At 33.1% G+C, this 144,062-nt stretch overlaps 12 protein-coding genes and 3 long non-coding RNA genes across 23 annotated transcripts; 6 read left to right on the top strand and 9 right to left on the bottom strand.

Moving 5' to 3' along the window:
- Positions 1-3,859: 3,859 nt before the first annotated feature.
- Positions 3,860-23,332, bottom strand: LOC25485813 (transcriptional activator DEMETER). 4 transcript variants are annotated; one of them, XM_039829852.1, is made up of 22 exons: positions 23,248-23,332; positions 23,061-23,125; positions 14,934-15,163; positions 13,195-13,871; positions 10,598-12,010; positions 10,165-10,521; positions 9,217-9,307; positions 7,712-9,083; positions 7,546-7,625; positions 7,309-7,393; positions 7,125-7,216; positions 6,984-7,052; positions 6,851-6,887; positions 6,649-6,731; positions 5,934-6,353; positions 5,210-5,246; positions 5,066-5,123; positions 4,769-4,902; positions 4,618-4,683; positions 4,387-4,501; positions 4,271-4,309; positions 3,860-4,162 (listed from the first exon to the last, which is right to left on the bottom strand). In XM_039829852.1, exons 3-22 carry the CDS (start codon positions 14,954-14,956, stop codon positions 4,059-4,061), a joined length of 5,352 nt encoding a protein of 1,783 aa, XP_039685786.1. In that variant the 5' UTR covers positions 14,957-15,163; positions 23,061-23,125; positions 23,248-23,332; the 3' UTR covers positions 3,860-4,058. The 4 variants fall into 4 exon arrangements, with proteins under 4 accessions (XP_039685786.1, XP_024640600.1, XP_024640604.1 ...); XM_024784832.2 differs by lacking the exons at positions 23,061-23,125; positions 23,248-23,332 and adding an exon at positions 15,254-15,631; XM_024784836.2 differs by lacking the exons at positions 23,061-23,125; positions 23,248-23,332 and adding an exon at positions 15,254-15,631 and having other exon boundaries at positions 10,598-11,965.
- A 9,858-nt stretch (positions 23,333-33,190) lies between these two features.
- Positions 33,191-36,273, bottom strand: LOC25485810 (deubiquitinase OTUD6B). Its single transcript, XM_013613924.3, has 5 exons — positions 35,547-36,273; positions 34,799-34,920; positions 34,259-34,299; positions 34,061-34,159; positions 33,191-33,726 (listed from the first exon to the last, which is right to left on the bottom strand). Exons 1-5 carry the CDS (start codon positions 36,049-36,051, stop codon positions 33,576-33,578), a joined length of 918 nt encoding a protein of 305 aa, XP_013469378.1. The 5' UTR covers positions 36,052-36,273; the 3' UTR covers positions 33,191-33,575.
- Positions 36,274-41,534: 5,261 nt separating this feature from the next.
- LOC25485808 (conserved oligomeric Golgi complex subunit 1) lies at positions 41,535-52,672 on the bottom strand. The gene is made up of 7 exons (XM_024784815.2): positions 51,840-52,672; positions 49,712-51,205; positions 47,867-48,061; positions 46,046-46,326; positions 45,594-45,773; positions 44,682-44,856; positions 41,535-42,300 (listed from the first exon to the last, which is right to left on the bottom strand). Exons 1-7 carry the CDS (start codon positions 52,521-52,523, stop codon positions 42,127-42,129), a joined length of 3,183 nt encoding a protein of 1,060 aa, XP_024640583.1. The 5' UTR covers positions 52,524-52,672; the 3' UTR covers positions 41,535-42,126.
- Positions 46,573-47,218, bottom strand: LOC112422079 (40S ribosomal protein S18-like). Its single transcript, XM_024784822.2, has one exon. It carries the CDS (start codon positions 47,181-47,183, stop codon positions 46,725-46,727), a length of 459 nt encoding a protein of 152 aa, XP_024640590.1. The 5' UTR covers positions 47,184-47,218; the 3' UTR covers positions 46,573-46,724.
- A 1,738-nt stretch (positions 52,673-54,410) lies between the features above and the next one.
- Positions 54,411-57,683, bottom strand: LOC25485807 (glucomannan 4-beta-mannosyltransferase 9). The gene is made up of 9 exons (XM_013613920.3): positions 57,351-57,683; positions 57,165-57,263; positions 56,799-57,051; positions 56,503-56,613; positions 56,251-56,387; positions 55,553-55,666; positions 55,249-55,448; positions 54,967-55,161; positions 54,411-54,832 (listed from the first exon to the last, which is right to left on the bottom strand). The coding sequence occupies exons 1-9, from the start codon at positions 57,669-57,671 to the stop codon at positions 54,670-54,672; spliced, it is 1,593 nt and encodes a 530-aa protein (XP_013469374.1). The 5' UTR covers positions 57,672-57,683; the 3' UTR covers positions 54,411-54,669.
- A 4,334-nt stretch (positions 57,684-62,017) lies between these two features.
- On the top strand, positions 62,018-62,823 carry LOC120577500 (uncharacterized). Its single transcript, XR_005643555.1, has 4 exons — positions 62,018-62,144; positions 62,270-62,352; positions 62,454-62,583; positions 62,674-62,823. It is a non-coding gene; the product is annotated as an uncharacterized lncRNA (long non-coding RNA).
- Positions 62,824-62,857: 34 nt separating this feature from the next.
- LOC25485806 (uncharacterized) lies at positions 62,858-64,178 on the top strand. Its single transcript, XM_024775087.2, has 4 exons — positions 62,858-63,043; positions 63,142-63,315; positions 63,411-63,479; positions 63,584-64,178. The coding sequence occupies exons 1-4, from the start codon at positions 62,858-62,860 to the stop codon at positions 63,926-63,928; spliced, it is 774 nt and encodes a 257-aa protein (XP_024630855.2). The 3' UTR covers positions 63,929-64,178.
- A 1,269-nt stretch (positions 64,179-65,447) lies between these two features.
- Positions 65,448-66,253, top strand: LOC120577484 (uncharacterized). The gene is made up of 3 exons (XR_005643554.1): positions 65,448-65,747; positions 66,002-66,091; positions 66,177-66,253. It is a non-coding gene; the product is annotated as an uncharacterized lncRNA (long non-coding RNA).
- A 5,107-nt stretch (positions 66,254-71,360) lies between these two features.
- Positions 71,361-77,375, top strand: LOC25485805 (glutathione S-transferase APIC). Its single transcript, XM_013613918.2, has 2 exons — positions 71,361-71,609; positions 77,154-77,375. The coding sequence occupies exons 1-2, from the start codon at positions 71,361-71,363 to the stop codon at positions 77,373-77,375; spliced, it is 471 nt and encodes a 156-aa protein (XP_013469372.2).
- Positions 77,376-77,467: 92 nt separating this feature from the next.
- On the bottom strand, positions 77,468-79,972 carry LOC25485804 (uncharacterized). 3 transcript variants are annotated; one of them, XR_003012494.2, is made up of 7 exons: positions 79,804-79,960; positions 79,453-79,630; positions 79,153-79,258; positions 78,984-79,046; positions 78,732-78,784; positions 78,560-78,642; positions 77,468-78,342 (listed from the first exon to the last, which is right to left on the bottom strand). It is a non-coding gene; the product is annotated as an uncharacterized lncRNA (long non-coding RNA). The 3 variants fall into 3 exon arrangements; XR_003012492.2 differs by having other exon boundaries at positions 78,560-78,784; positions 79,804-79,972; XR_003012495.2 differs by having other exon boundaries at positions 78,560-78,784; positions 79,453-79,518; positions 79,804-79,967.
- Positions 79,973-85,476: 5,504 nt separating this feature from the next.
- Positions 85,477-89,070, top strand: LOC25485803 (GABA transporter 1). The gene is made up of 7 exons (XM_013613916.3): positions 85,477-85,851; positions 85,946-86,176; positions 86,641-86,738; positions 86,849-87,035; positions 87,133-87,263; positions 87,963-88,196; positions 88,619-89,070. The coding sequence occupies exons 1-7, from the start codon at positions 85,668-85,670 to the stop codon at positions 88,997-88,999; spliced, it is 1,446 nt and encodes a 481-aa protein (XP_013469370.1). The 5' UTR covers positions 85,477-85,667; the 3' UTR covers positions 89,000-89,070.
- A 3,876-nt stretch (positions 89,071-92,946) lies between these two features.
- Positions 92,947-105,207, top strand: LOC25485802 (uncharacterized). Of its 2 annotated transcripts, XM_039829850.1 has the most exons (3): positions 92,977-93,145; positions 103,319-103,609; positions 104,891-105,207. In XM_039829850.1, the coding sequence occupies exons 1-3, from the start codon at positions 93,083-93,085 to the stop codon at positions 105,017-105,019; spliced, it is 483 nt and encodes a 160-aa protein (XP_039685784.1). In that variant the 5' UTR covers positions 92,977-93,082; the 3' UTR covers positions 105,020-105,207. The 2 variants fall into 2 exon arrangements, with proteins under 2 accessions (XP_013469364.1, XP_039685784.1); XM_013613910.3 differs by lacking the exons at positions 103,319-103,609; positions 104,891-105,207 and adding an exon at positions 94,725-95,191 and having other exon boundaries at positions 92,947-93,442.
- On the bottom strand, positions 96,323-100,925 carry LOC25485801 (succinate dehydrogenase [ubiquinone] iron-sulfur subunit 2, mitochondrial). Its single transcript, XM_013613909.3, has 2 exons — positions 100,060-100,925; positions 96,323-96,719 (listed from the first exon to the last, which is right to left on the bottom strand). The coding sequence occupies exons 1-2, from the start codon at positions 100,722-100,724 to the stop codon at positions 96,548-96,550; spliced, it is 837 nt and encodes a 278-aa protein (XP_013469363.1). The 5' UTR covers positions 100,725-100,925; the 3' UTR covers positions 96,323-96,547.
- A 1,252-nt stretch (positions 105,208-106,459) lies between the features above and the next one.
- On the bottom strand, positions 106,460-123,057 carry LOC11422360 (phosphatidylinositol-3-phosphatase myotubularin-1). 2 transcript variants are annotated; one of them, XM_003591700.4, is made up of 19 exons: positions 122,794-123,057; positions 122,631-122,699; positions 119,950-120,024; positions 119,155-119,226; positions 118,485-118,554; positions 118,040-118,089; positions 117,428-117,717; positions 117,245-117,318; positions 117,044-117,107; positions 116,567-116,626; positions 111,180-111,279; positions 110,969-111,082; positions 110,310-110,479; positions 110,123-110,207; positions 109,743-109,958; positions 108,799-108,858; positions 108,645-108,709; positions 107,496-107,775; positions 106,460-107,272 (listed from the first exon to the last, which is right to left on the bottom strand). In XM_003591700.4, the coding sequence occupies exons 1-19, from the start codon at positions 122,896-122,898 to the stop codon at positions 106,760-106,762; spliced, it is 2,532 nt and encodes an 843-aa protein (XP_003591748.3). In that variant the 5' UTR covers positions 122,899-123,057; the 3' UTR covers positions 106,460-106,759. The 2 variants fall into 2 exon arrangements, with proteins under 2 accessions (XP_003591748.3, XP_024640552.1); XM_024784784.1 differs by lacking the exons at positions 119,950-120,024; positions 122,631-122,699; positions 122,794-123,057 and having other exon boundaries at positions 118,492-118,554.
- Positions 123,058-131,631: 8,574 nt separating this feature from the next.
- LOC11427964 (uncharacterized) lies at positions 131,632-134,920 on the bottom strand. Of its 2 annotated transcripts, none has more exons than XM_003591697.4 (2): positions 134,761-134,920; positions 131,632-133,762 (listed from the first exon to the last, which is right to left on the bottom strand). In XM_003591697.4, exon 2 carries the CDS (start codon positions 133,753-133,755, stop codon positions 131,962-131,964), a length of 1,794 nt encoding a protein of 597 aa, XP_003591745.2. In that variant the 5' UTR covers positions 133,756-133,762; positions 134,761-134,920; the 3' UTR covers positions 131,632-131,961. The 2 variants fall into 2 exon arrangements, with proteins under 2 accessions (XP_003591745.2, XP_024640536.1); XM_024784768.2 differs by having other exon boundaries at positions 131,632-133,813; positions 134,761-134,915.
- Positions 134,921-144,062: the final 9,142 nt, after the last annotated feature.

The following is a 144,062-nucleotide window of genomic DNA, read 5'->3' as shown; positions in this document are numbered from 1 at the left end:
TGAGAATTCGAAAGAAGTCGTATCTCATCTTCGGTATGTGGATGACACATTTTTCAAAAAACAAATTGAACTTTCTTCTTTGAATTCTAGCAAGTGAACTTTTTTTTTGGCAAGAAGCTTTCTATTGAGTTCACTTTATGAAGCATGTTTGAAGATCATTAACTACAACTCCGTTTCCGGTAAGAGACCTGAATAGGTCACCTACCGTAGGAGATATGGCTTCTTTTTTTTTTTTTGGCAAAATAAATATGAACCATTGGATAAGGATAAATCAATTTTGGATTCAAATGCTTACTATATACCTCCAACACCTAATTACTTTCTTTTATTCTAAATTACTCTTCTCTTTACTCTCTCGCCCTATCTTCCATCTTTCTTCTCTTTCTTTTTTCAACTACACATACAACTTTAATGGAGTAAAATCAATCAAATAACCCTTCAATATGTGATTTTAAAGTAAATTTCAATGGTATTAGGTTTGAAAATTTCAATTTTATATTTGTAGGAAGAAAAGGATAGTCCAGTCTTTCAAGATTTAACACAAATCAACAAAACTTCATCCTGTCACCGCCGCGTCGGAGAACCCAATCAGCTCTCAGTCACACCTTCACGGTTGCAACCGGGTCACAGCCACAATCGGAAAATCTCAACCAAAGCAAACCTGAGTGAGTCTAATAATGGCCCATGTTGCTCCTCGATCCGGCGATGCAATATTTGCTAACATCGAACACGTTAATGCAGAGCTGTTTACTCTGACATATGGGGCAATTGTGCATCAATTGCTTACAGATCTGAAAGAGGTTGAGGAATCTAGCAACTGAGAGTTGCACCTCCAACATAACAGTGTTGGAAAAACAAAGGGAAAGAATGAATTGCATTAACAACAAGATCTTACCTGGGTGAGAGAGGAAAGAGAAAGTAATTTAGAATAAAAGAGAGTAATTGAGTGTTAGAGGTGTATAATAAGCATTTTGATCCAAAGTTAATTTACTTTTATCCAATGGTTCATATTTATTTTGTAAAAAAAAAAAAAAAAAAAAAACAGTCATGTCTCCTACGGTAGGTGACCTATTCAGGTCTCCTACCGGAGACTAAACCCATTAGGGCTAACTACTAGTTATCTGAGAAGCTTTTTTGACAAACTTGTTTTGTTCACTTTCTATGGAGTTCGAGCATATGTTTTTTAGACAAACTAATTTTATTTTCTCCCATAAAGAATATGTTTGTTCACTTTCTTGTACACTTCATCGGTTAAAGTGATAGACAAGCTAGATATTGCAGTGTTATGTATTGCAACATTCAGTAATATTTCCTATAAGGCTTACCGTAAAAGAAAAGAGAGTAAGTCTGATGCACAACAACTCTCTGCACTTACATAAACAAGACAAAACCATACGACAAACCACCATAATTTATTCGAACAACATCCATAAACCAAAAACAAACACAAACCATTGTCTTAGCTTTTACAAAATGAAAAACACAATACAAATTTCCATTATTCTTCTCATTTCCTTCACTTGCCTTCCTTTCACTGAGTCCTCTAGTCTCAATAGACTAGAGTGTCTCAACTATTAGGCCAGTAAAGCCCTTGCTATACATTTTATATATTTTTTTTAACTTTTGTGTGTGCGTGCGAGAAGAGGAGGAGGAGCAACAACACTAGTAAATGAGATAGCAACAACTTTTTTTAACTTTGCGATTTTTGCAAATGTATTAATTATTTTATTCATAATTAAAATTACTAAAATTTTATCAAAGATCAACAATGTCTCAACAAAGATTATATATATATATATGAGTTGACTTTGTTATCCATTGAAAAATAATTGTTAAATAAAATTGATTATGATAATTTAATAATTAGTTTTGCATTTGAAAAAGATCAAAAAATAAGATTTACATAATATATATTAATTCTAAAAAGACATGATTCTCAGAATTTGCTTTAGCCTCAAAATTGGTTGAGACGTGCCTGATAGTTAATAAAACTTTCTCCAAGTACTTGGTTAAGCCCGATTCATGCAAACGCAAATACGTTCATGGATCAATTTGAAGAAACAAGTGACAAAATTAAAGACAAAATTGCAACGAAAATTGCTAATGTTGATTCGTTAGTTTATAATCTCCTAACAAAATTTGAGTACACCATGTAAGACTATTCTTCTAGCCATGGCCAATTTTCATCTTGGGTTATCCCAAAAGACAAACATATGTTACGCTAGAGGCAAAATAGAATTTTGATGTTGTAGTTTATGCGGACCGTACCATAAATTTCACAAGGGTAATGGATGTTGTGAATGGAGCACCTGACTCTAGTGTGAAAATGATATATTTCATATTCATCAAAAAAGGTTTTTACAACGAAAACGTTGAAGTCAATAAGCAAAACCTTGATATGATCGGAGAGGGCATGGATGCCACGATTATCACAAGTAACCTTAGCAACAGTACAGATAATTTAAGTACATTCAACACAACAACGTTGGTAAGGACATACTTTGTCCCTCAAAATTTGCTTCTATTTCGCCTTCTCTTTTAAATATATTCATGTATATATATTTTCTTATGACATTTTTATTGAAATTTCGGGGCTGTCTCAACCATTAGGTCAGTAAAGTCATTGCTTTACGGCCAATTTTTTTTTTTAACTTGTTTTTGTGTGTGTGTGCGCATATGCACGGGCGAGCGTGTGCACATGCGAGAGGAGGGGGAGGAGCAGTACTAGTAATGAGATAACAAGGACTTTTTTTAACTTTGTGATCTTTACAAAAGTATTAGTTTTTTTAATCACAATTAAAATTAATAAGATTTTATCTAAGATCGACAATTTCTCAACAAATATTATATAAGTTGACTTTATTATTCATTGAAAAAGAGTTGTTAAATAAAATTGATTATGATAAAGTATTATTTTACTTATGCGACAGAGCTATTGTAGTTCACGATAGAAGTAGTTCTCTGGTGAAATTATAGTGACACCACAAAGATATTATAGAGATCTCGATATGGGAGCTCATATGTAACTATTTCCGTGAAACTCAACAATGAATGTGGGAATTCGTTAGAGATCACATCAACGATCTTGATCAACGAATACTTGCTTATCTGTGGCACAATAGGTCGTATGTAGTTCTCATGCAAGCGAGGATTATGCATTATTGGACTATTGCATGTTGGGTCAGTGACATGGACTGATGCTTAGTCTGTAACATAATCATTTATCTTTAATGATGGTTTAAATTCATATAGAGTCATTTGAAATCTTATAAATCCATAAAATCATTTCAAATCCTTCAAAATCTCATGATATAAATCTTTGGAAATCCTAACTGTAATCTTGATAGTTTTTTAAAATCTTGCAAAGTCTTTTATAATTCACAAGACTTTTTTTTTTTTTTTTTTTTAAAAAAAACTGTCTTTTAAAATCGTAATCCAATACACCCCTTAAGATTGAAATGAGAAACAATAAAAATATATATATATATATAAATTATGTTTTGTGTCATAAACATTTTTTTGGACCTTTCACTTCATTGTTTTTAGCTGTCACCCCCATAAGATTTGGAAACAATGTGAACGCTTTTCAACAAAAGTTGAATGAAAAAAGGATTAATTTACTACAAAAATTTTAAAAAAATTGACTTAGTTCACTTTTACCACACAAAGAACCAATTTAAAAATATAAATGAAAAAACAAAAATGTCTAATCTTACACGAAAGCTAAATCCCACGATGCATTTGTGAACCTGTAATCTGAAATCCTCAAAACCTGTTATCCCGCTCAAACAACAACAGTGGTTCCGGTAAACCAAGTGAACCCAAACCAAACCGTTCACTTTTAATTGGTTCATTCAGGTAACGAGTTTAATCTTTCTCTATTGATAATCATAATAATAATGCAATAGTCACAATTGCTTTGGTATAATCTCACAATTGCAATTTTGTGCTTGAATAGAAATGATGTACAGTAGTTGCAACAAGTTCACATCCTAAACAGAAAAACTTTGTACTTTTTGCATGTAAGATAAAAAAAAAGTATGCTTTATTCTTGTTTTTCACTTTTTTGACTTTGCCAATTTATTTTCTGTAAAATGCAATCTGGCAAAAAGTGGACGAGGTGCTCGTTTCTGTTGATCAAATCCCCTTACACAAACAAATCCTGAAATCAACCAAGTATTAAAATGTATGTTAGTTAGTTAATAAGCATCACAAAATTCGAAAAATGTTAAAGGCAACGAATTCAAATGGTTTAAAATACTCTTCATACCTCTCCAAAAGCATTGCTGAATTTCTTGAGTTGAAAGACCTAGTAGACATAAGAGTTTCTTTCTAGTCAGTAGAATATATATTAGTAGATGAGCATGTGGATTGTTTTTTTCGTACCTTTGAAAATTGACGATACAGAGGTTCCAAAGTATACCGTCCTCCTTGGCAAATTCCAGATCCATTCCCTAGGGATATCGATGGGTTTAACGCTGGATGCATGATCCGCAAACAACTTCATCGCAAAAAAAAAAAAAGGTTTTATAGACCATTGGTGGTGAGTATTGAAATTTAATATAAGGTAATTTTGTTAAGGTGACTGGAACAGTACCAAAACTAGATTACACTTACCTCATTAACTTGAAAGTAAGTTCCATTCAGCGGAAAACTTCCCCTTGCTGCTGTTCGACACGGTATCTGTATATGAGAGAACATTTGTGAAAGTTATTAAAAAATAGAGGGCTAATGCTGTTAATTTAACATTTGTCAAAGTAATCATTACCAGAAGTGTTCCTCTCACAATCTGTGAATTTGCTTCTCTAATGCTGTTGCATGAAAAGCATGTCTTGTCATTGCACAGGTTGGTTGAGTCTCCGCACTTCCTTTGTGGTGGTTCAATGGAATTTGCAGTCTCACCTAGTGTTCAAATGTCATAATTCATAAATACTGTTGTGAATATACGTAGTAATGATCTTGCCTGTGCCTAATATTATTTTTTGATAACAGCCTATGCTTTATAATCTGTCTGTTTGCATATGTTAATTATTATTTGAGATTATTACAAGAATCATCTGCTAACCTGGTGACCATATTGCAAGAAGATATGGGCTTGGGTCATCAGGCTCCCGCTTATCCATCTGTAAATTTTAGTAAACAAACAAATATAAAAAAGTCTCCCAAACTGATAACTGTGTGTTTCAATACAAAGAAAAGAATAGCCAACCTTTTCCAACAGAGGGTGTGAATCCGGAAGTTCATATCTGCATCAATCAGTGGATGTTAGAAAGCATCGTTTAGATTTTCATTCGAAAAACAGATCAGTCATATAGTCAGAGAGTCAAGGCATTTACAATGAGTTTTACTTATACAATAGTGATGTCATTTAGAATAAAATTTCTAGGTCTAGAAATTAGAGAGGTCCCGCAAAACCTTATTATTTGAACTTAAATTTTGAGTAAGAATATCCAAATGCTTTGCATCTCCAAAAATACTTAATCTAAAAAATTTAGAAAATCATCCTTATGAAGGTAAAGATATAATTATATTCAGGGCCTGCAAGCCCGTGGATCTATGAAGCACGGATACGGATACGGACACCAAACACGACACGGACACCGACACGCCAACACAGCTAAATTTTCTAGAAAATCACAAAATATATGTGTTGGTGTTGTGTCCGTGTCGGACACGACACGTGTCTGACACGGGGATACGCTTTATCCAAGGAGTGTCTGTGCTTCATAGCCGTCGATGATGATTCAGTTGCTGCATTTAGGTTGCTTAGCTTTAAATTCACTCAATAGTCCAAATGAAAATCAAAGTTAATATTTCTAGGTTGCTCAATTTGAACAAAAAAAAAAAAAGAGAAGAAAACTATTAGAATTTTTCGTTAGATCTGTGTTTTAATAGCAAGGTTGTTTGCTGCTGTTAGCAATGCTAGTACTTACACTAGGTGTTCTGTCCTTAGCCGGCTCACGTTCTTCAGTTTTGGTGTAGGGATAGAAGCAGACTGTGGATTCCAGGCAACAAGGGCCCTAGACTGGTCACCTTCATGTTCTTGCATATGGTTCTGTAAACTCTTTGCGAACACTTCGAGATTGACATTGATAGTAGGAATTTCATCAGGATCCTCCCAAAAGAAGTCCTCAATATCACTTTCCAATGCCTCTGTACCATGTTCTGGTGTTGCTGGTTCTTCAATGATTGGCTCACACTTCCTACTTTTAAGACTTGCTTCTATGCTCGTGTTGTTCCCAGGGAGAGGTAGGATCAGCGGGTTCAAATTTGGAAGGCTTCTCTCATCTGCAATTGGAACTGGCATGCTCACAATTTGCTTCTCTTCTGGTCCTGGCAAGGCAAGCCGTGCACTGTACTGAAAGGGTTAGTCTTATGAAAATATAGTATGCCCCTCATGCACTTCATACTGTAATAATGTAATTGAAAGAAACAACTCATTAAACTGACATGATTATTTTATTCTATTTTTACACGTTGACCTTTGTTCTTTTGAACTGGCTACGCCTTTAAAGTTTTAGATGTAATTTTAAAGACTTTGGTGACTTGATTATTTTGTTTGAAGAATATGAAATGGTTTAATGTTGAACTTCACATGCATTGAGTTCATGGCAGTATGTAATGCAACTGACATACTGAGTAGCTAACCTTGCAAAAGCACTGGCAAAATGTCTGCACTCTGCTCGCATCGGGCATGCGTTGCAATTTGGTTTTTTCTTTGTGCAGAAAACCTGCATGTTTGGAACATGAATTACTTTCAACTTCTTATCTCAAGATTGTGAAGCAAGGCTAGTTCCAAAACTATGTTTTCGTGAATACCATATTGAACGTAGAAGGAAACTATCCATACCTTTCCAAACGTAATCATCTGGTAGTGTAGCTCATACCTGCATTCCAGTTATATATATCTTAGTTACAGATTCAGCTAGCATAATAAAGCAGTAAAATATTTTTTGCAGATTTCAAGGAAGTTATAATATTACAAGGTTCTTTGATCAAGCTTGCACAATCTTGGCCAAAGATACTTTTGAATAGACTCCAGCACTGGATACCTGCACGGCACAGTAGTTAGATGTTTCTATCTGATATGTTTATCTTCTTACCGGGTGGCATAAGATACTTACAATTCAAGGAGGTGTATTTGTAGTTTTTCAGGAAGTGGTTGGAGAGGGACCCATCCAAGTCTAACGGCTATCCTTCCAACATTGGTGTCAACCTTCAAGGCATGAGCATAGCAACATGTTATTGCAAGAGTTTTTAGTGATTTGCATGCTAGTAAGAAGGAAGTAGATTTCAAATTAGCCTTACTGGGAAAGCAAGATGATGAAGTGTCAGAAGCCGTACACATTCCACACTTTTTAACCCTAACCCTCTCATGCTTAGAAGATAGTCCCTGCATTTGATGTTGTATATGAAAACAAGTAGAAAGGACATGGTTAATTTGCGTTATATTCTGTTATTGGCGGGAAGTGTCTGCTAAATAGAAACTTTCTTAGGATAGGGTTTAAGGACATTGGTTAATGGTGATAAAAGATTTTGACTTACTTCACTTTATCAGGGGGGGCATGTCTTAACCATTCAAGGTCAATGCTTCCATGTTCTCTAACCAGTCTGTTCAGGAATTCCTGAAATACAATAAAAGTCCTATATCTCAACTTATTTTATTTTAGTTAAAATTCAGTGTTCTACAAACTTGAGTGGGAGAACATACCTTGATTCGTTCTGCTAGCATGTTGTTCATCCCTCGTTCTTTGATAGCATCAGATATCTCTTTAACAGAAGCACATCTTACTGCTTCATAGTCCAGTGAATCCATTGTATCTACACTTCTTTCTATCTTTACCCCATTTTCATGTACGTCCTTCCTTAGATTGTCCCAGTCTTCTGCAGGCTTTTTGTTGGCCTCAGGTTTCGTTTTCCTTGCTTTTCGCACCTTGAGTTTTCCATCTTTGTCTTTTTTGCCTGGAGAATAAACTTGCTTCCCTGCCTTTGGTTTAGCTTGAATATTATCAGAACATACTTGCTCCGTGGATATAATTTTTTCACTGTCAAAAACTTCTTCTGCATACGTAAGTGTATTGCTGTGATCGTTCTCTGCATGATCTTTACCCAATATGTGAGAAGTATTTGATGATTCTGCATATGTTCCGCCCTCTGACTGGAAGGTTTTCTGACTCACAAAGTGATGGTTAGGTGAAGGTTGATTATAATTTGTATGAGATATGGATTGAGAAGTATCTCCTATAGGGACTGAAGACCCTAATGTTCCATTTCCACGCTGCATCTCAGTGGGTTTATCCACACTATCTCCTACTCCCTTGATGCCAAATCTCATATAATTGTTGTCTTGAAATTCACTGTGTATGGAAACAGTTTCAGGCCAAGAAAACTCCTCACCATTCATTTGAAAAGTGTTCAGACCCTGTATGTATGAGTAATATGACTCATAGTCTGTTGGAGGAGCTACAGGTAGTTGTTGCTTTTGTGGATAACCAAAGCTGCAGGGATGACCAGATGCTGAGTGGAAACTGTGAATATCATTACTGCCTACTCTTGAACTTTGTTTCACATGTTGTTGTTGCAGCTTTCCATTGGCGCTCTCGTCAAATAGTGATACTCCGTTTACACTATGGTAAAATTCCTGAAACATAGTGGCCTTTCCTACCTGTAAAGAATTTGAAGTTAAGAACTGATCCCTGCTGGGTTCACGGCCACTGTTACGTACTTCTGATTTTGAATTGGTTCTAATTCTGGTATCTTGAGTAACTGAGGAGTCAAGAGAATCTTGTGATGATAAGAGTTCTTCCTCTGAGCTATGATTATTTGGCTGTATTAGGCTCTCGTTTATCCTTGAAGTTTCCCTGTCTCTCCAATACTCTCCTGTATGATGTGGCTTCTCAAAGTCGATATAGTAGGTTGGTGGATTTAATGTTCCTCTTTCATATGATGCTATTGAGTCAACTGGGTTTACTATGCAGTGTTGTGGCTCTTCAACCGATGGGTCTGTGACAACAATATCGTATGTTCTCTGGCTGCTTTTTGATTTAAGAGGAAACCTTGCTGCTAAAGACATAAAGGCAGAGCTGCAAAGAGAAGAATGAAGCATAATGTTTTTATGGGGTTTGCAAAACATCTTGTACTAGCATTGGCAATTTTGGCAAAACATCCCAAGTGATGAAAAGTGGAAAAACCTGATATGATAATATTTGAATTTACCTTGAAAGATGGTCTGAGACATTCTGAGTGAGAAAAACACCGATCACCGAGTCAACCACAGATCCTTTCCACTTTGAAAAGCGTCTATCTCCTGCATAGTAGAGTAGAGGAATATTTGCTTTACAAATATATTCTGACAAATGAACAATTCAGCAATCAAGTGAATAATTTCAATAAATTGCTGGCTTCTGCTTTTGCTGTTTATCCTATTTGAATGTCAAAGCCCGCTGTTGAAGGGGTGCTAATTAAATATAAAGAGTTTTATTGTCAATTTTTAACCTTGTGCCTTTGCCTATTTTCACACTTTTAAGCAAACCATTCGTTAAGCTTTGTTTGATAGTTAGGAGGGAAAGAAATGGTAGGGCTTTGGGAGAGGGGAGTGAAGAGAAAGGGAGGATAATCCCTCACCTTGTTTGAGAAAGCGTTTTTAGAGGGGAGAGGAGAGAATAGCTTATGACTAATTTTTGTTCTGAGTATTATAAAACGTAGAAAAGGATTTGGGAAATTTTTCAAAGCTCTCCAAAAGCCTCCAAATTCTTCCCTCCATGCATATTTTGAGTTCTCTAATTTTAGTTTTACATGGAAAAGTAAACCCCCATGAAAGGTGAGGGACTATCCTCCCTTTTCTATCAATTCCTCCCCTCCCAACTTCGAAATAAACCATTAGAATTCATGTTGTTATAATATTAAGGTTATTAGTCTTATTGTATATGTGGACTTGTGATTCTGCTAGTAGTGCTAATACTTGACCTATTATTAGTTAAAGAATTAAGGTATTCTATCTTACATTCAGTACAGTATCCTACCAAAATCTATAATTCCAACACATTCGAATTTATATATATGAATGACATTGTAATGACGACTTTAGTGTCAAACATCATATATTGAAGAGAACCAGAGGCATAATATCAGCAAGTTTTGGGCCTTTAATTTGACATTTTTTACCTTGAACAAGATGCATCCGTGCAATGAAGGAATCAGCTCGTCCACGGAATACATTTCTTTCCTCTTCCCACCACTTCTCCTTTTTCTTGTCAGTTCCTTCAAGGTCTTCACTTCCTTCGATCCCCATCAACAGTTTCCAGGTTCTCTCTGTTTCTGGATCAAGGTCCACTTTAGGCCTTGGTTTATGTTTCTTTCCAAATTCAAATTCTTGGTAGGGTACAATAGAACCATCTCCCTTATATGGGACAAGTGCTTTTTGTTCTTCCCTCTCTGATCTGTTGCCCTCGTTGAGACTGAGACTATTGAGTTGGCAAATTATGTTGTCTACCAGGGTGGAATGTATCTGGTGCGGTTCCCCTGAAAATCAAGAAACAGATAATTACAATTATTTGTTGTTACTGAAAAGATTTTTCCTTCATCAAACATGCATTACCTGAGATAGCAAATGAATCACCAGTGCTGGCTCCACTGTTTTGCTTCTCTACAAGTACACTGCTTTCAATACAGCTGTTTGGCATTACTTCATTATGTGATTGAACCCCCTTTTTTTCATTTTTTCTTACTTTCTGTGAATCATCTTTAGGCTTTCTTTGGCTGGAAGATCCTCTGCGAACTTTTGATTGGAGTTTTTGAGTTCTTTTCCTTTTATTTTTTAACAAACCTGTGGCAAGAGTTGCACCTTTGAAGTTTCCATCCACTTGTGAAATCTCTTGGCACAAGGTAGTACCAAGTGGATTTTTGGCCGAGTTATGTTGGTTCTTGGTGCTTTTGGAATACTTTCTCTTGGAACCCTTTGCTTCAGTGGAATTGGATAGAATGTTAGGCAACTGGAACATATTTTCAAAAATCAATTCCCCTGTTTCCTGAGTGTTCTCAAAACATGTTTCTGATTGTAAGAGAGTGTTGTCAGTTTCATTTGCATTAATGTATTGCTGCATGCACCCACTATTCCTTTCTTCCCTTAAACCAGAATTTCCTTGTGCTGGACCTTTCTCAGTGACTGAAAATTTTGCTATCTGCTGTTCTGTAGTTTTGGACAAGGTTATGGTTGATTCCCTTTCCGACAAGAAACAATTTGTTACATTTCCTTCCAATAGAAATGTGATATCATTTGTGTTCCTGGCTTGCGAGTTTTCTACTCCAAGTTCATCCTGCTGGCTGATTGTCAAAGCTGAGTTTGTATTGTACTTCTTACTTGCTCCACTATGCATCTCTTCCTGAAAAACCTTGCTGCTCTGGCTTTCATTTGAACTATTTTCTAAGTCAAAATTTAGAGCTTTCCTGCAGGATTTTGTAGTTGCGGCAGTTGAATCACAAATGTCTTTTATGACATCTGCCTTCGGTGTTTCTGCAGTTTCTGAGACATTCTTTCTTTTTCTGCGCGGGGTTTCCTTAATCTCTGTCTTTTGACTTGCATGATTTGTATTTTTTTTGGGCTTGGCCTCTCTAATTACCTTTGGCCTATGCTTTCTGCGCCTAGGTAATTTCTGCTCAGGTGTCTTGTTCAGGTCAAAAATCTCATTACTTCCATTGTCACAGATGTTGCTGACAGAAGCTTTCTGATCCCCCTGTGTTGTAGAGGTTATTGCTGATGAAGAATCTACAATTTGCTGTAGAAGCCCATCACTATATTCTTGGATTTCATTCTCTGTGCATGGAACGAAATCTTTCTCATGACTTGTGCTTTCAGCTACCGTGTAATCTGGAACAGGACAAATCTGGTTTTCCACAAACTTGAGCTGATCCACTGTTTCTGGTATTGATTGGAGGTAATTGGTGAAACTAGTGGTAGCATGAGCTTCTGCATTTGGCACATAGTTCATATAAGGCTCAGGAAAAGTTTGACCTGTAGAAGCAGTTTTTGTCATTCACCAATTTGATGCATAATGTTTGTAACTGATGCAGGAAGGTATTGTTTAAACAACAAAGAAATGGGATCATTGTGTTGTAACATCACAATTTTTATCATAGTTTCTCATTTTTGCTTACCGTGTAACTCAAAGGTTATCATTTCCATGACTTTGTTAAGAAACGACTAAAATAAATGAATAAAATTATTGTCTGCATTCATGATCAATGTTTACAAGTCCATGGCTTTATTTCTTAATAATTGTAAAAATAATTACTCTCATCATAACGATGAATGTTGAAATTTCTTTTGGGTTACTGTGAATGCCAAACTGTATTGAAACTGTTTTTTATTTTTTTTGCTCCCTCTTTTATTGCATTGCTGCACAAGTTCGATTATTGGACTAACAGTAGAAATGTATTTTCCTTGAACTACTGATATAATAGTGTTGGAAATTCCGCCTCACCTTCATTGTGTTGGGTGTGAGGGGGTGAATTTAGTCCCACATTGCCTAGAGATATGACCTGTTTATAAAGCTTGGGCAACCCTCATCTTACAAGCCGGTTTCGTAAGGTTGAGTTAGGCCAACCCAAATTCTAAGATGGTATCAGAGCCTATCCTAGATATGTTATGGGCTTACTGTATCGTCCATACTTCAGGCTAATTGGGCCCGAGCAGGAAGGGGTGTGTTGAAAATTCCGCCTTCATTGCGGTCCGCACCTAGCCGCCTAATTGCGGAATTGGGTTGCCTTCATTGCAGCCTCCAACACCTTCATTGTGTCGGGTGTGAAGGGGTGGGTTTAGTTCCACATTTCCTAGAAATATGGTCTGTGTAGTGTTATAAAGCTTGGTCAACCCTCATCTTACAAGCTGGTTTTGTAAGGTTGAGTTTGGCCCAACCTAAATTCTAAGAAATAGGCATATAAAAAATTACTTCTTTACGCAAATTAACTGCTATAGGTCGTAAAAAATTCTTAAGAGATTTAACTTATTATCATTTTTTGCATTAATTTGGTGATAATATTACCTATAAGTTTGTTTGGCTAGATATGACATGCAATTGAACAGTTTAGCATGTTTCTGATTCGGTTTCAATGTGTTTCAATTAAAATAAAATTAGAAAGACATTGTTACCACTCTAATTTATATCTGAATTTGAATTACTGAAGAAAAGAAGTTACCATAGGATGCTTCAGAGAAAATGCCGTTCAGTTGGTTTGAGACTGAGCAGTGAATATTATTGTTGAGCAAATTGTCTGTGTTGCTGCCACTAAATTCAAAATTCCTATTTGGAGTGATAAGTCCAGTTGCTTCTGTATACACATTGTTTGAAGCTGCGTAGGAATAACTCGCACCACTGCTAGACTGAGGATAAAATTTTGGTAGCAGTGGATTTCTTGCTGCCATACTGATACTTGTATCCAAATTCATGTTAGCAGTAGCTATATCAGTTGCATTCTTCTTGAGCAGTTGTTCCAATGTATTATTGTTAAATCCGTTGCTCTCATAATGCTGTGCCTGATTGTAGGAGCCTGCAATGTGATTGCTAGCATTGTTTCTATTGACTGAGATGCCGCCAAAATTGTTGTACTCTCCAATTTGACCTGTCTGCCCTATGAGATGGGGATTCTGATAAGCTCCATGGTAATGCATCAGTGTCTCATTCATGTAGTCTCTTCCAGGTACAGGAAATTCTTGATAATTCGCTCTTCTCATTTGGTCTGCTTGCCAGTCTGATGCTGTGTTAGATCTTATTTGAATGGGCTTTTCAGGGGTGATAGGTACCCATGCACTGTTCGTTTGAAATTGGTTCCCATCTTGACCCAAAAGCTGTTGTCCGAAGTTCATTATTGAAATCCTGCAAGTTAGAAACAATATTACAATCTTTTTTTTTTACAGGCCCTATGTTACAATCTTGCTTTCACTTGTATCTGTGGATATTATAGGGGAAACTATTAATATATGATAGGTGTTTTACAAAACATTAGCCTAATACCTATATACTAAAATTGCAGCTCAAGTACTGGTCTTCAACTAGTAAAAACCTAATTCTATATGATGACTCATTATATGGAAACAACAGACAAGCACATTCGAATCGAATGTCCATGAAAATATAGTATGACAGGGAAATATCAATCAAGCAAATAAAAACCATAAAATTCATTTTGCCAGTTTTTTCCCCTAGCAAAATAATACATGTAGTCTGAAGGAATAACTATGAATCCCCACTGAAAAACATTATTACTAAACTTGGTTATGCTATGTATCAATGTGGTACTAAGCAAATTGAAGAGCTATGCCTAAAATAATCTGTTTGATTTTCAGTCTAATGAAAAAACTATTTAACTTGTTTACGCCTTTCATCCTCAATACCGTATTATTACGACCTTGTTCTACGTCTGAGGCAACAGTAAAAACAACACTGTATTTTTCTAGTGTTACTACTAACTATCAAGCTCACTGCAATTAGCTTCAAGCTATATAGATCTTAACATTCCAATGAAATGACAATTAAGAGCAAAATGCAACTTCATGTGACATTAACAATAATGCCTATAAATGATATTACTAGAAATAAAACATGGCATGTAAAAGAATCAATTAGAATTGAGAAATGCCAAGAATGATAGACATGAAAGATAAAATGGTAATTTGGGATGATAAGATGGAATTATGCATCTTCTGATGCGTGGCAATCCTCAAACACTAAACTAACCTCCTACCTACCTACTCAACACCATTTATCTATACATGCCAAACTATCAACATTTCATGCCTAAGCAAATATTAATCATCTATTAATATCATTTTACCAATTCATATACAATATCCAATTGTAAACAATGTTATTGATATTCCTAATCACAATGGATTTCATCAAAGAGAAAGGAGAAAGCCAATAGAGGATCATACATACCTGTTGTTTTGTTGTTCATTCATCTGAAGAAATTTCTTTGCTTGATTATGTGAATTGAGCTAAATTCTACAGTTTAGGAATATTGCAGACTCTATTTTACTTATGTTGGATTTTGCATGAAATCATCAAAATCCAAAAGCAATCATAGACATTTCTGTATTACCCCATTGTTTAACTCAAAACAATTCCAATATGCTATAATCCCTTCAACACATTCCTCACCTTAGCCACTGCAACATTATTATTATATAAAAGTTACAACTTATGATATAAAAGAATAAAAATAGTAACACGCTTCAAGCATGAAAGATTGGATGGACCTGCTTTAAATGATGAAATGAATGACTTGAACATGGAAACTGTTGAATAACTAATGGACAGTAATATTGAAAACACAAGTATCCAGCACACAATTCCTTAAGAAGATTTTTTTTGGTTGTTATGAATCTCACTATAGTTACAAAAATTAAAATTTCATATAATATATGAGATTTTGTCACTATAAAGTATTTATAAACAGAATCTTCAGAATCTCTAAAATGAAGACTACACGTAAAAACTTTGTATGAATTATGTTCTTACATTCATTTTATTATATGATAGTTATGTAAAACATGAACATGAAATGACAAAAATGGCATTAAAACACACACAGAATGCCTCACAAGACACAAAGTATAGTCAATGCTGGAATCAAACAGAGTAAGTTAGAGAGAGAGAGAGAGAGGGAAAGAGGAGTAAGAAAATAAAAAAAATGTTAAATATAAATAAATTAATAAATAATAAATAATGAATAATAATATTTTGATTTGGAACACCCCTTCTTTGTATAAAAGAATATAATTTAATTGAGTACTCTAACTTTTAATTAATGTTTTCATCTTTTCATCCTCTAATACCTTTTGCTTCTGTTATTTACTCATTATTATTAATAACTTTACGAAACAGAGAATCAACTTGTCTCTACCCTTTCAGACTTTATTTTATAACATTTACTGTACCGATTTCATCTTCTATGAATTATACTTATTGCTGTATTAATTTTTGGTCACTAGTTAAAAAAATCTAAGCTATGTGTGGATGTTACACACTGATATATTTGGTGAACATTCATGAATATAATTTGTAGTTTTAGTGCATGATTGTTTTACCTTTCTATATGATATTATATGATGGCAGCACATTATACACTAAATGTCTAAATCTTACATCTAATTTTCAAGTGTTGGTTTAAAGGAATAATATTTTTTTTTTGATAGGCTAAAGTATACGATATGTTTTGAGCAATTAATATTTTCATTTTTATTAAAAGTATGCTTGATATGCCTTTGTTTTTTGATATTATGTTCTCAATATAACCCTTGTATTATCCAAATAAAAATAAAATAATATTAATTATTTTTTGGGTACAGTATCAATTATTTTTTAAGATGAATGCATAAACTATTTTTTTTTATTAATAGTACAATAATATTCAACCTTTTAAATTGTTTTCTCCATTTACTTGATCCGAGTTTTTATTTCTGGTCACACACTTCAGATTTTGATTAGGATGTTTTATACCACAATCCTTCACTCTTTAGTTTTAAAATATTGACTTTAATGTTTCATAAACAAATATTTTTACAAAATAATTATGTATTCGATATAAACTATTTATCAGATAAATAATAAGTGTGTACATTTAGTTTTTATCAACAATTTCCGTGATAAATATAAATGATAGTTAGGTAAATTTAAATATTTTGCATTTGACCCCAAAGTTTTCTTGTACCAAACTTATCTTTTCATAATATAGGATAGTTTCGTGCAATGCACTAAAGGTAAAAGGACTTTGTACCCTATTTTGTCTGGCACAAATAAGGCAAATTTTGAAAATATTTTATCGACAGTTAATTAAGGCTATATCATTAGAAGGAAAAGAATCTCATGAATTTGATAGACACTTGTAATCAACACTACCATACATTTGACCAGAAAAAACAAAACAAAACTTTCAGTACGGTGTTAACTAAAACAAATCACTTGTGTAAAAAGAAAAGCATGCAAGAAATATTCAAAAACAAACTAAAATTCTTCTTGGGGTCTAGAATATAAACATATATGAAAAACAAATTATGTAGAAACTAACCCGTCTTTATATTTTGTATTGACATTGCCGTTCTGCCTAAACTAAATTTAATGAAAATTAGTTTGAGATGGTTAGTATAATTTTGTTTTTTTCACTTTCATCGATGTTAAAGAATTGATACATTTTTGTAATGTGGAATATTCTATGTTTTCTAAAATTTACATATATTTACCGACTGAAATTGAACCAATCGAAAGATAGTTGAGAGATATGTACATATTTAGTGTTTGAAAGTACTCGAACATGATTAAGAGGGAACCAATGAGAAAGAAAAAAAAAAGATTCACATATTTTTTTACATAAACTATTTGATGTTTACATTAAGCTACTTGCAATGTGCATTACGTTAATGTGGCCCTCCTGACTGAAGTTTTATCAATAGACTTTTATGTAGTCGAGCCGTGTAAAGGGGGATTGAATAAAAGAATGGGCAGCCACATTATGATTTGAACAAAAGCTTTTGAATACAATAAGAAATGCTTAATTGCACTTTTGGACCTCTATCTTTTTAAAAGTTGCGGTTATGGACCCCTAACTAATTTAAATACAAAACAGCACCCTATGTTTTAATTCTTTGGCAGTTTTGGACCCCCAAAGCAAAAAATAAATAAAAAATTGACACGTGGCACCTCACTTAGGGTGCCACGTCAGCGTTGACCGAGTCAACAATGGACTGGGGGTCCAAAACTGCCAAAGAATCAAAACATAGGGGGCTGTTTTGTATTTAAATTAGTTAGGGATCCATAACCGCAACTTTTGAAAAGATAGAGATCCAAAAATGCAATTAAGCCAATAAAAAACTAATGACCATTTGAGTTAGACCATACTACCCCAAATATGAGTCTACATAATAAATCTTTTTGAAGTCTACGCTTACAATAGAATGTTAACAAGGAATAATTTTTCTCATAAAGTTGTGAATTTTTTTTAATATAATTCCCCTTATTAAAGTTTATGAGAAAGAGGGGTATTAAGCAGTGAAAGTTGCCTCGAAGTTTGACATTAATCAAATCTATGATAAAGTTGATTGCCGCTATCTCTCATGAGAATTTTAGAAAACTTGGTACACTAAATTATTCTAATAAGCCATAATGCTCTGACTGTTACTTTTCTCATCCTATGTCTTTCCTCACGCGTTCTACTTTTTTCCAAAATTACTTTCAGAGCATTTCGGATTTCATAATCAGGAATGGTGTTTTCTTTTGTTATAGGGTGAAAAATGAAGTTACGGGTTTTTCTGGATTTTGTAATCCGGAAATTTCAAAAACTAGGGCATGTTACATGATGTTTTCGGATTACATAATCCGGAAACCCCCTAAACATCCTTTTTCAAGGTAAATCAGTTCGGATTATATAATCCAATCCGAACTGTATCAGCACAAATTCTAAACATGTTTGTAACATGGATAGTCATTTTATGGACAATATTAATCTTCCTAACTCTCATCCTTCTGTTTTGGGTCATTGTTACATGTTCTTAGTCAAAAATCGGGTTTTCGGGCTACTTGATCGGATTGCTCCGAAACTTGCCCAGAAAATCAGAAAAAATTCAAGGACCATGACTCCCATAGAAGGGACTTCTTACGGGACTCCGCCCCTCACAATCTAAAATTCCATTGTTTAGACCCATTTTTATAATCCGGACAATTCCATAGAAGGGACTTCTTACGGGACTCCGCCCCTCAAAATCTAAAATTCCATTGTTTAGACCCATTTTTCATTTTTTTCAGAAAAATCCGAAAAAAATTTGCATTAGTTTTATTTGATTTTTAGAATTTTTTGGTGCTATTTTTATGATTTTATTTGACAGGTTTTAAGCATTTTTTACTTAGTTTTTTGTTGTTTTTAAAAGCAAAACTCAAAACTGTTAAAATGTGAGAGAGTCTGATGACTGATTATACATAAGAATTGTCCGGATTATAAAATCCGAAATAGTAATCATGAATCCAGATTTTAAAACCTGGAATGCACAAGGGCATTTTTGGAAAAATTACAGGGCGCGGGAGAATGCTATAGGGTGGAAAAGGTAATAGTCTAATGCTCATGTTTAACACATTATCGGAGCTAAATACTTTTCAAGGGGTCATTCTTGGAGTGTCGTGTGGGCCGAAATCTAAGCTATTGTTAGAGGAGCTTTTAGAGTTCACAAACATTGCTGAGAGAAGGCTATAGGTAGAATATATGATATGATTACTAACAGTCATACTCGAGGTGATCCATTGTTAAGATATACTAATAAGTGTACTCCTCCTATCCAAAACATCCTAGCACACATAAATTACTTAGCATGGGCTCCTACAAATTTGAAGGTTTGCGATACTGACTTGGTGTGATCCCAATTCACTCATAATGATCTAGATATGGTTTCAACAACTCGTCTCTTCCAATTGATCTATGAGGACAAAATGATTTATAAGTTGAATAAAAAAATATGCATACAATTTGAATATGGAGAAGCTCAAGTTTCGTCTAGACCAAAGAGTTTTATTTGAAGACTTAGTAGAAATTGTATTCTTGCTAGGGAAAATTTACAAGGTGAAAGTATGAAATGTCCTACAATGTGTGTGTTTGCGATAAAGAGATTAAGACTATCCAACATACCTTTTTCAAGTCCCCAAATAGTGAAAATGTTTGAAGGAAACGTGTTTGGAATTTTGTTGATCATCAATTGGTCCATTTTGACTCTCTTTTGGAATTTCTCACCGCAGTTATGGAATCCCTAACTGCTCCCAATGTTTTTTAGCTTTTGGTCAATGCAAAACAAACTTTTTGGGAAGGGTAAAGTTGATTCCTCGATCGACATGTTATGGATAGATAAAATGGTTCTTGACGAGTGGCTTCTAGATCACAATTCTCGTCTCCAGTCATTCCATCTGCACCCACTAATATCGGTCTCGTCGTGGTAGCCATCTCCGAACTGGAACTTAAATTCGAATGTAGATGACTAATTTTTCTCGTAAGCATGAGCTACGATTTTGGCACATGTGTATAAATTTTTTAAAGGGAAACCCTATCTAGGTGAGATCTAAGTGAATACAACCTCACCTGTCAGTAATAGAAGAGAACCTTGTGGTCGTCTTGTATCTGTGAAGGGGATTGATTCTTTGGGATTGAAAAATATTATTTTTGAATTGGATGCTAACAAATTGGTAGATAACCTAAATGTGCCAATTAAATTGGCCTCTAAATTTGGTTTTTCCTATTTCTCAAAAAAAAAAAATTGGTTTTTCCTACAACATTGTATGAATTTACTTAGGCTTAGGTCAAATAGTTTGGTTAAACATGTAAGAGGCAAGTCAATATAATTGCCCACTTATTAGGAAAATCAGGTATATATTACACCTCGTTGCCATGAAATGAAGTAATCATTTTTAGTTATAAAAAAAATATCAGAAATAGATATATATACAAACTTTTCATGTCTTATTGATATTATTAAAGGAGCATAACTGTAGTTATAATATATGTTAAAAATTAATACTTGATAATAAAAAAAAAAACTAACATATTTACTATTGTAAAATAAACTTGATTTGTGCTTATTTTTAAATTAATTACAAGAATAACATTGACAATAAATTTAAACAAAATTGATAATGTTTAATCATTAAGGGAATATATTTATAGTCTCTCTCAAAGTGGTGACTATTGGTTTTATCTCTTTATAGTGGAGAGAATTGTCATCTAAGATCATTTATGTATTGCATTGAAAGTTAATATGGAAGGGTTATTCTTATTTAAAGATGATGATAAACGGGCTAGTCTTACATGTGGACGGTGATCAGAATGTAAGATTTGAGAAAAATTAAGAAACCAACCCGAAAACGGTGTCATGCTTATTTCAACTATAAATGCCTCAAAATCTTTTATGTTGGTTATTTTTCTAAGTGTTATGTTATAAATTTTAAGGAACTAATGAAGGGGTTCGTAATGGGGGAGTTGACCTTAGAGAGGAGAAGGGAAAAAAATGGGGTGTGTTGGTAAAAGATGGATACAAGACAGGAAAATTAAAGAGATTTATATGATATTAATGTTAATTTTTATTATCTAGTGGATATTAGACTCAACTAACTCTAACTACTTGTAACTAAAGTTGCTCCTTTACTTTGATTTTGATGATGTTCTTGTTGTTTTGTTAGATTTTTTTTTATAAGTAGTTGCTTATCTATGTTAAAGCACTGTAGTAAATATCAGTCTTGGAATTGTCCACAAGAGTGTCAAAGTTATTGCTTTTGATTTTAATGATCCTTGTGCTTACATGTTTCTTTAATAATTCACATTTTAAATAATTTGATTCCATTCAAAATATTGTCTTGCAACTTTTGAATCGAATCATTGCCTCTATCGGGTGTTTGGTTTAAGGGTTTTAAATCGATTCAATAAGATTTTGATTCGATTCATTCAGTTCCTCAGATTTTTAACCTCTAGTTGTTGAATTGTATCAAAGTTTTTTGAATCGTATCAATCATTATCTTGAATACACGGTTCGGTTCAAATCTTTGTCTGTGCAGTTTTGAGTCGATTCATTCTTCATCTGATAATGTTTTGAATCGATTCGAAGTTCTTGACCTTCGTGTCAATCGTCATAGTTTTAAGATTTTTCATTGTTACACTAATTGTATCGATTCACACATCATGTGATTCCATTCAAGTTTCTTTTTTAAGTGTTATTTTGAGGCAATCTTGCTCCTTTCACTCACACATATATATACCTTCACTTACTCATTTTCTCACTCATAGAATTAGTTTTCAAAAACACTCTAAAGTCTCTAGACTCTCTTTTTCTACAAACTTCTTCAGATTAAACATTTTTTCTAAGAACTATTGTAGGATTTGAGATCTAGATTGTTAGGGTGTTGTAGTGTAATTGTAATATTATTTTCTTTCAAGGATCTTGGTGGAGCAATAAGGATATGAAGGAAAAGGAGGTACTTTTTACATCCAAGGGTAATTGTGGGGGTTGTTTCTCAAACTTTCAAGGTTCAAGGGGATCGAAGTGGAGGCATAGCAAAGAATATTTCTCAGAGTAGAAGATTGAAGGATTGCATGAAAGCATGAGGTTCAAAGACCTTGTGGATTGTTTGATTTCAAGAAAGCTTGAAGACTTGATTTTTTGTGTGATTGCTTAGCATAAAAGATTAGGAATCGAAGGAATCTTTGCAATTATACATTTGTAAATATTTTCAACATCATAGTGGAAATCCGTAGAAGAGGTGTTTTCTTCTACGAAGATTGAATATACCCTTAGAAAGGACAAAAAAGTGGAACTACTATAATTCTCGGTGTTCTTCTTTCCTTACTCTTTAAATTTCTACAAACCAATTGGTGATATATGATTATGTTGAATTATGTTAATTGCTACATGTTTTGTGATTGAATAAATTCTAAAATCTATTTTCAAGAGATTATTGATTCAATCACCTTCATAGTAAAGATTAACTTGATGTTTAATTCATCACATATATCAAAGTTGTATAATTACTTGTAGTAGTGATTTCTTGCTTAAGAGTAGGTTTGGTTTGAAATAGTCATAGGTTTTGTGGATTATTGTGTATTGATTAATTAATGGTTAAAAATAGTTCAAGGTTGAATATCTCGTTCGTAATTGAATTATCTTTGTGCATTTCTTATTCTATTAACATTGTACATTTAGCATAATCCAATATATAAGTTTTTTAAAACCATGCTTTCGCAAACGTTTTTAATCGAAAAACTATTATTCCCCCCTCTAGTTTTTTCTTGTTATTGTCATATCGGCCAACGGTAACTAGCTTGACCAATTACTTACAGGGAACACTATAAGCTATGAGTGGTATGTGCCACTTATGGTATACACATGATATCTCTAGTTAAGGGTGTGAATTGTCTCACTTGAGTCTTTGATTAGGGGGATCCATTTCTGATATGAAACATAAACAAAATATAGAAAACTATACCAATTGCAATCAAAGTGTTTCTATCATACTTTTTATAGGATTTAGGAAAGAAAAAATTACCTAAAGATAAAGCCCCTGAAAGCAAATTAGATCCTTAATATCTTCTTCAATTACAAAGAAAACACCTAAAAATAAATGAAATCTTGCATAAATATAATGAAATGATAAAAGTTTGTTTTTGCTACAGAAATAATTACATGAAAAGTGAATCAAGGAACTAAATAGGATTTTAGAATGCAAAATATACCTGACGATAAAGCACCTGAAATAAAATTGGACCTTTAATATCTTCTTCAATTAGAAAGCAACGCCTGAAAAATAAATCAATTCTTGAATAAGTTACCACTCAATGATAAAAGTTCACTCTTTCTTACAAAATGAAGGGAAAAGGAAAAATGAATAATGAATTGAATTGAGGAAATATTAATTCTAATAGTTTTTATCTCCAGTCAATTAATTCATTATGTGCCAATATAGTAGAGTGATAAAAATTAGTCAATAATGCTAAAATAAAAATATCGATTTTTCTTATACAAAACAACAATGTGATCTTGTGTTGATCATGTAAGTTTTGCTACTTCAAATAAATTTTAAGTGATAAAACAAACATTAGACTCCTAAATATCAACTTATGGACAAATGTATCTAATTTTCATGATCAGGGACATACATCAAACAATACCTTTTAGGAAAAATTCAATATACCCAATTTATAACAAAATATGAAACATTAATTTTCTACAAAGAAAGTAACAATCAAAAATACAAAATGAGTGAGAAAATATTTTTTAAGCAAGAGAAAAATAGATTAAAATAAAAGGAAATACAAAGATTGAGGGGGAAAACAAATTGACCCAGTAAATCTAAAAAAAAGTATATATCAACCCTAACGAGAATAACAGACACCGGAAATACAAAAGCAGATTGCAAAAATCGAACCCAGTTCTTGAAGATTGGCGAATGAAACTATCCGCCAACACAAAAGCAGATCCGCGACTTGAAAACAGAAAGGCAACAATATCATAAAGTTGGTGTCGTTTTGAGCAAATCTAACCTAAAACATAGCCTCTAGATCTTATGAAACCATGTCGAACCAATGAACCCCAAAATGAGCACATCATAATGGCGTAACACGACCATGGCTATGAACAACACCCAAACAGTGAGAAAATGGTCATGGTCATGACAATGAACAACCACCGATCTGAATAGATCTGAATAATGGACAGTCAAAACATTAAGCAACACTTTGATAACAATAAACAGACAACCTTAGGTCACGAGACCCATCCTAAAACAGAGTCTCTAGATATTACGAAACCATGTCGAACCAATGAACCCAAAAATGAGCACATCAGAATGGCGTAACACGACCATGGCTATGAACAACACCCAAACAGTGAGAAAATGGCCATGGCAATGAACAACCACCGATCTGAATAGATCTGAATAATGGATAATCAAAACTTTAAGCAAAATTTTGATAACAATAAACACATAACCTTAGGGTGCGAGACCCATCCAGGATTGTGGGTGGTGTCCCAAAACCAACAGATTCAATCGCATATAATCAAGATACACTAATTTATAGGAAATTAAATACAGAAAATCCAAATCTACAAAATTTAGGAATCAAATCCAGAAATGAAGCTTAGAAAAATTAATCACGAATCAAAAGCGAGGAAATGATGAAATAAACGAACCTAAATGGAAATGATAACGAGCTCTGCAAAATTTGAAGATGTGATCGATCGCTATTAAGGAGAGATAGATCTATGAAAGCGAGTTTACGGCAAATGAATGAATGACGGCGCATGTACCAAAATTATGAAGGTTATGTTGGGCTAGGGTTTTCTAGATCTGAGTGAGAGAGAGAGAGAGAGAGAGAGAGAGAGAGAGAGAGAGAGAGAGAGAGAGAGAGAGAGAGAGAGAGAGAGAGAGAGAGAGAGAGAGAGAGAGAGAGAGAGAGAGAGAGAGAGAGAGAGAGAGAGAGAGAGAGAGAGATATTATAGAGGCTGAAACCGAAAATGATCTATATTACAGAGGGTAAAACATTATTAAGCCTACTTTAATTAATAATAATTCTTGTTCCTCAATTTTTTATTTAAAAATCACCGCACTTTTCAAATTTTACATTTTGGTCCTCAAAGTTTTCAAAATTTGCAATTTGACCCCTTGATTTTTTCAAAAATTATAATTCGACCCCTCAATTTTTTTGAAATTTACAAATTGACCCCTAATTTTAATTTTCAAATTTGGCCCCAAAAAATTAAAATTTATAAAAGTTGCCCAAAAATGATGACAATGATTTTTTTTATTTTTTTTATCACTTCATCCAAACAAAAATATTGAGAAATGAAAGTAATTTAATTGAATCATTTAAATTGCCTAGAATTCAAATACAAATACAAATAAAAATTGAGAGATGCAATTTGTGCAACAAAAATGAAGGACTCAAATACCAAATTCAAAATACCAGTTCTTCATCCAAAAAGACATTAATTAAAAACTCTAACACACCCATATAAACCAGTCCATATAGATACCTCAGTGTTCCCCTAAAAAACACAAAGGAAGTTGCTCTTTACTACTCTCAAATTGCTCAAAAATCTAACTATCATTGCCTGAACGGCGGCTATTAACTGACGTTCCCCTACACATCGACAATTAAATGTCGTTCAATATTTTGTAGATCAGTCCAATCATTTTTTAAATCGATTTAAAATGTTTTTAAAAACTATCAATGAAAGTATTTTTGTTAGTTTAGCAAACAGCTGATGCCTAAAGAGCTAGAACGTTTCTCTTTAGGTCATCTAATATCTCTAAGATCCCTTAATATATCATTGTCAGACATCATTTCCTTGTTTGTTGGGTTTGAATTGGAAAATTAGGTTCTTAGATAGAGCTGTCAAAATTGGTCGAATCTACCGGACCGGGCCGCAAAAGCCCGAAAAAAGTAGGGCTTTAACATTAAAATTTGGGCTCGTTTAAAACCAGGCCTTTTTAGCCCGAGTCCATTGAGGCCCAAACCCGTCACGGACTAACCCGACCAGGCCGCGGGTAGCCCGTTTATTTTATAATTATTTTTTAAATTATAATTTCCTATATCCCACAATCATCACGTCTATAAATAAAAAAATAATGAGTGTTGCCCAAGCCCAAGTACATAATAACGGACAACTCTATACTTCTATCTATTCACAATTTCACACAATCAGTTTCACTACATACTTCTATTATCACACAATCAGTTTCTATCTATTCACAATTTCACACAATCAGTTTGTTGTGTTCCTGGGGTAGTTTTATTTTGATTGAGGTCTTTTATTGTGTGGCCTCTGTATAAAAGGCTGAATCATTTTGCATTTTGGTGGCATATCTCGTGGCTTTTTTTAATTCAGTTGTTCTTGACTTTTTTTTTAAAAAAAAATTATTGGTAACTGGGTTGACCCGAAAGGCCGTACCTCGTAAAGGATCGGACTTGAACAAATATTTTTAAGCCTGTTTATCTTTCAGGCTTTTTAGCCCGGTACGTAAAAGCCCAAACCCATCATGAGCTGATCCGTCGCGGACTGGATAGCCCGTTTTGACAGCTTTAATCTTAGAGATATTTAGAACCTCAAAAAAAACGCATAAAGAACAAAATTAAAAACAAAAAACTCGTGTATTTTGGTTCCACACTTTATGAGAATGTGAGATGTACATTTAAAGCTACTGACGGCACACCCCTCATTTGTCTAGCGCACCCGTTTAAAATAATTTATGTAAATAAATAATTTTTTATGTACTATTTATAAGCTTGTAAATGTTGTTTATGTAAATATAGTTTATGAAGATATAATTTTTGTTAGTGATAACTTATATATTAACATAAAAGTTTATTTATTTGCATAATCTATTCATCATAAGCTCAATACAAACGAAGATATATTCGAATTTGTTTTTCTCTAAAGTTACTGATTATCCTTTATTTTAAATATAAGTATCATATTTTTAATGTTAACAATTTTTTTTTGAAGGGATGTTAATAAATTTATTATTAATATTATGGGCGTATAATTTTTTTCATTAACAATTTCTCTTATTTTTATAGACAAAATTCTTGTTACCCTTTTAAGTTTTTTTTAACAGGTAGATACTTTTAAGAGTAAATTACACTCTCATACCCTCAAAGATGCTTGAATTACATTCCCCTCCTCTTTTATGTTAAAATATACACTTCCCTCCCCTCTTTTCAAAACATATTAGAAAATATTTCACTCCCCTCCCTTGAGAGAAGATTGAATTACATTCCCCTCCCCTCTTATGTTAAAATCTACGATTTACTCCCTCAATAATTTTTTTAGAGTAAATTACACTCTCCTCCCCTCTTATGTTAAAATATACACTTCCCTCCCTTAAAAAGAAAAATTTATATTCCCCTCCCCTAAAAGATGCTTGAATTATAACCCCATCCCTTAATAATTAAATATGCCCTACACATTAATCTATTTTAACTTAAATAAATATTTTTATGATATATACTAATTTTGAACCACCATTTAAGAAAAATAAATTCATTTATTTATAATTTAAATGTCAATGATAATTAAATTTAAATATTTTTCTATTAATTTTATATTTTAGAGTATAAAATTAACTTTTAAATAACCATACTTTATTGTCTATAGTAATTTTTCACATATTTTAATTTTATTTTGGGTTGTTTCATATTTTATATTAGGGTTTAAAACTAAATGTTAATGAAATTGTCAATAAAAATAAAAATAAATATTTATTCAAATTTTGATTATATTAAAATAGACATGCAATGCTTTTTTTTTTGTCCTTTCCAAAATATGTTAGATTTTTTTTCTAGATTATTAGAAATAAAAAATTAATGAGGGATTAAACCGTAGATTTTAACATAAGAGGGGAGGGAAATATAATTCAAGCTTCTCATAGGGGAGGGGAGTGAAATATTTTCTAATATATTTTGAATAAGAGGGGAGGGGAGTGCATATTTTAACATAAGAGGGAAGAGGAGTGTAATTCAAGCATCTTTGAGGGGAGGGGAGTGTAATTTACTCTTTTTTTATTTCTAATAATCTAGCAAAAAAATAGTCTAACACACTTTGAAGAAAAAAAGTATTACAGGTTCATTTTATAATCAAAATTTGAATACATATTTTTCGCTATTTTTTATTCACAATTTCATTAACATGTAGTTTTTTTTTTGTTACACATTAACAAGTAGTTTTAAACCCTATTATAAAATATGAAACAATCTAAAATAAAATTAAAATATGTGAAAAATAACTAAAGTCAATTAACTAATGTTTATTTAAATGTGAATTTTATACTCCAAATTATTAAATTAATAACAAAATATTTAAATTATAAAAAAAAAAAACAAATTTATGTTTTTTAAATCGTGATTCTAAATTAGTATATATTATAAAAATATTTATTTATGTTAAAATAGATTAAAGTGTAGTGTATATTTAATTATTAAGGGAGGGGGTTGAAATTCAAGCGTCTCACAAGGGAGGGGAGGGGAGCATCAACTTTACTTTTCAAATGACGGGAACGTAAATTTTAACATGAGAAAACCTCATTCCCAATGAATACTCTATTGGAATGTTTGAGTATTGAAGTTTCAAGTTGTTATCACGCCATTCAGGGTTCTCTTTGGTTAGATTCGCTTCTGACGGAGCTGCACTTGGACTTCTTTCGTGATAGACTTGGTTTGCCTAATTACAGGTTTCTTTAGGTCTCTGTAGTCTACTTTAACATTATTTTTGTTTTCTGTCTTCTGAAGGTTTTGGTCTAGTCCGCCCTCTTCTTGTATATATTTTTCCTTTTTTTTAATAAAATTTTAGAGTTTGGCGGCATAGGATGGAGGTTTCCAGGGTGTCAACCTAGTTGGGATGTTGGTGTTTCCTTTTGATGTCTGTCCTTTCTCCTTGCCTAGCAAAAAATAATAATTTAACATAATAGAAAAATAGAGTATAATTTAAGCATCTTTGAGAGGAGAGAAGTGTAATTTACTCTACTTTTAATCATAAAAAGTGTATACCGTTATCGTTCAACTCTTCAACATTTACTTGGATGATGACTATTTTGGTACTGACGTGGCTACCAAAAAGACTATACTTTTTAAAAATTTAATCTAAAAAATTAAAACAAAAACAAACATTAAATTAGGGTTTATCATCTTAAGTTCAAACCCACGTATTGGTATTCATTCATTTTCAGAAGTTTGGACAAAGGGAGGAGGTTGATTGCAAATTACAAAGACAAAGAGAAAGAGAGAAGAAAAAAAAAAATCAGAAGTGTCTCAAACAATTTTCGCGTATCCATGGTCTTCAAAAGTTTTACACACTGCCTTGAACCAACAACCTAGAGTTTTAGCACCTCAAAGAAAAATGGTGATACATAGAAATCAATGAAAATTAATACAAATCAAGGAGTAAGTTGGAGCAATATACCAAAACTTGTTAAGAAGAATAAGAGGAGGAGAAGAAGAAACACCCTTTTTACTTCTATCCAACGACTTGTCTCCACGAGATGAGGACGATGCCTTTAGTCTTCAGCCTATAACACGACCTCCCCCACCGCCGTGGCCTCTATATAGAAGCACCTCACACTTCCCTCTATGTCGTTCGCCTCTCCTTGACTCACACACACACACTTCACTCTCTCCCTTTTGTTCATTTTTCCTAAAATTAGTTGTTGCGATCCCACAATTTTGTATCCCTTGAATTGAAATATAATAAACCCTAATCAATTTATTTTTGTATTAATTTCTTGGTTTACAATTAAGAAATATAATATTTTTTTGATAACATATTTAATCATAAATACACGGATTAGCCAAGCCACCACAAAAGCAGCCGGACAAGCAATGTTAGCAAAGTTGTCCTCGTGAGTTTAACTCAGTTGGTAGGGACAATGCATAATATATGTAATATATGTAAGGTTCAAGGTTCAAACCCCGACCACAAAAAAAAAAAAAAATGTTAACGGAGTTGGACAAAAAAAAAAGTAACAATGAACATATTTATGACTTATCTATCACAAAAAAAAAAAAAAAAAAAAAAGATTAACACGATACGCATAATTAACTTAAAAGACTGCAAAATGGATTTTGCTATTTTTATATAAGCGTGTAATCCTTCCGTAAAGAAATATAAATATAAATAACTCTTTTTTTTTTTTGAACAAACTAAAATGAGATAATATAAGAACAACGTGGTTTACTCCGCACAAGGCGTGCAAAAGGCAACCCATTCAAGAGAATACACAAAAGGCAACGTTGTTAAATAATTCCTTTTTCCTTCCTTCAAAAAAAAAATATATATAAATAAGTTAAAGAAAATGAATTTGTTTATATTTCGTTACAAGTAGTTTGGTTGGGTTTCAGTGAATAATTGGTCCTCAATTACTATTGGAGAATGTTAATAAGTCTTTTAAGAGATTAATTAAACAATCTAAAGATGTAACTTTAAATATAGAAAATGATGTATTTATTAGACACAATGTAACCACATGTCCACATGTACCATGAGAAATTTATATAACGACGTGTCATTGAACACCATACATGCCTTCAGTCTAGATATCATTCACAAGAATTTAAATTCAAATTTTTCTTACCTTGAGATGGAAACTCAATAATGATTAATGAAATCATTTATAAGAATCCAAATTCAAAATTTTGGTCATAACAATTATTGTCAAACTTTCATTATCTCACAACTATACTCCGAATTATTATAATTTTTTCTTGATGAACAAGAAGATTGTAAGACCAAATAAAAATAATGATCGAAGAAAATTTAAGCTTTGATATATTTGATGAAAAGTTGAAAGTGGAAGCAAGATATACACACATATAATTTTAATATTGTAAGGATAAAAGAATACAGAAGCACATTAAGATAGAAAGGAAAAAGATGCAATGGTTGACACCCTTTTGGTCTTTATTCCTTCTTTCTTTCTTTGTGCTTTTCTTTTACTTTGACAACTCTAGCTTTGAAGGTATTTTTCGTTGAAGCTGCAGTATGATTCTCCGTGAGCACTACGTTGTTAGAGAATCGTATATTTTGTTTTCATCAATCGAATATATATAGTTTACATTCTTTCTCTATGAGATTAATTAACAAAAATAAATTATGAGTATGAGTCCTTCAAAAAAATTGAGTGGTGAAAATAAATCTATTAGGTTAGTATCTCCTTTTGAAAGTATTTTTCCACTATTCCAACAATAAATATCATGTAACGTGGGTATCTCCTTGTTATTATTGCAACATATACTTCACAACTTCTTAACAACCACACAATGTTGACAAATACAACAACCGCAAAAAATGTGTTTTGCTTTTTAAGTTGTTCAAAACATTCAATACGAGTTATTTTTGAAACTCTTAGAAAGTTATAAAGAAATAATTGTTTAAATAAAGTTTTACAAGTATAATTTTGAAATGAATTTCAACATAACTCTGTCAATTTCATAACATTGGAATGTAATAGTTTGGTTCTCGAGGTATTGAAAATTCACGTAATAAAGAACTTATCGTATAAGCTAAGGTCATATATGTACCAATAAAATATAAGCCACTTTAATTAATACAAATTTTCCCTTTCCATTTTTTGAAAAGATCATGCTAACCAATGTCAACGGAACAATAGTTAAAAAAACAAAAGAAAAGTAAATTTTGTATTAAATGTGAAAGAGTTGTATTAAAAGTAAATTTTGTATTAAACATCGATCGCTACATATATTATGCAATGTTCATACCAACTAAACTAAACTCACGTGAACACACTTTACAGTGTTTGATTACACAAGTTTCAACACATTTATACAATATTTGTTTATTTAACTATTGCTCTAAGGACATTTATTATCATTTTCTTTTAAAAAATATTGTAATGTTTCGATTAGTGAAACTTATTTTCAAAGGAAAAAAAAGAACAATAAGCAAATTGTTATTACAAGTTAGGTATTAAATGTAAATTGTTAAGGTGATACTTATGATTTTACGATGATGTTTAGATAGTTTGAATCGAAATTAATTTTGAATATATAATTATTAAAATGGATATTAATATGTGCATTTATAATTAAATTTCACTACCATTTTATATAATTATTTAAATTTATGCTCTATTATTAATTTGATTATTTATAGATTATTAAAACTTTGAAAAAAGATTATCAAAACTGGATTGGATTGGAAAGATATATTTTGTATAACATTCCAGTTCTAGAGGAAAGGAGCTTCTGAAGGTAATTAAAGTCCGACAAATAATTGTTTCACGAGTCGAACTTAGATTTTTTTGAATAACTCGTTATTTGGTGAAACTCATTACTGATTGATCTTATTACTTGGTTGCAAACTTTTTTATATCGATATAGATGGTATAGTTTGTTAGATATCTTATTAAACTATGTCAAACTGCCTAAAAATTAAATCGGTCAAAGCAGTCGAAAAACAAAACCAATTCCATCAAAAGAAATTATATAAACTGCCTAAAAATAAAATCTGGCAAAGCAAGACCAAACATACACTAAAATATTTTTAGGGAAATGCCATTTCCCACGAAAGAAAAATCCACGAATTCCACAACAATGTGCAATACACAGCTTGAACAGTATTTTTTTAATTGATAAAATACAAACAAAAAATGGCTGTTTGACGGAAAACATGAGGTGCTTATGTATTCTTGGTTTTCATTGATTTACTAGTCGTGGGAAAATTTCCCTTAAAATAATGTTTGTGAAAATCACTTTAGCACAGTTTGTCGTTTTCGTTTGTTTCTATTCGTGGTGAATAGCATTGCTGATATTTTTATATCTTACTAGAGCAACGTTTGAAAAGATGGATGCATATTATTTATGCTTCAACTTGGGAATTCTATCAAAAATAAAAAAATTAAATAATCAAAATTATGATTATTCTGTCTATTGATATAATTTCCTTAGCATTCAATTCTTATTTTAAAAGATTATTTCTTGTATATAAATTTGTATATTTTCGTCATTGAGTATTAGAAAAATTTAAGTAACACTATCGTTTTTCACTATGATAATTATGGTACATTGAATTTTACACATCATATGTAGTCAAACAAAGTACAAAAGCAGCCAACGAATGTTGGTTGATTTAATAGTAAAAAGTTGGCTCATACTCGCGAGAGTTCAATTTCCACTATGAGCATAAAAACTTCGTTGGTGAATAATTTGTATGTAACTATATGTTAGTGTTCTTTAAGACTTGAGACCCTATGTTCATATCCTGGTGAGTATCGAGAACACACCAACTCACCTAAATCTGCCATTAAAAAGAAAGTACAAAAAACTGAAAGAAAAAAAAAAAAAAAAAAAAAAAAAAAAAAAAAAAACTTCATTGGATTAGATTGAAGCTCCCTGCAGCTCAAATGGCAGTTGCAAAAAAGCTACTAAATTCACTGAAACAATTCCCCAAATGACAAAAAAAAAAACTCTTTATGTCCCAGAAGACTTATACCGCATGATTAAAGAAACTAAATACTGTACTGCATGTTTATTATTTTTGAGACAACTTTTGGTCATAAGGTCTCCAATAGTTCGTAGTGACCATGTCGATGAAATAGCACATTGATGGAAATCTCCTCATCATTCATATATTCTTCACCATATTTTGCTATATTTACCAAATCCATTGAGCTTGCATCTCTCATGAAGACATATATTGGAGTCCTGGAAAGTTATGAAGACATTGTTAGATACAGAGAGCAATGGAATAACATATATAAAAATAGTACCAATATTAGATTTCACATGACTCATGCAAATAAAAGAATGAACTGGAAATTTGTTTCTCCAAAAGTTTTCAGATTTTAGTATTGTGTTCATCGTTTGACCGATAGTTTACTTTTATATCCATCAATTCTCATCTTTCCAAATTATGCTACTAATATGTATGTTCTGAAAAGTACCACAACAAGTCAAGTCGTTGTTGTAAGATATGCGTAAAATTGTTAATGTATATGCTACAACATTATCACAAGAAAGTTAATTCATGAAAACTCACTTCAAAACATGAGAAGCCATTAATAGCTCAGGTTCCCCTCCCCAAACATAAGTCTGTTGAATTCTGGTCACATATGTGTCAAAATCCCCTTCTATAAACCTACAGACACAACAAATATAACAATCAATTTACAATGAAATAAATATAGAATAAAAACCAAATAATTGTATATAGCTTCATTCAAACGACAAAGCTTACCATTCTGTTTCCTTACGCCTGTTCAACAGTTCTTCAGCAACCTAAATAAAACATCACAAAAACTGGGTAACAAAATTCATTGAAGGAAAAAAAGAATCTCTTCTTCTCTAGCAAGATGATCTTACTTTAGGGAGCTTCTACGGTACACCTCACAAATTTAGGTGTACCGATACTCTGCTTTATAAATTTATAAATTAATGATCATTTTATGAAATAAGTTGTTATTTGTCATTATTTATATTTTAGAAAACACCATCTCATAAGAAAAAAACATCATTTCATTGTTTATATGAATTATATTAAATTTTTAACATTTTCTCATAAAAAATAATCAATATTCTTCATTATGAGCAATAAAAATTCAAAAAAAGTAAATTTTATTTCATCGACGCTTATGGTAAATAAGATTTAATTATTATAATTGTCAATGATAGAAAATAATTATTTTTCCTTCAAAAAACAATCAATTTAATTATTATTTTAATGTTTGGTGTACCGGTACACTCAAAATATTGGGTGTACCATAGAATTTGCCCTTACTTTAACCCTTAATTCGTCGGCAAGTTCCCTCTGTCGACTTTCATTCGGCGCTTCCTCTCCATTTTTCAAGCAAGCTCCATGAGCTATTGCTCTGAACAGACACCGACCATCAGCAAGCACCCCTATATATATACATCATTCAGTGATACAAACTTACAAATGAATCAACATAATCTCTAACTATGTTTGTTAATTACTAAACACACCATCAAAATAATTAAACAATAACATGGTAACAAAATAAACAACCAACACCAGAGCACCGACACTTCAAATTGAACAAGTGTTTAGAGTTGGATACTAACAAAAACTACAGTATCATTAAATTAGTTTCATTTTCTAAAAAAGTAATAGATGTCCACTTGTCAATGTCGTGTCTAATGTTCATATTTGTTTCGTACTTCTAATGTTACGTTGTGACAAACTATCAAACACTTGGTCACAAACAAAAAGAGTATTATTTTAGTAGGTTTGATGACACTATGTTGACATAATAACAAAATCAGCACAAATATCATCAAACCAAACACCACCACCAACCAATCCCTGTACTTATATGAAAAAAATATCCATTAAAGACAAAAAATGAAATAATATTTTTCATAAATATTCATCTTTTGTAAAGTTGTTTGTTTTTCTCAAAGTAAAATCTTTTCATAAACAAATTATGATTAAACACGTTATTAACGCACAAAGAGAAAGATTATGATTAAACACTTTTACGAAATAAAATAAAATAAAAACGAACCCGTGACTCTGTAATCAGCGTTGAGTTCATCGTCACGTTCATCGGACAGCTCATCTTTCATTTCACGTCCCTCGGAACTCTCGTTCGGAAAAACAGCTGGAGTCGGCGCCGCCGCCTCGGGATCAACGTCAAGCACAACCGGCGGCGCAAGGCAAGCGCAGACACCGAAAAGAAGCCAAGCGGAGTCGGAACGATGAAGCCATCTAGCAGGACGAGCATCCCAAGCAACGTTCCACGATCCTTCACCTTTGAGTTCGTGGTCATGATGAAGCATCACACCGCCGGTTCGGAATCCGTCGCCGCCGCAAGGAGTAATCGCGTGCCATATCGAAGCAGCTCCACCGCCGGTTGAGATTTGGAGGTTGTTGCAAGCGGTGGAATGGTGGCGGCGGGCGGGGAAAGTGAGAGGAGCGACAGTGGCGTGAGAGAGACGAAAGGCGTGGTGGTGGTGGTGGGAAGAGAAGATCCAAGGACGAGAGCGAGTGGCGCAGAGTACACCAAGCATGGATGAGTGGCTAACGTACGCAAGGTGTGTGTGTATGGGTTTATTGTTATCCTACGCACCCATAACCGGGTTTTATCATTAAGATTGGAGCATGAGAATGAAGGAGAAGAGAAGTGCGATGCTGCAATAAGAATGGACCAATAAAAAAGAACGAAGAGAAAGAGAGAAGCGTGGGTGTTATAAGGCCTCACCTCACCCTTTTCTTGGAATGGAACAAAACAACAATGTCCACTTTTTGCTATGTGTATTTTTATTTTTTATTTTTGTTTTTTTGGGAAAGAAAATATTATACCAACCTAGGTCCTCTTTGACAATAAGAATATTCCTTTTCATGTTCAACAAAAATTTGTAATTTAGGTTTAGAGAAACATTACACTTTTCCTAACACTATTCAAGTTTTGAACATCAACTCTTTTATTTTGTGAAATATGTTGATGTTATTATTTTACATGATTCATTTCTATAGTGCGAGATTCGTGTAAGTTTTATCTTAAAAAAGTTGGATGTTAAAGACAATATTAAAAATAAATATTAATAACACTCTTTTTTATGTTTGAACCTCAAAAGAAGCTATATACATGAAAATTAATTGGGTAGTAGAACAATTAATTATTTTAAAGTGGTTTCTTATTTATAAAAGATAAATTTTATTAAAATAGGTATGAGAGATACTCAACCTCAATGTACATTTTAAAGTGCATACATTGATTTATTTTGAAGTTATGACTAACAACTAAATAGACATCTCAAATGACAATTAAATTGATCAACATACACCAAATTATGTTAAAAAGTAATTTTGTTTCGAGCCAACCAAAGATACCAAACAATGACTATTCAAGAAATTATGCCCCTATTAATTGGGTTGGGAGGTGAAAGTACAACACGCTTTTCGCAAGGCAAATTCTTATGCCGATGCACTAGCTAATATTGGATGTAGCATGGGTTTGAATATGATGGTTTATGAGTCGTACTCGACTCAAATTATGCACTTGTTAGTTGCTAACCAAACAGGGGTTACCCTTCCTCGTCAGGTTAAGTTGTAATTTCTCTTTCAGGTATTTTTACCCTCTATGCAATAAAAAAATAAAAAAAAATAAGAAAGTGATTTCTCTTCAAATGTTTTTCCAAGACCAAGTTCTCATGTGTGAAGAGATGTTAAACATCTTCATTATAGTTTACACCTTCAATAATTATCCAATTATTTATGACTACCCATAAATTATAAGAGAGAGAAAAACAAGAAAAAAAAGAGATGGATACTAAACTCGATATCACTTGAGCAAAAAAAAACACTATACATATCATAAATGGTAGACATTATCCATCTTTTAGTCAAAACCTCTCTAGTTGGTAATCTCCTTTAAAGTAGTCTCCAAATCATAACCTTGGTCTTAGATGGAACATCAATCTTCCACACCTTTTCCAAAAAATTTAACAAAATCGGACTACTAGGTTGAATATTTATAAGCGAGACAATGTTTCTACATCTTTTCCAACAAATTTAACAAAACCAAACTACTAGATTGAATATTTATAAGTAAGACAATGTTTATAACAACACTACGAGTGTTGACAACTTCTTCTTCTTCCCACACATATAAACACAGCCTCCTCCACCGCCAACTCCACACAATAGCCTAACTACCAATATCGGCCACTCATACTTCTTTAACAACACTAACAGAAAAACAATCTTGAAAAAACATCATTCAATTTCAAAGGCAACCTAGCATTAGCAACGCACCTATCAAGTCAAAATGAAACACTTTATCCATCTTCCAATTTTCTTCTAACAACACCATGAAATCACCTATGAGTAATGTTGCACCCCACACAAATTTTTTCTTCTTCTTTCAATTGCAACATCTCAAACAAGAGGAAAAAAAAGATAGATAAAAGTACAAAGGAAACCGTAGACTGAGTTCAATAGTCGAGATACTACATTTGTGAAAAATAGAGAGAATTTCAATGGAGAAAAAACTATTCTCTTAGTTTTCCTATCCATATTTAGAAAAATCTACCACGCTAACTCTAAATCATATTATTTTCTAGATAGATTTATTTCCACAAATGTAGACAATTTTTAGGTGATCAAATAGACGCATTTGATTATTGAGTCGATGTATATTTGCAAAAATGTAAATGTCTATAAACAATAAATATGTTTTGAATTAAAAAAAAGTCAAAAAATATGTTTACATAAAATGTCTTAAAAGTAGAGATTTTATTGTAGAGAAATGATATTTGTACAACCATTTTTGTACAACTTTTGTACAACCTTTTCTTTTATACTCACATTATCTTCTTATTTTCTCTCTTCCTTTTTCTCTCTGTATTGTTTTTGACCAATAAGAAGAGAACACAACAAGGTTGTCCCAAAAATTGTACCAAAAGAGTTGTTCAAATATCACTACTCTTTATTGTATTTGTCTAATTATGGGCATGATACACAATCTTCACGAATAAACGTGTATCAGACATTTGATAAGAAGCAAAAATAAAAACGTGTATCACACATGAGTCTTCTTCTACCAAAAAAAAACACGCATGAGTCTTCAGTCTTCACAAATCTTCTATAAGATTCGAACATTCTCGTGAAATACGAGTAAAACTTTGACCATCACCTACTCTGCCTAAGATCATCCTCAAACCACACGCCAACACCCTCTCTAACCCCCACAAATATCTTTCTATCAACTAGATCACACCTTTGAACACCCCCTAACGTGACCACCACATACCCCATACTTAGGTGCAAGGACTCTACCCCATAATTCTCCACGCTCTCTACAAAGTGAAAGAGTTATCATTTCGGCTGCTTCCCCAAAGTCGTCCTCTTCTCTCTAAAATTCCAAACAAAGTCTAAGAACACATTTGGTTTAAAAAAATATTCTATGGCCAATATTACTTCTATAACCCCTTAATTTAATTTGAAATAGCAATTAGTTTTTTTTATCGAATGACAAATATTAGTATATCATATGTTATGTTAGTATTTTTTTTCTTGTTTTAACTTGAAACATGAACATTTAACTCATCAACTCTTAATCTCTTAATTCAAACTTGTAGAACAACCCCTTAATTTAATTTCAAGTATCAATCCTAGTTTTAACTTTTCTTGAGTTAGTCATTTGCATTCTAAAATGTCAAGAGTCAACACTATCATCATTTTTTATGGAGTATATTACACCTTCATTAAGAAAATGCCTATTGCATTCAATAAATGAAGAGTCGCTTGTACGGTGTTGGTGTTTTTTTCAGCAACCTTTAGCCATCACGATTTATGGAGTTCTTTTTTTCCTCCTCCTCCTCCACATTCATTTTAGGTGGCATTTCACATGGGAAAGGTTAAGTTGGATTCAATTATTAGATTAAGTGAAGAACATATTCTTAACATGCTCTCTCAACACTAGATTTTTCTTCACACTATCTTCCAACAATTTAAAAATTATGAAAATTAATTTTCAGAAATTAAAAAAATATGAAAAAATTCAGATAATTTTTTTTTTTTAAATTCTGTAATTCATTTATTGAATGTTAGAATTTTTTTTTGAAAAAATGAAAAAAAAAATTGTTCAGAATTTTATTTCAAAAAATTTTCAAAAACCTTATTTTCCAGAATTTTATTTTCTTAGAAAAATAAAAAACTTTAATTTCAAAATATTTTTTTTAGAATTTTTATTTTATTTTTCAGAATATCTTATTTTATTATGAAATTAAAAAAATATATTCTTTTTAGAAAAATAAAAACTTATCTTAGTTTCCAAAATTTTAATTTTATTGAAATAAAATTTTTTTCAATAAAAAAATCATCTGAATTTTTTTTCGATTTTTTTAATTTATGAAAATTAATTTTCAGAATTTTTAAATTATTGAAAGATAGTGTGAAGAAAAATCTAGTGTTGAGAGAGCATGTTAAGAATACGTTCTTCATTTAATCTAATAATTGAATCCAACTTTCCCATGGTAGAAAAGAATTAACATTTCCCATATGAACACACACCTTCATTTTATCCTTTTCCTCTTTACATTTAGAAGAATACTTCATTCGGTCTCAAATGTAAGAAACTTTTCACTTTTTAGGTTCACTCAATAAATGATGTATGTGGTTTATAATATGGACTACATACATCATTTATTGAATGAACCTAAAAAATGAAAAGTTTCTTACATTTGAGACCGGAGGGAGTACAATATAATTCAAACCGGTTATTGATTCGATTAAGTCATCATGCCATCTGTACATAGGTCGAACAGTTAGTCACAAACGTACATATTATTATACAAGTAGGCTTTACAGTGAATATTGTACACTAAATTTAGTTCATTTCTAAATGACTACTACTACTGCTATAGTTGAAAGGTTTGATCGTCACGGAATAATAGTAGGATGCACATAAATTGCTTGCACGACTCTGGGACACGTGACACATCAAAGACAAATGTGCAAACAACACAAGACAAGATACCCAGATAGCACGGTCACTAATTTACAAACTAGTATACATACATCAATATCAATTATAAAGTGAACAAATAAACAACCATTTTTGTTGTTGGAAGAAAACTAGAAAAGTGAAAGACATTGACGCAGTGAAAAAAGCCAAGAAATTGGCTCACCAAATTTGGAAGAAAACGGACAAGAAGAAAGTTAAGTGTGCCTGTTTGTTTAGAGTTTTTTGGTCTTTCCTATTTCAATTTGACAGTTTTTGAAACTTTGAAAATAGATTGAATATTTAAAAAATTCTGAAAAATTTCAAAACATTGTCTCTAGATAGCTTTCAGATTTTCTCTATCACAATTATAAAAATATATTTGATTAAATTATCATTCAAACTATCCATATACAAAGTAAAAATGTAAAATAAAAAATTTAATACGCAATAAACGAGTTCTAAACACTCGAAAATCCCACGGGTAGCTGTGGCTAAAAAAACTTGTATAAGTAGTTTACCCATATATGCAAGTAAAATTCATTATAATCAACAATGGATCTAAGTAATAAGGGATTTGGATCATTTAATAAGTGGTTAGCGATTCGATTATTGACTCTTGTATATAAAAAACTCAATGTGAAAGGAAGAATCCATCTTATATGTCTTTCATATTCCTTAACGAAAAGTAGTTACCTTTAAACAGCTGTGGAAATTTCGTACATAACACATAATCTAAACAAAAAACATTACAAATAGAATTCAAATTGGATTAGCTTAATAAACATAAATAGATATTAGTGTAATCGTTTTTTTTTTCCTCTGTCCTCTTATCATCAATGAATTTTGTTGTCATATAGCATGATACTCGTGTTCACATGGACTACAATTCGAAAGACTAATTATATTATTTTGACACAAATTCAACTAATACGCAATTCAAATATTTTGAACTTCGTTAATCGCAATTTATTATATTATAATCTATATGAATTCAGTCTTGTCAATTCATTAACCAGAAATGGATAATACCAGAAAACATAGATATTCAAGGGAATTATCTATATCATATGAATTCAATATTGTAAAAAAAATCTATATGAACTCAGTCCATTGAATGAATAGCTTACAGTACAAAGTTACATCGTAATCAGAACCTGTGTTCAAACAAATATAAAATCTAACACTGAATAATTTTATCAACTATAGACAGAGACCAAAACTTAAAAGAATAACTCAACAATAGCCACGAAATTATAGCTGCTCTCAACTCTGACAATAACATGGCAGCATTTCAACTTCCTTGATCCAAATGACAATGGGAATATATAGCTTACCATAAACACTACTTTTGCTTTTCAATCTGTACTTAAATTTCCTCGTGCTTACAGTTTGGCCATTTATTTCGCATATTTTCAAGCCAAATATCGTGAACCTGATGTTCACCACGGCAGTCAACATTAAGAATCCTCATCACCAGTTATGTATCCATTTGCTTTGCATATTTTGAATATTCGGAGCTTCAAATATGATTCTAATGTTTCTTTAATTACAGTAGTGCCGTGTATGAGGGATGGAGTGTTAAAAATTTGTTACAAGACGCCACATTTTCTGGGGGTGCTTTTCAATCATTGGGTCATCATGAATCTGATCTGGGAGCTGTAAAAGATGAAAGAAGACCAGCTGCCTGAGCAGGTAGAATATCTCCAAATGTAGACATAGCTGCTGCAGATCTATCCTTAAAAATACCAACTTGCCCATCAGTTAGCATTGATCCCAGTTTAAAAGTACTCTCCCCAAACCTGCTTCCAACCTAGAAAGAAAAAAAACAAGTTGTATGAAGTCTTGACAAAACTATGTCAATCAAACAACATATTCTAATCAGATTTAAGATATACAAGAATGGTGAAATATCAGTTTGCTAATACATTTAAGACACAACAATGCAGTCAATTTTATAAACATCACATGTATATATATCAGTGAGGTGATATTGCTTAGGAGTTCCAACTAAAATTGCAAACAATGCACATTGAAATCTACTTGGTCAAGTAGATAGGTATGACATGCTCAACCAATGAGCATTAGCAGAAAAAGTTATCCAGAATTTGCTGAAACTTATGAAAAATTAGCTCAACACATCAGGAACAAACCAGATAGCTTTCAAATAATTTAAAAGCATGTGCTCAACCTCAGCTCTGAGCCTAAAAAACGTATTATAGCACTTAGAACATTACAACAACAACAACCAAGCCTTATCCCACTAAGTGGGGTCGGCTACATGGATCAAATTACGCCATAATGTTCTATCATAACCCATATTTGGATCCAACTCATTAATCTCTAAATGTATCCTAATAGTTTCTCTTATAGCTTTTCTAGGTCTTCTTCTACCTCAGCTCTATGCTTACTCGTGTTGATTCTTAACCGCCCAATACTCCGTATCATACAACATCGCTGGTCTGACAGCGTTCGGATAGAATTTTCCTTTCAACTTAAGCGGTACTTTCTTATCACATAAACACTTAGAATATTAATAAACATTAAAACATTCAGGTATCATAAAAACATGCAGGAAGAGAATAAGAGGAACAGTGAAGGCTAACAGCTAAGCTATTTCCAATAGATGAATAATGGATCACTAAATAATTAATGAGTGGTTAAAGAAAGTTCACTTCGTTCAGAGATAAAGGTGAGGAATTTTATCCTCAAACTGACACAATCTTATCTAGAATGAATTGTATATTCAGGTCCTTCCACTCTTGGCTATTGCAAGATTTTGATATCCCATTACGTTTTTGCTAAAAGTCAAGCTGTCAATTTGAGGTTGTTACAATCAAGCCATTCTATTCATTTTCTTCTACCTTAAACCCGCAAAAATTTCATTTTCTGCTCAAGCATTACATATTGAACTGATTAAAATGTTTTAAACCCTCTTTGAATCAAAAGCCACCAATCAAAACATAATATTTTACCTAAAATTTAAAAATCGCAAACTTTTTCCCTCTTTGAAATTCTAACATTTTACTCTTTGAAATTATAATTTTACTTTGTACAATTTCCTTCAAATTTTCACAGAAGTTTTATATTATAAACCGTTCAAATCATTCAATGTTCCAAACTCATCCCAAGTCCCTAATTAATTGAATAGAGAACGAAGATTTTGGATAGAGGAAAACTAATAAAATGACTTCATTTCAGTACTTCAAACAAAACTATAGCAGTAAATTTGAGCAAAATTTTTGGGAGATCAGATTGTGCATTAGGGAAACCAAAAGTGTTGTTCAGTCTTTCACTTAGTAGTGCAGTGGAGGGTATACTATATGGTTGGGTCACGGGTGAATGCTCCACTGGTCTCTCCCTCTAATCATTTTTGCATTTAAGCTCAAATCAGTCAGGTTACTTGTGTTCTACTGCCCGTCATATGGGACAGCAATATTTTATGTTTGCTTAATTAATGAGGGTTTTGAACAAGTATGAAGGACAGAGGATTGGCAAGGTTGCATCAAATACTTCACTCTATATCGATGCTATATATCACGTGGGGTTAAACAAAATTCCATAGCCGTTAACTCGGCAGGGAGTTCAGTATAGCTGCAAGCCTAAGATTCATATGACATTTCATAGAAGGTTTTCTGTGATCTTATTCTTTGACGTTGTTCTTATCTCTACATCATATTCATTTTGGTACTAAATAATCTTACTTCAAATAGGTGTTAATTAAGTAGTGTTACTGGTGTACAACTGAATTGATACACCTTTTCTAGGCTAGAGCAGTGCATGATACGAGTAATCAGAGGTAATTTTGTGCCATCAAATAATTTGAAAGACGTGGCATTAATGCTATTGAATACTGCAACAGTACAGTCCAAATAAAATAGTTGAGGGCATTCTTCATGTTTTGAGCAATACATAGCCCATTTATTTTTTTGGCTAACAATAGAAATTTAGTAAAACAGTTGCTCCACCATGTATACAAAATATAAGGTTAACGTGTGACAAAAAAAAAAAATTGTCCACGTAGTATGGCTACACAAATAGATACAGTTCATTGTGGTGCCATGAATGTGATGATTAGTAAATCATGGAGTTGCAGAATATCAACATCCTGTGATTTGTTATTCAAAGAATATAGTGTCCAGCATTTGAATGCAATGAGGCAAAAAATAATACCGGAATATGATAAAAACTTACTTGCATGAAAGACTTCAAAAATGGTGCTGCTACCCCAAGACTTGAGCTGTCATCCAAATTTATCTTTTGAGAAAGATCTCCATTTGTAATCGAATTCCATGAACTTCTTGAAGAGATTTCATTCGAAGATGGGGTGAATGTCTTCTTTGGCCCTCTAGAGGACAATGCTGGAGCACTGGATTTACCACGATTAAGATGTAAGTTTGTAAATAGAAAAGACATTTTAGGTTTGTACCAAAAAAAAAAAACATTTTAGGTTGCCAATTACTAGCTTTGGTACATTAATAAGTTTGTTAGCAGAACTGCCATAAAAGTCATTGAATAACTTGAAACTGATGAATTTCTCATTAAATTAGGAATGATACAATAGAAAGTATAAGAGTAGTGATATTTGTACAACCATTTGTGACAACTATTGTGACAACTTTCCTTTTCTTTCTTCTTATTGGTCAAAAACAATAGAGAGACAAAAAGGAAGAGAGAGGATAAAAACATAATGTGAGTATGAGAGAGTGAGTTGTCACAAAATGGTTGTACAAATATCATTTGTCAAAGTATAACAGATGCTGTAGAGAAAAAGGAACCCCTAGTATTATGGGGATTAATAGGGATTACAAATTTATAACAAATAAGTTTGAAATAACTTTTACGATTTTTTAGTAAGTTTTCATAAAAATAATACAAGCAAAAATCAATTTTTTTTTTTTTAATCTATAACAGAAGAGGCCTATATCACATGTAATGATAAAAAGAAGGAAATAATAAAGAAAAATATAGAAAGTCTCAGTCAACAGAATAAATAATTGGATTTAAATTAAAATATATACAGAATGATGGTAAGAGAGACAGGCAAAAAGCTGTGCACTGTAAAAAGAAGGACAAAGAATAGATAAACTACAATATCAAACTGACCTGATGGGGAGGTATTTAAACCGGGGAACTGTAGAACACCTCAGAGTATTAGATTCTGAATTAGTAGGCAATTTCTGAACAGTATCTGTGTACATTCGATTAAGTTGCACAAAGAAACCAAAAAGAACAGCATGTCGTAGATATGACTGCCTCTCATTCTCCCAGAGATATGGCTCATACCTTTACACATGTAGATAAGTAATCATTGTCAGATTAGAAGGAGAAAACTTGAGATGACAGCACACAATCACTAAAAGAAAAACTATTGCCCATTACTAATTTATCCTTGCACAAGAAATACACACTACAGTCTACAATCAGTCTTTTTCCTATATTTTCCCTAATTTAGTTATTATTCCATAAGCCACCATGAATTGCGCTCCGATGGTCCTTCCGATGTACTGTTGAATCTAAAGAAAGAAAAAGCTGGAACAGAATAATGAGAAACTTACGTAAGCCAGTCTATAGGATCCAGTCTCTGAGAAAGCCGGTTTAACAACTGATTAGACCGTTCTCTAATGGCTGAGATTGTCAAACTTTGGCCCTGCTTTCTTCTAAGAGAAGACTTTGCCTTTGGATTACTAGATAATTCCCCAACCAAATTTGAATCACCACCAGAGAGAACATCAATGACAAATTTGACATCTAACAAAAGCTGCAAGACTCCTTTTTCTGTCACTTGATGAGCACCACCCACTTCAGTGGAAAGGAAGGCCTCAAAGATTCCAACTACCTGTATGATAAAATACAGTCATTGTATATACAAATGTACAAGAAGTCAAGCACATAGAGGGACTCATTGTATGTTCAAATTTACTTGATAATCCATCATCTGGTGCATAAAGGGGCTCACTGAAACTGTATCATTTTATTTTTCAATTCTCTTTAGCCACTTACTCATAATTCATTCTAGTGTTTCAATATATTATTTAAAATTGGTCTTTTAAAGTGGGAACAGTATTTTTTTTCATTCAACAAATAAGAAAATAAGAAACTTTTAACAGAATCAAAACAAAATTGAAATCGTCGCAGCATTTAACAACCATACAAAGTCTGTATAGGAAACATGTCTAATAAGCTTAAAATATGCTTCCTCAAAATCATCTAATCTCCAAGTCAAAACATAACAGCTTAACGCTTCTTTGACACACCAACTGTCTTTCCTCTGCGGCCAGTAGTCTTGGTATGCTGACCACGAACACGAAGGCCCCAGTAGTGCCTCAATCCACGATGATTACGGATCTTCTCGAGTCTCTCCAAATCATCCCTCAGCTTCATGTCAAATTGATTGGATACAACTTGAGAGAATTTCCCATCCTTGTAATCCTTCTTTCTGTTCAAAAACCAATCTGGAACCTTGAATTGACGAGGATTCGCAACCACTATCATAATATTATCCAACTCTGCAGCACTTAATTCACCAGCCCTCTTGTTCATGTCAACATCAGCCTTCTTACAGCAAATGTTAGCAAATCTCCTACCAATACCCTTGATGGATGTCATTGCGAACTGGATCTTCTGCTTTCCATCAACGTTAGTGTTCAACACACGCAGAATGTGCTGAAATTCTTCGTTCGCAACCAAAGACATTTTAAACTAGCCGACAGAGGTTTCCAGTGAACGGTGATAACTGCCGCCAAGGGTGTGTGTGTCGCTGTGGCCAATGTGAACGATGAAGAAGTAAGTGGGAACAGTATGGTCTTAGGGACATTATGATTATCTCCATTTCTCTGAAATCTTAGTGTCACATGTCACAATTGCAGAGTAGCTATAAAGTTTGACGGTGGATGTGTCAATTCAAGAATACCAACTATATTTTCTACCAGAAATTGATCAAAGATTAAAAATTATCTCCATTTTAAGTAAGCTGACAAAGAAAATACCACATATCACAGACTAACTTCTGTGTATTCTTCTTAACTGGGGGATTCAAAATTAGAATGACACTCAAATATCATATCAATTTAATGGGACAAAAATGACTTTAAAACCCCCAAAAGGTAAAAAAAAGACAGTAGGGTAACAAGAGGAATATTGTAGAGATCATGCAGCATTTGCTGCAGTGCATTCTTAGTTCACTTCTCATTTTTTTATTTTTTTTTGCATTCTATTAATTAGAGGATATATAATCCCCTCCATCATTCACTCTTTTTTTTCAACGAAAATTCATTTATAGAAAAAGAATTGTAACTAAAGGAAAGGCTGGGGGTAAAAAAAACAGCCACACTAGTGGACTAAGATCAAATGGACTAACACATCAACAGAAAACCTACCTTTTCCAATAACCTTGATGCAAGTTTATGCAAAATCTTCTTGTCAAGTACATGACCTCCAACTCGATGAACTTCTTCACATGCTCTAAATATAAATGAGATTATATAGAGAGAAGGCATAGACGGAAGAGATATTTTCATCTCTGATTGGTTCTCATCAGACTGATCTTGCTTGACGGCAATATCCTCCCATCCCTGTTCAGTAAACAAAAGCATGATCAACTTCTAGATTAAAAGGCTACAAGATCTTGGTTGTTTGTATCACCAAGAAAGAGTCCTCAATAAAAGAATAGTAGCAGTGGTAGACGTATTATCAATGATTAGAAATGATAATAACATTATTATGCTTTGATGGCACCTACCATCCCTTCAAAAAGGTAAGCAAAATATTTAGTTCTATATTGAAAGCCCACGAGTTTTCAGAAGGTATAAGGTTCCATATAGAGAAAGAAAAGATGATGTTGACGATGATAATAAAGAATTATAATGCTAAGTAAGCTGGCATCACTAAAGCTTTATAACAGCCAAGACTAATCTCTTAAAGTATGTTTGCTAGAACCACTGACTGACGCTATTGAGCTCTGACAAAAACCGAATTCCCAATAAATCGATTGAAAGCAATGTTTTTAATATCATCTTAATATTTAATATCTCTTCCAAAGTAAACACATGATGAAAGTTAAAGATTCAAAACCCATAAAATTCTTTGTATTGTAAAGCAGAATATCAAAGCGAGCATGTACTTCCTTAACAATTTTTCAATTCATTTCAATTGTTTTGGTCTTAACATGACTAATCTCAGTAAATTGCTAACTGCTAGAATAAATTCAATTACGGGATACATATCAATATCTTCTTGGTATTTCAGTGGTGGCTCTTTCTACCAAGTAACACCACTTAACTTAAGGAAGGTTCTCCACTTGTGTGCATGTATCACTGCATGGTTTGAGAGCAATGGAAGTTTTAAAGGACGGAAATTAGTCAAGCTGAATGCCACTGATTCATTGAAGTTAAGGTGAAAAAACCTTATCATCACATGCTTGTTATCATATTTCTAGCACAATACTATTATTGAGGTAATGATTGCAGAAAACAATAAACTTTGTTTTCAAGAATATGGATCTTAAAGGAAACTGATCGAAGACAAAGCCATATAAAATGGATATGAGGTTTGCTCAATTCCTTGTCATAATTCTCAAAGATGGTGACGGTAACAGAAATTAGGTTTGATCAGTTTTCATGAAGGCTGAGAAAATGAAAGTTGAAATGGATCAGTCTGCTAACAGATGATTTCATTGGCAAGACCATTAGGAAAATTTACTTAAAAAAAATAGTAATATTTATTTATGAATTATGGTATAGTACTTCAGTGCTTCCTCCATAATATCAGCTCCAAGCTTCACAAAGTATAAATCATGTATTTCTTAGTTGTTCACATGTATGTTTCTGTAGAGTTTTTATCAGATCAGAATATGATTATATGGTATCCTGTGTGATATAATTGGTCAAATGGGAATAACGAACAAGTTTTGTTTGACCAGAATATCTTTTAAAAGGCCTTTCCTTCTACTGTTTTATGTTTTTATTTTAATCTTTATAAGTCAAAATTTCCCACTTGTTCATGCTTTCTATTGTTATTTCTTCTCACCTTAGGAATTTCAATTTTATTAAATAAGATTTAAAAGCAACAAACAAGCTCTTGTAGAAGCTAATCGTTCTACAAATATTAAAGGCTGATCGGAGGAAAACTAATAAGATACAACCATATGAAAGAAACAATCTTAAACCATCAAAATTCACGGAAAATGAATAAACAACAGGGGAAAATGGGAAAATGTCACTTACCCTCCCAGGCGTGCTCAAAGTTAAGGCATCATCTTGTTTAAGATCCTGAGAGACAATAGCTGCAAGCTCATCTGACATCCATAGTATCCATAAGTTGTAGGCTCTAATACAAAGATCACCTATAGTCTTATTCAATTCTTCCAATTCATGGCTTGCATCTTCTCTGGCTCCAAACAAGGCAGCTGTGGCAGAAGAATTTTGCCTTTTAGAGTTAAGGTTTGTTTGCCTTCCTGGACTATCACAGATAGCAGAATCAGATCCAAAACGAGAATGTTTCACTAGAGATGGTAATTTCCCAACTGTAGATGCATTCCCACTGGACCAAAATCTGGGAGAACCAAGTATCAAGGGTATATGTCTAGAATGGTTTTGGAATGCAAACAATAACCTTCCAATGAAAAGGGATTTTTCAACAGTAACAGCTGTTGGTACATCTTTGTCACCACTTTCCATCGAGACATATAAACTATCAAGTTCTTTTTGCAATGCAATCAATATAGAAGACAGACTTTGATAACATTTACTCTGCAGATATGGTGCTAGATCCCTCAGTCTTTGGGAGGCCTTTGGAGATTCTAAGAAACTTAACAGATCTTCAAGGATGCTCTGACAAGAAACGTCAACTGCATCCCTGATTCGACTTACTTCAGGACCAAAATAGGCATTAAGACAAGACTGAAATTCACTTTCTTCAGGGTGGACTTTGAACCCAGAAGCAACTCCAGTTTTTTTGGCATTGGATTCTAGAAACCAAACACCACCTGCTGTATAAGGTCTGGTCAAGTACAGCTGAACATCATTCTGTTTGGTGAAAGAGCCAACTACTGCAGAAATTGTGTTCACCACATCAACCGTGCCGGTTAACTCCCTAAATCTCAAGTCAATGATTGCTTTCATCCGACCAAGAAAAGCACCCTCAAATATCTCATCCCAAAGATCAGAATCATCTTCCAAAACGAGTTCCCGAATCCTACTCCAAGGCAACTCAATCTCAGATCCGAAAACACTCTTCAGCCATTCTAGACTCCCCTGTAGAACTTGTTTACTTTCCATTGTCTCCCTTATTGATTTCTCTGCGGAAGCAAGCTCCTGGCCACTGCCAATGGCATCAATTAAATTTCTTCCACTTATCTTATTTACACATTCCTTCAACCAAGCAAAACAAGTATCAGCAATGTAACGTTTGTCAAGCATTACCATAACCGATTCCAGCTTATCTCTAAACGACTTCCAAAGCTTAACTTCCTCTTCAGGATTGGGAATCCCGCCAAACAATTGTGAAGCTGGAGGAGATCCAAGAATGACTTTGTAGAAAAGGGGCATATCATTTAACACTTGTAAAAATGACTCGCCCACCTGACCCACAGTGACCTGAATGATTCCCAACACATCACACAAGACAGAAACCACAAAAGAAGAATCGTCACCGGCACCAGCATTACCCAAAACTTGTGATATCCACGACTTCCTCGATTCCAGAAACAAGTCCAACACCTGTTTTTCATCAATAAATCAGTTTATACCCACCAATCGAAGAAGAATTAACCAACTGCCCACATCGAAAATCACACAAATCTAAAAACTATAAAAACCTGCAAATGACACACCATCTCCAACCAAAATTCTCAATCCAAACCCAAAAAACCTCACATCAACCTGTTTCTCATAAACAAATCAAAGTACACTCATCAAACTAAAATCTATGCACCTAACTAACCAACTAACTAACCACATCTCAAATCCAGTCTTGTCAATTGTGATTGCAAAAACAGTTGTTTGATCAAATTCCGTCTACAGCACTATTTTATTTATTTTTTTGCTGCTGGCTCAGTGGCCAACACATACTTAAATAAACACAGACGGGGACGGGGAAGTGTAGAGACCCAGATCCCGGATTCCACATAAAATGTACCACAGCCAAACCACTAGACTGTAACAATGGGGATGATACACCACTATTTGACAACACTTTGTACTAAATTCCGCTACCCTACAAAGCTGCTACAGCTACTATTTAACAACATTGCTCAAATCACATAAATCCACAAATTGAAAGCAACTAAACACATTCTAACTACCCATCCTCAACCCAAATTCCCAATTCAGACTGATAAACAAACAACATTACCTTCTCCGGCTGAAATTCATCGATAACGGCTACAGCAGCAAGTGCATCAGCATAAGCATCAATACGAAGTCCCCGATCAAGCAAACGATCCCGACTCCGCTGCGAGATCTGAGCTCTAAAACTCTCAACAATCTGCCACTGATGTTGAAGAAGAGGAAAACTCGCCAAGATCTTAACCTTACCCTCATCAGAATCCAAAAACAAACGCTGATGCACGTGCTTAGCACGAGAATAACGTGAAGCAGCTTCTAGAAACATTCCTTCATCAAGACATCCCCAAATATTCTCCGGCGTATCAACAAGATACTTGACACGGCACGCGATGCCGTAAGTCCAGGCTCGGGATTGGGAATGGAGTTTGGTTCGGGATTGAGATTCGGATTGTGAAAGAGAACGAATGCGATCGTGAACGGCGGTGATGTTAGCGGAGATTGCGGTGCATGAGGATTTCATGTTGACGATGGAGTCGGCGGAGTCGATGAGGTCTCGATAACGGTTACCGACGAGTTGACGGAGCTCTTCTTTTTTGTCGTCGATCTGTTTACGGGTTGAGGATTCGGTGTTTCGGATCTCGGCGATGGGTTTGGTGCGGAAGAGAGACTCGGCATCGCGGTAGCCGGAAGTGGAAATGCGGTGGTCGTCGGCGTGGGGTGTTCCCGCTGCCGGAGAGGATGGGACTCTCATGGTGGTTGGTGACGGTGAGCGGTGGTTGGGGTTTATAATTTATTTATTAATACTTCGACATTGAATTGTAGAGGAAGAGGAAAACAGAGGATTCAATCAAAGTTTCTTCCCACGACTTTATTTACTTCATTCATACAAGTTTACTATGCAATATGTTGGATTGGCAAATTCTAGGGTACAAATAAATTTGGGTGTATCGGTATACCAATTTATTAAATTAATAATAAATTAGTTGTTTTTTTGAAGAAAAATAATTATTTTTTCTCATTGACAATTATAATAATTAAATTTTATTTACCAAAAACTTCGACGAAATAAAATTTAATTTTTACAAATTTTTACTACTCATAACAATGAATATTGATTATTTTTTATGACAAAATTAAATTTTTTAATATGATCCTTATAAACAACGAAATGATGTTTTTTCTTATGATATGACGTTTTCTAAAATATAAATATTGACAAATAACTTTTTATTTCATAAAAATAATCGTTAATTTATAAGTTTTGTGAAACAAGAGTACCGGTACACTAAAATTTCTGAGTGTACCATAGAAGTTCCTTGTTGTATTTTTCCTTTTTTAACAAACATTAGTTTTTGTATTTGTGTATTTATATTTATATTTATCTTTTTGAATATGTATGAGTGGATCTGCAAATTATTTAAAAATATAAAAATTATTCAATTTAATTTGCATTACAAAAATATTTTAGACATTACAATGCTGTTCAAATGTTGACTTGTGAGTTGATGATGGCAAGTACCATTGTTGATTTTATTTTATATGATGAAATGATCACAAGACTAAATATAAATTATTTAAACAGTTTTTTTTTAATATTTAAGCAAATTCATTGACTTTACATTTTAATCTTTTAATATTACGAAAATGATTAAAAAATTATTTCAATATTTTACTTTCATATAAGTGTGTTTGAGACTTTCGTGCCTTCATAGTTTGTTGTCATGGAAAATTTGTTCATGACGAAAGATGATCTAATAAAAATATAATTTGAATTTAATTTAAGAAAATGCTTTTTATAGCAAAAATTAATTTACAGACTTTTCACGAGTGCATCCATTATAACCACCTCATGCATAGTTAGTGGAAGATTTTCAATACCCGTTTTCTTTTCGTGATCCATTCGCGAGGTGTTTTGTGGTGATATATAGCATCTCCCTTTGATTTTATGATTTCACTTGATAATTAAATCTAGTGCATTGGCTATGAGGATATTTTAGTTTGGAACACCGGTTAGAACTTGGATCACCATATTCTCATTTTTCTATGTGTTTATTTGATATGTATTGACTACAATGTCAATATCTAAATCAAAAAAGTTTATGTCGATTTTTTTTTATTTTTTTATTTTGAGAGGTATGTCCAATTCGCTTAGTAGTCCTTTATATTAGTAAAAGAATGTAAATTGCAAAGGAAATCTCATATAAGGGGAAACAGCAAAATATATAGGTTAGTTTTTTCTTGAATGTTAATGTTGATTATCTCCTTGTGCATGTTGGCTCCACTAGTGAGGTTGCTGTCACAACAACATTTCTGGTTGAGTAGGGGCCTCAATTCAGCTACCCTATAGACTTGCATAAATATTTATATTCATTTAATGTTGATTTACTACCATTTTGGACTAGAAACATAGGATAGGTATTGCCTCTAACTCTTAGGCCTTAGCAAAGATATAGTAATATCTTCCCTAGCAATGTGTTTGTGATCTTTGAACAGCAGGTTCGAATTTCCAAGGCTTGTTGGAATCAGAAGATCGCAGAGGCTTATATGAATCTTTCTATATTTCCTTATTATATGAATCATAAGAATGTGGTTTATTTTTGTTGTTGACAATATCATAAGATTGTAAAAAAAAAAAAAAAAAAAAAAACTTTCCACGTTTCTCTTATATTTCTTGTCTATTTCATTGACAAAATAATTCAAGTATTACAAAATAATGTATAGTACTAAAACAATGGCAACTGCAATAGAAGAAACTAATCTTAGTTCTTTTGTATAGTGATTGGGACATCAAATCACATGTGTATGGTACGATTCTTTTTTTATCAATAGGAACCGAACTCGATATCCCAAGAGTTTACAACAGTCACACACTTGGCTCCATGCAAGAGTGTGTTCCTCTAAGATCTGGGAACATAGATGCCAACATAGCCAACCCCCACAACAAAGAAGGCAATAGATTGCAGGAAAAGATATATATAGCACTGATTCTTCCCAAAGGCAAGATCGTAGCATCCACACAAAAAGAGATAGGCTCCCACACCAAGTTCTAGGAAATGAATCCTGTTTTAACATCAACAAACAAGTAGAAAAGTGAGTTTTTTTTTTTTTTTTTTTTTTTTTAAGTAAGTACAAGGAATACTCGAATCCAGCAACATATATATAATATCCTCGTTGAAAGGGTAAATAAACTTTACCTTCCATCGATAGTGATACGAGGCTTTCTAGCTGCTTTACCTCCTGATTTTATTTTAAGAGCGTCACCCAATTTCTCAGTAACCACCCATTCATTTACCCTACCTGCCTCAAACAAACCTATAAGTGTTGCCTTGGTCCTATGCATTGACATAACATTTTCAAAAAGTATCCACAATATTACCAAGTGGAATGACCTACAAAAAAAGGTACATGAAAATGATGAACTTAGTTATAGGAAAAACTTGTTCACAAAATTTTGGCTGCATTATAATTTTTTTTACCTTGGAGTTCCAACAGCATTGAGGAGTGTAATAATACAAGGTATATAGACAGCACCCCACTTGGGAACTTCTACTTCTGGAACTAAAACAGTTGCAGGCAAAATGACACAGTAAAATGTAAATGTGACCACATGGGCTATGATCTTCCGAACAAAGAAAAAACTATATATCACATAAAACTTCTTCAACATGGTCACTTTCTGCATCATATGGTATAAAAAGTGTTACAAGAGAAAATGTACAATGATTACGATTTGAGTAGTTAAAATAAATACAGAGAAATTAGTTGCAAGGGTTTTGATACCTTGTTTCTTATGATTTCCATTGCCATTTTCCTGAAGAGATTAGCTGGGCCACATGACCACCTGTGTTGCTGATAACGGTAGGCTTTGAATGTACTTGGCAATTCACTTTTTACCTAAATTTATTTAAATAATAGATCATATTGTAAGTAAAATAAAAAAAATAAAAATCCTTTTAGGCCTAACTGTTTTGATAATTATTTCTGTTAACTTATGATGATTTTGTATTTGTCATGAAAAAACTATGGATTATATTTGGTATCACAGTAGATAGTCAGAATTACGGCGATCCACGATAAATTTTTAAAAGCTACATTTTGTAGCTTCTACAAAATCACAGTGGATCGTCGCGGTTATGTCACACTCATCATGATACCATACATATGCATATTTAAATTATTTAGGATATGATTAAAATAAGAAACATCTATGATCTACATGATTTTTTTTTGTAGGTTTTCCACATATCACCTCTATAAAGTTAATCATGTTTGAGATACGGGAGACAATGCGGACACCTCTCTCAACCATGATTTCAACCTTGATTCACATTATGAGACTAGCCCTTCCGCTAGACCCAATCTTAATTGGTTGATACAATCTATATGATTTAGTTGGGTATCAACTATGGTAACTATCCACATTAACTAGTTAGGTTCATGATTAAAAAGAACGTTAAAGGCATTATGATTGAAAATACCTTGAGGTCACTAAGGTACACAAATTTCCATCCTTTGAGACTGGCTCTTACTGCTAGGTCCATATCTTCCACTGTTGTGCGGTCCTTCCATCCACCAGCTTCATTTAGTGCTGAAATTCTCCAAACACCAGCTGTACCTGCATGCATCATATCACCATCATCATCATCTAATATCACATGGCTGATTGTTAATTCTAATACAGTTAATTAGTAGTTATTCCAAGCTGTATAAGGGAATTTAATGATATTTACCATTGAAACCAAAGAAAGCATGAGTTATGGAACCAACTTCCTGTTCCACAAGGAAATGATAGTCCAATGACATCTCTTGCATTCTTGTCATTAAGCATTCATCAGCATTAACTGCAAGCATTAAGAAGGAGTTAATTTGCATCCATCTAATGTTAGTGTAACTTTTACCCATGGATCTCATCAAATCTCTCACCGTATCTGATTGAGTTTATGTGTAAAAATGTTACACAGTCAATGCATAACAATTAATCTCAATTACTAATAATTAGGAGTTTCATGAAGGTCTAAAAAATTACCGAATTGCCATCGAGCTTGAACTAGTCCAACTTGTGGATTTTGATCAAGGAATGGAATGGTGCGGTAAAGAAAGTTAGACTCAGGTTGAAAATCAGCATCAAAGATGGCAACATAGTCACAAAGTTTGACATAGCTATGCTTCATTCCTTCTTTAAGAGCACCAGCTTTGTAACCATTTCTATTTTCCCTTATCTCATACTTTATGTTTATGCCTTTTCTTCTCCATCTCTCACATTCTATCTCCACCATATTCTATTGTGTTTAAATAAACAAAAACATTTGATTAGTAACATTTTTTTTTTAACCATGCAAGATAATGTAGAAAATTGTTAGTTAACTTTATCAACATGGAATGATTTCAAAACCTTAATGATTGGATCTGTTGAGTCATCAAGAACTTGAATAATAATTCTATCAGATGGCCATGATAACCCACATGCAGCTCCAATTGATAATTGATACACCTACAAGCAATGGAACAGTACCCAAAAAGTTATATTTATTTCAATAAATAATATTTTTTTTTATACTTTTAGAGGAGTGACATATACCTCCTTTTCATTATACATTGGGATTTGCACCAAAACCATTGGAAAAGCAGAATTTCCAAGCTCAATATCATCATCCTTAAGTGCCTCCCATTTATAATGTTTCTCTGGTTTATGACCAAACAACTTAAGAAAGACAATGACTATACCCATATAAACTCTCTCCACAAAAAGCATAACTGACATAGTCAAACACAAAACTACCAACAATTTCAACACTGGAACTATAAGGGGTACCCTAGCTTGTTGCCAAATGAAATTCATTTGGTTTACAATACCATAATGCACACTTTCAAATCTAGTTGTTGATGAAAGCTTATCCATCTCAGGAAGCTTTCTTGGTTTCCTTTAGAAAGACAAAGTACACTTATATATATATATATATAAGTGTAACATGCATTTGGTTTTGGTGGTAGCTTTGTTTGTTGTCTTTGCGAAAAGAACACGAATTGTTGTGTAGTTTTTTTTTCCACTTTTGGTAATTCATTGAGTGTGTCTTAGGAGTTACTTCAAGGCAATGTGGATAAAAGGTAGTGTGAGTGGACACATAGCACTGTGCTGAAAATGCATACACACTCGAAGTAGCTAGTTTAAGTTATGCTCCATGTGCCAGATTTGAACACAACCAATTATTGTGATGCCAAATGGATCTAGCAAACGTATATTGCAATGCTTTTCATGAATTCTCTGTACGTTTAGTCTTTCTTCTTGTATACTGTTGGTTCTTAAATCCAATTTGTGAAGTATATGATAAGATGGATTATGGTGGCTGGTTTGAAATTTTAAACCCAAAAAATGTCACAATCTAGAACTAGAGAGTCATTATTTTTCATATCATCTGTGTTTGTGATTTTGTTTAAAGAAATAGTTTAGGCCATAAAGACAACATTTTAGTTATTTAAAGTGAGAAACTAAATCTCTATGTTAGTCGACATGACATTAAAGTTGGTTTTAAATGATGACATCATGATTAATTGATGTACTTTGTAGAGATATACTTACTTGGTTGTAAGTCTAAATAAATTTTAGGCCAAATACTCTTGAGGTAAAATCCCTAATTAATTTTAAAGATAATAAACAAATATGATTAAAGAATTAATGGACTTTGATTAATTTCTTGGTATTTAACTTGTGCTCTTGAGTGTTTTACTAAGACAGGAACAAGGTTTAAATCATACCAAGAATCAAGAAATCAAAGGACATTTGAATTCATGATCTAACATTGAGGTCAGAAAGTTAGATCAGAATGTTCAAGCAAAGATTAGAAGGTTGTTCTTACACAAACCAAGAATCTCAAGAACATTGATCAAGGTCATGCAAGACACATGTGACATGGATATATGTCCACGAAAGTACATTTGCATGGATCTATCAAAGCAACAAAGGCATATACAAGGACTATGTCAAAAAGGATGCTCAATGTTCATTTAAGACTATGAACGTTGATGTACTAGGAATATTCCACAAGGGAATATTATCCTAGATGTTTTTTTTTGAAGAAATATCATCCTAGATGTTAATATCACTGCTCTTCAGTGTTGTTTCACTATTAGGATTTGATTACATCAAATGGTAGTCTTACAAATCATCCTAAGTGAAACAGATGGAACATTCTGATGGTCAGAATGTTCAGCTCTGCACATGCTTCTAACTATGAACAATATAGTTGGTGAAAATTTAGCAAGCAAAGCAAAAGGAGATCTTGCATCAGAGATAACTTGTACTCTGAACAAAATCAAGCAAATCGCCTAGAAGCATGGACTTGAAGATTGCAGATCCAATATCTCTCTCCTGCACCAAGTCCAAGACAGATTTGGTAACTTTATCCCACTTTATCCAGCAACTTTTGATACATATGGAGAAGTAACTTTTTAAGGATAAAACCTGAACAAATCTTATGTCACGCACTGGACAACCCAACAACTCATCAGACATTCATCATTTGATGAACCCAGATGAAGATCATCATGAACACAACAATATTCTGATGTTCATCAGTAATCAGAATGTTTGTCCAAAATTTCAAGTAAAAGCTTGTGGGACCCAGGACACATTGCATAATACCATTGGACACACTACAACGTCTATATGAGCCCAAAGACTCTATAAATAGAGATCAAGGCCTTAGCAAAACTTGCACCATTGCAAGCATATAAGAAAACAACTGAAATTGTTTGAAGCTCCTGCAATTTGAATTGATCATCACTGAAGGCTCTTTTTACCTTCTTTGTAGTGTAAATCAATTCTCTTCTTGTTATCTCTCTTAAAGCATACAAGAAAAACAACTTGAGGTTGTTTTGAAGCTTTAGCATCTGAATTGATCATCACTGAAGATTCTTTATATCTTCTTGTAATGTAAATCAATTCTTTCTGTTATTTCTTTAAAGATAACACTTCCTTCCTTTCTTCTCTTGTCTGATTTCAATCATTCAAGCTCCAAACATCTTGTAAAGTCTCATCTAGCTTTAAGGGGTACTAAAGTGTTAGTTTGGGCTAAAGGTGCAAAAGTCTAAGTGGGTAACTTAGCAAGAAGAAAAGAAAGTCTCATCTAGCTTTAGGGGTACTAAAGTGTTAGTTTGAGCAGAAGGAGTAAAAGTCTAAGTGGGTAACTTAGCAAGAAGAAAAACAAATCTCATCTAGCTTTAGGGGTACTAAAGTGTTAGTTTGAGCTGAGTTTGTAAAAGTCTAAGTGGTTAACTTAGCAACAAGGTGCAAGCCTACTGAGGCTTAGAGAATACATAGTAGTAAGTGTTCATGTGAACATAGATTGTAAGGTGCAGGATTTGAGGGGTTATCTCAAACATCATAGTGGAAACTCTCACAAGATTGTGAGGAGTGGACTAACCCACATTGGGGGAACCATTATAAAATCTATGTGTGTTGATTCTCTCTTCCCTATACTCTTTACTTACTGCATACACAACATACACAAACACATTTACTTTATTAAACTGTTTTTGCACTCAGACATCAGAACGTTTTGAAGTCTGCTTTTAACTTAACCATTCCAAGTTTCAACTTGAGAATCAATTTTAAGTTACATGTTTAATTTTTAAAGGGTCACAATTCAAACCCCCCTTCCTTGTGACTATTTTATCTACTTTAAATACCTCCCCGGATCCTTTAAATTTCACGTTTGTTTCAGATAGGTCATTTAACTTTCTAAAGTTTCAGATAGGTCATTTGATTTGGAAACAAAAAAAAAATCAAGTTTTTCACTATCTTAATATCATTATTATCTTTCTATTAGCTTTTCTTTTGAAGTTTTAGTTTTTTTTTAGTGATATTAATCTCAAAAATAAAATGTTTAAATAAATTTTGATTTCACAAAAAACTAAAAATTAAATTGTTAAGTGTTTTTTTATTTTAATTTATTTATAATCGATAATTGTAATTTTATGTAATTATAAAAACAAGAATATAAAATTAAATAAGAATAAGAAATAAAAAGTGGTGGGGTAGAGTGTTGAATGAAAAACCATTGGAGAGGATAAAAGTTGAATGAGTTGAATAAGAGAGAGAATATGATGTGGAGTGTTGGGAATTGAAAAAGTGGATGTTGAATGATGTTGAAAGAAATAACCATTTTATAGCATAAACATCTACAATGGTTTTATACATAAACATCGGTTCACTTGGTGGGTGTTTTCACCGAAACCAATAACATTTTGTCAGGGTTACATGGATAATTCCCTCAATTTTCCAGTTCTCTAATTAAGCATCGTGGTTCTGCAATGACACGGTTCCTTTCTGACATTTCACTATTGGTGATACACATATGTTTTATTTTAATGAAAATACACGGTGATTTTTACGTAAAATATAAATATGGGGTATAATATGATATTTAGTGGGATCTATTTTGAAGTTTAACTTAAATGCAATTTTGATCCCCTTATTTTTGAATTTGTTAACTTTTGATACCTCATTTTTTTAAAATCGGTTTTTTGAACCTCTATTTTAAAAAGTAACGAAAAATTCTAGTCCCCCTCCTATTTGAACGACGTGACGTGCTCATTAATGACATAAATTTCATGTGGCTTTGCTTACATTCAAATAAAGTGTCAAAACCGACAAATTATATGGTACACCCCAAAATTTGAGTGTACTAGACACCAAATCGTTAAATTAATAATTAAATTAGGTGTTTTTTTTTTTTTTAAGAAAAAGAATTATTTTTTATCATTGACAATTATAATAATTAAATCTTATTTACCAAAGGTATGAAAGAAATAAAATTTATTTTTTCTGAATTTTTACTACTCATAACAAAGAATATTGATTATTTTTCCTAAAATATAAATATTGACAAATAGCTCTTTATTTCATAAAAATGATCGTTAATTCATAAATTTATGAAGCAAGAGTACCGGTACACCTCAATTTTTATAATGCTACTTTACTTGATGATTTTGTATTTTTCATAAAAAAAATAGTTTGCTTGGTATCACGGTAGATATGTCAGAATTACGACGACCAACAATAATTTTCTAAAAGATACATTTTGTAGCTTCTGCAAAACTAATGTGGATCATCGTGATTTTGACATAACCATCGTGACATCAAACATACACATAAAATTACTTAGGAAATGATTAAAATAAAAAAATCTACGATCTCTATGATTATTTTTTCAGCATGATAACTAATTACTCTTATGTATACTATAGGGGAAACAGAATTCATTGCACTCTTTGGATGAATATGCTGTGAAGATGCAACAATGCTTGGAGACACATGACTCATCCCTGCCTTTGGTTGTTGTCTTTCAGTTATGCAAGCTTAAGAAGTATTATGGTACTATATTTTTTAAAATATGCTGAAAGTATTTATTTTTATGTGTGTGTTTCACTCCATGTCCGCATTAAATTGCATGAGCTTTTTTGGTATGATAGAAGTTTTCATTTTATTAATTTTTATAGGTGTTATGGGAATCTCCAATGCTTTTTATGGTACCAAAATGATGTTGAATCCTAATATTCCTGAAGCTTCTATATATAGAGAGGTATGATTTTAGATTTATAATTATGTAGTTGTTTTAGGTCTCTAAATTAGTGTCAGAAGGTCTTTAGATTATATTAATAATCACTGCTCCTTGATATACAGGATGAATGGTGCGGATGTTGAATTAACTCAGGTTGTTGGCCAGATGACAGGTCCGACTATCGTTTCATTGGCTGATGATTTACTCCAAACTCAGTGGATGACCATTGAGGACTTGATTGAGTCATCTGAGGTGACCTAACCAGGATGATAATTTTAATTTAGGGATTACATTATTTAATCAAGTATTAAATTTTTTAACAAGGCAATGTTATTTGCGCAGAAATGTGTTGCTTCTGTCTTGGTGAGAACAAGTGAGTTTGACACCGATTCCGGGCGGTTTAATAGAGCATGTAGTAAGTGTGCTTCGAGGATTACCACTATCAATGGACAGATTTACTGTGACAAGTGCAGCTTACCAAGAACAGCTGTTCACAGGCAAGAAAAAATGGATATAATTTATTTTAATGATCATTTTTAAATTACTTATACCAATCATTTTATCTGAGGTGGTTGTATGTTATCCTTTCAGGTTCAAGCTTCATCTTGAAGTTATTGACAACACAGGGTCAACCACATTTGTTCTGTATGACCGTGTTGTGACACAGGCTGTGGGCAAATCTGCACAATATTTTCTTCATGCTATGACTGAGGTTAGATAGAACTAAAATGATGCGATATTAGTCTAAGTTGATATTTTATAAGTTAAAATGTGCTCCTGTTATTAAAATTCACGTCTTGCTTTGTATAGAAAAACTCTGCTGAGATTCCACCGGAGCTCAATATGTTTGTTGATCAACGAATGTTGTTCAAGGTTGAAGTGAGCGATTCAAATCTGTATCGTAATTGGCGTAGCTACACAGTTAGGAAGTTAACAATGGATGATGACATTATTAACCGGTTTATAACACTACATGGCATAAGTGTATATACCTTACTATGACTATTTATTTTGTTGAAACTTGCGGTGACCCTGTAAACTGAGAACTCACAGTGAGGTTCCTGTGTCATTTTGTGCAGCTTGCCAACGATGAGGAAAATGCTGAATATGTTGAGACTACTTGCGAGTTAGCTGATAAGGATCCTTTGGTATGTTATTCACGCTTGCAGATTTACATTAGCAATTTTTTTACAAAAATTGGTTATGTTATAACAACGGCAGAGTAATAAACTTACATCGTTGTATGATTCAGGAATTGCTTGAAGGTGTTGATTCGAGCAACAAGGAAGAAGGTGCTGCTGTTGATTCAGAGGTAACTCCGACTAGCAAAGCTTTGGGAAAGAGAAGTGCTGACAAGGAAGAAGGTGCTGCAGTTGATTCTGAGGTTACCCTGCCTAGCAAAGCTTTGGGAAAGAGAAGTGCTGACAAGGATGAAGGTGCTGCGGTTGATTCTCAGGTTACTCCTACTAACAAAGCTTTGGGAAAGAGAAGTGCTGACCGTGTTGAGTCACTGGATGATCTTGAGGTGATAGGAGGTGATGCATCCACAACAAAGGAACCAAAACTGGTTCGTGTGAAGGTTGAAAAAATTGACTGAAGTTTCTTCAAGGAATATGCAGTTTCAGTTATGTTGTCGGTGTCCAAGTCCGTAGTCCTTTTCGCTTTGTTTTTGTATTTTTAATTGTCGCATTTGAACCTTTTCAATCTTCTTTAATCCTTTTGTTATTCTGTGTGGTATTTTGATGTACTTCATGATTGAAGAATCGTATTTTGCGTGTTTGTTGTCACTGATTTGGATATCGCATGGAATATTATCTATCAATTGAATTATCGTTTTCAGTTTTCAACTTACGTTGCTTGGTTTTATTATGTGAAAAAGATCATAAGTTTCATTTGGATTTTCTATTATGAACCCACTTTAAAAATCTATGTGAATACAGTATAATGGTTTTACTCTCTGCACTATTTTATAATGATGATAATTAGTGCATTGTCATTTAGCTTCAGCAGTAACCCTTTTGAACATTATAGATCATATCATAAGGAAAAAGCTTAATAATAATAATGCCTAGAATGTCATTTTTTGAAGAATGCTGATATTTTTTAGATGAATCTACTAACTGAGATTGAACACAATTTACATGTATGACTACATTAGTTAACCTCTATGAAGTAAAAGCTTAATGATAATAAGGCCTCAAATATAGTGTTTTAGAGAATGCTGACATTTTTGTGATGAATATACTGACTTAGATTGAACGCTGATTACATAAACACTTTGATTATTTTTTTCCCTGCAAAAGTATGATATCCAATATCAGATTTTACTTTACTTGCCTAGGATAAACGCTATGGGCTTTAAACCAAAAGTACGGCAACGTTGTGTACTTCATGCGTTCAAGTATTGTTTGGTTTGCACCATTTTATTTAATCATCTACAAGAAAAAATTATAATGAGTAATCATTTTCTGTACTATTTTATCTAAAAAACATATGCTCCCACGGTTATTGGCCCTACCGTATTTAACCAAAATTGCGCAACGCGTTGCACTTCCTAAGTGCAAGTTTAGACCCAAGATAACGGCAACGTTGTGCACCTCCTGCATGCAAGCAATGTTCTGTCTGCAACTCTGTACACAACAACTAGACTTTTGTAAAACACAAATATGTTATAGAGCATTAGTCATAAATTTATATTGTAGATAAAACTTTTGTGCCAGATGACATGTATTAATTAGTTGTCTAATGAGTAACAAAGGTTGAGGATAGTTAAAGAGAGGAGTAGTTGTCAGATATATTAATTAATTACTTTTGTGTTGAGCCATGTGATAATCTATTATAGTTGGTTAGAGTTGTCTGCCTACAAAGCATTAGGTCCTACACAGCCTATAGGAATTAGAGACTTAAATGCTTATCCAACTACACTGCTAGCATGTTGGCTACTATAAATTGCATTGCTAAACTAGCATTGGATGCAAAACAAATCAAGTCTTAAACAGCTCAAAGAACACCTTTCAAAATAAAAAGGATGCTTCAAACCTCTGCTGCTCGAAATTCTATCAAAAGGTGTAGAGATACATCAAAGCAATGTCAATGAGACCTCTGATAGAACACCTTTTGCAGACATTACCAATGCTACATGCTTTATCTTTTTGCTATATCGTTTTTGCCATTCTAAATTCTAATCAGTGCTGTTTAAAATTACTAACTTATTGTATTTTACGTTTATGTAGCACCTTCCCTGTCCACTAGCAGTCGCCCCGTTAAGAAGAGAAGTCTTGGTCATGATGGTAGACTCACTCCAGGAAAGTACACGCTGCATAATAGCGTCCTCCTATCCCATGGAAATCAATCTCAGATTCAGCGGAATATTTCTCAAGTGAAACCCGTCAATCTACACTCCACATTGCTCCAAGGTATTAAAAGCCTTAAATGTGCTCCCCAATAGTATTTGTTATATTTATCTGTAACATACATTTCTTGACAAGGCACGCTATTTGAGAAAATTTACATTGAGAGGAATGGATGGTATGATGCAATTAGAAACTCTAGAAATAGCAACTGAAGTAATGTTTAACATTCGATAGATTTTTTTAAAGACATTTGATAGCTGACATATAAAGTTCCAATCAGTTGTAATTTGTTATTATAACAACCGTCAATTTACCAGACATGGACTTAGATTATGCTGAGGTCAACACCACTGTGGAGGTATTGTGTCCGACCAATGCTGAGCATTCTGATATCCCGTCGAACTCTGGTACGTTAAAGTTGTATGCTTTTAAAGATTGCATATTGTTCTCCAGAGTTATAAACAACTAAGTTACTGTTTGGTAATTTTCCAGGTATTGAGATAGCGATGAATGATGTTAACCAGATAGTAGATTGTGATGATCAAGATGATTTGTCTGACACTGCTGGTTCAGGTAACCTCTATTGCAATCCTTTTCTTCAGTTTAATGTCATGAATTATTTGAATACCTTTTCTATTATTATGGTTATTATAATTAATTCCCATGCATCTTATTTTTAGAACAATTTATATATGTTTCTGATAGTTATTCACACGAACTCACCAACAGATTTATATCTCAAATATTTACCAGGTAACATATATGCTGAATATAAGAATCATGGACATCCAAGATGCATTTGTAGAGAGTGTGGTGCAATGATGAGGTACGATGAGCGCACTAGAAAGCATTATAATCCTACGAACCCGGAGTTTTCGCTGTGTTGCAGCAAAGGGAGGGTTTTAATACCTGCATATCCTCGCCTTTCACAAAAACTGCATGATTTGTTTCACAAACATGATAAGAAGAGTAAATTCTTCTTGAAGAATATTAGGTCATTTAATAACATGTTTTCTTTCACCTCTATGGGAGGAAAAACTAACAGAGATAATCATGATGGAAAGGCTCCCCCTATGTTTGTAATGCAAGATGAAAACTATCATCAAATTGGCAGCCTGCTACCTATCCCAGGCAATCAACCTAAATTCGCAGATGTACATCTATGACACGGATAATGAAATCTCTAATAGATTGGCGGCTATTGGGTACTCACTTTTGGCCTAATTAGTTTCGAAAACAAACAGATAAATCTGTCTATTAATTAATCATCAGTTAAATGATTGTATTTCTTCATTTGGTTTGTTTGAATCATTTTTTTTATTAAACTATGTATCAATTAACAGGATGGATGACGGAGATTTGGAGCTGAAACCTGAGATTGCGGAAGAAATAAGGGAAACTCTTGACAATTACAATCCATATGTGCAACAATATAGGGTGATTCGAGATGAAATCAGAGAAGACAGTTCTTCATCAATTAAACTAAGAATATTAGGCAAAAGAGGACGGGATGGTCGCAGATACAATCTGCCAACAGCTTCTGAAGTTGCAGCCTTGATGGCGATTTTGACACATCAGACTTTGATCGGGATGTTATTGTCCAGACTCAATCTGGGCTGTTGCAACGTATGTCAATTTTTGAGCCAGCATTTTTGCCCTTACAATATCTGCTCATATTTCCTAGGGGGGAGGATGGATATCGAAGGGACATTCTGTACAATGAAGACGCGGATACAGCAACATTGCAGAGGTTGTATGTCACGCAGAAGGAGTGGATTGCATATAAAATTCAGCAGCGCGAGACTGATGAATCAACATTGGCATTTTGCAGACGATTATTGCAGAAATTTATGGTAGACTCATTCAGCGTCATAGAATCTTCGCGTCTTAGATGGTATAGAGATCATCAAAAGGAGGTGAGAGCTGAAATGTACAAGGGATTGACTGAAGCAATTCTTAGAGGAGAAACACAGTCAACATCAACAGGAAAGAGAGTTGTGTTACCATCCACTTTTGTCGATGGATCAAGGTACATGATCCAAAATTATCAAGATGCTATGGCTATATGTGGTTGGGCTGGGTATGCTGATCTATTTATCATCATTCACATGCAACCATAAATGGCCTGAGTTGGTTGAATTTTTGAATATATATAATTTGAAGCCTGAAGATAGGCCAGATTTGGTGTGTCGGTTGTTCAAAATTAAACTAGATGAGCTCATAAAGGACATCAAGAGAGGAGAAATATTTGGCTACGTAAAGTCAGGTAAACAATTCTGGCCTATCTTTTAACTTATGTTTCTATTTTGGATAAACTAAATATTCTTACGGTCATTGCTTAATTTTGATTGTTATATAAATGTAGTCGGCTTCTTGAACAAATTGGTGTGGTTACTAATTATTTTACTAATGTTCCCATAGTTATATACACCATCGAATTTCAGAAGCGTGGACTCCCACATGCTCAAATACTGGTGTTCCTGCAGCCACAGTTTCGTATTGTCCGGCCTAAAGATATTGACAGAATTATATCGGCCGAGATTCCAGACAAAAATAAGGAACCGGAATTATTCAGCATTGTAACATCTCTCATGATTCACGGTCTCTGCGGTAAACAGAATGAAGGCTCACCTTGCATGCAAAAAGGAAAATGTACCAAGTACTTTCCAAAAATTTTTACTGATTCTACAGCTATTGATGCAGAAGGATATCCTGTCTACAGACGTAGGGACAATGGATTATCCATTCAAAAGGGTAACTCATTTGTGGATAATAGGTATGTAGTACCTTACAACAAATCTTTACTGCTGAAGTACAACGCTCATATAAATGTAGACTGGTGCAATCAGTCACGATCCATAAAATATCTTTTTAAGTATGTCAACAAAGGTCATGATCGCGTTACCGTTGGTTTTTATAATGGAGGTGATCAAAATGGAAAGTCGGACTGTGTTGATGAAATAAAGATGTATTATGATTGTAGATATCTCTCTGCATGTGAAGCTGCTTGGAGGATATTTTCCTTTGATATAAATTATAGAGATCCGTCTGTTGAAAGATTAAGTTTTCATCTTGAAAATGAGCAGCATGTTATATATGATGACAACGATTCACTGCAGGATGTTGTGAGTAGGAAGAGCATTCACCGCACAAAATTCTAGGCATGGATGCAAGCCAACAAAATGTATCCTGAAGCAAGGAAGCTAACGTACGGTGAGTTCCCTACAAAATTTACCTGGAAGACTGATAAGCATCGATGGGATCCGCGGAAGGCAGGTACGTAATTGGAAGACTTCATTTTGTGCCACCTAGGTCAGGAGAGCTGTTTTACTTGAGGTTATTGTTGAACTATGTGAGGGGTCCCACATCATATGATGATTTGAAGACTTTCGATGGAGTTAAACTGGATTCATTCAAAGAAGTTTGTGAGGCAATGGGATTTCTGGATGATGACAAAGAATTCATAGATGCAATAGTTGAAGCAGCCCATTGGGGTACAGGAACCTATCTGCGCCTGTTGTTTACTACTTTGTTGTTGTCGGATCAATTCTCACGACCAGATTTTGTTTTGAATAGCACTTGGCAGTATCTGAGTGATGATATCACTCAAAGACAACGTCATCGACTGCGTGTGCAAGGTAAATTCTTTGAAATTTTTTAAGTTTGTTTATTATATATTGATGTTTATGCTTAGTATATTCATCTCAAATATATCATAATTCTCTAAAAAATAATATTCAAGGCCTTATTATTATTATTAAGATTTTCCAAACATAGAGGTTAACTAACACTATTTCAAAATCAAAGTGTTTATGTATTCTGTGTTCAATCTCAGTTAGTAGATTCATCTAAAAAGTATCACATGTTCTTTAAAAAATGAGATTCAATGCATCATTATTATTAAGCTTTGTTTTTATGATTTGATCTATAATATTCATCATGTTTACTGCTGAAACTACAATTTGCAGAGAAAACAATAACTTTGCCTGCACTAGGTGCACACTGTACCCGTAATTTTGGCTTAATACAATAATGGCACTTTCTATTATGAAGCACCAAGTATCATCATTATAAAATAGTGCAGAGAATGTGTTATTATTATATTGTATTTACATATATTTTTTAGAGTGGTTTCATAATAGAAAATCCAAATAAAACTTTTCATATTTTTCACAAAATAAAACCAAGCAACGTAAGTTGAAAACTGAAAACGATAACTCAATTGATAGATAATTTTATCAGTGTGTTTATTATATATTGATGTTCATGGTTAATCATGATATATTAAATTTTCAGATTTAGTCTTGACACCAGATCAGTTGAAGAGTTACACACTATCTGAGATAGAAACAGTGTTGCAAAGCCATGGGATGAGTTTGAAGGATTATAAAGAGATGCCAAAGTCAGATAGATCATTGATACATGAGGTGCAAAATAGGTTAATATATGATGAGTTAAACTACAACACGGATTCTTTGAAAGAGGAGCATGATCGATTGATGTCATCCATGACTGGTGAGCAGAGAAGGGTATATGATAGAATCATGTCAAGGGTATTTGAAAACAAACCCGACATATTTTTTCTTTATGGTTATGGAGGCACAGGGAAGACTTTTATTTGGAGGGCTATGTCAGCAGCATTGAGATCAAAAGGTCAAATTGTCTTAACTGTTGCTTCAAGTGGGATAGCTGCACTACTCATTCCAGGAGGAAGAACTGCACACTCAAGGTTTGCTATTCCTATAAATATTGATCAACTCTCTACATGTGAAATAAAACAAAAGAGTCATTTAGCTAATTTGATTGCCAAAACAAAATTGATCGTTTGGGATGAAGCACCAATGATGCATAAACATTGTTTCGAAGCAGTTGATCGCACTTTAAGGGATGTTCTTAGATCCTATAATAATGATAGAATGGATATTCCTTTTGGTGGAAAGGTGGTTGTGTTTGGTGGAGATTTTCGACAGATACTTCCAGTTGTGCCTAAAGGAAATAGAGAAGATGTTGTTCAAGCTACCATCAATTTCTCAAAAATCTGGAGTTACTGTGAGGTTCTAACTTTGACTACAAACATGAGGCTTCTTTCTGAGAGTTCTGATTCAGATGTGGAAGAGAGAAAGGCCTTCTCAGATTGGATATTAGGTATTGGTGATGGTACTGTGGGAGAAAGTAATGATGTGGATATCCAGGTTACAATCCCACCTGATTTGCTCATTCCAAGTTGTGGTGATTCACTTGCATCAATTGTCCAAAGCATATCCTAACTTATTGGAAAATATAAATGACTCAACATTCTTTCAAGACAGGGCTATTTTGGCTCCGAAGAATGCGATAGTTGATGTCATAAATAATTACATTTTAGACTTGATTCCTGGTGAAGAAAAGACATATTTAAGCTATGATTCTCCACATTATGCCAAATCAGGTGTCGACAAACCAGACGATGTGCATACTACTGAATTTTTAAACACTATTGTTGCTTCTGGAATTCCTAATCATAAAATTAGATTGAAAGTTGGAGTTCCTGTAATGTTGTTAAGAAATATTGATCAGAACTTGGGATTGTGCAATGGAACACGATTGGTTATCACAAGAATGGGGAAATACGTTCTTGAAGCGAAAGTCATAACATGAAGCAATATTGGTCAAAAGGTTTACATCCCAAGGTTATCAATGACACCATCTGACAAGAGAATCCCCTTTAAGTTTCAACGAAGGCAATTTCCACTGGTTGTTTCGTTCGCTATGACTATCAATAAAAGTCAAGGGCAGTCGCTTAATCATGTTGGAGTCTACCTGTCTCAACCAGTTTTCTCTCATGGTCAGCTGTATGTTGCCCTGTCTAGAGTTACTTCTAAGAAAGGGTTGAAGGTATTGATTCATGATGACGAGGGTAATGATACAAACGTCACATCAAATGTGGTATATAAGGAAATATTTCAAAATGTGTTTAAGTTAATCTTCTTATATATTAAAGTTAACCCGTAAGCCTTAATTTTAACTTAAACGCTATTGCATAATTTTCTTCTTATATATTAAAGTTAACCCGTAAGCCTTAATTTTAACTTAAACCCTATTGCATAATTTTACTGTTTTAACCCTAATGCTCACACCTAATCTCTTATTTTCATGAACAACCCTAATGCTCTCACCTAATCTTCTTCTTCTTATATATTAAAGTTAACCCGTAAGCCCTAATTTTAACCTAAACCATATTGCATAATTTTACTGTTTTAACCCTAATGCTCACACCTAATCTCCTATTTTCATGAACAACCCTAATGCTCGCACCTAATATCCTATTTTCATGAACAAAGCAAATCGGCATCGCTTTATTTCCCCTATTTCTTCAAAACAAATCGCCCTATTGGAATAAAAGGGTTTTGAAAGATTATAGCAACATTTTTTTTTGTTAATATTACACTTTTCATCCAAATTAGAATTGAACTCTCTTTGTTAAATATCTACCACAAAATGCACCAGAATTTTGCAATCTATATAAACAGGTGGAAGAAACATTTCAACAAACAGTTAAAGGGTATCATTTACGGTAAAATAAATTCTCATAAGGGTTGACCGAATAAATTCTCTTCATACCTTTATCATATATCATATGCCTAACAAGAATTGGTTGAGTAGAACTTTTTTTATGAATTTTAATTGATTAGTTTTAGTTATTTGGCCAAGATAAATGAAGTTTAGTTTTTCAAAAGAAAGAATGTAAAATTCAGCCTATGATCTTACTTTTACGAATGTCACTTTTGCCTTTCAACCTATGATTATTTTAAAGATTTATAGAATTGATTAATTCTCAATTTTATAACTATATAATATGATTTCTTGCTGATTTATTAGTCACTATTTAATTCTCATATGAAGTGGCATTGTGATAATTTCTTCATTTAATAGTGTACTATGATTCTTATTATAAACAATTTATATGTTACTTCATTTGTTTTTTAATTATAGTTAAGGTGATCACCATGAGGTTTGTTTTTATTATTAGTATATATGTGATTTTATTTTTAGTAAAAAAATGATTGTTAAAACAAATTAGTATATCTTTTATCTATCTATCTATACACTATAAACTGGAGTTATATATGAGCTAGAATTTTATGACACGAGTTATGTTTTGAATACTAAATGCAAACAAAATAAAATTGATTATAGTATTGTATGACCTATTTAGATCACGGAATTTAGTCTTTAAAGTAGTGATATTCAATCATCGTTTAGCCTAATTTGCTTTCTTTAGAATTTAATGTATATATATTGTTGATCTCTTTGACATCAAAAATCATATTGTTTGAAATCCATGTGTTAAAAAAAAAATGGAGCTTAACGAAAAAAAGAAGATGTTAAATGTTGTGAGCCGGCCTAAAAACCATGTTGTTATGAAGTGTTAGAATGGAACATATGAAGAAAGAGCTATTTGAATTTTTTTTTTTCAATGGAGTTATTTCAATTTTTTATAAAATAACTTAATCGACTCAAGTTAGAATAAAAATTTGATGACATCAAAATAAAATTCACTATTTTTTCTTAAGGCTAATCTTAGATTACAATAAAAGGAAAATAACAAAATTATGAGGGGATAGAATAAACCCATGAAAACAAAGGAAACTAAAAGAAGTCTTTATCGTAATCCACTATTTTTTATTGAATAAAAACATATATTGAAAAAGAAACTATGGCCTAAGCTGCCCCAAATTATTCAACTACAATTCTATTGATTTTATATATAGGTTAATACAAAATATATGGCTCAAAAGTTGTTTTTATTTATCTCCTTATATTCTATATTCATTTGGTGGGAAAGAAAGTTAAAGATATTTTAATTCAGCACACCAACAAAAAAAAGAAGTTATTTTCAATAAAAAGTATTAAAAAAATATCTAATCAAACCCGTGCACACGGGTTATATATCTAGTTTGTATGAACCTAAACTATGGAAATCCTCAATTGAACCCTCTTTTTGCAATTTCCTTTTGTATTGAATTCTCTGTCCTTAATTTCTCTATATTATAAAATGCCGACAATATTATTTCATGATGCATTAACTGCTAATATAAATGACCAATGCTATATCACACCCGTGTGATACAAAATTACACTTTTAGTTTGTAATAAATGAGTTTGAAATAGTTTTTACTCCCTCCATTCCAAATTGTACGACGTTTTGGGCATTTCACACATATTAAGAAATGTAATTAACATTGTGTGGGAAAGAGATATTATGAGTTATTTTACAAAATTGTCCTTAATGAATGATATAGGAAATATAAATGAAAGAATTGAAAAAAGAAAAAGTAATAAATAGTTAAGGATATAATAGAAAAAATAACATTAATGTTTCATTGGTATTGTAAAGCGACATATAATTTCGAACAAATATTTTTTCTAAAGTGACATACAATTTGGGACGGAGGGAGTATTATTTTTTAATAAGTTTTCGTAAAAAATATTTTTAGGAATATCAAGTAAAACTCACTTGTTGATATATAACAAAGTGATTGGGCTCATGTCGTTAATGCACTCCATTGAGAGAACCTGAGTTTGATTGCCGATAGAAACTGTTAGAACATAAAATCGATTGTGAAAAATGAACTTTGATCTATTCAATGTAAAAAATTGTGGATATCTTATTAAGAATTATTGTACGGTATTGAGAGGAGAACATTGTGAAATAAAAAAGGGATTATATGAATTATTAATCTTTTTGTAAATTAGAAGGAAGTTGGATGTACAATAGATACCAGTTATAAATTGTTGTAATAGAAATAATTTTACTTTAATCTACGGTAGATGGAACCAATTTGAAACAAAAGATAAGTTAAAAGACATATATAATGGCAAGTAAAACTTATCCCACGAGAAATTTCAAGTAAAAAATATTCTTTTTGTATTCGATTTAGATTGAGATTGAGATTTAGCTCGAATCAGGGTAGAAAGTAACTATGGGTCATCTACAGCTTCCCTAATCCTTTATAAACGCTTCAATATGCCATGAAGTCGTAAATGATCCATAGTTACTTTCTAATCCTAATCCAAATCTTTTCTTTTCGCTTCAACATTATTGTTTTTTTAAACAAAATGAAGTCAACAAAATTTGATTATCTGTGCAGTGTATTAAATGTTGCACTAACCTGAAGAAATTGATTATCTTTTATTGTTAGACATTATTTGTATAAGTGTTGTTGCTGCCGGAGTTTAAATTAAAAGGTAGCTTCAATATTTGTATCTTATATCATTTGAATTATCTTGTTTTTGTGTTTCCTTCAATACAAAAGTATACTATATTTGATTCATATGTCCCCATGTAAAAATCGATGACCTAGTCAATAGAACTTTACATGTTAAAATCTCTAAAGCCTTAGCAATCTACCGAGGTACTTATTGAAAGAGAACATTTAAAATGCTACAAAATAATAAATACATCTTGAAAACACTAATTCGGTATATGTACCGCAAGTGCTGAGAGTATTCAGTGCTTAATATTTCTCTATAACACTAATTCTGAGTTGGACTCCTTCACACAGTGATATATGAGGGAGTCAGAAAACGTAGGCAATAGGATAGGAGACATGTCAGTAGATAGAGACGAAATTATTGTAAGGATTCACTTTGTCTAGACTTTAATCCTCACCTCTCAGACTAACTTTTGAAGTTTAACTTTTAAAGTCTAAAATTTAAGATAGTATCAGAGTCTATACATTAAAAGATATTAGTGGGAACATAAAAAGAGCCTGAGCTTCACAAATGAGCATTTTGTATTATTCAGTTCAAAAACGATTGTCCAACCATTTTATTAACGGGAACACCAAGAGAAATCAAATCATAACTGTATGATGACATTAATAGTAACTAGTGATGTAACAGTAGTGTGTTTTGCAACACTCATAGAAATGGGGAAGTGGTATAGACCATCTTCCTTAGTTTTTGTATATCCTAGATGTAGAAAAAGTCAGAAATGATGTATGAGATAAGATTGTCCGAGTCCAAATACTTGGGAGGTGACTGTTTCACCTTGGTGGATTTGCATCACTTACCATCCCTTCATTACTTGATGAAGTCACAAAGCAAGAAAGTGTTTGAATCACGTCCTTATGTTATTGTGGATATCTTATTAAGAATTATTGTACGGTATTGAGAGGAGAACATTGTGAAATAAAAAAGGGATTATATGAATTATTAATCTTTTTGTAAATTAGAGGGAAGTTGGATGTACAAGACATACCACTTATAAATTGTTGTAATAGAAATAATTTTACTTTAATCTACGGTAGATGGAACCAATTTGAAACATAAAATAAGTTAAGAGACATAATGGCCAGTAAAACTTATCCCACGAGGAATTTCAAGTAAAAAAATCTTCTTTTTGTGTTGGATTTAGATTGAGATTGAGATTTAACTCGAATCGGGGTAGAAAGTAAATATGAGTCATCTACAGCTTCCCTAATCCTTTTTAAACGCTTCAATGTGCCATTAAGTCGTAAATGATCCATAGTTACTTTCTAATCCTAATCCAAATCTTTTCTTTTCGCTTTAACATTATTGTTTCTTTAGACAAAATGAAGTCAACGAAATTTGATTATCTGTGCAGTGTATTAATTGCTGCACTAACCTGAAGAAATTGATTATCTTTTATTGTTAGACATTATTTGTATAAGTGTTGCTGCTGCCGGAGTTTAAATTAAAAGGGAGCTTCAATATTTGTATCTTATATCATTTGAATTATCTTGTTTTTGTGTTTCCTTGAATACAAAAGTATACTATATTTGATTCATATGTCCCCATGTAAAAATCGGTGGCGTAGTCAATAGAACTTTACATGGTAAAATCTCTAAAGCCTTAGCAATCTACCTAGGTACTTATTGAGAGAGAACATTTAAAATGCTACAAAATAATAAATACATCTTGAAAACACAAATTCCGTATATGTACCGCAAGTGCTGAGAGTATTCAGTGCTTAATATTTCTCTATAACACTAATTCCGAGTTGAACTCCTTCACATAGTGATATATGAGGGAGTCAGAAAATGTAGGCAATAAGATAGGAGACATGTCAGTAGATAGAGACGAAATTATTGTAAGGATTCACTTTGTCTAGACTTTAATCCTCACCTCTCGGCTAACTTTTGAGATTTAACTACTAACTTTTGATCTTTAACTTTTAAAGTCTAAAATTTAAGATAGTATCAGAGTCTATACATTAAAAGATATTAGTGGGAACATAAAAAGAGATTGAGCTTCACAAATGAGCATTTTGTATTATTCAACATTGAGTTCAAAAACGATTGTCCATACATTTTATTAACGGGAACACCAAGAGAAAACAAATCATAACTGAATGATGACATTAATAGTAACTAGTGATGTAACAGTAGTGTGTTGTGCAGCACTCATAGAAATGGTGAAGTGGTATAGACCATCTTCCTCAATTTTTGTATATCCTAGATGTAGAAAAAGTCAGAAATGATGTATGAGAAAAGATTGTCCGAGTCCAAATACTTGGGAGGTGACTCTTTCACCTTGGTGGATTTGCATCACTTACCCTCCCTTCATTACTTGATGAAGTCACAAAGCAAGAAAGTGTTTGAATCACGACCTTATGTTATTGCTTGGGTGGCTGATATCACTGGAAGACCAGCTTGGTCTAAAGTCCTTGCCATGATACCTAATTAAGACCTTTTTTGGGATATTTAGGTGTTGTTTCATGGTTCAAGCAAAAAAAAAAAAATTGTGTTATCTCCTAATAAGACTAAATACTAAACAACTAGTCAGCAAATCAATTACACTAAAGACAGCAAGATAAAGGGAATCAACCCATCGACAATTTGTCTTAAATAAAAAAATATAAGGTAGTCAATAGTACCAGATCAAACAAAACAAAGGGTATGAAAATTCTCAGCAAATCAATTCAACCAGTGACAGCAAGATAAAGGGAATCAACCCATCAACAACTAGTTTTAATAAAAAATATAAGGTAGCCAATACAACTACTCATCAACTTTAGCATCCTTCTTCACGGAATCATCCTTCTCCCCATCAGAATTTTCTTCGGCCTCTTTGAATTGAGTAACCTTTGAGTTTGCAATAGTATCAAAAACAAAACTTTTTACCTAATTCTGCAGAGCAACAAACAAGGTTGCATCAGCAGCACCTTTTTCAACTATCTTCAAATCAGCACGAGATTCAAGAAAACACTCCTTCATTTTTATCTTGAAGGCATCGGAGTTAACCGCTGCCATGGTACCATCAAAACTAGCTTTTTTCACCACTTAAATCAACAATTCAAAATCACCTATCCTCTTAGCAGCAGCCCCTTTCCGTTTTACGCCATCAGACACATTAGCAGCAGCCCCTTTCCCCTTTTGAGCATCCATTCTCTTGAACTTTTTACAACATAATCTGAAATGGCATTGTAGTCCCTTCCTATAAGCCCCTCGGACTCCTTCAATTATGTAAGATCAAATTCTTCCCATTCCTTTTGTTCATCTATAGCTTTGCCAAGAAAAGAATCCACAATATTCTTTTCTTCTTCATCCCAAATCTCGCTAGATTTGAGGCCTCTGACTGGCTTTTTATCAGCCTCTGGAACAACAATGCCTCTGACTGGCTTTTTATCAGCCTCTGGAACAACAATGTCCATCTGCATTATGAATATAACATACAAGTTACAAAATACTAAAATCAGAAATAAAATATGCCCAGAAAATGAATAAACAATTTACAAAATAAAACAAAAAAACAGAAAACACTAATAAAACATATCTATAAAAGTAGTAAAATATATTGTGAAAGAAAAAGAAGAAAGCAACATGTGACATTAATAAATTGTAAAAACACTACAAATCACATTAAATTACCTGCAGTTCAGGAGCTTCTTGAGATGGATTAGTTAGAAGAACTTGTGATGGGACGGAGGGGCTCCATCAGATGCTTTTGAAGACTACAAAAAGTTTGCAAGAAATTATAAAAACATGATGATAGTGGTTAATTATTTTTGACCACTGTCCCCTCAGACGCTGTTGACCTTACATTATAATGATGTTTCATCAAAGCAATGAAGCCTACAACAGACGCGCTGTCCCCTGTGGTAGAGATAGATATGCATGTTAATAACAAATAATGATACTGGTTTCAATGGCACTTAACACAAGAGATCTACACGGCATTAATAATTCAGTTCATGATTAATGTATACAATAGTGTCATCTAATTTTTCTAACCTAAAGGCATAATGAATACAATACGGCTCGTACAGAATAAGTTACTATAGTATTGATTTACCTGATTCAAATAGTAAAGAGCTTCCACCATTTCAATAGATCTTTTACGTATAGTGGTAGCCACCTGGTAATGGTAATGATATGAAGATAAAAGAGAAACCCAAAATGTCATCAAGTTTTGAAATGAACGAGCAAGATAGAGTGAAATCAACACCAAAACAAAAGCTCACCTTTTTTCCAATCTCTACCATGCTCTCCGTATACTTCATAGAAGTTCTCTAGTTCCCTATTGCTCCACTGAGGTCCCAATTTATCAGACAAATTCTTCTTCTTCTTCTGTGCATTGAAGAGGATTCAAAATTTGAGATTTAAAACAGGAGATTAAATCTTGTTCATGTTCAGCGCATTAATGGACAGCAATTAATATGCATGATGCATGGATATACCTCAGCAAAAAATATATGAATTAACAGATGTATCCATACTCCACGGAATTATTCTACAGTATTAAAGGTAACCAAAAAATATACCTCAGCAAAAGAAGCAGTTCCTTGCTTGGAAGCCGCACCTTTCTTAGAAGGAGGTCCAAGTTTGCACTACACAGCAAATAATATATGAATTAACAGAGTACATCAACATCAACCAATCTTTTACCTCTTTCAGTTGAGGAATGAGGGGAAGCCATTGATGAGTAAGAATAGCAAAACCCTAAAAGATCACATATCAAACAAATTGCAGATTACAAAATAAATCTAGGGTTTAACAATAAAATTCAGGCAAAACCCTAACGGAATCAAAATCTAATAAAAAGGGTTTAACAAAAAGCAAAATCGTAAAGAATCATATATCAAAACACATTGAAGATTTAGACAATAGCTTACTTCAGAGAGAAAGAAGAAGACGAAGACGAAATGGGAAGAGATTCTATTCCGAGATATCGCGACGAGTGTATGAAATGAATGGAAGTATGAATATTTATTTGTCAGGATCGGGTTATTGTAGATCTGTAACAAACACCAATAATCCTAAACAAAATGACATATTTGAAACAAACTCGAAATTTATAAGACGAAAAGGACTTATCCGAAACAAACTTCAAATTTAAAATACCTATCCGAAACCTTAAAAACTTAAAATCTATCTAAAACAAACATGAAAATTAAAGGATCCGAAGAGGTATTTGGCTTAAAAAAAAAAATTACAGTGCAAGTAAGGTATTAGGCAATTACTTGTGTGAGAGTGTTACAAAAGATTTGAGATATTAATTTAAGGGTCTGTTGAGACTTGAGAGTATCAATTGAGTTGTTTTTTTTTTGATACCGAGGACCGCAAGGTACGAAAGGAATACGTAAAGAACTCCCAAGAATTTAGATATTGTATTTTCCCACTTTATGTCTTTAATTAAGCCAAATAAGGAAATTAGTACCCTACTTAAAGCTTGCCTTGTTTTGTCAAAGAAAAAAGCCTACAAGAAGAGAAGAGGGATTTGAAGAGAATGTTGGAAGCTCCATCAAGATGTGTTTTCATATTCCTGATTAATTGATGGTATGTTTTGTTTTTTATTTTCTTAAAATTTGATTTTGAATGAATAAATCATGCTAAAATAATTTATGTTAAAATAATTGTATGTTTCAAAAATTGGTTTATTATATTTAGGAATGATATTTTAAAAGAATTAGTTTTGTATATATGATAAATGTTTTATATATTGGGGATGATTGACTAAAAAAACTTGGTTGAGTTAAATGATTTAAAAGTTAAATAGTTTTAAGATTCATGATTCAAATCATGACATGACAGAGAAGAAATTAACATAACAATAAATATAACATTTGTCATTAGTAATTGAATTCAAATGGTTAATGAACTTTTTTAAAGGTCAACTGTTCGGGAGAATTTGAGTTCAATTTCTGATGAGAACAATTTTTGATCAAGTTTACTTACTTCCCGACAGAACTCTAAATTACTATAATCTCTTCCTTTATAAACTAAAGAGTTAAAAAAAAGGAAAATATATTAAATAAATGCAAAGAAAGAATGAAGTTACATGCTACCCATACTAAAGTTTTTTCCCCTAAGATTTGCAAATATATATAGGTTTTTTCAACTAAAAATAATCTTATCTGAGATGTATCAAGACACTTAACGTTGATACATCTCCCAAGTGAAATTTAGTTGGATCCCTTAAATTTCAACACATAAAATTTATTTTTAGTGGTCTTCAAAGACCTTGCACACCCCAAATATGATCAAAGCCGCCACTTACTACTTACTAGTAGTTTATTCTCAATTTGCCCCATCCTTATTGTATAGGCCCTTCATCAATCCAAATATGTATTATTTTTTGGGGTACTATAAATATGTCCTTTTCAATTTCAAACTGGATCAATATCTTATTATCTTTAGAAAGATATGCCTCAAATATCTGCAAATTAAGTTCCTGAGGTACATAGAATTAGTTGTCTCCAGGGGAATCAGTCAACAACAAATTACGTACCATGACAATCTTACAACTCCATTTAAGCACTTTTTCTGTTTATTTGTCCACATAAGCACTTTTGTTCTTTGTGGAGCTTTTATTTTTTTAAATTTGTTTGCATCTTTTCAATTTTAATGATAAGAAAAATTAATGAATTAATCAGATAACAAAAACTAACATACATATGATATGATGATATACATCAAGACCATCTTTTAGATATTAACTATTATTTATTAAACACTAGTAATCCTGTATTTTTTTAGGAAGATTTCTTTTTCCTCCACAGATATCTAAGCAATTGTCTCTTTGTATTTTATATTACTAAAAAATGTGATGTAAACATCTAACTGAATATAATTATGCTTTGATCTGACTGCTTAAAATGAAGTCCATTAGGATATGCTACAATAATTTTGGTGACATGGGGGATTAGTCTTGCTAGTCATTTTTATTATAAGGTCAAAGTATTTCTTTGATTTTTCAAACTATTTTTTATACAGTGACCCAATTTTTCAAACCATTTCTTTGATTTTTATTTTTTATTTTTTGGACTTTGGTTGATGGGTGAAGAATCAGGCTTGCTTGCATTGTTGATGGGAGAAAAATTAGACTTGCTTGCGTATGAGATTTTAGACTTACTTCCATCCTTTTTTATTTTTATTTTGTATATATTAAAGATATTTTCGCTCATAACTATAAAGACGACTAATCTCTCATCAATTAAGATCCATTTAAAAAGTTGATATTTTTAACATATGTTTTTCCTTACACATCACCCAAAGATAAAATCATGGATCAATGATTAAGAAACCCGACTATCTAACATTTGTGTTGCATCATTTTAGTTTAAACTTGTGTCATCAAAGTGTAACACGAGTGCTAAGACATCAAAAGTAATTAAAAATAAATAAATAAGGTTCATCATTCAAACCTTCGTTACTAACACAATTTATTAATAATTTGCATTGGTTCATATATATATATATATATATATTCTTTTATTGAATTTAGACTTTGTTTGAAAGCTATGAACGGTAGGGGGATGGGGCTTTTGGGAGGGAAGAAGAAGAAAATAAAGACATATTTCACTTAATTTGTACAAAGAATGATAAATTAAATACATGTTTATAACCAATATATTGTTAATTTGAGGTTATTCTTTCAATTTTTTTGAGGTTATTGTAACAATATAAATTCATTTTGAAGAATTTATTTGTGTCTTTCAAAATCTTTAAAATCCCTCCTCCTATGTTTTTGAGTTTCCCTAAAGTAGAGATATTTTTGTAGTATTATCAAGAAAAATGATTTCTCCAAAACTCTCCCCTCTCAAAACCATTCATTCATTCCTTCCGCTTTTCTTTGTTGTTTCCCTTCCCTTCTATGACTTTTGAAATAAAAGATTTCTATGACTTTTGATATAAAAGATTTATGGTTGGTTTCAACTTTGGAGTAACAAGTGATTCAAGATGTCGTAGAGTTGATTTTATCATGTTTAAATTATTTAAAAGATAATTGACTTTGTTTGGAGAATTGACTTTATTTGAAGGTAAAATTTAAAGATTTTAACTTCTACAATTGATTTTATCTTTAAATTTATTGTTAAATTACTTTTACATATATACATCCGAAAATTATTTTATATTCAATCCACTTGATATGATCGAAATTGCTTGATTAGAAACCGTGATCAAGGTTCAAACCCTAACAATTTCATTTACGTATAGAGATTTTTAATAATTAGTGTTATTTCATCTATCTAAAAGAAAGAGAATGAAGGAGTTACTTGGAATGTGATACAACTTTTGAGTTTTTGATTTAAACATGTAGCCGACACAAAAGGAAAAGCTTGAATCTGAGTGCATAGATAATTCACCAAAACAATAGGGATTAGTGCGCTGCTTTTTTTAATTTTGGATTATTTTCTTAAATAAAAATATGATGCATTCTTTTTTTCGTTTCTTTTTTTGCATGTGGATATAAGCATTTTATATTATAGACCAATCACAATTCACTTTTTGGCCAAATTTGAGATTTAATAACAAGGTCTGAAATTTGAGGTTTTTGGATGGAAAAAAAAAAAGGGTAATTAGAAGGGGATATTCTAAATGTGGCTAACCAGTTTTCCCAGTACATATTAGTTAAATTCTACACCATTATTTAAGAAGAAAACGTTGGAGTGTATATGTGTTTTGAGGATAAAACATTTCCCAAAAGAAAAACATTTTTTTTAAGCATAAATGTTAGTAATTTGATTAATGTTTTACTATTTCATTTGGGTTTCAATCCAAAACCTTCGACTTTTATTAATTTAAACCAGCTGAATTGTTTAAAAAAAAAAAAAACTTAAACCAGTTGAACTACTCAACCTCACTTAAAGTTCTATTTAAATAGATTAGGTGTACAAAATTCTATAAATTTAAAAAATGCTTATTATTTCCTCATTACGTTCATTTTAAGTTTTCAATAATATATATATTAAAAGATAAGAAAATACAGACTTTAATATTACAAAGGTATTAATATCCCACTTTTCTGAAATTTGACATATATAGTCTTTTTTTAGTGAGACATATATAGTCATTTGAAGTTTCATTATAAAAATTATGTGATTTCAAGAAAAAATTTAAAAAATAATTGTATTTTTTAACAAAATAGTATCGTATTTAATATTATAATTACATATGAATAACTTCACAAAACATATAATTACATATGAATGGATTGTAAGCGGACAAAAAACTGCACCGTTAGATCTTTATGGATGATAAAATCAATCATCGTAAACAGGACATTCATATACCTAGCTAAGAGACATGACACTGTTATGCACGATCTTTTGAACTCTATTTATAGGATTAACAACCTCCGGTCAAAACCCTTTTGTAGCACCCAAGACTATGCCCGGGAAATCACAAAAGCGTATGAGGAAGCCTCGGTTGCCGAGTATAAACCCAACATCCCAAACCTAATAGGTAAAGAAGTCAACCTATGTTGAAGGTCCCGAAAGAAAGGACCTCCACCAACCACAATGTCCTCAACCACTCCACGCGCAGCTCTTTATCAAACAACATAGCTACTAGAGAATAAATCGTCTTTTAAAGACAACACACATGGTGAAAAACTACAAGGACATTTGATATGTTGGAACGATGGTTTAAACTCACAATTTATCCTTTATCTTTTCTTTTTTTGATGATGACTGGAATTCGAACTCCAAATCCTACATATATTATGCATTCACCCTACCAACTGAGTCAAGTTCACGACTCCAATTTATCATTTATCTACATTCAGTATGTGTGAGTTTTGCGGTTATGATCTTTGAAAAAAATTCTAACTAAAAATGTAATATTGAAAATCACGAAATTGAGAAAAACATTCCTAAAATAAGACATATGATACACATTATTTTAAACTATCCAATCCAAAGTTTTGAATTTTCCAAAATCAAACCCGTAAGGGTTTTCTCTATAGATTTCTAATCTGCATATCAAAGACTTGTTTTGACTAGACTTTATGCATAAGGTCAATGTGCGTACTAGACTAAAACACCACTTCACCAAAAAAAGAAAGAAAAAAGGAGAGACTATAACACCACCATAGTACCATTCATTAATAAAATATATAATCAAATAAAGTTTAGGAGTGTCAAATAATCAGATTTAAACCCTGATTGGTTACACTATACTTGTGTAATTGTGTAACTAAGAAACAAAATAAATTATCAGAAGAATTTAGCTATACACCTGTACAATGATTCTGGCATGTGTGAAGTCATGGTATGTGGACAGCCTGGATCTGGTCAACATTTTTATTGTGCAAACATACATAGTATTTAGCATATGTTATTTTTTATTTTTTTTATTATATTATACACAGCTGATTTAATTGACTTTTTTTATTCACATAGGACGATCCCCTTAGCCACCTTTGATACTTTATATTTAATATATGTCACACACACTACCCCACCCTACAATACCATACTATAAAACAAAACTTTATAATATATAATTTTTTAATAACTAATAATGAAGCAAGTTGTTAGGCATGTTCAAGAAAATAAATACTAGTCCAAAAGAGTTTCCAACAAACAGAATAGTTTTGGTTTTTTACTTTGACCATCATCATTCAAACATGTTTCTACATCTAAACTAATTTAAGTCTTTTTCAACATTTATTTCAACTTGCATCATTTGTGTATAAGATAAGATATTTCTGTTATACTGTCATAATTATTTGCTAGCTCAAGGCACAATACATATGAATCATAACACTAGCAGCATCACAGAGAATTTGATTCAGCAAGAGATTAAGATGGGAACTGCTGCTCAAAGCTCTTCAGAAATATATACAAGTGATAGTGAAAAGGGTTTTGCAATCAATCATCAGTCTTCTACTTCACCTGAGTTAGATGCAGGAGCAAAGTTTGTTCTTGTATCTAAAGGTTAGTATTGAATTATTGAACTATATATTATTACTTTGTTATGTTATCTTGATTAATTAATTTACTATATGGTTTGGTTGTGTATATTTTGTAGGATCATGGTTACACTGTGGTTATCATTTGACAACATCTATTGTGGGACCAGTGATTCTTACACTTCCATTTTCATTCACTCTTCTGGGTTGGTTTGGAGGAGTAATTTGGTTGGTCCTTGCAGGAGTGATCACATTTTATTCATATAATCTTTTATCTATTGTCTTAGAACATCATGCTCAACTTGGCCGCCGCCAATTTAGATTCAGAGATATGGCTAGAGATATTTTAGGTGAATTTCTATTCACTTTCCTTTTAGTACTTTTCTTTCTTTTTCATTGTTGTTATTAATCATTGGACCACTGCTGAGGTCTAGCACAAGTGGTTGATATAAGCACAATATTCCTGATTGAACCAAGCGAATCACCACTTTAGTCACTTTAAGTTACAATTTAGTTTCTGAAATGATCGTTGAAATTGAAAATTCGTAATCGCGTTAGTCTTTCTAAAACAATTTTAGAGACTAAATCGACTCGCTCAAAAAGACTAATGTAATTAAGAATTTTCAATTTAAGAAATCATTTTGTAAAATTGAGATTGTAACTAAGTAACTTGCCTACTATATACAATTTCAGAGACTAAATTGATGAGTTACTTTGTTTGTTGGACACGGACATGGCGACACACCTAATTCCAGAGGTGTCCGTGCTTCAAAGGATCGAAACATTCCTAATTTGCTTGAAAATGTTGTGGCAGGACCAAGATGGGCAAAATACTATATAGGCCCTCTTCAATTTATCATATGCTTTGGGACTGTGATTGGTGGTCCTCTTGTGGGAGGAAAGAGTCTCAAGGTAATAACATTAAAAGGTTCATTACATTTTCTCTTTTAAGTTTATAAATTTGTCCACACTCTTATACTATAGTTTCACTGAGATGCTACATTTTTCTTCTTCCATTGCAGTTCATTTACCAACTTTACCATCCAGAAGGATCAATGAAGCTTTACCAATTTATCATTATATGTGGAGTTGTAACTATGCTTTTGGCTCAGCTTCCATCTTTTCACTCCTTGAGACACATTAACCTGATTTCTCTGATTCTCTGTGTGATTTATTCAATATTTCTCACTGTCGGTTCGATATACGTCGGTAAGGAGAGAAAAACAAACTGGCATTGGCAATGTGTGACAGAAACATGTAATGTGATTCATTTAATTGATTGTGTTGATTGCATGATCCAATGCAGGTCACTCGAAAGATGCACCGCCGAAAGAGTATTCTGTTAAAGGTTCTCATGAAGATAAACTGTTTGGTGTCTTCAATGGTATATCAATCATTGCTACAACATATGCTAGTGGGATTATTCCAGAAATACAGGTTAGTTTTGCATCTTGTGAGTCTTTTTTTATTGAAAAAATGTTGTAAATGGAATCAAATATGTTTGGTTTCACTTTATGAAGAGGCAAAATTGATTCTAAAGATGTAGAATTGATTTTGACATTCTCTGATGTTCTCTAGTAGAACTGATTTTGCATTCAGAACTGATTCTAATGTGAAGCTAGAATTCAAAGCTTTTGCCTCTACAATCAATTTTTAACTTCAAATTTATTGTTCAAACCATTTTTCAGTGAATGTATTCAAATCAAAATCACTTTACATTCGACTCACTTTTGTGTGTGCTTGGTTCTGCAGTGAAAAATGACTATTTTGATGAATCGATTCTGACTAAAAGTGAGTTAAATGTTAAGCGATTAACGTCTTGATACATTCATGTAAATGTGAAAGCTAAAAATCAATTGAAGAGGCAAAAACTCCAAATTCTAACTTCAAGTTAGAATCAATTTTAAACGCAAAATCAATTCTACTCGAAAACATTCCAAGATGTCATAATCAATTCTACACCTCTAGAATGGATTTTGACTCCTCCAAAAGTGGAACCAAACATGCATATCTAGAATCAAACACAATTATTTAGTTGTGACAGAATAGGAATCAATTGATATCCTTGTGTGTTTAGAATAATCAAATGCACATGTCAAGTGACTAACTAAATACAATTCTTGTGCAATTTTTTAGGCAACTTTGGCACCTCCTGTGAAGGGAAAAATGTTCAAAGGACTATGTGTGTGTTATTCTGTTATAGTAGCTACATATTTCAGTGTTGCTATCTCTGGTTATTGGGCATTTGGAAATGCATCTGGTGCAACAATTCTTGCTAACTACATTGGGGAGACAAAACTATTGCTTCCCAAATGGTTTTTCTTGACCACTAATATACTCATCCTTCTTCAAGTCTTTGGATTGACTGCGGTAAGAACGCCTAAACTGTTTCGTATATACATTTTCGATTTTGCAATTCAAATTCGGGTGCCGGTTTGGAAGAACTTATTTATAGCCTAGTTGGACTTAACTTATGACACAAGTGTAGGTATTTTTGTTTGGAAGAGTTTATGAAAATAGTTATGTTATGTCGGTAAACTGTCTTAAGCGTATTTCAATAAAGCTTCGTAGGATAGCTTATGAAACAAGGTTCCTTTTTTATAATAGACATAGGTCATGTTTGTATAGATAACTTCATTAAGCGCTTATAGCCTAAGACCTTATTATATGTAACGCTTATGCATAAGCTATGTTTTTGACAAAAGATAAAAGAAAGTCAAACTATTTTCATATAAGCTATTTTCATAAGCTTCACTTTCCTGATGAATAATTATAACTTGATTATATTGCAGGTATATCTTCAACCAACAAATGAATTATTTGAATCAATTTTCGGAGATCCAAAGAAGGGACAGTTTTCAATGCGCAATGTTGTGCCAAGGGTGCTCTCTAGGTCAATATCAGTAGCAGCAGCCACACTTTTTGCAGCAATGTTGCCATTCTTTCCAGATATAATGGCATTGTTTGGAGCATTTGCATTCATTCCTCTAGATTTCATTTTGCCAATGGTTTTTTACAATATAACTTTCAAGCCTTCCAAACAAGGCATAATCTATTGGGTGAATACATTGATTGGAGGAGGGTCCTCAATTTTAGTTGTGATAGGGGGAATAGCATCAATTAGACAAATAGTTCTTGATGCTAAAACGTATAGTTTATTTTCTGATTCCTGAATATGTAAAAATTATCATGGCAATATAGTGAGAAGCAATACACAATTCATTTCTAAGTTTCCTTCTTCCTATATTCTGTTAACTGCTATATTCTGTGAGATATTATGTTCAATAGGTTGATATTTATGTCCATGCTTGTTTGGAATCACAATGAATTTGACGAAATCACCGTGACATACTGTGATTTTATTGAAGTTCAAAAGTGTAATTTTTATCAAAATCACAAAGGATGGTTCTTTCAAATTCACCACAAATCCATACACACCAATATTATTCTGACATTTATACATAGGGGTATGCATATAGATAGGCAATGAGGTTATCTATTCCCAATTCCTTATTTATGGCTATTAGTAGGTTTTTGATTAAATGAAAAATACAATTTATTCAATTGAATTTTTAGAAGAGATACACAAGACACTAGAATTCTGCTCTTCTTCCATCACATTTTGCTCGCTCCCAACCAAACTTTCCAAAATACCCGTGCGTGAGTTAACTCACGCGGGTGTTATACTCAGCGTGAGTTAACTTAAGCAGAATGTTTTTTCATGTTTAACTCCTACGTGAGTTAACTCAAGCGGGTGTTATGTTCACGTGAGTTAACTCACGCAGGCGTATTTTGGGAAATTTGGTTGGAAGCAAGCAAAAGGTAATGGGTGAATAGCAGAATTGAAGACACTAAGCCAAATCTCTATAGAGAAAAAGCCTTTTAAGGCTAAGAACAAAATAAATGTTACAATAATAAAACAGCCAAACTAAAATAACAAAAACCGGATAAAGAGTAAATAAAGCTAATAATTATTATGGGAAAAAAAGGAATTTGAAAATGAAAAAAAAAAAAAAAACAAATAAATTTGAGAAGGGAAAATGAAAAAGCAGAACCAATCTCTTGCTGACATTGTACTTATCTTCAGCATTGAGTATATCTTCAATGCCTATGAATGAAGTTTTCCTACACTCAAACTGTTACGTGTGACACTGTGACAAGGGAAGGTCAATTTTGCATTGCACGACAATGGTTGGTTCATTTTCAACAATTCAATCATACATGCACCAAAGAGTTAAGCAAGATGGTAAGTTTTTTCTTGACAAAAGCAGAACGGTAAGCTAGACCTTAGGAACACAAATAAAGTAGTTTATGTGGAAAATTAAGGTATATGTATTTGTTCGTATATTGAAACACATGATTTGTCTGTCTTTTTTTAGTGACAAATGTTATTGGTTAATTGTTAGTATTATTTTTTTCCCTTCAATTTTTTTTTTTAACAAATCAAAATGATATATATACTCAAAAGTGTTACCAATCGCATAAGATGCGCAAAGAGGAAACACCACCAAAATTTACAAAATTACAAAGAGTGTCTACCCATTAAAGGGCCAACCAAAAAGCTAAATTACATGAGCACATCCATATAATTCAACAGATGTTTCCACCCGTCATAATAAGTATAAGCTAATGCTGCCTGTTTAGATTTCAACCATAAAAAAAAGTGCAGCTTAACTTTTTAACTAGTATCTTGATAATCACCTCAATTGGAGCTAATCTTCATCTATAGGCAGGCATTGAGTTTATGTTGCCTATATCTAATAAGTTTTTAGGTTGGGTTTCCAAAGTACATATCTTTATAATACTATCAATCAAAACAAATATGTTTTTGGAAAGAAATAAAATACTACATTCGTCCTTAAATATAAGACCAATATTTAAGAAAAAATTTGGATGTCATATAAAAAATTTATTGACCATTGATATTATTTTTTACTAATTTATCTTTTATGATAGATAATTAATTAATGTTTACATTTGATGAATAGGTGACTCAAACTAAACAAATTTATAATTATCAATTTTAGAACACCTTAAATATATGATTAGAGTTCTTAGATATTGTTTTAGAATATATAGAAGAATTTGAGAGAGAATGGCCCGGTGGTTGTGCACTTACCTAAATACCAAATTCATTTGAAGTAGCAAAGCAATGAAATACGAAATTGGTCTCTTTTTTTTTTTGGTTGGGGTTCGAAACTCGTACCTTGTATATATTATATATTGTCCATACCAACTGAGCTAAGTTTACGAAGACACTAAATTGATCTCTTTGATTCGCTTCCCATTGGCAGCAGAATTTTTATTAATTTTTTTATTTAATAACAAGATTATAGTGCAAAGGTTCTTGGCTCTTCCTCTTTTGTGTATAGAAAGAAACTAATAGGTGGGGGAAGCAATATCTTTGCCTCCCGTGTGTTACTCAGTGGAAATTAATCGTATTTTCATTATTAAATTTTTCTTTGGTACAAATCATTATTAAAAAAATTAATCACTACTAAAAGATGATCAATACAATGCTATCCAATTTCAAAATTTTAATGAAATATATAAAAGACTAAAAAATCTATTACTTTTCTTGTTTTTTTTTAATTAAATATTTTGTCCATACAAATATTCCAACTTTTCATTTTAGTTCCCTAAATATTTTCTACTACTCTTGGTCGCCTCAAAAATGTTACATCACCACTTTTGATTTACGTTTAGAAGTCAATTCATGTGTATCATTTAAAAAATTTAGCCCCTTAAATGTTTCAGTTTTTGTATGAATGTTTATAATATTAAAATAATCTCGTAGAAAAAAAAAATTAACAAAACATGAATTAAATATGAAATTCTAAACGCAACAACATAAAAAATCATATTTAAAATTTTACGAGAGAGAATTCTATAATGTACTAAATATGATTAAAACAAATATTTCAAAAATTTGACTTAAATGTAAAAATCAAAAGTAATGATATAAACTTTGGATTGAAAGAGTGTGTGTTTGGTTCAGCTTTAGATATAATTGACTTTGACAGAATTGATTCTGATAGAATTGATTCTGACAGAATTGATTTTGAGAGAATTGATTTATGTTTAGATACAATATGCAGAATTGATAAAACAAACTGAATGTTGTTTGGATTGTTTTGATCAAAATTGATTTTGAATGTATAATCACTAAAATGGACATAGCTAAATACAAATAAATGGAATTAGTTGAATGTATATGTAGAATAATACTAAATGTAAATATATTATTAATTCTAAATAAATAAATTTTCTATATTAATTTAAAAAAATAATAAATACGATCATTAGACCAATTTTATTTTACATAATATTTGTTCATATATTTTATATTTTTTGATAAAATATATTGAAGTTAAATAATACTAGAGTTAGTTGTCAAAAATGATAAAATTAGCGTAAAAGAAAGGTAAAAAAAAAAAAACATTAAATTTGAAAGGAAACACCGTAAAGGAAAATCCAAAACTTGGTAACTCATGGCCATAAATATTTTATGGGGGCTAATTTGGTTCGTTAAGTTTTCTGATTAAATTTGGTTCATCAAACTAAATACAAAACAAAAAGAAGGAGAATTGATAAAGGACAATAAAGGAAAATAATAGGTTGTAATAATCAAAATATAAAATTTATTGGAGAAATGATTATAGCTAACTCAAAAGTTAGGAATTGTAGCTTCATCGAAAAATATTTTTGGAGATGAGAATTGATTTTGAGAAGCTGAACCAAAGATGTTGGAATTGCAAGTTTTCACTTTTGAAGCTACGAAAAGTGTTTTTAAGATGTGTAGAAGCTGAACCAAACACACTCTCAAAATTATATTCCCTCCGATCACATTTATAAGAGAAAATATAATTTTTAAGTTCATGTAAATGATGCATATAGTTCTTAATAAAGACCAGACATGTTATTTATTGAATAAATCTAAAATGTTAACTTTATCAAGAACTAGGTACATTTATTGAATAATATATTATTTTATAAAAATAATATATTATAAATGTGATTGGAATAATATATTATTTTAGAATATATAAAAATGAAATAAATAATATAATAAATTTAAAAGAAAAGAAAAACTTGTAGAATGGAATAGAAGAAATTGAGAGAGAGTGGCGTGGAGGTTGTGCAGTTACCCTCTCTACCTATATAAATCATTTAAAGTTACAAAGCAATTCAAATACCAAATTCCCTTCCCTCGCCATTGTCATCTCCGCCGCTGCATAGAGAAATCAATCCCAAAAATGACTAATAGCACCACCCAAATTACTACTACTCAACAACAACAACTAGTTGAATCTTCTTCTTCTTCTTCTTCTTCTTTTTCTGCTTCAGAATCACCCAAAAATCCCTTTATTCCTTTCTTCCCTAACTTCAATTTCAATTTTCAACTTCCTCATTTTTTCAACTTACCAGCAAAAAAACATCAACACGATGATGGTGGTGATAAGAACAAAGCAACAGCTATCATCCCAAAATTGCAGGAAGGACCCAACGTTGTGACTTTCCCCAAAACCCAACTTGCTGTTGTTTCTGAACAACCTCTTCAGGCTGAATCTCAAATCTCTTCTACCAAAACTTCCAATCCTCTCATACTCTATCAGGTATATTTCACCTTTTTTTTTCTGTGAATTTGAAATTGTTGGTTAGGTTAATATTTTGATTTTTAGTTAAGGGTAATTTTGCAATCATATGTATGTATTTATGAAATTAGGGTTTTGGGGTCTTTCTTACAAATTTTAAAACTTTGGAAAAATAGGGAACCATTTGATTGATTCAAGGGTATGTTTTTTGTTTTGTAACCTTTGTGTTTTAGTTGGTCCTTGTACTACACTTATTCATGCAATACACAAAATTTGACTTCAGATACATAAAAATCCACTCAAATCAATTGATAGAGCTATGAAGCACTAACACGGACACTGACATGTTGACACCACTAGTAATTTAAGAAAATGATATAATTGAATGTAATCATATGCGTAGGACATCGGACACGCCTTCAATCAGAAGTATCTGTGATAGTTGAATAGCATAGTAATGGATAGAGTATTCGCTATTAAATTGTGGAACAATATCAAGATATGAATGGTTTGATTCAATTAGTTAGGGCCTTCATGAAGTCCATCTTTTTCTTAATGTATCCTTTTTTATCTTTTGTTTTTGCAGTAACAAATAAAAAAGTAGACAGAGTGTTTTTTCACAACTCACTTTATGACAGAAACATTAGAAACACCATGGTTTGTCTAGTCAGGAGATTAGTCTCATAACATGTCCAAATGAATCAAGTGTGTGAGGACGGGATATTCTACGGCATCTACTAGGGAGCCAAAAGAACTAGTTAGTTATGGCGGGTTAGCAAAAAAATAAATATAGTTTCTCTACTCAGGGTAGGATTGAGTGAAGTTTTGTTTTGAAACTTTGTGAGTTGCGACTAATATACTTCTACTTACTTTCATTCATTCATTCTGATATTTATTCGAAGTACAGTATTTATATAGACAGTTTTATTTATGGACTGGATACCTTTGATTAAGGACTTCATTTCTTATCATCATGGTCACCGAACCTGGAAAATCTCGATATTTCTATGTCTATGTCTATGTGGTGAGTGGTGATAACAAAAATATGATGTTCTTGGTTTGGTTTGAAGTTCAAAAGAATCAGCCTGTGGGAAAGGTGTTAGATAATTTTAAATTAAGACATTTCACTCTTATTTTTTAGTTTTATTAAGTGAACATCTTGATGGTCAAAAGAAAACATGTACAATTGATTACATGGATGGTTCTCCTGTTTCCCTATCTAAGCTAAGCATCGCTCTGCCTTCAATATAATGATAATTCCCAAAAGGTTTTTTCATTAAAAAGTTACTGCAATTGTTTCCAGGTTTATGCAGTAGGAGCATTCTTTATTTCAAGATGGATTTGGGCAAGGTGGAATGAAAGGAAGGCTCAAGGGAGGTCTTCCGATGAGGATGGTGATGGCGATGGTCGTGGATCTCAGGATAATGAATAGAAATTTTTATTAGTTACTTGTATACAATGCTACTACCTCAATATTTTCACAGTCTATGTTTGAAAGGAAATTTGTTTCATTCTCTAAAGAGTCAAATGTTGGAGATGCTCTTTGATACTACCAAGGGGTGGTATATATATCTGCTTTTTCATCATAGTCTTTAGTTAGAGATTACTTCCAAAATAATCTTTCTATTTCTATACATTTCTAGAACGTGAGGGGGTTACAACTAACACTTAAATCAACTCCTTTGCTTAAAATACTACAATGAACTCTTTCAAGTTGTAAATGATGGTCGTGATTGTGTCAAATACATTTTTATTGTTTTGTGTGGCTAACCTGTACAACTTTTTTCTGAGGTGGTGGTGGTGATTGGGCAGCGGTTTCATATGTTCCTTTTTGTATTTTGTTTTTGCGACAACAATTGGAAAATACACAAAATGGGACTCTTTTTCACAACTCATTTTATCGACGACATAAACATAAGATATACTATAGTTTTAGTTGATGGATTAGTCTCGTAGCATTTTTGAAAGAAAAACATAGTTGTCTCTAATCAAAATATGTTTGGATGAAGGTTTGCTTTGAAACTTCATGGTTGATTTTTTTTTTTTTTACCAAAATACTTTTAAGTTTTAAGGTTACTTAAGCCACCTCGATTTGGGATATTGAAACTCCGACCGAATTCTAAACTCACTTCTGAACAGGTTCGAGATCTTTATCGAAAGGCTTTCCATAGTGCAGCTGATCCTTAGCATAGCACAGACTAAATCAGAAGCTTAATTCAAAAAACGATGGTAGGCTCGAGGGGATCAAAAGAATGACGCCCAGTCCCTTAAGATAAGAAAGTTGGTTAGACTAACAATGTATGCCTATGGAAATTACGGCTAAATTAAACCCACCACTTTTTTTCTTAAGAAGCTAAATTAGCCCACTCAAGTTGACACCGGATGGAATTAAATCTGAGACCTTGAGGAGGAGCACACTCCCAGATCCCAAACCAGTACCACCAGGCCAACCCAAGTGGGTTTTAACCCACCACTTTAGTCGATTATGGCAGTTGAAACCGTTGTAATAACACTTTTTTTAGCCGCCACAACCCCCACTTTTTCTTGAATCAAACATAATTGTAACATAAAATATTGTAATAAACTCTTTCAAGTTATAATTGATGGTCGTGACTGTGCCAAAAATAATTTTGAATGGACACAAATTTAGACTTTAAATGGTAAAAAGTGACTAGTCGGATGGTGGACATGTTACCTCCTATACAGTGGTTGCACTCATATTTATTGGATGGATAGTCCTCAGTGACTTGTTAATGATTTAAGGTTCAAAAATAACAATTCACCCCTGTTAATTTACTTCTACTGCTTTAAATCAGGTCACCCAAAATTCTGAACCTTCATCACTGGCGGGCTCTACTGACTGTTATTTTCAATCTTCTAAAACTGTTGATCAATGATAAGTTGTTTGTCCAAAATGGCTTCAGCCAATTTAGGAGATGGGTCTCTATTGGCTATTTAAGATTTATTCAACAACAAAAAGGCAATATAAACTTTAAGCAAAATATACAACAGGGGCTCAGGTTTTATTATCAAGAAATACAGCTAAATTAATCCCCACAACTGAATGAGTAAAATTTGTTGGTAAATTGTCAAATGCAAACACAATCACACTTCTAAAATTGGATTTCAAGCTTTTGGCTGAAGTGACTTGATATGTGCAATTTGCTTTCCAGGATTCAACCCCTTTGGACAAGCACGAGCACAGTTCAATATAGTGTGGCAACGATAGAGCTTGAATTCATCATTAATAGCTTCCAATCTCTCCTTGGTGTACTCGTCACGACTGTCACTTATCCACCTGCAAATTCCATCACAGACAATATATCAGTTGTTAACATTACAAAAACCAAGGGCCGGTATCTCTCACATCATAAGTCTTAAACAGTTGATGTTTAGACAAAAGCATTTGGTAAAAACTAGGGCGAGTAATTTACGAATGTTGTAAAAACCAGACTGAATCAGCCAATTCAACCGGCTGAACCGGAAACCAGCCAATTCACTGGTAGGTTCGATGTCAGTTACATTGCAGTCTTGTTGAACCAGATTGACCAAGATTGAACCGGTTGAATCACGCTTCAATCGCAGCTGGTTCAACCGGTTTTCATTGCATTTTTTAACTTATTTATTTGTCAATTGTCATCTGGATCAACCCGATTCAATTTCTGGTCAAGTTAACACCTTAAAAGTTTCACACAAATAATAAAAGGAAAATTTGGAATACTAATTAATGTTGCCAGCAGAACTCAGACATGTATGATAACCAAGACCAAAAAATCTTGTCAAATATGAAGGAAGAGCTCTGAAGAAATAATTCAATTAAATGCTACATAAATGTGCTTCTTTGATTTTACAGCTATGGTAACTTGCTAAGTTATAGAATTGAGAACAAACTATATAACTAAATCCCCAAAGCTTGCTCAAGAGAGGGGAATTAACCAAGTCTTTATTAGTAATATTTACAGCAGGATCTTAACACAACGCCAACGTTTCTTGCCTACGACTCGACATATGGAACTAAACCTTTGCATGAATAAACATGAGAAATGATATTTGTACAACCATTTTGTGACAACTTTCTCTCTCATACTCACATTATGTTCTTACTTTATCTATCTATTATTTTGGTTTTCATGTCAATACCTACTTTTTCTTTGTAAATTATAGTTGTCAAATAAGTTGTCAACCAAATGGTTGTTCAAATAACACATCTCAATAAACATACATATTAGGCTCCGAAATCAAATTAGAATTAAGAATGGAGTGGGACTAACTCAACCTAACTCAACCCCAAATTAGCAAAAGGGTCCCAAGATTGTTCAAGTCTTCTGTAAGAGATATTTATTGACACACTCAACCAATGAGGGAATACTTAACACTAATAACGTCATGGTATTGCAGGTTCAAGTACAGAATAGGCACCAGTACCATGTTCTACATTCTTTTGAAAAGTATAGTACCCAAAATGATGCTACTCAACTAACGCAAGACATGACCACTCTTGAGACCATAACAATACTCTGTTCAAAGCATTTAAAACCAGTGGGGTTAACAAATGTAGAAAATTTATCAGAACAAAGTTGAAACAAAGCTCCATACTGAACATCCTACTCTTCTTCAAAGAAAAGGCACTGCAATTCATTAGCCTCCCTAATTTCCTTCCAAACTAAAATTTAGCAATTGAAATCTCATGAATTCATTATCTCTTCCCAAATGGTCTCTGTAATTAAAGATTATTCTGTAAATCGAAAACTGACAAACTCACTTTTTTGCAATAACAAGATTACAAGCCATAATTCCATCAATTTCACCCATCCCCTCAATTCCACCTAAGAAAATCAATCACACATATTACGGCAGACATGAATTATAAATACTTTCTCAACCCGAGCTTCTCTCTCCCTAACCAATATTCCTTCGTCCCTCGATTTCAACTAAGGAAAAGAGAATCAAGCAAACAACAAATCCAGTCACCACAAATCAATTCCATTACAACAAGTCCAAACCAACAACCTTAAAATTATAATAAGAAAAACAAAAGACAAAAACAAATGTTGTGTTACTGATTATATAGTATTTACTATTATTATTACTTATCGGTGAATTATCGTTTTAAAAATAATATACATAGACTAGTAAAAAAAAAAAAATTGGAGTTTAAAGCAAGTGCTTCCTTCTTACTTCATGGTTGGGTTGACCTTGATAGCATGCATAACATAAGTTTCTTTCTAGGGAGATACATGCGTACAGGTCAATGTTAGGATAAAAAGGGAGTATGATAAAGTTGGCAATTCATAAAAATGTTTACAAACTGGAAATATATAAGGCGGATAAGAAAGATACTAAAAAAGAATTGAGAGAGGGAAAACTAAAATCTTTTAAAGGTCTAGTCATTAGACACCAAAGATGGGGAATGGTGGGTTACTAAGCTTGCAGAAGGTCAAAAACAGAATAAAAGAGTCTTAGGGCTTGTTTGGATTGGCTTATTTGAGCTTATCTACTGACATAAGTTGTTTGGGAGAACTTATGAAAACAGCTTATGACAATTTTCCCAAGTTTTTTTTTCCGGCTTATAAAGTTCTCCAATATAGCTTATAAAAACAGCTTATAACATATACGAAAACAATTTAACTTTAATTTACGTTTTCTATAAAAATAGCTTATGTAAGCCAATGCATAAGCACTTATCATCATAAGCGTTTGTGCTATAAGCTGCAAATAAGCTGTTTATCCAAACAGGCCTTTATGCACAAGCTGAAGAGAAAAATGAAAGGTTATTTGCACAAGTATTTTGTGAAAGACATGCTAACTAATATGGACTCAGATATCATAATTTCATAACCACTCAAGAGAAGACCAAATTACACCTATCATAGAATTACAGAGTTTTGATAAAAGAAACTCAGGAGAAAATGAACCACGGAAAATATGGCTGGAGTGAATGATATAACTATTGCAGTACGTAACAGTACATAACAGAAGTAACTAGGCAAAAAGAAAGATAATTGCATAGTTGTTTACTAATACTGAATCCAGAGAAATGGAAGAGAAGCAATTTGCTTCCTACTTTAGGAACAATGAAAACATCCAATTCAACATTGTGCTAAACAGAGGAGGATTATGTCCATGGGCCCTTTTAATGAAATTACAAGAGAAGGTAAATTGATCGGAAAAATAGCTCTAAATTGTAGCCCTTAACAGCAATTGTGGCCTCCATAAAAAGGCATCGCAATGATATTGCAACACACAATTTCCCACAATTCGCCGCTGTATCAAGCTTTGCAGTGTAACTAAGACCACAATTTAGAGCTATAGATCAGATATTGTGATTCATAAACTCAGATTAATTAATTAATTTGGTTTTGTACCTCTACTATCAAAACCTAAAAGTATACAGAGCAACATGTACTAAAATACACTAACATATGTAATTATATATATTCAATTGCTTCCATTTTCTTAAGTTATTATCCATGTCTACATCGTGTCGTGCATCCATTATTGTGATTCATATTCATAAATTATCACAAATCAATTCATACACAAACAAATTAAACAGAAAGCTAAACATCAATTCCTCTCTTGATAGACACTAACATAAACAGATTTTGTTGAATTCTAGAAAAAGAAAGGCTTATTACCTATTAGCATGAAGCAAAGCAGCAGGACCAAGATAAGACTCAGGATTCCACCAATAACTAGGACAAGAAGTACTACAACAAGCACACAAAATACACTCATACATCCCATCAAGCTTAGCCCTATCCTTCTTACTCTGCTTAATCTCCTTTCCATCTTCCTCCGCCGGACTCTTCCTCTTCAACCACGGCTCAATACTCTTATACTGATTATAAAAATTCGTCATATCAACCACAAGATCCTTTATCACAAACATATGCGGCAATGGCGTTATTGTCGAATCCATCCCCGCATCAGGAATCTTCGTTAAACAAGCCAGTCCGTTACAGCCGTCGATGTTCATCGCACATGAGCCGCAGATCCCTTCGCGGCAGGAACGACGGAAGGTTAAGCTTGGATCGATGTCGTTCTTTATCTTGATTAGAGCGTCCAGAACCATTGGCCCACATTCTTTGAGGTTGATTTCGTATTCTTTGAGTTCGGGCTTTGAAGGTGTGTCGGGGTTCCAGCGGTAGATTTGGAATTTTTTTAAGACGGTGGTGTCGCGAGCTTTGGGGGAGGCTTGTTGGGCTTGGGCTTCGGAGGCATGGGCTCGGAGGAGGGTTAGTCGGGAGGTTGGGGAGGATGAGATGCGGTGGATTGCTCTCTTGAGCATAGTTGAAGCCATTGTTGCTGGAAACGATGGAAATGGGAAAGATACCTAAATACCAAAATTCATTTGAAGTAGATGTTGATGATAAGAAAGCGAAATTGGATTAAGAGGAAAAGCGATTCGGTTGGAATGGGGAAAATTTGTTTATACAGTGAGTGAGAATGGATGGAATCGGAAACTTCGCTGTACACGTTTCAGTTTTCTGTTTGTTTGACTTCAAAAAATAATAATAGTCATTTGGCAGCAGAATTTTTATTTAATAATAACAAGATTATAGTGCAAAGGTTTTGAGCTCTCGCTTTTGTATGTATAGACACCACTCAAATATTTGAAGAATATATATTAAACAATTTCAAAAAAATTTATGACATTATAAACTGGTGTGGTGTGGTGGTAATATTGTTTTTTTTTATTTGAACAAGCCAAAATAAAATTATATTATCAAAGGTTATAGCAATTTCTTAGCACAAGGTATGCCTAAAAGACCACTATCAACAAACAAAGAGAAACCAAGTAACAAAGTGAAGAGGAAACAACCTCTAGTGATTAACCAATGCCCAAACAAACCATAGGACTTGACCACCACATCTGAGTTCCAAAAACAAAAGTGGCTTGTTTAGCTTTTCAGTCACGCTAAAGATAACATCTTAATTTTATCAAGTAATCTAGGAACCTCAGTAATCACATTTTTAAACAAATGATTGTTACGCTCGTTCCAAATCACCCAAGATGACAAAAGCCAGATTAACTGAAGAAAAGACCTCTTAGCTTTGCCGAAACCTGACATACTAGTGAATTGCATGAAGTGATCAGAAATAATGTTGGAGTCAACCCCCACACAACCTATCCAGTGTCGCACCTGCTCCCATAAAACCGCAAAAGACGGGCATGAAAGAAATAGATGATCTGCTGTTTCAACCAAACCATGGTAATATTGTTACATTGAAAACATGGGGATGATTGCTCAAATCCCATTGGGAATTTTTTTTTTTTTTTGAGTAAAATAAGAAAAATTCGTTAAGAATTATAAAAAGAAGTGATTCAATTTTTTTTTACTTAAGAGTAAAATTCGCTAAGAATTCTATAATGTGATTCAAAGTTATACTCCATCTGATTACATTTATGAGAGAAAGTTTGATTTTTAAATTCATTCAATAAATGATGTATGTGATTCTTAATAAAGACTAGATACGTTATTTATTGAATGAATTTAAAAATTAAACTTTTTTTTTTTTAAACAGAAACTAAAATTTAACATTTGTGTGGGTGGGTGCGGCTTACAAGAGACTGCAGACCATGTGCTTTTTCGTTGGATCCTTTTAGCAACGTATGGTCTGCGGTCTTGCAGTGGCTTTACTTACCCTTTATTGCTCCATCCGGAAGTAGGAATCACTTTCATCAGTTTCGCCAGATGGTTGGGTTACCGCGTTCTTCACACACATTCTTTTAGATAATCTGGTTGGCTTGTGTCTAAATTATTTGGAAGGAAAGGAAAAATAGGGTATTTCATCAGAATGTTGCAAATTCGCATTATTTAGCGGAAAGGGCCAAATTGTTATCATTTCAGTGGCTAAAGGCAAATATGCTTACTTTTGTTTTTAGCTATCATGAGTGCTGGCGGCATCCTCTGTCTTGTATGGACATTAGTATGTAATCTTCTTGTTTTTCTGTTACTTTACTTCGATGCTCGTAATTTAAGCATGAGTGACTTTTTGTTGTACTATGTTTTGGTGATTATCTTTTGCACGCCTCGTACGGGAGTAGTGATGTAATCATAATGGTAATATTAATTCCATTTTTGCTTGTTAAAAAAAAAAAAAAAACTAAACTTTCTCTTACAAACTAAACTAATATTTAAAAACGGAGGGAATAGTGATGTAAAATTTGGATCGATTCAAAATTATATTCCCTCCGGTCACATTTATAAGAGAAAGTTCATTCAATAAATGATGTATCTAATTCTTAACGAAGACTAATACATCATTTATTGAATAAATCTAAAAAGTTAACTTTGTCAATAACTATTTATATTATCTATTTTAATGATTTTTTATTTTTTTTATAAATCGAGATCGGAATAATACATTATTTTAGAATATATAAAAATGAAATAAATAATATTATTTAAAAGAAAAAGGAAAACTTGTACTCCCTCCGTCCCTCAATAGATGACTGGCACACGTACCAATGCATATGTTTTATCTTTGATATATTCAATTCTCTACTAAAAAAAAATTATAAAAATTTGATATTTTAAAAATATTCATCGAGACGAATCCAACAACATCTTACATGATATTATTTATTTGTGTGAATTAGTAGGAATGTATGATCAAAGTATGTCAATTCAATAATGTATATTGTGAACTAGGTCATCTATCAAGGGATTGAGGGAGTATGATGGAATACAAGAGAAGAAATTGAGAGGGAGTGGCGTGGAGGTTGTGCAGTTACCCTACCTATAAAGTTGCAAAGCAAAGCAATTCAAATACCAAATTCCCTTCCCTCCCCATTGTCATCTCCGCCGCCGCTGCATAGAGAAATCAATCTCAAAAATGACTAATAGCACCACCCAAATTACTACTACTCAACAACAACAACTAGTTGAATCTTCTTCATCTTCTGCTTCAGAATCATCCAAAAACCCCTTTATTCCTTTCTTCCCTAATTTCAATTTCAATTTTCAACTTCCTCATTTTTTCAACTTACCAGCAAAAAAACATCAACACGATGATGGTGGTGATAAGAACAAAGCAACAACCATCATCCCAAAATTGCAGGAAGGACCCAACGTTGTGACTTTCCCCAAAACCCAACTTGCTGTTGTTTCTGAACAACCTCTTCAGGCTGAATCTCAAATCTCTTCTACCAAAACTTCCAATCCTCTCATACTCTATCAGGTATATTTCACCATTTTTTTTCCTGTGAATTTGATATTGTTGGTTAGGTTAATATTTTTATTTTGATTTAAGGGTAATTGCAATCATATGTATGTATTTATGAGATTAGGGTTTTGGGGTCTTTCTTACAAATTTATAAACTTTGGAAAAATAGGGAACCATTTGATTGATTCAAGGGTATGATTTTTATTTTGTAACCCTTGTGTTTTAGTTGGTCCTTTTACTACACTTATTCATGCAATACACAAAATTTGACTTCAGATACATAAAAATCCACTCAAATCAATTGATAGCTATGAAGGACCTATGCAGACACGGTTCTTTGACACTGACATGTTGACACCACTAGTAATTTAAGAAAATGATATAATTGAATGTAATCACATGTGTTGGACATGGATACGCCTTCAATCAGAAGTGTCGGTGTTACAGAGAAGGATATCATAGAAATGGGTGGATTATTTGCTATTAAATTGTTGAACAATATCAAGATATGAATTGAGTGGTTTGATTTAATTAGTTGTGGGCCTTCATTGAGTCCATCTCTCTCTTCGTGTATCTTTTTGTTTTTCGTTTTTGCAATAACAAATAAAAAGTGATTTTTCACAACTCATTTTATCGCTACAAACATAAGAAACACCATGGTTTGTCTAGTCAGAGGATTAGTCTCATAGAATGTCCAAAGGACTCAGGTGTGTGGGGGCGGGATATCCTACGGTTACTTACTTCATGGTTACTTCATGTACAAAGGAAAAACATAGTTTCTCTATTCAGGATATGATTGAATGAAGTTTTGTTTTGAAACTTTATTGTTGTGACTAATATACTTCTAAGGTTACTTACTTTCATTCATTCTGATGTTTATTCAAAGTACCATATTTATATAGACAATCTTATTTGTGGACTGGATACCCTTGATTAAGGACTTCATTCCTTATCATCATGGTCACCGAACTTGGAAATCTCGTTATGTCTGTGTCTCTGGTGATAACAAAAATAAGTTGTTCTTGGTTTGGTTTGAAGTCCAAAAGAATCAGCCTTTGGGACAGGTCTTACTTAATTTCAAATTAAGATCTTTCACTCTTATTTTTAGTTTTTTATTAAGTGAACATCTTGATAGTATTATGAACTTGTGGTGAAAGTTCAAAAGAAAAACATGTACAAATGATCACATGGATGGTTCTCCTGTTTCCCTATCTAAGCTAAGCGTTGCTATACTTTCAATATTGTGATAATTCCCAAAAGTTTTTTTCATTAAAAAGTTACTGCAATTGTTTCCAGGTTTATGCAGTAGGAGCATTCTTTATTTCAAGATGGATTTGGGCAAGGTGGAATGAAAGGAAGGCTCGAGGGAGGTCTTCCGATGAGGATGGTGATGGCGATGATCGTGGATCTCAGGATAATGTATAGAAATTTTTATTAGTTACTTGTATACAATGCTACTACCTCAATATTTTCACATTCTATGTTTGAAAGGAAATTTGTTTCATTTTCTAAAGAGTCAAATGTTGGTTGGAGATGCTCTTTGATACTACCAAGGGGTGGTATATATATCTGCTTTTTCATCATTAGTCAATAGTTAGAGATTACTTCCAAAACAGTCTTTCTATTTCTATGCATTTCTAGAACGTGAGGAGGTTACAACTAACACTTAAATCAACTCCTTTGCTTAAAATACTACAATGAACTCTTTCAAGTCGTAAATGATGGTTGTGACTGTGTCAAATACATTTTTATTGTTTTGTGTGGCTAACCTGTTCAACTTTTTTCTGAGTGGTGGCGGTGATTGGGCAGCGGTTTCATATGTTCCTTTTCGTCTTTTGTTTTTGCGACAACAATTGGAAAATACACAAAATGGGACTCTTTTTCACAACTCATTTTATCGACGACATAAACATAAGATATACTATAGTTTTAGTTGATGGATCAGGATGGTAGCATATTTGAAAGAAAAACATAGCTGTCTCTAGTCAAAAAATCAACCATGCTTTGAAACTTCATGGTTGATTTTTTTTTTTTTGACCAAAATACTTTTCAGTTTTAAGGTTACTTGAGCCACCTTGATTGTATGTTGAAACACCAACCGAATTCTAAACTCACTTTAGAACAGGTTTGGGAGCTTTATCGAAAGGCTTTTCAATATAGTGTCAACTGATCCTTAGCATTGCACCGACTAAATCAGAAGCTTAATTCAAAAGACGATGGTAGGCTCGATGGGCTAAATCAAACACACCACTTTAGTCGATTATGGCAGTTGAAACCGTTGTAATAAACTCTTTCAAGATATATAATTGATGGTCGTGACTGTGTCAAATAATTTTGAATGGACACAAATTTTGACTTTAAATGGTCAAAAGTCGAATGGTGGACACGTTACCTCCTATACGGTGGTTGCACTCATATTTATTGGATGGATAGTCCTCAGTGACTTGTTAATGATTTAGGGTGTGTTTGGATGGAGAGTTTAGGAGGGGTAAGGGAGGGGAGGATTTACTTTTCATTTTTAAATTACGGACACTATGAAATGTTTTATAAAAAGTTAACATATTAACATGATAAACGATCATATAATACTTCAATCACACTTAACTTATCGTAGAAAATCATGTTAAATAGTTCATAATTTAAAAACGAAAAGTAAACCCTCCCCTCACTTCCCCTCCTAAACCCTCAATCCAAACACACCCTTAAGGTTCAAAAATAAATTCACCCGTGTTAATTTTTACTTCTACTGCTTTAAATCAGGTCACCCAAAATTCTGAACCTTCATCACTAGCGGGCTCTATGATTTTGGGACACCCATAGTATATGTTGAACCTTTATCAACTTGTGAACAGGAGGAAGCAATAATTTAATTACAACATATCAACGATTGATCATTTTCATTTAGATGTAGCAAAATTGTCAATAGAAAAATGACCATTCCTACAAAATTGATCTTATTAAGAATGATTCCAATGTAATCGTCTACTATCTTGTCCCTAAATTTACAATTATACACATGAATATAGTAAGAAGGACCACCATGATTCAATAACTTCAATCAACCGACTCTAATAGCATGTACAATTCCGGATGCCCAAAAAAATACCATGGTCAGAAAGAAAAGCAAAATTGGTTTCACTATTGAAGTTTATTTAGGAACTCATTTTACTTGGGCTTGAAATAACTGTCATCAATTGAAAGTTGGTCAAATGCATCAAAATTCGCTTTCAAACCAACAAACTGGCTACCTAGTTGAGCACAACCACCATTTGGCCACCTGCAGCCTCCATCTTTAGTACGAAACGGGCATAGAGAGTCACATATTCGACCAATAACATCGTTTCCATCATCACCGTCATCTTCTGTTACAGACACATATAGATCCTTTTTGTCGTTAATCACAGCACTACTTGATCCTTGCCTAGAGGAACAATACAAGTTTGGATGTGCTCCCGCTGGGTTGTTTTCAATGTCAACAATGCAATCACCACTACTAGAAATGTGAATCTTGCACCCAATTGACTGAATTGCACGCTTTATGTCCGTATTTTCTTTGGTTATCCTCTTTGCCGTGTTCATAGCTGAGATATTCAACAGTTTCTCTCGTCGCAATTCAGCATGCAATGATTGCACAGCATTTGTATTTTCTCTAGCTTTCCTTTCTGCCACTTCTTTAGCCTGTTACCATCCCACACAGCACTAATATCATTAAAAGGAAAAATCCTAACTGATCATCTATTCAATTCATTTGGGATGTAAACAAAATACAGATTTGTTTGATGATTGATAAGCTTACAAAAAAAGTGTGAAGATGAGTAATAATGGCCATCCACAAATGGAGAAAGGCAATGGCTTTTGAATAGAACATAGTAAAATTAAGAAAATTGAGGAATATAAGTACCTTCTGCATCTCCGAGTTTTTTAGTATTATCTTCCTACATTGTGCTTCAATCTCCCCACTATGTGCTTCTTCTGGGCAGGCCCAACGAAGGTGAAATTGGGGCCATATAGTCGGGGCTAACGCTGCTGCTGGGGGCAGAAGAGGACCGCTGTACTTCAGTGGATCATAAAAGGGATTACAATGCACATGTAAACCTCCTTCTGATGCCCGCCTATCAGCCAAGTATGCCCACAAACATCCACAACTTTCAAACACATTGCACTGCAGCCTCTCCTTTTCACTGAAAAAAAAATGCAATCAGAACAAAATACAATAACCAGCAACATAACATCTGCAATCCCCTTGATGCACATATCAATTTTTCCATACTTAATTGTTATACAATTATTATGATAAATGTTTTTTACAGCTATCTGGTCTATTTCTTGGTTTTCATGCATAAAGAGACTACTTAGAATGAACCATCATCAGAGACCAGACCAGTATCACTTGCTAGTCGACTTCACATGTTATATTTCCGTGTTGGGTTGGTTTAATACCTTTATGGTATACTTGTTCAAAAAAATAAAAAATACCTTTATGGAATAGTATATACATAGATGATACACCATCAAATGAAAATTGTGAAGGTTAGCTGTTAGTGTTACAGAGGTCATAAAAGTAAACGAAGATATTGTTGAAAGCAATCATCTTTAAGATTCAACAATAAAAGAAAATATAATAATGACAACAGAAGATAATGCTTGAGTCAATAATCATGACACCAAATCATGGAAAAGGAAATGTGAGTATAACAAAAAGCAGTTTGATAATAACATCTACAGGTAGAGAAAGGCTATATGAATTGAAAATCAATTAATGATTTTGAATCATATTGGTATAACACTACTTTTGTCGTGGTTAAATAAGAACTTTTCTGTGGACAAAAATGAAACATAACTTTTTATAACTCTTCAATTGCATCAGCCTAAATTATGTCTGACAAACGGAACCTATCTCACAACCACTATGAAGCCTATTTAAGTAATAATATTTCACTGCTGATGGGTTTCACTGTGTTCAAAATGAGATGACCACATCAGGAAGGAACTGCATGCCCATAACTACATCTATTCCATGAGAGAACAAAACAATGACAAAAAGAAATACCTATTAAAGAAGAAGTTTCCAAAGCGAGAAGAAAGCATGCAGTCTAAGAAGTCCACCAGGAAAGCCTTAATAATGAAATAGTATAAGTTACCAGCCAGAAAGATACCGAAAGTTTAACAATAAAACAAAAACAGAATTATTCAAGAACACATACCGCAGAAAACTCAAATGCAAAAGGATACATCCGCAGTAGTTGTGACACACAATCAGCCCACTGAAAAAATATACCAGGTTGTGAGTTCATAATAAACATGGGCGCTGAACGTAAGTATTATGCAAAAGACAAAATATATATTCAAATCCAAATCAATCACCAACTCTAAGAGCATAGATAAAATGATTTTAATAATATAGCCACCAGATTCCATTGTCTAAACCTCAACATGCAATTCTTCAGATAATAAATGATAAGCTAAATAGATTAAAAAAATATATTTTTATGAACCAAACATTAAGTAAAAAAATAATATAAATCACCCTTGAAATTAAAAAGTGTCACAATAGAGAAATATCAGGGATTTTTTTTTTCAAATTCGATACATTTAGGGGCTATAATGACAAAACCACACACGTTCAGGGACCAATATGAATGTTCACTCCTCTTTGATTGTTTTTCTTTTTGTTGTGAGCTATTTAGTGTTTGTGATGTTTTATTATGTCATGGACATTTTCTATATTTCTGGTTCAACTTAATAAACAAGAAACTACAATAATATCTTCAAAATTAAATTTAATATTATCATCATTTGTTCATTAGTGCAAAAAATTTAAATATTGTTTCGCCTAGCCTTGTTTATTATACTTTCACAAGGAAACAACTCCTGGAATCACCAAGTTTTGGGCCCAAGTTGGGCCAACAATCAGCCTCTAATTAATTTTGATGTCAATACTTACCGACAATACCACATCATCAAATTTGAAGTGATACAAACCTTTAAAGGATTAGCTCAAGGTATTCCAAAAAATTAAATAAAAATTAAGTGCATATTGAAGCCTCAATTTGAAGGAGAGCATTCTAGGAAGGAAACATCCAGAAAGAAGCAATAACCAAGTTGTTTTATCATTCAATGATTCCTAGAGCTTATTCAAGGAACAAACCTGCAAAAAAATGGGAGAGTAGTTGCCTGAACTATGCGCATGAGATGGAGCTGGAGGTAATGTCCCTGATGGCTGACGCATTGGTGATGATGGGATGCCAGTTGAAGACTGCCTGGATAACTCGAAAGACACGTTCCCACTTCCAGAGATAGACGGTGTTCCCACACGATCAGAAAACGGATGACCAAATGCCAGCCAGTCTTTTTCGACAAGTGCCTGCTTGAGAAAGAATATTATATATACATGCAATTAAAAGATAAGTTTGTTGATTCATTTTTAATGGCAATATCGAAGAGCAAAGAGGAGGAAGATTTGTGTATCTTCATATGGTGACATTGATGTAGAAAACATTCAAATAGTTGAGTATGGCAATTCCTTACCTGAAAACCTCTGAATGTCCGATAATATGGATCAAGCAACAAATTAGCAAGTGAAACTAACTGGCTTGTCCTATCCCATCCATCACTACCAAAGAAAAAAGTACAATCAACATACGAGGTAAGAAATTGAAAGATTGCAATTTTTAATATACAAGTTTAGACTCGTGAGAAGTAACCATCATAGTACCTGCAATGAACAAGAACAGAAGCCTTTTCCATAGCAACACGAGCAGCAATCCAAGCTGCACCAGCTAAAACATTCTGAACATGCAATAACCATCCACTGTCCCCAAGGGTTGATACTGAAGCAGACATACTGCTTAAATTGCCGCCACCCCATATCGACCCACCATGTCTCTAAACAGAACCCATAAAAACAATCTTAATACAACTCACAAAGTTAGAAGCACGAACTCCATTAATTGATCCCACACACGAGTCACTCTAGGCAATTATAACCAGTTCAGTAGAACATGAATTAAAATCACATTAACTGGAAATCTTGCCAAGTTAAACAGTCATTACATAACAATTTTGGTTTAATAAAGTTATGACAGTACCACCAAGCAGTATGTTATGAGCAACACTTATTATTTGTAACGAAGTCCTGTAACAGTTAACCTTACTACAGGATGATTTGAGAGGAAATAATAATTTCACTTTTATGCTTACACAACAGTTCACAGCTTTTTCTAAACCAACTAAAAGTTGTTATAAAAGTATAACTTCCAACACTATAATTATTAGAACAGAGTTTAGACACAACTGCATACCAAGCCATTTTGATAATCCACTCTATACACTGAGAACACAAATAGCAAAGCTTTTTAACATTCAGATACTGACCAAAAAAGATGACATTCCATCCGATGATGTTCTGCCATGAGTGTCTATGAATTCTCGGAGACGAACAAAGCTCTCTCTCATTGCATGAATGTTGTCTATCCCAAAAAAGACTATCTGACAATATATGAAGTAAGAATTTAGATGATTGAAAATAAAGCCAAAATTTAAAGATGAAAAAAATAAGTGAACAATTCAAAAACCTATTGCAGACCTCAGATTGAAAATAGTTTGATGATGATTCTGAACCACCTCCCATGGCTCCATTAGCTAATGCATTTTTCCTTGGTCTCGCATCAGCGATATATAGCTTTCTAGAAGAGAAATACAATTTCAGAATGTTATTGAAAATGCATGAAGGATGCACTCAAAACACAAGAATGCATAAACTAGACGAGAATAGCACCTGTCAATAAAATATCACTGTACTACAATTACTTGAGGAAAAATGAAAACTTAGCCTTCCCCTAATAGCTAAGGCCCCCCATTTGGGGTGGCTTTCTGTTGTCTATTTTCAAATTTTCAAAAACTATATCGAGTTTCAGTTTTGAAATTTAGTTCTAAGTTGAGTATCAGTTTTTATTTGAGTTAAGTTACTATTAATCTCATCGCAAAGTGAAATGCTAAGTTGAGTTTCACCAGATATAAAAAGTAATGATACAAAAAATCAGAAAAATTAATTATAAATAAATAAAGGGAAATTCTAAAGAGTGCCCTTAAGGCATTGGTTAAGAGGATAAAATAGAAATATTGCATTGGGAAGTGGTGAAAAGTGATGAATTTTACATTTTAAAAGTTAAAATATTGATGAATCCCATGCAAACCTACTGCTTTTGCAAAGCTTCCACATTAGCATAACCCATAAATAAAATAACATATAAGTGAAAACAAAATAACTGAACAGTCAAATAACAGTCAAAATTAGGGTAAATATCCCCAAACAGCTTATGTTTTTAGGTGTTGATATATAATTATATAGTAAATAATTATATTTATGCTCTAAATATATTTTAGCTTACACTCTAAGTTACTTAGGATATAATATTATGATGAATATTCATTCTGTAAATATATCATAGCTTAGGCCCCAAGCTACTTACTTCTATATAATAAATCTTCAGTTGTGCTATTCAGACACACGGTATTCATCATATGTCTCTCTTTTCTCTCTTATTCAACATGGTATCTAGAGCCTTTTGAGAGACAACCCTAATCAGTGTTTACCCGGTGGACCCACTGTCTTCCGGTGAGAATTTTTTTTCGGCAAACCGTGTTTTCAACTCCGGTTTGCCACTCCTTCACTGCCGTGTCAATTTCCGGCATCGATATTCATCACGAACCGCTGCTGCCGCTACTCATTCCGGTGACTTTCTGAAAACAAACTTCACCATCAGAATCGGAATCCCAAATCCGGCCTACCACAAAATTCTCCGCCTCCGAAAACCCTCCACGCTCCCTCACGCGCCGCCTCTTTGTCTGGCGCTTTTTCCCACACGCCACCACCCTGCACCGCGTGTGTGAGCGCGTCCGGTCACCGTTTTGGCTGCTGTTGGTCTCTCCGGACTTGGAATTCTCTCTACAATCCAGATCCAGTCTTATTTTTGGGTTTCAACCGACGGGTATACGCTTTCTAGTTCAAATAGCCGTGTATCCTTGCTTTGTGTGATTTTCACTCTCCCGAAAGTTACAGCACACTGTTTGATCCTTTTTATTGCTTAGGGCTGTTTTTTTTATTCTCGGGAGCGACAATCTACCTCCATGACTCGTCTCAACTGCAGGTACTGTCACCGTTTGGGACATACTATTGTTCAATGCAGGAAACTTCAAGGCGCTCTTCACGTCCTTTGATTGCTCTATCTGACACCATTAGGACCACTAATTCTCCTAAGGTTTCTACGCCAACTTATGAAGATTTTCTTCGATGGGTAAAATTTCGTCAAAGCTCAGCTGTTTCGGGAGCAAACACCGGTAAATCATTTAGTTGTAGCTCTATGTCACCCTCACTTAATCCATGGATTCTTGATTCAGGTGCAACTCATCATATTACCGGTAATAAAGATTTTTGTTCCTCCTCTCTCACTACATCCGGTTACTTACCGAGTATTATCACAGCAAATGGTTCCGAAACACAGTCCACAGGCATTGGTACTGTCAGAGTGCTCCCTTCTTTGTCAATTACATCTGTCCTTTATGTTCCTGGAGCTCCATTTAATTTAATTTCTCTCGGTCAACTGATTCGTTCGCAAGACTGTATTGTCACCTTTACTAAAGGCAATGTTACTTTGCTGGATCGGATTTCGGGACGGCAAATTGGCATCGGGTGTGAGTCTAATGGTCTTCATTATCTCGTAAACTCATCCACAGCATGCCCAACCACAGATTCCCCTCTTACTATACATGCTCAGTTGGGTCACCCAAGTCTCCTCAAACTTCAAAGGTTGGTCCCTAGTCTTTCTAAACTATCCGAGTTGCACTATCAATCGTGTCAGTTAGGGAAACACACTCGTAGTCATTTTCCCGATCGAGTCAATAAACGAGCATCGTCCCCTTTTGCTTTATTCCATTCTGATGTCTGGGGCCCTTCACGTCATATCTCCACTCTTGATTCCAAATATTTTGTCACTTTTATTGATGACTTTTCTCGTTGCACATGGTTATTTTTAATGAAAAATAGATCTGAATTATTCTCTATTTTTCAACAATTTTATCAAGAAGTTAAAACTCAATTTGGAGTGTCTATTCGGTCTTTACGTAGTGATAATGCCAAAGAATATTTGTCTCACCAATTTCAAAATTTTATGTCCTCCAATGGTATTCTTCATCAAACATCATGTGCCCATACACCTCAACAAAATGGGGTTGCCGAACGGAAAAATCGTCATCTCATTGAAACCACTAGAACTCTTTTACTTCATAGTAATGTTCCGTATCGTTTTTGGGGGATGCTGTTCTAACGGCATGCTATCTTATAAATCGCATGCCTTCCTCGGTCTTAGGTAATCAAGTCCCACACTCGGTCCTTTTTCCTAATACCCCTTTACACTCACTTCCACCCCGTGTGTTTGGGTCCACATGTTTTGTTCACGATCTTTCTCCTGGTCTTGACAAACTCTCGGCCCGATCACTCAAATGTGTCTTTCTTGGTTATCATCGGTCTCAAAAAGGTTATCGTTGCTACTCTCCTACTCTTCGACGGTACCTCATGTCAGCTGATGTTACATTTTTTGAGTCTGTTCCTTTTTTTGGGTCAACCAATGTACCTCTTGACCCACTTCAGGCTGATATGCCAACCTCGTCTGATATTGTTCCTCTTCAACCTATTGTGTCTGTTCCGCCCGAGTCCACTATTTATGTTCCTCCTCCCACGGAGCCTCCTACAACCATTCTTGGAGACCCTCCCGCGGAGCCTCCCACTCCACGGCCTCTTCAAACTTACCAACGTCGTCAGCCACCATCTGTTGTGCATGTTCCGACACCTATTCCAGATACTGAGGCCATTCCAGACTCTCCTTCGTCGCCACCGCCTTTACCGGATCCGACCACATATGTTCCTATTGCTATTCGTAAAGGTATACGTCCTACTCGAAATCCATCTCCTCATTACATTGACTTGTGCAATCATCGTCTTTCCCCCTTGCATTATACTTGCTTGTCTCCTTTGTCTTCTGTTTCTATTCCTAAATCTCCAGGAGAAGCATTATCTCACCCTGAGTGGAGACAAGCAATGATTGATGAGATGTGTGCTCTCCAAAGCAGTGACACTTAGGAACTGGTTTCTTTACCTCCTGGAAAGTCGGTAGTAGGTTGTCGTTGGCTTTATACGGTGAAAGTTGGCCCTAATGGTAAAATTGATCGATTTAAGGCTCGCTTGGTGGTCAAGGGATATACTCAGATTTTTGGGTTAGATTATGGTGACACATTCTCTCCGGTCGCCAAAATGGCATCTGTAGACTTTTTCTCTCTATTGCAACTATTCGTCAGTGGCCTCTCCATCAACTTGACATTAAAAATGCTTTTTTGCATGGTGATCTTGAAGAAGAAGTATATATGGAGCAACCACCTGGGTTTGTTGCTCAGGGGGAGTCATCTACCATGGTTTGTCGGCTGCATAGATCCCTTTATGGTCTTAAACAATCTCCTCAAGCTTGGTTTGGCAGATTCAGCACAGTAGTGCAACAGTTTGGTATGATTCGTAGTCAAGCCGATCATTCTGTTTTTTATCGTCACTCACCCCAAGGGTGCATTTATCTTATTGTTTATGTGGATGATATTGTCATAACTGGTAGTGATCAACAGGGAATACTCCAGTTAAAACAACATCTTTCTAATGAGTTCCAGACTAAGGACCTTGGTAAACTCCGTTACTTTTTGGGTATTGATGTAGCCCAATCCAAGGATGGTATTGTAATTTCACAAAGGAAATATGCTTTGGATATTCTTGAAGAAACAGGTCTATTGAATGCCAAGCCGATTGATACTCCGATGGATCCAAATGTCAAACTTCTACCTAATCAAGGGGAGCCTTTATCAGATTCAGGAAGATATGGAAGATTGGTTGGAAAATTGAATTATCTCACAGTCACTCGTCCAGACATTTCCTTTGCAGTTAGTGTGGTAAGCCAATTCTTAAATTCTCCTTGCCAAGAACACATGAATGCTTTAATTCGAATTCTTAAATACATCAAAAGGTGCTCCGGGAAAAGGTCTCATTTATGAGGATAAAGGACATACTCAGATAGTTGGTTACTCAGATGCTGACTGGGCAGGTTCACCCATTGATAGACGGTCCACTTCTGGGTATTGCGTACTTGTTGGAGGAAACCTGATATCCTGGAAGAGTAAGAAACAAAATGTAGTTGCAAGATCAAGTGCTGAGGCAGAATACAAGGCCATGGTACTAGTAACATGTGAACTCATTTGGTTGAAGCAGCTACTTAAGGAACTTCAATTCGAAGAAGCACGACCAATGACGCTTATATGTGATAATCAAGCTGCGTTGCATATCGCCTCAAATCCAGTGTTCCATGCAAGGACCAAACATATCGAGATAGACTGCCACTTCGTCAGAGAGAAGATTGAATCAGGAGACATCGTCACAAGCTTTGTCAATTCAAATGATCAAGTGGCAGATGTTTTTACAAAATCTCTACGAGGTCCTAGAATAAGTTATATATGTGGCAAGCTTAGCGCATTTGACTTATATGCTCCAGCTTGAGGGGGAGTGTTGATATATAAATATATAGTAAATAATTATATTTATGCTCTAAATATATTTTAGCTTACTCTCTAAGTTACTTAGGATATAATATTATGATGAATATTCATTCTGTAAACATATCATAGCTTAGGCCCTAAGCTACTTACTTCTATATAATAAATCTTCCGTTGTGCTATTCAGACACACGGTATTCATCATATGTCTCTCTTTTCTCTCTTATTCAACATTAGGAAAGGTCGTCCTTGATTCACTTCTGATTGATGCTTAATGTGGATGCATAATTGATGTTTTTACCGAGATAATAAGTAAATTGAAAAAATAATTCATGTTGAATTTTACTAAAATATGTTTACAATGCAAGAATATAAAATAACAAATCTGACCTCTTTGAGCCATCGTCAAGGTTGCCGCAAAGTGCGGCCACAAGTTTTTCGTCCATGTTGCTGCATGAAAACACATAAAGCTTGTTATTGTTGTATAAGATATTTTAAAAAATCATCCAAACATTCAAGGACCGGGAATCAAAAAAGGAAAAAGAAAAGGCATTATCTCAACAGAGTTCAAGTCACACCCACCCACCCAAAAAAAATCTATATACGGTAAAAACCAATCATCACTACAGTCACGGCTATAACATCTATAAAAGAATACGCTAATACACAGGCTTAAAAATTTTCCGTCTATCCTATTGAAATATACACTGTTTACGCAGCATAAAGAAACAGTGTTAACACTTCCAACCTTGGGAATTGACTAAAAATATCCGACATTTTTCTTGTTACGTCCAGCCAAAAACAAACAATTTATATCTTTTGCCTTTAAGAATGTACATTTGAATTTGATTAAATAGTTTGCATTACCTCCTCATATTCATCATGAGACCAACTAAAGGTTGTGAAGAACGTGCAAGGACAGCGCCAGTAACTATAGTCAACAATTCCAATATGTTATAAGTACATCGTTGTGTAACAATAATAAAATTCAAAAGAAAGAAAATGAAAATAGGAAGCATGGAACTGTGCTAAAAATTAAAGGAAATGACACGAAGATTTTGTACATACCAGGATGACACCAAGAAATTACAGGCAGACGGCATCTTGCACGGAATTTGCTAGCCTGGAGCACTTCATCATCACTTACATCAGGACAATGCAAAATTATCAAAGGAATAGTTCAGTGGATTCCACATTATCAATATATCCATAACTGGGCAAAAGCAGGAAGTTTAGTCCTCAATGAATTACCTAATGCTCTTTGGAACAACCAAAGCAAATGGATAACTATGGCACATTGTATAACTGGAATTCACACCACTAATTCTCCACAAGTCATTTGACAGGGTGAAGGAGCCACTTTCAATCATGTCCATTGAAGCATGATGAGAAGCTTTGCCAATGAGTCGAAAATACTCATCCAATAATCGCACCATTGGAGAGGTGTTCTTAAAAGTGGAAGGCCCAGACGAATAAGCATAAAGATCCCATAATATTGTTGGCTTTGTACACTTCACTAGTGCATCATATATTGCACGTCTCTGCAAGAACAAATAAGCAACATTAGATCCGAAACATGCTAAAAGAAATAGGGAAATGTTAAAAAGTGCCCAGGAGGCCAGGGCACTGGCTAACAAGACCCAAGAAAAAAAAGCCTTCTACACAGATGTTCATGACAAAATTCCCACTAGCTCACAACACCTCAAAAGGTAGATTGCAAGGCTACTTCAGATATCATGTAGTGTAAAGTACAATTGAAGTTGTGACGGTCAGAATTCATGCTGAACAGATGTAGAATTAAGCAAAAACTGAGATTTCTGATTTTATGAGGGCATAACATAACTACTGTCAAAGTAGAATTACCTGCTTTGTACGAGGCCTAAAACCAAAGACTATAATTCTCATATCTTTCCCTGCATAAAAGAGCAAAGATAAATCCAGTCTTCAAAAAAAGAAGAAATGTAAAAAGATTAAGATGAATACGGAGGAAGGATAAAGAATCCCTTTAAAAAAAAGACCATGTGCTTGAAAACATATACAAGGCAGATAGGAATACATGATTGTTGTATATATTAATTTATCTGTGAAAATAAATACATGAATAGTAAGAATTGTTCAAAATTCAACATTGCATCAAGTTTGAAATGAAGGAGGCTGTTTTAGAACATTAAAAATAAAAGGTTTCAAACATAACGGCACGTTATGTGAAAAAACAATAACTATTCATATTCAAAGAAAATATTAGTAAGAGGAGCTTACTGAAAATATTCAAAGAATATATAATAAAAAGAGCTTACTGAAAGCATACCAATCACCTGCAGCAGTCTTTGTGTTGGTGTCTTGTCTAATTGATGAGTATTTGACTGAGCTTTTACAGCCTGCATTTAAGTGTGAGCAATATGAGGTTCCCAAGAATTACCACAAATTGCACTCAACAGTAGAGAGCAGAATCTAAATACACATACATGAATGGGTTGATAGCACGCCGCATCATAAACATTGTTAAATTTTTTACAACAATGATAGAAATAAGGTATACTACAAATATTCAATCTTGTGGCTGAGTTGACAGTGAGCACTAAGCTAGTAGCACAAGTTTAACTTGTTTGCAGGTCAACAACTAATTAAAAAGAAAATTAGAACAAATTTTCTTTTACAGAAGAAATGATTAAAATACAAAACACCTATATTCCCTTCATAAATCAATCTAGGTCATACCCAGGGTAATCACAAGAGTTGGTTAATATTTGAAGACTGTAAATGTTCTACAATTAATGAGTAAATTCTGACAGAAATATAGTAAAATAGTATGTATGTTGAAAAGAGAAGCAAAATAAGATGCTATCAAAAAGGAGGCTGACGCCAAACTCAGAATATGGATATACATGGTTACTAGCGGTTGATCTAGCACTACAAATCCAAGGTAAACAACAATAAACACAATAAAATTTGTGAAAAAAAAAATTGCAAGAACTTACTGTCTTGTTAAACTTCTCAATGGTTGCTAGTGGTATTGTTCCAAGGGCAATAACTTTTCTAGTTCCCTCACTCTGGAAAATGTGATGAAGTAAATCAGTGAATATAGTCGATATGGAAGATAAATAGGCAGGTAACTAAATGTCACATATAAACAGCTTAAGACACAAAAATGCACACAAATCAACAACATAGCTCATGTGGTTAAGTGTTCAATTTCTTGCTTTAGAGTTTCTGATTTCAGCTTAAAAAATTCTCCCATTCCCTATCAAAGGGATCTTCAAATAACTCTTTTCAAAAGAATGAGGTTAAAGTCATGTGGGAAAGAATAGGATTTTAAGGGGTCAATGTGAGGGTTTTCTAGGATGCTCCCCTGTATAGAATAGGTGAGCTGCAGCATTTTGGGGCGCAGTTGAATGTAAAGGGTAATTTGTGAAGTGATAGAATAGTGTTTAAGGTTAGACTGAAGGTAATTTAAGTTCTAAGAACAGTGCTTAAAGTATAAGTCTTTGAAACTTGTTGGATTTTAGGGAAAATATAAAGAATAATTATGAGATAAATGATGACTGCAAATGTTAGGTTTGGGTAAATTGAAGAACTTTTGTCTCTTTTCTGACAAAAATATACTCAGTCCAAAAAACTTAATGTGAAACTATTTATACTGTATTTATTATGCATATTCAGTCACTGACTATGGCATTTCTAAACTACTAACCTGGGACTTCTTCAACATCATAATACCTGAAAAAATCTAGAACTCGGAAGCAGTGTAGGAAATAGTACATATAGGAGCTTACCAAAAATATTACACGAAAGTTTGTTACAATCAACACGCCTGCATCATCTGTATTGACAAGAACAACACCGTGTCCCTGAAAGTAAACACCATATACCAACTTAATTACATACAATAGACTAAAACTGGATAAATGTAAATTAAAACATTAAGACTTGTGTGAGAAGTAAAAATTAGCAAAAGATACACACGCACAAAAAAAAGTTATATTTGTCAGATGTTAATATAACAGCTAATATACAGCTTGCATCCAACCAATTCATATTTAAGGAGAAATTTAGCTCTTTAATAGCCTAATTGGCTAGTGGATAGCAGTGGTATCGAGAAAAGTAATGATAGCAGAAGTGCCTAATCCAGCTTGCACTAAAGATAGAAACAGTGTCAAGCAAAGTAATGAACATAATATATAGGAGGCCTTTGGTTAGAAGATATGTTATTTTCCCGAGTATTCTGCAAACCATTTATAAAATATTTAGGCATAATATTCTAGATAAACCAATACCCCAATTCACTGTCTTGAATTTTGTATATACGTCTGTTTTGGAAGTAACATCATCATTAAAAATATGAGTTTGAGGCTTTCATGCAAGTAGTATGCAATGAAGAAGGCACCCAACATTTGACACAAGGGTGTTTTTTCCTGAAAAATTGGCACAAGGAGTTCTATCCCCAGCCTGAGGGTCAAGTCTGGCTGGATACGCTCCGTAGTCAATGGTACCGATTTGACCTCAGCTGAAGCAACACGTGTCATCACCATTTGATCTATTACATGAACGGGGACCCACCAATTAATACCAATCTCACACCTTGTCCTTTGACAGACTCAATCCTCAACAGTTGGCCCCGAAGAGTGAGGGCACGAAAATATTAGACCAAGAGCCTTCAACACAGTCCAATGGCAATGTTCCTTGTTCCTGTGGCATGTGTTGCAAATGTGGCAATAAAGAAGCATTCCCTGATTCGGTGCATCTTTAGCTATAACAGCATTAAATGCTTGGCAGAAGATTCCCTAGAAGAGGAGAGGGTTACCCCACAAAGCTAAAGAAAAAATAATTTGCAACTAGAGAAAACGAAGAGTCCTAGGAAGTAGGGAATCTACGAGTGAGAGACGTTCTTGAAACCTCAACATTGTTAAAGGAAGTTTCAGCATCTTATACATTTACCCCGCATCCCTGTTACCATATGAGTGAGAAGCCAAAGAGGATAAGTCCCACTGCTCTTCCAGAAGGCTAGTACTTATGGTACTGCACTACTACTGACAAACTTGTCAAAATCGAAATCCCACCAAAGATACGAAAGGGGGAAAAATATACCATATGTGTGATCGTAAGTCGTAACATGGACCTGTTTTTTTATCAAATCATAACGACTAACATGGATCATAAGATTCAACCTAAAATGAAAAGTTGTGTTTAAACAACTGCATACACACTGGCATATTAAATAATAATATAGGAAAAACAACCTTAAAACGTAACTAACAAATTAAGTAAACTTTAGCTGAAAATCCATCGAAAAGCCACACCTCACAACTTAAGTCAAAGTTATAACTCATAATACAAAAGGTGCAATTATTAACCGCAGCCTCCAGGCACAAATAGGTTTGAACTGGACTACTGTAAGCCACAGGCCATCACCCGGTTTTAAGCAAGAATGAACTATCCACAGTCAAATCACCAAATAGATGAGGGTGGAAAGTCGAATCACAAAAGAGAAATGAAGACGTGAAGTTGAGAGGGACTTGAGGGTTTGGGTGGGCCTTAATTTTTTATTTTCCAATTTGGTTTCATCTGCCACTTTAATGGCCGTCCACTAGAATCCTATTTCTGTGCTTCTGATATAGCTCAACAATGTTAACGCAATCAAGAATGTCGGTCGTAAATAATCATAAGATAGCGGTGACTTTAGATGTAAAATTAGAATGTCGATAACCTTAGGTACCACCAACTAAGTTCAGCGCACCGCATTTGGAACGTCAGCAAGCCCACTTTGGCGTTTTGTGGCAGTCATTTATCTCCCACTCAATAGGCGTTACATTTTTTTTTACGAGCCACCATACAAGTTTCATTTAATACATCCTCACGTGAACCCATTTCAAAAGAAATATCTTAAACATATCTTAAACATCATATAAACAAGTTTCCAATAACACTAAAAACCGGAACAGACACTTTCCCCCCCAGATACCCCCAACTCAAGACAGATACCAGGATGTCTAATCATTCTTCTAAATAAATGTCTGTATTACGATACTCGGTAATAAATGCACCAGTGTAATGATTCAGGGCCAATTAACAAAGCGCCTACACGTCAGACCTGCCAAACTCAGGACGCCTCCCTGAGTTCACACATAGCGATAACTAAACACAACAAAACTATAAATCCTAATCAAACTTTCAGGAAATGAATCTAGTTAACTTGTTATGCAAATAACACATCAAGTGAATCTTTGTGGAGCTAGCATCAAACTTAACATACATATATTGAAAATATCAAATCAATCCTATCATTCTTTGCACTATTCTTACTTCTACACATTTTCACAAATTCAGCACATAAAAAAAAAAAAATTAATTAATCTATTCAGTAAGAAAATTGAAGGAAAAACATTGATATAACCGCTTCGGAGAACACATTAAAATCAATAAACCACAAATGATGAATTTTGAAGATTATACATACTTCGGCCACAACTTGTTCATCGTCGAGCAAAAAATCAAGATTCGCGGGAGAGACAAAACGCGAAATTGGCTGAAAATAGATTACGAGAAGAAAATTAAGAACGAAAGAAAAGAAAAATGAAGAATGTAAAATTGAATTGAATTGAATAGAGAGAGAAAGGAACCTCAATTTTGGTCCATTCGAGGGCATCCCAGCTACCCGTGGAGGAGTCGGATGTGTCTCTTAGAGAGGTTGTTGGTGTGGGACGGTGGTGTTTCGGCAAGTCCATGCCGGCGACGGTGGCGGAGGAACTTCAACTCCGGCGATGGGTTTGTTACGTTGCGTTGAATTGAAGATTACCAAACGTTCGTTGTTTGTGTGTGTTACCAACTGACGATAATAAACCGATTGATTTCGTAATCATCAAATAATCAAATCAATTCTGACACATCACTCTTCATTACATTATATTATCATCATATTATATTTTGTCACTCTTATCCTATTAACTTTTTTTTTTATCATGTTTTTTTAGCCCGATTGGTGTAATATTCTGAAGAAATTCAAATATTTAAGATTAATATTATGTTTTTTTAGTTCGTGTTAACTTTGACCGTATTGTGTTTGGTGTAATGTTTTGAAGAAATTCAAATACTTTTAGATCAATTTTATTGTTTGAAAGATAATTTAGAGGAATTTGAAAATGATGTAAATTTATGAAGTATTTTGTTCAGGTTAAATTTAAATAATTTCAAATAACATCTATAAGATAGAAATTTCAAATTTCTTTCGTTCTTATAATTTTTTTCAAATTTTTCATCTTGATCCTCATATTTTCCAAAAAATTTTAAATTGACCCCAAAAAATTGCAAATTGATCTCTCAAAATTTCAAAAACTATAATTAGACCTCTCTAAAATTTTGAAATTTTCAAATTGATCCCTAATTTTAATTTCCAAATTTGGCCCAAATAAAATAAAATTTATAAAAGTTGCTAAAAAAATGATGACAATGAAATTTTTTATTGCTTCATCCAAATGAAAGTATTGATAAATGAAATTAATTTAATTGAATAATTTGAACTGCCTAAAATTTTAAATGCTTTAAAAAATTTAAATTACCTCATCCAAACACACTCTTAAGGTAAATTAAGGAGGGAATTTCGAATCCACTTCAGTTAGTTTTGTGGTGTTTGTTTGGGATCTTGAAATATGTTTCTTTCCTGATTTTATGTTTCCATGATATCAATTTAGATGGATTAGTTTACCTTTTTAAAAAAATAGAGAAAATGAAGATTTGAACTCCAACACTTATATTATACTACCACTAAATTATGCTTACAAAAATATTCTTGTTCTTTCTCTGTAAATAAAAAATTCATTAAAGTATGTTGCTCCGGTTCAAGATTGTGAAGTGAAAAGAGATTGATGTTTCTATAGTTATTATACTATGTAAGCATCTAAAGTTTCCCCTCTACAATAGAAATGTTTGTTTAACTCAATATTAAATAAGTGAAACATTCACTATTGTAAATGTTTTAAGACAATTATAGACAAAAATTGGTCTCGAGATTTAATTGTTGCATTTTTAATTCTTTGGTGTTTGAATTTGAACTCTAAGCTACTAACTATTTCATCCAAATACTTTTGAGATTCATTTTAAAAATTTGAGTCTTTTTTAAATGATTTTTTTTACCGAAAGAAAATTAACTCATGTTATTAATCAAGAAATTCTCGGTACAAAAAGAAATGCTCTTAAAATATCAGTGATTAGCCTATAAGATATCGACGCCTTTGCAACTATATTCGGTTGTCTCCTAATAAATTTTATCTTAAATTCAGAAACTCCAAATATGATTAGAGTGAAATACTACTTGTGAATCTCTCTCCAATACCACATATTCGGATTTTTGATTGCTTTAAAATGATAGTTTAATTTTTATTTTATTTTTAATAAAGACTTCTTTTAAAAGACCAAGCCATTACTTAAATGATAGTTTAAACTTGATTACTTAGAAGACCAAGTCATTTGTCAATTTTCACATTATGTTAGCGGTCAGTATACGTTTTTTTGTTTTGTTGCAATGTAATATATTTTAAGCTAATGTAAGCACATTAGCCAATTTATTTTATAAATAAAAGTCAAACGTGTTATTCAACTTTTAATTTCCATTTATACCAAATAAAACATGGGAGTATTGCTCATGGAGCCACTGCCACCTTTGAACAAAGTTTTATGGAGCAATTGGTAAGGAGTAAGCAAGGACTTAAATCGTATGAGGGTTATTCATTTTTTTTTGTTAGATTTTACTTAATTTTTGGTTAAATTTTAGATCATTAGAGTCTCTTTTCTTTGAGAAACGTAGGTTAACATAAAAAAAAAAAAAAAAGGAGGACTTCATCCACAAAATTAACGTACAAGGTTTGTTGGCAATGATGATTTCACCTAAGCATGGCAATGGGGTGGGGTGGGGATGGGTTTCACCTTCCTCGTCCCCATACTCTACTCTCATATACTTATCTGTTACCCTCCCATAACGGGGATAAGAAATCGAATTTCATCCCCGTCCTAGACGGATTCGGGTATACCCACTGTAACATCCCGTTTTCCCAATATTTAAAAATTCTTAAAACATAACATTTATCAGAGTAAACATCAAACAACGGGATATCACATATAACGTAATCCAACAGTTAAATAACAATTTAACCAATATCTTAAACATTGCAGCGGAAAATCATAATCATAATTCATAAAACGTTTTGGCACGCAGGCCCCATCAAATAGTTCATAATCGTAATCCATAACATAATAAAAATAACATAATAGTCACGTAAGAGAATGAAGCATGCATAAACATAAACCCCATCCCGTTACGTATCAGAGCGACCTAGACGACACAGTGAAGGCAAGGCCAACTCACGAAAGCAAACTGCACACTAAGCACGATCACCTGCAAGTTACCCATACGAAGGGTAACATTTTCAAGCAGAAGGGGTGAGATTTCATAATCAAATAACATTAATCAATGTAATTGCGAATTATAAATTAACATCATATAATTGGTAAACACTTATCACGTAATCATATATCCAATTATCATGAACAAAATCACATAATTGGTAAACACTTATCACGTAATCACGTATTCAATCATCATCAACAAGACATCTTAATCATGACAATGTGACAATGCTCTTAGACTCCCTATATGCATGTGGTACCAATCGTCATCATAAGTATTAATATACTTTAATCGTGCGGAGGACAAAGCTCCTATAAAACGTGCGGAGGACAAAGCTCCTATTATTCGTGGTGAGGACTAAGCTCAATGAGATGCTATGCATGGACACTTATGAACAAAAACATCGTAATCAACATATCAACATGCATCCAATAATTTGGAGCTAACTTCATCATAAACTTATGCACTTAGTTAAATAACGAAAGCAGCATAAACAGATCACATAAACAAGGTGATATCATTTTATCAATAGCTTATAAATATCAGGAATATCAACCTTCGTATCTTGCATGAATATACAATACATTAGTTCATGTTCATTTAATATCAACATAACTTAAACAACTCTACAGACTGCATTAAACGTCATCATTAGGTCTTAATACCAACTAGGGGTTCACTCTTGATCAACACGTGCGACACAGATCGCACAAACACTCAAGCAATTACATTCTGGTTGTACTCGCGAGGCGAGAGTTCTTACTCGCCATGGCGAGTACCACTCATCTCCCAAACTAATGTTGTTCTGGGTTCCCTCTGATCCTACATTCATTCCTAATCAATACTAGGTATGTTCAGGCACTCTAGGGCATCCAAAGTCCAACTAAAAATGTCGAAACACAAAATATGACATGCACTCTGCCTAAGCTCGCGAGGCGAGAAAGGGTTGCTCGCCATGGCGAGTTGCACCAAACAACTCGCGAGGCGAGAAAGGGTTGCTCGCCATGGCGAGTTGCACCAAACAACTCGCGAGGTGAAGGGAAAGGGCTCGCGTGGCGAGCGATGAAGTTCATCCCTCGCGAGGCGAGGATCATCACTCGCCGTGGCGAGCGATGAACAGAAGCACGGGCAGACTAGGGTTTTTCTCAAAAATCCATCACACAACATGGTTCAAAGCCTAATTTTGATTCCATAATCCATCCTAAACATGTTTTAAGGTTAAAGGACGGTTTCTACATCAATCTAAACAAGTTTTACCGTTTGATCCTCAATTTTTAGGGTTTTGACCTAATTCCAAAACTTTTCTAAATCAATCCTAACTTTGTCAATTAATCATCAGAATTACAACGATCAATGCTATTGAATCATTAGTCTCACCCTTACCTTGTTTGAAGAAAATCGCAGCACTCTTGGTCTCTTGCTCCTCTCTAAGCTTTTCTCCCTTTTTCCAAAAGTTTTCACGTACAATGTTTTTTTTCTAAGACTAGGTCTAACCTTTATATACCTCTTCTTAATTACTTATCTTATCTCACTTTCTCCCCCAAAACTATCTAAAATATCAAAACAACCCTTAACTAAATATTTTATATTATTTTCAAATCTTTATTTTATTTAACAATAAAATAATTCTCATATCCTTATCAAATCTTCCAAAGCTCATAACTTAACACGTCATCAATCAAATCATCATAAATCATCAAGACATACCAAAATCATGCATATATTATATAAATATAATATAATCACCTAAACTCGATTAAATAAACGATTAAACGAAAGTGGGCGTTACACCCACCCCATCCCCATCCCCGAAGTGGATAATTTTTTTAAATAAAAATAAAAGTATTTTCAACCTCGAGCGCAATGTTGTAATGCATTGTCAAGGAAAAGGATGATGGAGATCGATGACTATGGTAATGGAGAAGAGAGAGGCCGAGAGTGTGAAATATGAAAGGGGATAAAAGAGAATTATGATAAGTGGGTGTCATCTGAAAGACGGAGACTTTGACTGTGTGAATGAAATAATTTAGGGTTTCCATTTCTCTTTATATAAAAAGGGTAACAAATTGATTTTCTGCTTTCGGGACGGGTTTGGGTATGGATTCGGGGTGGGTACATATATCCACGTTATCCGTCCCGTACTCGTATTTTCCAATCGAAAAAAACCCAAACTCATATTCAAACTCAGTCAAAGCGGGAAAAACCCATCAAAATAGGTTTGGTTCGGACGGGTATCCGCCGTATGGGTTTTGTCACCCTCTTCTCAAATTCAACCAACTTATACACAAATATTGTTAATAGGACTACTTCAACTACTTATACATATTTTGCAATATCTAAAAAGAACTTCTTGATTTATTAAATCCTCAAAAAATAAAAATATTGATTTTCAACTAGAATTAATAATAGTAGACTCGCGTCATTTAAACAAATTTTTTTTGACAATGTATTATAAAATGTATAAAAATACATTATTTATAACTTCTTTCTTTTTCTAATGGATCATTTGTAACCATTGATGTCATTTGAAAAGAAAAAATAACTAATTAAAATCAAGTTCATATATACATAATCTCAAGAGCGTTCTTATATATACTGCATGCAATTTTAATCTCAAGAGTGTATTTTATTCATATTTTAATTTTTTCCCCTTAATTTAAGAAGTTATTAGTTTATCACTATATCATTGTTGCTAGTTAACTTAAAATAATGTCACTTTGAGGCAAAGAATGATACTCTTGGAGTCTCAATGAATCTTGTTCCTCTCATAGCTACTAATTTATACTTTCTTCCCACGTTTGCCACCCATCATTTATCATTTTTGGTCAATTCGAGACTTATGCTTGGTTTTATAAAAAAAATAAAATAAAAAAATAGGTACGTTGTTAGATATCTTAGAGTTTAGTCCGATATTAGTATAGTACCTTGTAAAAAAAAAATTGGTCGGATATTGGTATCATATAGAAAAAATTAATTCAAAATTAAATTTATTTTAACTAGCGTTCAGACGGACACTCCCGTGTCCATCTGTCCGCTTTTTCTACTGCACTAACGTATGCGTTGATTTGATTATTTTTCTATTTATAAGTTTGGTGTTTAATATAATCTCATTTTGATTTTAAAAAAAAAAAAAAAAAAACACACACACACAATTGATAGGGATAAAAAAAATGATAAACTAAAATATGTAAATATATTTTTATTGTTTAGGTTAGCCAAAAATTGTTGTTGCAACATCCAAAATAAACTCGATCGTTTGTACAAGTTATCAACATAAATAATAAACATAGATCAAACGTACATTTAAAACATGTGCTTTGTGTATGTATGTTTGAGTCTCATTCTTAAACATTTTGAGAAATAAGAAGGCATTAAAAGATAGTCAGTGAAGAACATCACGACACTTTGTATTCTTCATTCTTTCTCCATCTAATCACTCGTCCATTGGTCTATATAAAAATAAGTTAAGAATAAGAGAATAATAAAATATATAAAGAAAAATTAGGACTAAAAATTAATACAATAAGTCTCCTTAAAGAATAACACAATAAATAAAAAAGGAAGAATTGAACCATACTTCTGCATTTGCATCTGGTAGTCGAGGATGTTCGTTTCCTTTTTCTAATTCCTCCATTAAATTGCTTGATTCCTCTACATGTATTTCATATCCCTCTAAAATTTCTCTCTCACACACGCTCTCATCTTGTACATAAGAAGGAAGGTAAAAAGTCGAAGTCATATGTTAGAAGCCATATTCTTTATGTAGCCTTAGTTCATCTCAATTGTATCCATAGCACCGTCACCACAATATTTGGTTCCCGCTAGCCTATTGTGCTTGCCTCCGGCGGCCAACAATGTCGCTCTTTGGTTAACAGAAGACGAAAAAAACACAGCAAAAACAATAAATATAAAAAATAGTAATCACACTTTCGGAATATCTCATACAGTACTTTGGCGAGATTTCTTTTTTGTTTGTCCATATAAATTGATTAATCTTCATAATCAATTGCCAAAAATTTCACCAAATAAATGACCCTCCACAATCTTCATGCAATGCTTACTTTTGAGCAACCATTTACTATGACCTCTTATTTAAGGGTTGTCGAGAATTTCTAAGCAACAAAATATGTCACCCAAAAAAATCCTATCGCTAAAGAAAAAATATGATATCAAATACTATAATTTAAATGCAAATTACGATGAAATGATACATGGAACTAACCTTTTGATTTGTTCCTCTTTGCTATTGTTACAAATGGACCCTTTTAGAAAAATTACAGCATTGAGGAACTTTATCTTCTCCACATTCTTCCGTTGCATTTTTTATTCTGGTATCGGTGTTGTGGTGTATCTTATTTAGTAGCTGTATTTGTATGGTAGGGGTTGTATCTTATGAGAAAGGTAGCAGTTTTGTTTTTTGAATAGTTACGTGAGATAGTTATTAAACTTGTAAGGGCAATTTATGATTTTTTTAAAAAGGCTACACCAAAAAAAATATTGCCTTTATTAATAGGTATATAATATATGATGTGACATTGAGTTATTAGACGATGGATACATACTTAACAAAACTTCAAAGATACCACAATGTTCACAGAAAAAACAACAGATAGTAGATGATATTATAACAATAAATTAGTTGATTGATGTTGAAGTGTTTACTAAAATTAGCCGTTGAACTATGTAATAAATATAAAATAACATAAATATACATATATTTTCCTTAAAAAACACATATATTTTTAATTAATATTAATATTTTAATTATCTCAATTAAGATAATGGGGTTAAAAACAAAAGGAATATATTATAAGTTATAAGTCCGTGAGAGAATGATGTTAATAAACAACTCTAGCTATCCAATATAAGATTGTGGTTTTGCCTTGTCAAACAAAGCCTTAAAAATCAAATCAATTTTAAACAAAAACATCATAACATCAAAAAATTATTGAAATCAAGTTTGGAACAAAATCGTGATTGCTTTTCAACTCTCTTATTTATGAGAAATAATATTTATACAACTATTTTTCGACAACTTTTATGATAACTCTCTTTTATCCTCTCATGATATTCCTACTCCACTCTTTTCTTTCTTTCTCGATTGTTTTTGTCCAATTAAAATAGAGAAATAAAAGTTTGCCAAAATTGTCTAAAAATACAAATATCATTCCTCTTTATTTATTCATACATGGTAAAAGAAGCCACGTGAAATGGGGTAATAAAGTGTCGACAATTAGCAAAATGTTCAATCCTTTCATTCAAAAGAAGATAATGTTTCATGACCACACAACTTTATTATGCCACTACACTTAATACATTTGGAAAGTCAAATCCACTTGTGTTTGCGTTTGGTACATTCCACTCTTGCCAAGAATTTCCATATATTGCTTACATGATGCTGAGAAACCTTTCATATTTTCTAGTTTTTTTTGTATAATTCATCCTTATAAAACCAAATTATAAGATAAAGAGTGTCACTTTCTAGTTTTTTTTGTCAAAAAAAAGAAAGAAAGATAAAGAGTGTCACTTTCTATAAAATCTATTAAGACTTTATCTCTTTTTAACATGTGGTTTGGATTTTTCGAAAACATTCTTGATGCATGAAAAATATTTGTATGGTCTAAATCGATAACCTCTGATATTATATTAAAATTACATATTATTAACTTATCATTATAAAAACCAGTTTGGAAAGTAAAATGTACCACTCTGTGTGAACTATTTTTTAATCTTGTCTCTTTTCAATATGTAATGTAACTTGAATTTTTTTTCTGATACAGACTGTGCACTAAAATACAACATAAAAGGAGAATGCAATAAAATTATAAGCCAAATGTCTGCCTATAGAGATGAAAAATAGGGGGGGGGGGATAAGGAATGTGAGGGAGAATGAGAGAAAAATAAAATTATTGAGCTCTCTCACTCTCTACTAATTTGATTAAATAGAAAAATGCAAAGAAAAATATATATTTTTCTTTTAAAGGACAAAATTCATGTTTAATGTACAATAATCAATCACTGGCAATAGTTATAGATATCCATAGACTAAAGTCAACACTTGGAGCTAATATTTGCAAACTGGCATTTCCAAATTTTCATGAACAACCACTCGAATATCATATAGAAATAGAAATAGAAATAACCATTATGGTAATAAAAGCTATACAATTAATTAACATATATGCACACTCTCAACAGCAGGTAGGAACCATAGGACAACCTTTCAAAGATGAGACCAGTGATCATGTTAAATCAGCTAAGATCTCCTCAAAGAAAAAATAATGCTAAATATTTAAAACATAATAACATTCCTCATCATTAATACATTCTAACACAAATTCTATCATAGTGTATGTTGAAAGCTGCCATGAGATTAATGAAAATTTCTTTAAGCATTCAGCAGAGAATATCCATTATCAACTACACTATTGCCAATCTCTAAGATACCTGTATTGAGCTCCTTAACATATCTCCACACATAATTCAGACCGACAAGAAGCTCGGTGATTATTGCTTCTGTTTTTTCTTGACTCGCAAAGTAAAGAGTTTGTACCAACAACACGTTTGTTCGCGAAACAAAGCTCAGCTGCTCGTAACTTCTCTCAGATTGCCATCTTAACATGTTGTGTGCAAGTGGAGCTAACCATTCTAATATTTTTGTCATTGCTTCGCTCCATTCTTCTGCTAGACTTGCATCGTAAACAGCCGCAGCCATGGAATACGGCTTAAGCCTGGTCCTGAGAGAAGCTCTTACACGCCTCGGTAGCATGTTGTATAGATCATCCCTTGCATCGAGACCAATCAAGTGTGGAGAGGCTGATAGCTTCTCAATCACGACAATAACATTTGCGTAGTGCAGGGCTAAAGAAGCGGCACCGAGGGATTCAGATGGAGGCTTTAACTTGCAAAGAGAACTGAATGTCGGTTTAGTACAATGAGTTACATTTCCAGGAGTATGAAGGTCTAAATCAGCATCTTTGTGATTCTGAGTTTCCAAGGGAATATCATTAGAGTTTGAGTGACAGTCGATGACTGAGGAACTATCTGCAGCAATACAGCCTTTGAAAGGTCCTACTTGAGTCACTCGACTATGTCTTGTGTTATTTTCCTTCCCACTTGTGGTTGTTGAGTGGCCATAATTAAACTTCCAAAACTTGTTGTTTTTACCTGTTACATTATCCGGGACAGGTTTTTTTGAACTTCTTCCGAGAGGTCCTGAGAAAAAATTGATGCCTCTATATTTTCCCGAAATCGGGCCTGACTTCGTCGAAGAGTCGCCAACCGAGTGAAGAATGCTAGTTTTATTTGCTCTAACATTTTGATCTGATTTAGCAGTAGAAGGACCAAGGGGTCCTGAAGCAAATCTGGTAACATTATTTTGGGATGGATGGACTGAAGATTGCAATAACTCTGAGACCGCCTGACTGCCGCGAATGTGATCAGAATTGGGAACACTACGATTCGTGGTTTTACCAACATTTATTACCTCTTCAATTCCAAAAACTTTGTTAATCCTACCAAGTATTGTAAATAAAGATCGTGCTAAAAATTGAACAGTGTAATCATATGTCCTGTTCCACACAGAATTAGACTGTAAGTTCTTCACCTCCAGCTTCTTCCATGCAACCTGCTTCTGATACTCGATCAAATTCGGCCCATCCGACTCACTGTAAACCTTCATTCTCTTAAGAGTTTGCTCAAGATCAGCGAGCATTTCCATCTCTTGGTACAAGCTCGCGTTAATCGATACAAACTTTTCCATCCTTTTGACCTTTTTATCCATTTTCTTAAAAGACATTACCCACCCATACGAATCAAAACCACGGGTAATGAACATATCGAAGGCCTTCTCAAAATTCTTCAGTCTTGGATCACTGCATTTCTTCGCAAGCCTAGCCACAGATTCGGCCACATGTGCCATACTCTCAAGCATCTCTTGACTGATTAAACGTACAATAAAATTTTCATCGTCGGAAACAAGCTTCTTGATACCGACCGAATTTGAAATCTCATCTCGCAACTTGGCAACCTGTTTATCACTCAAAGACTGCCACACATTGACAAGCTTGGACATCGATTTCGCAGCTTCAAATGCTAACACTCCAATCTCTGCTTTCTCAGAATTAGAATCATCCTTACGTTGAGTCTTCCATAGACTTCGAAACCATGATTCAGCTACCATCGCTTACCTAAGAATGGCAAAAAAAAAGCTCTTTTAAGACAAGTCCTTGGTAATAGCTCTGCAATACTCAGCAAATAACACACAATATTGTTAAAAAGGGAACTAAATATAGAGCTACAGATATATTTCAATTTCAACTCATGCCAAACTATTCCAAGCATTTTTTTATTATTTAAAAGTTGAATATATCATCTTTTGTTTTGAAAATTTCATGATTCAAAGTACAACAATTATTTGGGAATTAAAAAGCAACATTTTCAACCCACACGGGTTGGCCCGGTGGTGTTGGCTTGAGACCTTGGAGTATGCTCCTCTCAAGGTCTCAAGTTCGATTCCCCACAGTGCCAATTTCAGTGGGCTAGTCCGTACAGAGTTTTTGCTCTGCCTTTAAATGGGGCTCTCCCCGCAAGTGGACGGACCCCTTCAAATTAGTCTATCCTCGGACCGGATACTGAGTTTTAAAAACAAAAACACAATTTTCCTCTTGCAAAATTTGGCTATTCAACTTAAGCCGGGATTAGTCATAATTTTGTAAAGTTACCACCAACCGTATTGCTAGACCAAAAACAATTACAAAATGAGTAGCTAGCTTTTCAATTAAAAAATAAGAAAAGATTAAATAAATAGGCCAGTAAAACCAAAAACAAAATTTGCTTCCTCAAAAAATAAGTAATTTCTTGCATCAACTTCTACTAATATTTTTGAAGAGTATATTCTACTACTAATTAAAAAAAATGAATAACATGACATGGACAAAAATCTGAAGATTCTATTGAATCTTTTAAGGGGTGAGTGGTTCCAGTTGACACCAATTCTGACTCTATTGATGTAAATCAGCAAAACCCAGATTCAAAAATTCAATTTGTGTTTGAAATTGAGAAGCATTTAATTAAAATCAAGCACTTGAGACATTAAATGGTTCACATGGGTCATAATTAAGCAATTAAAGTGGTAGTAAGAAGCATGTAATAGAAACAAACAAAAGGAGAAGACCCAGAAACTCACCGAGACGAGACTTAGCAGAGGAATCGTTGAGGTGAAGAAGTAAACAGTGGAAAATGGGAAGTGTGGAGGAGAGAGAGAGAGAGAGAGAGAGAGAGAGAGAGAGAGAGAGAAGTGTGTATGGAAAATGAATGTGCGCGTGTGCGTGCGTTCAGTAAAATGAAAATAAAAGTGGAAATTGCTCAGAAACAGAGAGAGAGAAAGAGAAAGCGAGCGTGTGAAAATCAAAATTAATAAAGATAGATATAAAGAATTTCCATCTTCGTTATTAGTTATTACTATTTTTCATTTCCTTGTTCACACATTACACTATTTTACACTATTATTTTGTGGAATCAAATTAATTACTATTAGTACTTTTACCTTTTTTTCTTTTGGTAAGAAAACCGTGGTTTTGTCTTGTTCTACTTTAACATAAACTGTCCCAAAACTTGGTTCAATCCTTGTTGTACTCTACAACATAAAAATAGGCTATGTTTCACATGGAAAGGTGGATTCCATTCCCATGGGAAGGGTGAATTTGGACCATAGATATATTAATAAATAAATTGAATGGCTAGGATTCTTCACCTATAACCCTTTTATAACTTTTTGATTTTCATCCTTTAACAAAAATTTGTACCCCACAATCGGACCCCACCTATAGGAAAAATGTTATTTTAATTTTTGGACTTTATACACAATTTTAGACATATGTAGCAATGGGCCTATGTAGCTAACCGAAAATCTTCAAGCCCAAATGAACATTTATATTGAAACCACCACATATAACAAAAACATTGAGTAAAATTTGGATAAATAATTTTGGTTAAATAATTTCGGCCTCCAGAAGTATGTCGAAGCATAGAGAATTGATGAAATATTTTAATATATTGTTATGGAATTTTTATTGATGATAAAAGTTAAAAAAAATTAAAAACTTTTTCTTTAGAAAAATTACAATGTGGTAAGAATGAATAGAAAGAAAATATCATTTAGCGTTGATGAACAGTTCATACAACCAGTTCCAGATCTATGTTGTAAAATCCAACGACGTTAGTAATGGAAAAGATTTATATAATCATCGGATTGGTCTAAATCGTTGGATTTAATTTAGGATTTCGAAGGTTTGGACCGGATTTGATTTTGGATTTAATTCGTACGAATTTAAATTTCTACTACATTTTCTAATAATTTTAAAATACAAAAATTAACATTACAAACTATCCTCTTAGAAACTAATCAACTTAGTAACTGGTACTTGGTTGAACGTTCACTAACTAATCAAACTCTTGTTATCGATTGAAAGAATCTTGATTAGTCAGTGAACGTTCATCCAATAATGTTGTCATTAGGGTTACAGTTGTCATTAAGGTTATAGTTGTAAGCTTGGTCAGCCGATAACAATAGTTTGATTAGTCAATGAACATTCATCCAATTACTTTAACTCCAAGATTCTTTTAGTTAGGGCAAGAGTTGTGAGTTTGATCAGTCGTGATGAAATCTTTGTATTAGTTTAGGTCGAAGAATGTTGTCATTAGGGTTATAGTTGTCATTAGAGTTGTATGCTTGGTCAGTCGATAACAATAGTTTGATCAGTCAGTGAACGTTCATCCAAGTACTTTGACTCCAAGATTCTTTTAGTTAGGGCAAGAGTTGTGAGTATCATCAGTCGTGATGAAATCTTTGTATTAGTTTAGGTCGAAGAATGTTGTTATTAGGGTTATAGTTGTCATTAGAGTTGTATGTTGTAAGCTTGGTCAGTCGATAACAAGAATTTGATTAGTCAGTGAACGTTCATTGACTAATCAAGATTGTCAATAACAAGAGTTTGATTAGTCAATAAACGGTCATCCAAGTACTTTGACTCCAAGATTCTTTTAGTTAGGGCAAGAGTTGTGAGTTTCATCAGTCGTGATGAAATCTTTGTATTAGTTTAGATCGAAGAATGTTGTCATCAGGGTTATAGTTGTCATTAGAGTTAGAGTTGTAAGCTTGGTCAGTCGATAACAATAGTTTGATCAGTCACTGAACGTTCTTAGTTATGTTCTTAACACGTGTGTAAAAAAAACTACTTAAAATGTCTCAAATCTATAGGGACCAAAAACATTGTTATCCCATTTTTTAATTTGATTTTAATAAGTGTATAAAATATTTATTGGTTTTTTCTAAATTACCTTTGAAGAATGGTGGGTAATTTACCCACCAACCAATGAAAATGAGCAATTTATTTGTGGGGTCAAGATAGTTCATGAATATGTGCTTATGTGGCTAATGTGTATTGGTTGGGGTAAATTACCCATCATTCTTTCATGGGTAGCCTAGTTGTCACCATATTTATTTACATTACATAGATCAAATGACAAAAAACAAATGTTAGTTAGATCAAATGGCCAAAATCCTGCCAAGTGGCACTAAAAAAAATATTATTATTAGAAATCACATTTTTTAATCCAACAACAAATAACTCGTATTAACAAATAACAACCAGTCTTCTCCAATCCTCAACATTCCTAGCATCTCCTCTCCAGCAACCGCCCGTCACCACCACCGCCTGTCACCTTCATTTCGATCCTTAATCATCACCGATCCGAAACCTTTTCTTCTCTAAACGCCGTCAGCACCGGCCGTCTAAATCGAACCATAACCTAGATTCGTTCCCAATTCGTTCCCGACATGACAGATCGAGTCAACAATCCTCGCCGTCGAACAACTATTGACGAAATCTCCCATGGGAGGGCTTCGAGTTTGGGATCTGCATCCGGAAATTGTTCATCTCGTCCGAGGGGCACTAATTGCTGGTGTGGAACGCGTACAGTGCTTTTGACGTGTAGGCAATAACACACATACCTCAGATTCACTCCCACCAATTGCAGTGTGGTCTCGTTTTTGGAAAATACTAAGGATTTCATCAATATCCATAATGCAGTTTCTACCAAGATAACAAAAAATCAGTCAAAGTTGGTCAAAAGTTAAAATCAGTCAAGATAACAGCCGCAAAGCATAAAAGAAAAACATTGAAGAAAAACACAGAAGAAAAACATATTTTTATTCATCAATATCCTCATCGAAGGAATTAATTTGAAGAATATTCCACCAAAAATAATTCAATAATTTTCAGACCAACTAAAAATCAATAATTTCTATGTTTAAGTTACCAATCACAAAACACAATGTTCTAACAATAAAAAATTAGGTTAAAAAAACAGACCTGGAGAAGAGGAATGAAACTTTTTGGGCTTGTTAAAGTTAGGAGACGAAAACGACATCGTAGCGGTAGCGTTAGCAGCAGCAGCTGCAGCGGCGGCTTTTCTAGCGGCGATAGCTTTTCGTCCGGCGAAATTTGTTCAGTTTAACAGATCTGAAGATTTTCAGCAACCAAGTGGATGAAGGTGTGGAATTTTCGACAAAGAGAAGAAGGTAGATAACAAGCCTGTCTTCAACAAGGAGGAGAGGTGTGAGCGGTGTGTGGATGTGAGCGGTGTGTTGAAGAACAAGGAGGAGGAGGAGAAGAATGGAGTGGAGCTGCCTGCTACCGTGTTTTGTGTGTTTGGATTTTGTGGTGTGGATAGTTATTTTTAAAAAATGGGAGGTGTAGTTCACAATATAATATAATAAGTTATTAATCATTTTTTGTCTCAGCTGCAATTCCAAACAAAACCAATGGCAACCTGTTTGACTGGCTATTGCAGGTAAAAAACCACCTTTCCCATGGTGGGAAGGTTTTATACCTTCCCATGTGAACAGCCACCATAAAAATAGGGTAAACTTTAGGTGGCGTTTCATATGGGAAGGTGTAAAACTTTCTCACCATGGGTCAATTAATTTTTACCATTTGATTAAATAAAGTACATAGTATTACCATGCTCACTCAACATTAGATTTTTTTCTCATTATCTTCCTTAACCATTCTCTCTTCCCCTAGTCTCTTTGGGTCTCACCACCACCGGTCTAGCACCACCACCACCAACTCTCCTTCAGCCTTTTTGTCATTGAACGTCTTGATTTTGGCAAAGATAGTATTTCTCATTCTTCTACTATTTTCCTCAAAGCTTTCATTTTGAAAAACAAAACATTAAAAGAACAAAAAAAACTCAAGAAATTGTTGCCTGGTTTTCTATAACCCCATTTTGTGGACTGATTTTGACAAAAAAAAAACTCCACAAACTGCTGATTTAACATGTTCATCGGAATATCAATTCCCAAAAAAACAAACTATAATTTTCCAAATTTCCAGCCTACATATGCATAGAAATTTATCAGTTAATTAAGAAATTAAGGGAAATCATGTTGAGGGTTGTTATTGTCTTATTGGGGATATGCAAATATTTGTTTGGCTTAAGAATAATCATTCATTTTTTTGTTTAAAAGAAGAAGAAAAAAACAATAATCAATCATGTATTCATTTACATAAGTTTCCAACATTTTAGTGCCTTCAGATCGAGTGCAAACTGCAAAGTGAAGAGAGTGGATATGACATGAGTATTGGTGTGTTTAATGGTGATAGGTGGCGATGCTATGGAGGGGCTGGATATGGAGTATTAGTGTGTTTGATGTTGCCGGTGGATGAGGGAAAGGCATGGAGGAGAGAGAATGGTGGTGTAAGTGTGTAAAAGAAAATCTAGTGTGAAGAGAGTATTATAAGAATGTATTCCTGATTTGATCTAAATGTCAAAATAAACTTTCCCATGGTGGGAAGGTTTTACACCTTCCCATGTGAAAAGCCACCTAAACTTTACCCTATTTTTCACATGAAATATTTAAGCTAATGGATGATGATAAGTTACTCTAAGTTACTTTAAGCTAATTTATCACCTATTTTAATCCAAAAAAAATATTTATCAGCTGTTTCCTATTTTTGTTGTTATGAACTATAAATTCAATGTTTGTAATTGTAGAGATTAAGGATTTACAATGAATAACAAAACTTTTTTTTTTTAAAAAAATAATTAATATTGCTGTATTTTCAAGATTAAATTTGAATTCATACATTTGGTTAAGTTGGAGACATCTTATCATCTCGTACAAATGTTTTTTTAGTACTTAGGGATGAAATGGATTCACTTTACTCTATTTGATAATATAGAGACAAGTAACTCAATTAGTTGAATTAAATGATTTAAAGAGTTGAGAAGTTAAAGGTCGACGATTGAATTTTAGCAAAAGGGAAACTAACGTAACAACATACATACTAATATTTGTCATTAAAAAAGAATATTGTATTTAATTTTTTTTGGTTTTATCTTTTATTAATACTACTTGAGATTTATAATTCTATGAAAGGAACCTAAAAAATGAATACATAGCATTGAGGTCTTTATGTCGATATTAGTTATAGTCAGTCAATGGATAATAGTCTAAGTCAATATGAAATTAGAAAAATACTCATGGACATGCTTATTTTCATTGAAAATAATCAAATATAAAAACACCTTCCCATATCACCAAGTCAGTATATAAAATACGTGAGTTGTGATGAACCTAGGGCACTAGATGGATGTTTGAGGGTGTTTAAACATAAGGAGTGCAATTTTATGGTATCAACGTTTACTTTGACGCTCTTTCTCTAATATTCATTTTTTTATATGTAAAATTTATAGTGTCTCACTATTTTTATATGAAATCCATTTAAAAAAAAAGGAAATATGAATTGTATCCAATAAAAAAGAGGGATTAAGATAGAGTGTTAGAATAAGTCTTGCTTACACTTCTTATAAAAGATAGGAAGAGGTGGATCCATCAAAGACTTGTTAACTGAAATGAGAGCAAGGCATATGATTGAGAGTAAAATTTTACAATTGGTCGAACATTATCAACATTTCTAAACATAAACGACTATAATTTATATAAAAAAATAACTAACACGAAGAAAAGAGAAAGGAAAGTTGTTTGAAACTTGAAATTAATTAATAAAGGTCATGCTAATCGGTGCTTAGGGAGCACTGGTTAAGAAGTTAAATATCGTAATATTTATATTAACTGCTTAAATAATGATCCAAAAAGGATAATATTTGCATTCAAAGTTATGTAATCAATGCATTAAATGCTTTATCTTTTGTCTTAAAATTTCCTCTTTTGCATTCTCACGTAGCATTACCCAATTAAATAATTAGACATGTAAGGTTGATTTAATGGTTGGAATAGGTTTAGGGTGGGAATATGTCAGGTCAGTCTAGAACGATTTACTACTTAGCCTACATCAGGTCTAGGTCATATTTACCATTTATTTTTTATTTTTTTACATTGTGAATGTTAGGACTTTTTTTAAAAGTTTATTTAGGTAAAAATGTCAGACCGTAAAGACTATAAAAATAACCTTTTATGTTTATCAGACTAGTGTACTTAAACAAATGTGTAAAAATACTATTATTCTATTAAAATTTGTAATTTGAATTAATTATAAAATTGTTTTTTTAACAAAAAAAATTGTTATCTTTTTCAGTTGTTTAAGCATATTAGTCTACTTTAATTTTTTGTACATTTTTACTTAGAAAGTCAAACTGGCTCACTTTAATTGATTTTTTTTATGTCTGTATTTAAATTTATTATTATAAACTAGAATTAAAATATGGTATCATATATAGTCAAATTTTCAAAAAGGTCGTGATAAATATCAAAATGGAGTTTACTTTCATTGGTCTATTAATTAATTAATCTATTAAATACGTTTATATGAAATAACCTTTTAAATATGATTATCTTTTAAAGTAGGTTAACATGTCATATTAGATTTCAAAAGATCAAAATCAGGCCTAAAATATAAGTTTATGATAGGATACACTATATATCAGATTTAGACCTTAATTTTTTTTATTTTTTTTTATAAGTCATTCAGGTCTTACAAAGCCTAATATAGTCTAGTCTATTTTCAACCTTAATCGAGACCGTTGAGAAATTGAGCTATAAAAAGATAAATAATTTAATTTCACTCTGAGTAAAACAATAACAATATCAAAATATCGACGGCAATAAAGATCGTTAAATTATATTATATATTTCTATTTATCAAAATATATACTTCTTCTGTTGTCTGTGTAATTTACCATGGTTTAAGGTTTTTTTTTTTTTTTTTTTAAAGAAACACGGTTTAGGGTTTGCTATATATAGCTGAGTTTGCATGGAAATTAGGGTAGCTGAATTTGCATGGAAATTAGGGTATTTTGTTTGTAAACGTATTAAATAAGTGTACAACAACTTGTCAAAAAAAAAAAAAAGTCTAGAGAAACAATAGATATATACAAACGATGACACAACATGATAGGAATGAAAAACTCATCAGTGAGGAGAAATATTAGGGATTGCTACATTTTAGAGGGAGTTTGATAGGTTAAATTGGTGTGCTGCCTTTTAGATGAAATTTGTTAGGTTAAATTGCTGCTAACCTAATGCAACATTTTAGAGGAAAATTATTAGGTTAAGTTGTGATGGGATAAAACCGCAAGTGTACGGTTCTATCGAAGTAGTAAAAAGAGAGTATCGTTCCGACAGGGAGTTTGTTTAATTCGATTAACTTTAATTGATGATTAGAAGAAAATTAAGTTGCAAAGTTGGGGTTTTCAAACGGTTGAAAGATAATATAATAAAAAGAGCCTTGGGATCATTGGTCCGTCGTGGTGACAAATCCTTCACAAATCAAACTATTAAACCTAGAACCTTATGTTAGACCTAACTTCTAAAGACAGTTTCTCTTATGTTCCTCTAGCAATCAAGCCTATTTCGCTGACTTGGTTACTATTAGATCTTGGTTCCTTTAGCAACCAAGCCTATTTCGCTGACTTAATTACTATTAGAATCCTTGAAGTTCGAAACTTATATGTCTCAAAGATTGTAAAGACTATTTCGCTGCCTTTACAATCCTTGTCTAAATTCATTTGTTCGAATATCAAAGCTTCACTTTCGTTTTATGAATTGATATTTGAGATGATGGATTAACAATTATCAAACCTTCAACTTTCGTTTCTACAGTTTGATAATGGTTAATTCAAGTTAAAATAGTGAATTTAGATTAGAAATTCGGGTTACATAAGATTAGGGTTAAAACTTGGTTTGATTAGGATTATGTCATTAGACTTATCCAACAATCCCAAGACAAGAGAAGTCTACTCACTCATGTTCATCGTAGACATGGAGAAGAAGGGAAAAAACATAAAAGTAAATAACAAGAAAGTAAAGGAAAAGAAAATAACTTTTATTAAGAAAGACAATTGTCACTTATTGAATTCCAAGAATAAAAGATGAATATTTGTGATGGCTAGCTACTCTATTTATAGTTTACATTCGACTTAGATTCTAAGCAATTATATTACTAGAATGTTCCACAAGAAACTGTGGGCTTTTTGGTAAAACTAAAATAGAGTAACTTAAAATCTAAGCAAAAACAACAAAAGGTGTTCTGGTAGGTGGCACGGCCGTGCCAATGTTAACACGGGCCGTGCCAAGCTTCTGACTTGGAGGAGACATATTTTTGTCTCCGAATATTCATATTTTTGCTCCGAATCAGCTCCAAACCCCTTTCTTTTGCTCCAAGATTCAATCAATCAAATATTCGTTCCTGAAATATAATAATATGCAATTGAAGTAAAATAGCTCTAAAAGGAAATAACATTTAAATAAAATAAACTTAAATCTAAATAAAACGAAACTAAATATTATACTAAAATGACTAATTATTGACTCATCAAGTTGTTGCAGACCAAATAAAATTTATAAATAAGGATACGATTCTTCTGCTGTCTGAGTAATTTACCACGGTTTAGGTTTTTTTTATTTAGAGAAACATGGTTTAGGGTTTGCTATATATAGCCCAGTTTGGATGAAAATTAGGGTATTCTGTTTGTAAACGTATTAAATAAGTGTACAACAACTTGTCAAAAAAAAGTCTAGAGAAACAATAAATATATACAAACGATGACACAACATAATATGAATGAAAAGCTCATCAGTGAGGAGAAATATTAGGGATTGCTGCATTTTAGAGGGAATTTGATAGGTTAAATTGATGCGCTGCATTTTAGACGGAATTTGTTAGGTTACATCGCTGCTAACCTAATGCAGCATTTCAGAGGAAAATTATCAGATTAAGTTGCTACAGACCTAATAAAATTAATAAATACAGATATTTATCGTTTTAGAAAAAAGTGTTTATTGATTCAATTAAAAAACAAAGAATTAAAAGACTTGAAATCAAATTAATTACTACAACTACTTCTACTTTTTTTTTTTGTTGGTAAGAAAACTGTGGTTTTATCCCATGAGTTTAGCTTAGGGATATTGCATATTATATGGAGGGGTTAGAGTTCGAACCTCGAATATCCCACTTCTTCACA

The sequence above is a fragment of the Medicago truncatula genome, chromosome 1, assembly GCF_003473485.1.
Source record: "Medicago truncatula cultivar Jemalong A17 chromosome 1, MtrunA17r5.0-ANR, whole genome shotgun sequence".
NCBI classification, from domain to species: Eukaryota; Viridiplantae; Streptophyta; class Magnoliopsida; order Fabales; family Fabaceae; genus Medicago; species Medicago truncatula.
Note: the sequence above shows the minus strand (reverse complement) of the source record. Positions and strands in the feature narration are given on the sequence as shown.

Coding starts and splice junctions, on each gene's coding strand:
- LOC25485813 (XM_039829852.1), bottom strand. CDS start 14,956: ATGAATGAACAACAAAACAACAG. Junction 9,308..10,164: donor ACGGATGCATCTTGTTCAAG/GTAAAAAATGTC, acceptor TCTACTATGCAG/GAGATAGACGCTTTTCAAAG. Junction 4,502..4,617: donor CTTACTTTCAAGTTAATGAG/GTAAGTGTAATC, acceptor TTTGCGATGAAG/TTGTTTGCGGATCATGCATC.
- LOC25485810 (XM_013613924.3), bottom strand. CDS start 36,051: ATGCTTGGTGTACTCTGCGCCACTCGCTCTCGTCCTTGGATCTTCTCT. Junction 34,921..35,546: donor CGCTGATTACAGAGTCACGG/GTTCGTTTTTAT, acceptor GTATATATATAG/GGGTGCTTGCTGATGGTCGG. Junction 33,727..34,060: donor ATGGCTTCTCATGTTTTGAA/GTGAGTTTTCAT, acceptor ATAACTTTCCAG/GACTCCAATATATGTCTTCA.
- LOC112422079 (XM_024784822.2), bottom strand. CDS start 47,183: ATGTCTTTGGTTGCGAACGAAGAATTTCAGCACATTCTGCGTGTGTTG.
- LOC25485808 (XM_024784815.2), bottom strand. CDS start 52,523: ATGAGAGTCCCATCCTCTCCGGCAGCGGGAACACCCCACGCCGACGAC. Junction 45,774..46,045: donor GATCCTATAGACTGGCTTAC/GTAAGTTTCTCA, acceptor ACATGTGTAAAG/GTATGAGCCATATCTCTGGG. Junction 42,301..44,681: donor TTTTGAAGTCTTTCATGCAA/GTAAGTTTTTAT, acceptor TTTTCTTTCTAG/GTTGGAAGCAGGTTTGGGGA.
- LOC25485807 (XM_013613920.3), bottom strand. CDS start 57,671: ATGGATAAGCTTTCATCAACAACTAGATTTGAAAGTGTGCATTATGGT. Junction 57,264..57,350: donor CAATGTATAATGAAAAGGAG/GTATATGTCACT, acceptor CATTGCTTGTAG/GTGTATCAATTATCAATTGG. Junction 56,388..56,502: donor TGCTTTCTTTGGTTTCAATG/GTAAATATCATT, acceptor TGATGCATGCAG/GTACAGCTGGTGTTTGGAGA.
- LOC25485806 (XM_024775087.2), top strand. CDS start 62,858: ATGATCATTTTTAAATTACTTATACCAATCATTTTATCTGAGGTGGTT. Junction 63,044..63,141: donor TTCTTCATGCTATGACTGAG/GTTAGATAGAAC, acceptor TGCTTTGTATAG/AAAAACTCTGCTGAGATTCC. Junction 63,316..63,410: donor TAACACTACATGGCATAAGT/GTATATACCTTA, acceptor CATTTTGTGCAG/CTTGCCAACGATGAGGAAAA.
- LOC25485805 (XM_013613918.2), top strand. CDS start 71,361: ATGACACCATCTGACAAGAGAATCCCCTTTAAGTTTCAACGAAGGCAA. Junction 71,610..77,153: donor CAAACGTCACATCAAATGTG/GTATATAAGGAA, acceptor TCCTAGATGTAG/AAAAAGTCAGAAATGATGTA.
- LOC25485803 (XM_013613916.3), top strand. CDS start 85,668: ATGAATCATAACACTAGCAGCATCACAGAGAATTTGATTCAGCAAGAG. Junction 87,264..87,962: donor GGATTATTCCAGAAATACAG/GTTAGTTTTGCA, acceptor GCAATTTTTTAG/GCAACTTTGGCACCTCCTGT. Junction 88,197..88,618: donor AAGTCTTTGGATTGACTGCG/GTAAGAACGCCT, acceptor ATTATATTGCAG/GTATATCTTCAACCAACAAA.
- LOC25485802 (XM_013613910.3), top strand. CDS start 93,083: ATGACTAATAGCACCACCCAAATTACTACTACTCAACAACAACAACTA. Junction 93,443..94,724: donor ATCCTCTCATACTCTATCAG/GTATATTTCACC, acceptor AATTGTTTCCAG/GTTTATGCAGTAGGAGCATT.
- LOC25485801 (XM_013613909.3), bottom strand. CDS start 100,724: ATGGCTTCAACTATGCTCAAGAGAGCAATCCACCGCATCTCATCCTCC. Junction 96,720..100,059: donor GCTTTGCTTCATGCTAATAG/GTAATAAGCCTT, acceptor TGGAATTTGCAG/GTGGATAAGTGACAGTCGTG.
- LOC11422360 (XM_003591700.4), bottom strand. CDS start 122,898: ATGGACTTGCCGAAACACCACCGTCCCACACCAACAACCTCTCTAAGA. Junction 117,108..117,244: donor AATTTCTTGGTGTCATCCTG/GTATGTACAAAA, acceptor TGTTGACTATAG/TTACTGGCGCTGTCCTTGCA. Junction 108,710..108,798: donor TTGCATTTGAGTTTTCTGCG/GTATGTGTTCTT, acceptor TTCATTATTAAG/GCTTTCCTGGTGGACTTCTT.
- LOC11427964 (XM_003591697.4), bottom strand. CDS start 133,755: ATGGTAGCTGAATCATGGTTTCGAAGTCTATGGAAGACTCAACGTAAG.